We start from the raw sequence: 144,179 nt of genomic DNA, 5'->3' as shown, positions 1-144,179 counted from the left end.
TAGCACTAGTTTTCAGGTTCTTTTTTGCATTCTCAAGCAAAGCTTCAAGGAATATTTTGAAGGAGATTGTACCTATTTTCAGTACTACTGAACTGTAAATGACATTTCTAAACGGCAGGGACTGTCTCTATCTGTTGCCGACCTGTTCATCCCAAGCGCTTAGTACAGTGCTCTGCACATAGTAAGCGCTCAAAAATACTATTGAATGAATGAATGAATGAAAGAATTCCTTTCTTTCTGTGTGGAGGGCCATCTATAGTCTTCGTAGAACTATGGCAGAGTGTTCTTCTTTATTAGATAGAAATCCTTGGTTTATGGTGAATTGCTCAGCAGAGAGTAAGCACTCTAAGTACCACTGATTTAGTTCTTTCATTTTTTCTCTTCTCTACTGCAATACCCAGTTCACACTCCTAGTAGTGCTAATAATAGTAACTGCGGTAATAATAACAATAATCGTGGTATTTGTTAAGCAGTTACTATGTGCCAGACACCGTTCTAAGCGCTGGGGTGGATAGAAGCAAATCAGGTTGGACACAGTCGCTGTCCCACGTGGGACTTTCAGTCTCGATCCCCATTTTACAGATGAGGTAACGGAGAAACAGAGAAGTGAAGTGACTTGCCCAAGGTCACACAGTAGAGTGTGGCAAGGGGCAGAGCCAAGATTAGAACCCATGACCTTCTGACTCCCAACTCTATGCTATTCGGCAAGACTCACTATGTGTCAAACGCTGTAATAAGCCCTGGAGTAGATATGCTACAATCGGATCCCATGTGGGGCTCACAGTCTAAGTAAGAGGGAACTAAGTCCCAGAGAAGTGAAGCAAATTGCCTAAGGTCACATAGCAGTTAATAGCAGAACGGGGATTAGAACCCAGGTTCTTTGGCTCTTCCCCCTTCCTCTCCCCTCAGCACTGTGCTCTTTTGTATAGATTATTTATTACCCTATTTATTTTTTTAATGAGGTGTACATCTCCTTGATTCTATTTATCTTGATGATGTCTTGATTTTGTTTTGTTCTGTTTTGCTTTGCCGTCTGTCTCCCCTGTTTAGACTGTGAGCCCGTTATTGGGCAGGGATTCTCTCTGTCTGTTGCCGAATTGCACATTCCAAGCGCTTAGTACAGTGCTCTGCATGTAGTAAGTGCTCAATAAATACTATTGAATTAAGTGAATGAATGAATGAATGAGTGAATGAGTGAGACTCACAGGCCCACGGTCTAGACCAGACTGCTTTCCACTCTTTCCTCTTCTGCTAACCCAACTCTCTGTCTCTGACCCATTGCACACATCCTTTTCCCAACATGCCACTTCCTTCCAAGATCTACCAAATTATGTCCCTGCCCACTTCAGAGGCCCCTGAAAAAGGCATCTCCTCCACGACCGGTTCTCTGAGCATTTCTCATCTCCTCGGTACTGTCACCCGACCATTAAAAAATGGAACCTATTCTTTCCATTTTAAAAATATTAGTATTACATATACTTGCATAACCATACTTTTAGTCTCTTTTTAAAAAAATGGTACTTGTGAAGTGCTTTTTGTGCTCCCGAAACTGTACTAAGCGCTGAGATAGATACGTATCTACCCCAGCGTGGCTCAGTGGAAAGAATGCGGGCTTGGGAGTCATGGGTTCGAATCCCAGCTCTGTCACTTGTCAGCTATGTGACTGTGGGCAAGTCACTTCACTTCTCTGTGCCTCAGCTACCTCATCTGTAAAATGGGGATGAAGATTGTGAGCCTCACGTGGGACAACCCGATTACCCTGTATGTCCCCCAGCGCTTAGAACAGTGTTCGACATATAGTAAGCGCTTAACAAATACCAACATTATTACAAGATAATTAGGTTGGACACAAGCCCTGTTCCAGGTGACTCATGTTTAAATTAGAGTAAGAAGGAATTAATCCTTATTTTGCTGATAAGGAAACTGAGGCACAGAGATATTAAGTGATCTGACCAAAGGCACACAGCATAGAAGTCGCAGAATCGGGATTAGAATTCTGGTCCTCTGACTCCCAGGCCCCTGTTATTTTAACTACGCTACACTGCTTAGGAACCATATTCTTATTCCTATTGTTTGTATCCAATTTGTGTCAACTGGTACTATCCATTCGATGATCAGAAACCACATTTTCTATCTCCTAAATATCTAGAGCTATGATTTCCACACAGTGGGTACTCAAACGTTACTGATGATGATCCCTTCAGCCTTGCCTTCCACTTGTTTTTAAAAGCGATAATAATAATAATATTGATGATGTTGGTATTTGTTAAGCATTTACTATGGGCAGAGCACCATTCTAAGCACTGGGGGAGATACAGGGTCATCAGGGTGTCCCACGTGAGGCTCCCAGTCTTCATCCCCATTTTATAGATGAGGTCACTGAGGCACAGAGAAGTGAAGTGATAATAATAATTATTATGGTATTTGTTAAGCGCTTACTATGTAATAATTATGGTATTCGTTAAGCACTTACTATGTGCAGAGCACTGTTCTAAGCACTGGGAGAGATACAGGATAATCAGATTGCCCCACATGGGGCTCACATTTTTTAATCCCCATTTTTTCAGATGAGGTAACTGAGGCACAGAGAAGTTAAGTGACTTGCCCAAGGTCACACAGCAGACAGGTGCAGAGCCTGGATTAGAACCCAAGACCTCTGACTCCCAAGCCCAGGCTCTTTCCACTAAGTCACTCTGACTTGCCCGCAGTCACAGAGCTGACAAGTGGCAGAGCCGGGATTCATACCCTTGACCTCTGACCCTCAAGCCCAGGCTCTCTCCACTGAGCCACGCTGCTTCTCTAAAAGTAGTATTTGTTAAGTGCTCACTATGTGCCAGACACTGTATTAATCGCCAGGGTAGATACAAGCTGATCAGGTTGGACACAGTCCATGTCTCTCAAGGAGCACTCGGTCTTAATCCCCATTTTACAGGTGAGGTAACTGAGGCCCAGAGAAGTGAAGTGACTTGCCCAAGGTCACAGAGCAGGCGAGTGGCAGAGTCAGGATTAGAACCCAGGTCCTCTGACTTCCAAGCCTGGGGTCCATTAGGCAACAATGCTTATTCCTTGCTGTGTAAATTCATTAAATTGATAGGCATGACATGAACCTGTGTTCAACCAGCACCCCATTAGTCAGTATTGTGAGGAGCAGCGAGATTATGATGATTTAGTGTTTAATAATGTTCGTATTTATTAAGTGCTTACTATGTGCAGAGCACTGTTCTAACTGCTGGGGGAGATACAGGGTAATCAGGTTGTCCCACGTGAGGCTCACAGTTAATCCCCATTTTATAGATGAGGGAAATGAGGCCCCGAGAAGTGACTTGCCCACAGTCACACAGCTGACAGGTGGCAGAGCAGGGATTCGAACCCATGACCTCTGATTCCCAAGGCCAGGCTCTTTCCACTGAGCCACGCTGTTTACGTCAATGCAAGGAGTTCTTTGAACTCTTTCATCACAGAAGTACTGCTGAGTAACCAATTCCATTCTGTCCAGATGACTTAACTCCTGGTAAAAGAAGATATCTTCGAAGAGCTAGTGCCCTTATAGCAGCTCTGTAATATGGTTTAATCCCATCTTTTACTAACCTCATAAACAGTGAACAAATATCTCAATGAGATACTATTTATCAGGAAGTCATTAAGGCTTTTGGCATTAGTTACTCAGCAGTACTTCTGTGATGAAAGAGTTCAAAGAGCTCCTTGCATTGACGTAGCGCTGCTTCTAATAATAAGCACTTACCAAATACCACTTACCAAATGCCCAAAATAACCAAATATAAAAAAACTCAGCAATGAGTTCAGAAAACTGCCCAACTCAGCCACAGGATCCCGAACTTGGGACTGGCCTATTCAGGTTAGATTTGTCGTGGTTGTCTAAAGCACAGTGCAGGCCACTGAAGCATCCCAAATCATTGGCAGGTTTCTGATTGTGGGCAGAGCCTGAGCTATCACAGGGTTCTGTAATTTATTTATTTCTATTAATGTCTGTCTCCCCCTAGACTGTAAATTTGTTGTTGGCAGGGAATAAGTCTGTTTATGGCTATATTGTACTCTCCGTATATAGTACTTAGTAAATATACTAAATATAGTATATTTAGTACTTAGCACGGTGCTCTGCACACAGCACTCAATAAATACTGACCTCACTGAAGCAATACTTCTGGTCTGGTGTCTCTGGTCACAAGAAGCCGAATCCCGTAGATGAGTGCATCACCAGCTGCCTGAGCATTTCAAAGATAAAAATGGGGAGTGGTAAAGCAAGGATGTGCAGCCCAGGGGCCGTTTTGAGTTACGTAGCTGTGAACCCTAAAACCCAAGCCTAGAGAATCACGTTAAATATAGAAGAAACAGAGTATTACGAGGAGAGGTACAGTAGCTCTTGCTGAGTGTGAAGTTTCTAAACTGTGTTAAAAAAGACGCCCCGGTTTGTTGAAGTTCTCAGTCATTTGCTTAGCAGCCCAGTGAGAGATGCAGAGGCTTCAGTGAGTCCATGACAATATAGGTGTCACTGGAGAGGGTACTAGGAAAATGTATATTAAATGGCAAATACGATCAATCTGATGCAGTAAGTCGATTCGGTGTCCCTCCGCACGTTGGCTCCGAGACTCTGGTTTTGGAGAGATGTGAGAGTTGGCTCTGGGGCTGCATTTTGTTATGGAATGGACCGGCCAATTCCACTGGGGGGGTGGGCAGGCAGGTGACCCGACTTTCTGCTTAAAAGCTTCCACGAGCACAAAGGGCAGTCTGAGGCCCGCAGCTAGAGAAGAACAGATTAAACCGAAGGTACAAAACACCTGCCTCTGAGCCTATGGGGAGCATTCACCGTCCTGACAGTCCATTTGTGGTAATTGCGCTGTCTCATCCAATAAAGAAGCTACTCAAACACTAAGAAGCTGATGTCTCCTGTCAGTTGATCATATTCCAACAGACACCACTCCACATATATTTTTATTTGGACTGCACCTCTATTACCATGGGCCGGGAGTTACGGGGCAAGGACAATGACAAAACCGATTTGACTCTAATAAGCACAAAAACCATGGAAAATTGATGAGTGAGAATTATAAAAATCAACAATGAGAAGACTCTTCAAGAAGTGGGGGAGGAAAAAAAAACGGAGCAGTAATTATCGGGAGTCAATATACACCAAATAAAGAATCATAATTTCAGTCTCAATGTGCCAGCTGAAGAGGTGTTTTATAATGATCATTATGAGACTATCTGCAGTGAAAGAGTGAGAACACTTGGATCTAACTGCATTTAATGTAAAGTAAATTCTCCCATATACCCAGAACAAGTACTCATCCCAAGGTTTTGGAATTTAGATCTAATAGGTCCACATCCTTTTCCCCTTCCCCTCACCTGGAAGTTCACTTTCTAAGAGGGAAGGTTCCTGTTCTGGCTTCAGAGCTCCCAGGCTCAGGGCAGCATACAAGAGACAGGGGCTTGGCTAGCTCCCCCTTCTCCTGGGCCTACTTCCAGCTGTTCTTCTTCCAGCTATTATGTGGCTCAGTGGAAAGAGCCCAGGCTTGGGAGACAGAGGTAGTGGGTTTTAATCCTGGCTCTGCCACTTGTCAGCTGTGTGACTGTGGGCAAGTCACTTCACTTCTCTGGGCCTCAGTTACCTCATCTGTAAAATGGGGATGAAGACTGTGAGCCTCACGTGGCACAACCCGATTACCCTGTATCTCCCTCAGCGCTTAGAACAGTGCTCTGCACCTAGTAAGCCCTTAACAAATACCAATATTATTATTATTCTCATTAAATACTATTGAATGAATGAACAAAGAATACTCATTCTGATGGACTTCGATATGGCAACAAAGCAGCCAAATCTGGGAACGTTACCGGCCACAGCTGAAGAGAGTCGGTCATTGGCTGATGTTGATGTGTGCCCATACTGTCGGGATTGTTGTATCACAACGTGCTGAGTTCAGCCTCAGAATCTGCCCACTAGCCAAGATAAAGTCTTCCAACCCTTGCCATTGTGGCTTTTAGGCAAATACTGACATTTTGGGAAGGTTTATGCTAATCTGTCCTCTCAATCAGTCAATGGAGCAGGGGGATTTATTGAGCATGATCTGTGTGCAGACACTAGGAAGGAATTAGGAGAGTATAATACAATAGTTAGTAGTCATGATCCCTGCCTTCAGGCTGCTTACAGTCTAATAAAAATATTTATTATTATGGTGGTTGGTCCATAGCTAGAACTTAACAAGTAGTATAATAAGTTAAACACTTACTATGCGCCAAACACTGTTCGAAGCTCTGGTGTAGATACCCGTTAATCAGGTTCAATCATTCATTCATATTTATTGAGCACTCACTGTGTGCAGAACCTTGTACCAAGTGCTTAAAAATTATGGTATTTGTTAAGCACTTACTATCTGTCAAGACCTGGGATAGATACAAGGTAGTCAGGTTGTCCCTCGAGGGGCTCACAGTCTTAATACCCCTTTTACAGGTGAGGTAACTGAGGCGCAGAGAAGTGAAGTGACTTGCCCAAGGTCACACAAAACACAAGTTGTGGATCCGGGATTAGAACCCATGACCTTCTGACTCCCAGGCTTGTGCTCTGGCCACTACACCATGTTGTTTCTCCTAATGGTCCCTGTTCTTCATTGGGCTTGCAGTCTATATAGAGGGAGTAGGATTTAATCCCCATTTTACAGATGGAGTAACTCAGACCCGGAGAAGTTCAATGACTTGTCCAAGGTCACACAAAAGGCAAGTGGTGGAGCTGGGATTGGAACCGGGATCCTCTGACTCCCAGAGATATATTATTTCCACTAAGCCTTGCTGCTTCTGGTGGGGGATACAGATAAAATGAATAAAATAAATTACAGGAAGGGGGTATACATTTTTCCACCCTATATCCCCCCAATCTGCTGCTTCACCGTTTCTGAGCCACCTAATCAACTGAGTACTCAACCCCTCAACTTGGGAAAATATCTCTATAGAGAAGCACGTGGCTCAGTGGAAAGAGCCCGGGCTGGGGAGTCAGAGGTCGTGGGTTCAAATCCCAGCTCTGCCATTTGTCAGCTGTGTGACTTTGGGCAAGTCACTTCACTTCTCTGTGCCTCAGTGACCTCATCTGTAAAATGGGAATTAAGACTGTGAGCCAAATGTGGCTCCTGATCACCTTGTATCCTCCCCGGCACTTAGGACAGTGCTTGGCACATAGTAAATGGTTAACAAATGCCATCATCACTATTATTATTTCTCCTTTCTGTAATTTATTTTATTAGCAGTCTCCCCCTTTAGACTGTAAACTCCTTGAGGGCAGAGATCATGTCTACTAGCTAGCTGTATTGTATTCTCCCAGCACTTTAGCTCACTGCCTGCAGTAAGCATTCAAGCAGGATCATTGATTGATTTAAATTACTTATAATTGGAGAAGAAAGGTTAGGCAAAGGATTTTAGAATGTTTCTGATTTGGCAGTGAGTCCCTAATAATCCCCACTGATAGTGTATTGCCTACGTGACCAGAAAGAGCAGTTCAATTTGCGAAAATGCCCAGTGTTTTTGACAGAAGTTTACACACAGCGTAAATGAGTTTTCTCAGGATGATTATCCAGGGCTATTTCAGGATCAAGATGTTTATCGACCTCTAAATTTCACAGAGCATATCTAGTTCTCAGGAATAGAGCTATTTAGATACCTGGAATTTAGTGGGCATTTAAGACATTCAGGCAATTCCAAAAGATTGTGACAGGGGATAGGCACATCCCTCAAAAAACTTTCCCAAATAAGACAGGAAGACTCTGACAGTGAGCTCCACATTGGACGGGGACTGTGTCCAACCTGATTATCATTTATCTACCTCAGCATTTAGTAGTTTGGCACCTGGTAAGAGCTTAACAAAAATAAAAAAAAAATAAGCATTTAATAAATAACCTTGATTGATCGATCTTCCCAAGAGAATCAGTGTTAGATTTCTTATAAACCACAATCACCCTCTTCAAACAGAGCCTGCTTGGTTTTATGAATTTCAAGACCAAAACTTGGTTCTAGCTACAGTTTGTATATTTATTACTTTCCATGTAGGAAAATATACAGTGTTACTTGGGTCATTTCTGTCAAAATGAAATAATTTCTAATCCAGTAAAAAATTTCAGCATTACGTTTTTATGGGCCAATTTATAAAAATGTCAGCTTTCTAGATGGTATTGCTTTCTGGTGAATTTTCCTCTGAACACCCTGTGACTTGAAAAGCCATTTCTTTTACAGTTCATTACACACCCCTTTGCCCCTATGGAACCAGTGCTGATTGTATACAATTCATTCCGCTTCTTCTCTTCTCATTATACAGGACGGGGGGGGGAGAAAGGAAATAGAACGTATTGAAAAAGCTCCCGTTTACATAAGCAGTTGTCAGATTCAACCTTTCGGTGATATAGATTGGGCCTTTAACCATGCTTGAGGCTTTGCAATCTAGGGTACTCAAGGTCCTACTCGGGACTCAAGAAGTTGTTCATTCTGAAGACCGTGGGGCAACCGAGGATACCAGAGCCAAATCAACGACACTTCAGTTCTGCTTCATCCACCCTTCTTACAGCTAAAATTAGTCCAGGTCGTACAGGAAAGGAACAGCCCACCCACAACTCCTCACATGGGACAACCTGATGACCCTGTATCTCCCCCAGCATTTAGAACAGTGCTCTGCACATATTAAGTGCTTAACAAATACCAACATTATTATTATTATTCCAGATCCGCCAACTACGTCAAAATGACTCTGCCAACATTTTTAGGACTTATTTTCTTCCTCCAGGTGTTGACCATCCCCGGAGAGGGGGATGAGAGGTGATGTTGTTTCTCAAGCTCTCCAGATCGGTGAAACTACTGGCAGTTTTCCAGAGGCATTTCACTGTCACGATGAACAGGAAAGGATTTGGCCTAAGTGTTATATGGTTATTAGAAATGACTGGCAGCAAGCAGAAGAGAGTTATCCTATTCTATCGCTGCCGGATGGTCACAGATTACTGGAAAGTAGTGACATCTGCAACTGTGTGGTGATTGTACACTATATCATATATTCCCGAAAGGGTATTTCTGGTACTGATGCACTAATAGACTTTCTGAATCTTCATTAGAGACATAGTCTTGTATCTGGGAGGCTCTGCCCATGCCCAGCTCCCCGTCAGTGCTATATCTCGTGCAGCAGTAAACTCACTGTGGGCAGAGACTGTGTCTGTTTTGTGTCTGAGAAGCAATGTGGCTCAGTGGAAAGAACGCGGGCTTGGGAGTTAGAGGTCGTGGGTTCTAATCCCGGCTCTGCCACTTGCCAGCTGTGTGACTTTTGGCAAGTCACTTCACTTCTCTGTGCTTCAGTTCCCTCATCTGTAAAATGGAGATTAAAACTGTGAGCCCCACGTGGGACAACCTGATCACCTTGTATCCCCCAGTGCTTAGAACAGTGCTTTGCACATAGTAAGCGCTTAACGAATACCACCATTTATTTTATTTTTATCTTCTATCTACCTCGTTGCTTAGAACAGTGCTGGAGGCATAGTAAGCACTTAACAAATACCATCATTATTATTATTATTTTATATTGGTATATCATACTCTCCCAAGAGTTTAGTACAGTGGTCTCCACGTAGTAAGCGCTCAATAAATGCAACTGACTGACTTTAGTGACTAGCCCTGGTCCTGCTTCATCCTCATCCAGGCACCCTCCCAGTGCCAGCTCTGCTTCTTTCCTCTTCCCCAGTATGTCCATTACTCCAGATTTTCAGAGTCCTGCCTTCTTGTGGAGGTATTTAATAGTATTTATTTCGTGCTAAGCACTGTATTAAGTGACGGAGTAGATGAAGTTAATTAGGTCAGACACAGCCCCTGTCACCTATGTGGCTCATAGAATAATAATAATAATAATGTTGGTATTTAAGTGCTTACTCTGTGCAGAGCACTGTTCTAAGCACTGAGGTTGATACAGGGCTATCAGGTTGTCCCACCTGAGGCTCACAATCTTTATCCCTATTTTACAGATAAAGGAACTAAGCCCGAGAAGTGAAGTGACTTGCCCACGGTCACATAGCTGACAAGTGGCAGAGCTGGGATTCGAACCCATAACCCCTGGCTCTCAAGCCCGGGTTCTTTCCACTGAACCACACTGCTTCTCTAGTAAGAGAGAACAGGTATTGAATCCCCATTTCATAGATGAAGAAACTGAGGCACAGAGAATTAAAGGGACTTGGACACAGTCTTGCACCCAGGCTAGTGGCAGATTCAGGATTAGAACCCAGGTTCTCTGACTCCCAGACCTTTGTTCTTTCCACAAGGTCCCACTGCTTCTCCAATCTTTCTTGTTTTTCTTCCTCAGCAATGACCCAGACAGACAACTTCTACTTCACTGAGAGGAGCGATTCTTACAACCTGAACACAGAAACACAGACTTGCTTTCTGGATGATAATCAACTTAAAAGAAAAGCGTTAAAAATTATTCCCAGAAATTCCCAATTTAAATAGAGTTTTAGTTAGTGGTGAGCGTTGCATAGAGCAACACTGTTATTAAGTATTTACAAACAAAATGAAAGGACAATTTTTTTTCGGCTGTTGGATCCTCATTTCTTTTCTTAGCTAATCTGTTTGAAAAATTATTCTGCTAAGGTGGAATAAATGTATTACAACGGGGGCTCTATTGAACGCAGTATGAAGCTAGCTTAATCTGGCTGTAGCAGTGTCTCATGTCACTGTACCGAGTCAATACTCTATTATTGCAAGTTAAGTGGTTTGCTACAGTAGTCTGCTCACAGGGTATTAGAAGGCATGTTACCTAATTTCCTGAGCCATAATAGTATAAGCAGTATGCATTTTTTATTATAAAAACTAACAATTGCCTCCACAGAGTTAATGGTTTCATATACACCACTGGAACCCAGGAGAGTCAGTCATAAATCAGAACGAAATTAAATGTAAAATGAACTAAATTTTTGCAAAATTAAATTCCTTTGCGAGGCCGAAGTCTTCAGTTTTACCCAGGCTCAAACTTTGGCTTCCTTTCCCATGCGCTTCCTTTTATTTTATTTACATTGCCGCAGTGCTTCCTGATTAAAATTGATTCGGAATAATTATACGCACATTAACAACTCACAGGGTGTGCTTGTGCGGCGGTCTTGCCAGCACTCTGATTCAGTTTCAGGCTGGCTCTATCCCTCTAGTCTCTTCAGTGTTTAAATCTGCAGTGCATCTCAGATGCAAGTGTTGACTGTAAATCTTAAAGAAAAAAATGATGAAATTTACAATGAAGTCCTAGTGTCAGTGCTTTAATTCCAATTCTTTCTTTAATGAGTAAAAGTATACAGTTTTGCCTGAGCAGTACAATATTAAATGGAGTGAAATAGTACTATTATCAGTTTAGTCTGAATTGCCTATGACCTACTAAGTATTGTTGTAGATACAAGATAATCAAATGAGGAATAGTCCCACAAGGAACTCACACAATCTATACGGTAAGGAGGGAAGGCAGCTTGGCATAACGGATGGAGCACAGGCCTGCTAGTCAGAAGGTCATGGGTTCTAATCCCGGCTCTGCCACTTGTTGCTGTGTGACCTCGGGCAAGTCACTTCACTTCTCTGGGCCTCAGTTCCCTCATCCATGAAATGGGGATTGAGCTTGTGAACCCCATCTGGGACAGGGATCGTGTCCAACAAGTTTGATAATATTCATCCCAGCGCATAGCACAGTGCCTGGCACTTGACAACAACATAATTATTATTACAGATCAGGAAACAGATCCAGAGAGGTTCAGTGAGTTAGCTAGGATATAAAACAAACTAATGGTGGAGTTTGGTCCGTAACTCCTAGCTCCAAGCTCTTTTTACTAGACCATATTGCCACCCCACAATTACTACTCTGTTACAATCTTCTTTTGTGCAAAACTTTGTTCTTAGTACCGGAGAGAAGTACAAGGATATTCTGACACTGTTCCTAGGAAATAGGGAACTCCTGATAGATGTGCAGAGAAATAATAATGCGATAAACCCTTTAAAGACATAATGAAGCATAGTTTCAAACCGTGTCATACAGTGATGGACTACAAAACAATAATTCTAACAGCTTTATCTCTAACTGGTAAAGGGTTTATTCTCTTTAAGTAGAGGCTCTGGGGACATGGGAATATACCAGGATGCTTTACTATGGTTGAATCAGAAAGGAATGCTAGGGGGGTAGAATTTCTTGCAATTTAAATCTCAGGCTGGCCACTCCAGGGCTACCAGCTTGGCAGGGAGGCATGTTGTGGGTGGGGGGAATGTACCTGTCCGCTCTCTTAGTCTGGGAACCCCATATGGTGCCATCTCATTATATCTAACCAAACCCTCAGTAGAGTGGAGTGTTTTGAAGATAGCATGATAGCATGATCATCACCACCCTCTTTAAATCAATAACAAAGAGACTGGCTATTGCTCCTAGAGATCCGTTTCTATTATCTATTGATGGGTCATAAGAAAACTGGAAAAATCCCTATTGCTAGATATATTACTTTTTCATGAAATTACATTACCTCATAGGGAGTTAGGGAGAGATAGCTCAAAAGAGTAAATGAAGATCAGGGGGCACCCAAAATGAAAATTTAGGCCCAGTGCTTGCCGTTTCTGAATTTCCTGTTCTCCCAACCACAACTTAGCCTAAGATGAAGAGGACAGTTTAACTCTTTATCCTGCTTAAAGAATCAAGCTGTTTATTTCAGGCAGCCTAATTTGGTCAAATAAGCTTGGGCATCTAGCTGTCACTGCTTACGTGTTAATCTTATATTTGTATTTACTAAATGGATCTTCAAATTCTGACCTGATAGGGACGCAATACGGGGAATGAAACAATATCGAAAAAGAGATTTGGGAACATATTTCTCTTGCACCTCTTAAGGGATAGTTTTGTTTTGATCTCCAAATATTTAATCAGAAAGCATTTTCTCTGTGAACGTAGCCCAAAAGGAACATTGTGAAATAATAATGTCTGTCATGGGCAACTTGGTATCAAACTGGCAAAACAAAGTCTTGGAAAATTAGGAAAATATTTCTGTTTTCCAAATGCTCTATATTAAATTCTCTTGAAACAAATCTAAAAGATATCACTTTGGCTCCAAAACGTTGCTGGTTTAGCACTTCTGGGCTTTTAAATTTGGAACTTCTTCCTGGCTTAGTGGAGAATTTGTATCAATTGTTTTACCACATTTGTGCCCGAGTCCCATTGGACTGCTGAAGTTTGTTCTTAAATATTTTACTCCAACCTCTCCCTTCAAACTCTGGCAGACTTGTAAATGACGTTCTAAAGACAAATAAGACATCGGGTCTTAAACACCACTAGTGTGGCCATTACCAGTCTTTCTGAGGGTTAAGCACATTGGAATGGACATCAAGCCTTATGGCAAAACCTTTGATGAAATTGAAATGCTAGGTAAAAATACTGGTTCAGAGTTAGATCCAACCATCACAGTCTGGCAATTGGTAAGTGGGTGTGGGTAGTGGTGATTAGGAAATAGTGCTAAAATAAAAAAAAACCTAAAATTCTAACAGGAACGTTCATGCTGTCATACCGTAAACCTTGGGTAAAGCATAATTATAGAAACAGTAGTAATATATTTGCTGGGCCCCAGACTCCTGGCTTCTCCCCTTCAAGGGCTAATCAGTCCTTTCAAGTACAGTTCCTTAAATGTTATTTTTCCACCTTTTTTCTTCCAGGCAACAGATGAGCTTGGCAATACCTTATCCTTTATTACCCTATTAATTTTGTTAATGAGGTGTGTATCTCCATGATTCTATTTATCTTGATGAGGTTGTCTTGTTTTGTTTTGTTCTGTTTTGCTTTGCTGTCTGCCTCCCCGGTTTAGACTGTGAGCCCGTCATTGGGTAGGGATGGTCTCTATCTGTTGCCCAGTTGGCCATTCCAAGCGCTTAGTGTTCTGCACATAGTAAGCGCTCAATAAATACTATTGAATGAATGAATGAATGAGTGAATCCAGGATGACTGGGTCACTGTGCAGGAAGGACATTCCTTCCCACACTGATGGAATCATCTGCTCAGATGAGCTGTGCCAGGCTGAAGCAGGGTGACTATCAAGAGAATTTTATTTTCCCACTGAGCTCCGCCATTGAATGTACCGCACTCCTCAATATCAGTGCTGAGCCGTGAGGATGGCCGCTGCCGGAGCTCACAATACCAGACACTGAGACGAACATCATGTCCCATGTGTTAGACCAGGCACAAAGTGCTGACCCCTGGCCTCCCGTCTTGCTCCAGAACCTCTCAGAACACAAGCGACCGCTTCTGAGCTGCGAGACTCAACTGCAGGAGCTGGGTTGTGGGAGGATAGACATTTAGGTTCAAGATAAAAGTATCAGATATAAAGGCTTCTTCCTGTGTCTGGATATCTTGGATCAGGGATGGATTATTTTACAGGAAGTGGAATCTATTTCCATCTGCATCCAGTTCGAAGTGAACAAAGAAGGAAATAATGATTGCAGGGCAAATGACAGAGAGATAGGACACGCTCAAACCGAGGTAATAATAATAATAATTATGGTATTTGTTAAGTGCTTACTACGTGCAGAGCACTGCTGTAAATGCTGGGGTAGATACAGTGTCATCAGATTGTCCCACTTGGGGCTCACATTTTTTAATCCCCATTTTTACAGATGAGGTAACTGAGGCACAGAGAAGTTAAGTAATTGCCCAAGGTCACACAGCAGACAGCTGGCGGAGCCGGGATTAGAACCCATGACCTCTGACTCCCAAGCCCGTGCTCTTTCCACTAAGCCACGCTGCTTCAATAAAAGTAATAAAAGTAATAAAGAAACCTCTTTGAAGGTGTCTAATACTGTGGGATGAATTGTAATCTTATCTGCACAAATATCTCAGGATCTACTCTTCTTTTGAGAACTTAAGTAGTCAGAATATGTGCTAAACTGACCATCTGTTTCTCTCCGGGACAATATGTAATTAAGTAATTTATTTATTCAGCACTCGAGTCCCCTCTTTTTTCCTCCCATTAGTCAGGGATGATTATGCCGAAGCCAGATGTATTTAACATATTGTACACTCAACTGAGCAGTGTATTTATAGGCACACAGATAGCCTTCTAGCTATCCACCTTCAAGTGTGGCTTTGCAAACCATTTTGCCATAACGGCCATTTGTCACAGACTGGTCTGTTTGTTTGGGGGTGTTTCCTAATTAATTATGGCATTTATTAAGCACTCATTATCTGCTAAGTGCTGGAGAGGATAGAAGGTTAGCAGACAGGGCGTAATTCTGGTAAGTGGAGGTAGCACAGTCTGTTTTATCCCCATTTTACAGATGAAAAAACTGAGGCACAGAGAAATTAAATGACTTGTCAAGGTCACACAGCAGGCAGAGCTGGGATTACAGTCAGGTCTTTTGACTCCCAGGTCCCCGCTATTTCCACTAGACCCTCACTGTGTCTTTGGAGGTTGAGTTAGAGAAAACTCACGGTCCCATACACATCTTATTCAAAGCCCCATTCATGCGCAAAACCAATTCCTTTGACCTCACATGCTATCTTCTCCAGATAGATGCTAACTGTTGGAAAAATATTCCCTAATCCAGCAGTACCATTCTTTCCAAATGGGTAATGGTTTGTAGTGTTTGGCAGAGTTGATTGTACCTGCTTCTTCAGATTTTAAAAAGGCCATTTTTCCCACTTAAGCAAACTCTGACCAAGGCTGCTTGCTGCATGGACAGTGCTGATGTGCTCAACAACCCAGAATTTCATCTCGATGGCCATTTTTTCCTATTCCCTCTAGAAAATAATAATAATGATGATAAATAATGATGGTATTTAAGCATTTATACTATGTGCCAGTCACTGTACTAAGTGCTGGGGTGGATACAAACAAATGGAGTTGGACACAGTCCCTGTTCTATGAAGAGCTCACAGTCTCAATTCCCATTTTACAGATGAGGTAATTGAGGGCCAGGGAAGTAAAGCGACTTACCCAAGGACACACAGGAGACAAAAGAAGGTATCACCTACTTGAAAACATTGACCGCTGCATATACTAATTGCAGATGCTGATTGACTGGAAATGAGTGAGCTTGATTTTGTAATTTTTACACCATGCAGCTATCGCCCATATAATCTGAAACAACCCTGCTGAAACAAGCTGAAACCACAGGCTGGAACCTAGCCTTGGTATAAGGAAAAGTCCTGGAACAGTTATTCCAGTTGTGAGATTGTTCCATGGAGGCAGTGGTCCTTTAGGATGGTGTTGAGAGGCATCCCAGGCTAGGTGGGAGCCTGATCCCACCCAAGACCTTATGGTATCCTGGTTGCCCACAGCCTGAGCTGGAAGTCAGTCTCCAGAATAGGGCTGGGGGCTGGCGATCATCAATGCACTGGCTGCAGACAGAGTACTTTTCAAGATTCCCAGGGATTAAGACATAACTGGGGAAGTGGTCTGAGACAACTTTTCTAAGACTGAAGGGCTACTCCAAGCAACATCACCCTGACCCAGCCCAGTCAAGCCAGGAAGGCTCCTCAGCTGTTTCATCTCCTTTCCCTCAGGGAACCCTAGTCTCGCCCCATCCCTACACCGAACCTGGGTTCCTGGGCCAAAGATGCGATGGAGTCCTGCTCTCTAACTGCCTCCTCCCTCTTCTTTCCTACCACTGCTCAAAGCTTTGGGGGCGATCCAGGGAGGAAGAGAGGAAACTTGACTCTGAGTGGGAGGGTTCGACCAATTCCTCCAGTCCAGAACTGCGGACCGGCATTCCCTCCAAGCTCTGGGCAGAGGGGTGTGCGGATGGTGAAGAAATATATTTAAGGACTTTTGATAAAAATGTAATTAAGGTCAGGAATGTGAATGACACCGCAGAATAAAGATCCATCTCCTTGACCTTCCCCAAACCCCCTGTCACCCTCTCATCACGCTGATGCGGCTCTTGAGAGAAACTTGTGGGAAATTCATGGAGCGGCCCTTCAGAATCCTCCCAATCTCCTAGTTCATCATTTTTGAACTCCTTTCCCGGGCTGATGAAATGTAAGGGAGAAGAGGGGCTGGATATGTCATGGGTGCAGTCACAGTTAAAACTTGAAAGTTGTGTCAGAGTCCAAAGTGATGCCTTTCTTAACAGGAACCCAGAGGAAAAGCCAATGGTCTTGGAGCAAGGTAAGTAGTCATAATCCCTTTCCTTAAGGAGCTTACACTCTAATGGAATAGAGACAGATAGTAGAATAAATTGCAGCTAGGAGAACGTAATATTGTGCAACAATATATAATAAAACATCTTTTATTTTCTCCCTTTCTTCTCACTGGGCCAGGGCTGTACACACCAAATCAACAGCGTCTATAGGGTCAGATCCATCTCTGGCTTTATTTTCCTTTTTTTAAATATATTTTGAAACACAACAGAAGAAATGACTAGAACAGCATAATGCAGCTCTGAAAGAGTCTTTCAATCATCAAGAATGAATTGTGCCAGGTATTTATCCCCTGCGGCTCCTTTCGGATGACACCTGCTTCCCATATGGAAGGAGAAGCATTGCTCTTTAATTTACCCGTTTGCTCCTTAAGTCAATAGTTCTAACCCTCAGTCCATAGTTACAGTGATTTATTAGGTCATCTGCACATCGTTCATTAGAGGCAGTTGGGGAGTCAGCATTATTATTCCCATTTTACAAATGAGGAAACAGAGGCTCGGAGAAATTAAGTGACTTGCCCTGGGCCGCCCGGCAAATTAGGAAGAGAAATGGGATTAAAAGACTTCTGTATCTGACTCCCAGGCTTTTTAGTTTTCCTTGAAACTATGCTCATTACTCAGATAGGAGGACACTATAAAAATTAGGTTCCAGAGGGGTATTCTGTCACTGTTCCTCTGAAATGAGCAGTCTTGAGATGGCATTGTTTAAGACTTGTGTAAGCAGGAGGCTCTGCTATTTACACCGGGTAAAAGCATGCGTTCCCTCTGATGTCTGCCTACTGGTAAGCCCTGTAAGTAGCTCTCCAGTTTGTGCCATGCCTGGATTAGTGATTATTCACTTAGTAATTTAGTGGCTCAAACAAATCAGAAGCTATTCTTGTCATTGGTAACGCTGAGTAATTAGAACAGGGTAAGGACAGACTCCATCCTCATATAGTCTTGGTGTAGAAACTTTTGGACTGCCGTTTTCTAGTTTTTCCTGCTTTTTGGTTTAACTTATCAATACTTGTGGTGTTTTTTAATCAGTCCATCAATGTAATTGAGGGCTTATGGGGTGCTGACCTCTGTTTTATGTACTTGGAAGAGTACAGTACAACTGAAACAGTATAATGTTTAGTCTCCCAGAAGGAGCTTACAGTCTAGAGGGAGAGAGTAACAGCGCTTACTAAATACCAAGTACTGTACCGAACAGTGGGGCAGATATGAAATAGCCAGGTCAGTCCTTGTCCCACATGGGGCTGGTAGTGCGTCTTCCTGGAGAGACGACCAATTACCATAATGTGCTACCAGCTCTGCTCTATTGTACTCTCCCAATCACTTAGTACAGTGTCTGTGCACAGTAAGCACTCAGTAAATATGATTGATTGATTGATTGATTGATTGATTGATGAAGGAAAAAGAAAAACCCTGTGGAAAATGCCAGTGGTGACTTCTGGTTGCCTGAATAGCCTTATCCCAGGACATGGGGAGTCGATGATAAAGATCTAAATCGAACAAGTCATTTCCCTGGTGCTATAGAAGCCCAGGAAATGGTTGAACATATTACCAAAATAAATGATATTACAAGTAAGGACCCATGGTGGGGAGTGTATCAGTGCCTTTCTGTCTTGGTAAGGAGATTTTAACTGTGTAGAACGGCTAAGGGACCAAGGGTCTTAATAAACGGAGCTCACTTCCAGGACCCTTTGAAGCATTTTTTTTTTCCAAGTTTAGCTTTGCCTGAAAAATCTGCATCCAATTTGAATTAAATCGAATAAGCTTCAGGACTCAAGCAGCATGTCTACTATCTGAAGGAAAATGGAGATGAATTTAAATTAGATGTTCCCATTATAATCTGTTTCCACCTGTAGTTCTCATCAAAATTGCTAGGAAGTGTGATGTAATGTATGATCAAGATTTGCCCCCCGACAGCAGTGTGCTATTATCTTAGTAAAAAAGCCCAAAATAATTAGTCTGATGCATATAGATAGCAGCTTCTCCCAGAGAATGACTTTAATTGTGGTGAGTTATATATATGGAGTTTGAAAGCTTATATATATTTTCCCTACAAGAAGGCTCCAATTTCTAATTCAGTTGACAAAGTAACAGTGTTTCAAGAAATTTAGTGTGAGCTGAACTTCGTAGTCAATAGCCACTGTAAAATGTCCATTTTATGGCCTTATTTTTGCCTGAGCTTAATTTATGGTAATTTGGTGGTGTGCAGAGCCTGGGAGTCGTTGCTGTTAGCTTAAGAGTTAAGGCTGGAATATTATTATAAATCCTGGCAAAATGTGTTGGCTCCGTCTAGCCCTCGTCTTTCTTCTACATTCTAAGTTGCTCTCTTCTCATCGATCCTCTCACCTCAACTTTAATCCCACCCTAGGACACCCGAGACCACTTAGAGAGGGTTCTGAGGATCCCAGAGAGAAAAGCCTGCCAACTTCAAGGGAAACATGTCACCACCACCTTCAATGTGAAAAGAAGGAATATTCACCTTATTTCTTCCCAGGCTTAATTCTATAATTAGTACAGTTTTAAAGGAAAGTAGAAAAATTTCTTCCATCAGTTACCAATATTAAATAATCAGGTTCTCAATCTCCAATTCTTTTTCCCAATGCTTAGGTGAGTGCTTTGTCAGCTCTCAGTTCTTAAAAAAAGATTAGTAATGATTGGTTTATTGGATGAATCCATAAGAATCTACTCTCGGGCTTTGCTGATCTGCATTGGTTGTCTTCATCAACCCAAATTTACTGATAGTTCTCAACTTCCATTACATGTAGTGTTCCGTGGGCCTGATCTTTTAGTTCTCCATTTACATTTTATGCCTTGGCAAAATTTAAATTTGATGACAAACTTTCTGCTTTTGAACACTGCTTGACACTTCACATAAAGAAAAGAACAATCAAAGAATAGTTGCCATAGAAATACTCTTCAAATATGAAATATCCCTTTGCAATCCAGGTGGTATATTTTTAGTAGAATTATTTGTTCTAATGCATATCTGAAAATGATATTTAAATTGCTTGTATGATAGAAATAAAGCAATATCTTAAAAAGAACCTGGGGAAAATCAATATTATACAACATTATAATAAAAAATCTGCCAGTAACCTGGCATTTCTGTTCTACACCCCCTGCTACTTTTGTTCTTCTTTCTTTTCCTTATCTTCTTCCCGCTCTCATATTGCAATACATATATTCATATTTAACTCAAGATTTACATGGCATTTGGTCTTAAAGAATCTCCTAGGAAATGGACCACTGTTTGTTTTTAATTGGGAATGAATGCAATCATACACCCTAGTGGAAGAGCAAACACCACTTCAGTGATTACATAGTTTACTGTCATCCCTACAACTAGATGCCTTCTTAAAGTTATCAAATAGCTCTCAAAGACCTTTCGTGTCTGCTCAGATTCCTTGTTTTACTTCTCATTCTTTAAATGCTCACAAGAGGACAATATGATTATTATTACTCTAATTACAACCATCACTGTCATTTACATCAGAACAATATTATGATTTTAGAAAAGTCATCACAATCATGGTTATGCAGGTCTTTACTTCTGTGTTGGGATATTTATTGATCCTGCCTTTCCTAGGAAGATGTGATTAGAATTTATTTTAGTTTTCTTGTTTTCTTTTTCCTCCAGCATTTAACAGTGCTATTTGGAGGCCACAGAGCATGTTAGAGAGACACGAAAGCCTGTCACATAAATCGATCTCAGCTTTTCAATTGAGACCTCTTTTTTTTTCTTTAGAGTTAGTGGCCCAAAGCCTATAACAGGGAGAGGAGAGGGATGCTATATACAAGGTTCGGTACATTCAGACAACTTGAGCTACAACAATCAGATTTTGGCAGTCACTGGCAGGCTTGAATTCAGAGCCCACAGAGAAGAGAATGTAAAAGCCCTGCGGAGCTACCAAGTACAGGATGGGAAAAAGGAAAAAAAATTCTCTATTCTCACTGGGCAAATTGGATCAGGTCATAAAGAGAGAACGTTGGATTGGCTACGTTTCTTCTTGGTTTGTCTCTAATGTTTCCGATCAAAGAAGAAGAAACAGTATGCTAGAAGGAGTTGTTCTTTTCAGAGTTACAATTGAACTACTGTTTCCGTCACTGTTTTAATAAATAGCATTTATGTGCCTTGATCTACCTGGAACATGTAGTTTAGCAATAGCTCCTAGTCATGTTTGTTCAAGTGTGTATAATTCAATTAGAGAGGAACTTTCCCTTTAATTGGTGTACTTTTTTCCAAGAAATATAGAAATGAGTGGAAAATAAAAACCACTCCCCGCTCCTCTGCTCCAGTCAAAAGAGAACCTTAGCTTCACTTCGAGCCCTGGATCAGATCAAGCCACTGCCTTGGTGTTCTCTCAACTTGAGATGAAGCACAGCTGTCTTTTGGATTGGCTATTTGCTAAAATGAGGAAGGCATTGTACAATTGAGGCGCTGAGAAGGACTGTGGGTAGGGTGATCTTTGGACCTAATTATGCTGGGAAATTTCCTGATTTTTTGAGACTTTCTGTCTCATCTGGTTGCTTGAGGAGACTAGACAAATTGCATATGGATGCTGCATGGCTCTGAGCTGAGCCTGGTCAATTTTAACCCACTCTTCCCTGTGAATGTTATCCTGCTATAAAGTGAGAGAGCCTTTTTGTTATGGTATTTGTTAAGCGCTTACTATGTGCCAGGCACTCTATCAAGCACTGAGGTAGATACAAGCTAATCAGGTTGCACACGATCCAAGTCCCATACGGGGCTCACAGCCTTAACCCTCATTTTACAGATGAGGTAACTGAAGTCCAGAAAAATTACGTGACTTGGCTAAGGTCACACAGCAGACAAGTGGCATACCTGGGAGTAGGACCCAGGTACTTCTGACTCCCATACCAATGGTCTATCGATTAGGCACTGTTGCTCCTAAATGCTACACCTCTGAGCCTCCTTTCTGACTCAAGGATGAGGTATTAATCTGCACCTCCACATCTCAGCAGGGCCAGATTTAAAAAGCAGGAGGTTAGGGATGTGTATCTCTCCATCTGCTCTAAATCCTGGGATTCATCACTCTGAAGCCACCCTTTTATTCAAGAGGACAGATGGATTATTTGGAACCCACTCACTGTGTACTTATTGTTCTCCCCCAAGAGAGGGATGTGATATTGTGATATCAGGACACCTGAGATCATGAGATCAAGCACATTTGCAAGAGTGCTTGTGAGTGCAAGCCAGTGAGTGCTGGATTTTAAAAAGTTTTATGGTCACTTTCGGGAGAGAAGGAAGTCTACTGTAGTTTGGGAGATGGAGAGGAAAAGTAGTAATTATAATGAGGAAGTCCTTATAATATGTAAGACCCTTAAAGAACATTCATTCAGATATGGTAAAGTTGGATTACCACCAGAGCTCTGCTCCCCACAGTGTTCATCAAATGCTGTTCTTATGCAGGTAATAATAGTATTAACAAATAGTATTAATAGTAGTTAATAGTATTAACAATAGCTTAACAATAGTATTTGTTAAGCGCTTACTATATGCAAAACATTGTTTTAAGCGCTGGGGGGCTCCAAGGTGATCAGGTTGTCCTATGTGGAGCTCACAGTCTTAATCCCCATTTTACAGATGAGGTAACTGAGGCCCAGAGAAGTTAAGTGACTTGCCCAAAGTCACCCAGCTGACAAGTGGCAGAGCCGGGAGACTCTGATCACAGGGAGGGTAACTCCATGTAATGTAATGATAAACTCATTCGCTCCCACAGCTTCAACTATCATCTCTACAAGGATGGCATCCACATCTACTCTCCTCCCCTGTTCTCTCTCCCTCCCTCCAGGCTCGCATCTCCTCCTGCCTTCTGGACATCTCCACCCGGATGTCCGCCCACCATCTAAAACTCAACATGTCCAAGACTGAGTTCCTTATCTTCCCTCCCAAACCCTGTCCTCTCCCTGACTTTCCCATCACTGTGGACAACACTACCATCCTTCCCATCTCAAATGCCCGCAACTGGGGTGTCATCCTTGACTCCGTTCTCTCATTCACCCCACACATCCACTCCATCACCAAAACTTGCCCGTCTCACCTTCGCAACATCACCAAGATCTGCCCTTTCCTCTCCATCCAAACCGCTACCTTGTTGGTACAGTCTCTCATCATATCATGACTGGATGACTGCATCAGCCTCCTTGCTGATCTCCCATCCTTCTGTCTCTCCCTGCTTCAGTCTATACTTCACTCTGCTTCCTGGATTGTCTTTTTACAGAAACGTTCTGGGCATGTCATTCCTCTCCTCAAAAATCTGCAGTGGTTGCTTAACAACCTTGGCATCAAGCATAAACTCCTCACTTTTGGCTTCAAAGCTCTCCTTCAACTTGCCCTCTCCTACCTCACCTCCCTTCTCTCCTTGTTCAGTCCAGCCCGAACACTCCGCTCATCTGCCACTAACCTCCTCACTGTGCCTCGTTCTCGCCTGTCCCATGGTCGACCCTATCCTATCTCTGGCCTGGAATACCCTCCCTCACATCCGCCAAACTAACTCTCTTCCCCTCTTCAAAGCCCTACTGAGAGCTCATCTCCTCCAGGAGGCTTTCTCAGATTGAACTCCCCTTTTCCTCTGCTCCTCCTCCCATTCCCATCACCCTCACTTCCTCCTTGCCCTATAGCACTTGGATGTATTTGTACCTTTTTATTACTCTATCGTATTAATGGTATGTCTATATCTATAATTCTATTTATCTATTTGATGCTGTTGATCCCCCTCTAGACTGTGTGCCCGCTGTTGGGTAGGGATTGTCTCTATCTGTTGCCGAATGCACTTTCCAACCACTTAGTACAGTGCTCTGCACACAATAAGTGCTCAATTAATACGATTGAATGAATAAATGAATGAATGAATGAATGAATGAATGAAACAACTGCAATGGGATGGAAGAGAAGCTTGTTATCCTTGCCAGTATTGAGATGGAAGGATGCTTTGAAAAATCAAATACCAGACAAAAATCCTGAAGGTGGAGGAGGCATTTGCATTCTTAGAAAGCTTCTGATCAAATGCTGATTGTTCTTCTACACAGCTAACTAGAAACAACAGACAAATAAGGCAGATGTCTGCTGAACTCCACCATCTGGATGGTGAGCATCTGTTTCATTGCAGTTGGGTTGCCCTTCCTCAGCCACGCAGAAAAGAAATACCAATGTCGTATCTTTATTAAAATTAACTCCGCATAAAAAAGCCCCACTCAGAGCCTGAAAGCGTTTTGAACACAAAGACCACTATGAAAGCAATGGAGAATGCAGCTGTAGACTTTAACCAGGAAAGGAAAACTATCCAGAAGAGCCTCTTTTTTTGCTACAATGATTCTAATTAAGAAAGGGAAGGGAGAAGGAAAGGCATTGTTCAGACAGATTAGGCAAAGGTCTTTCTCACAGAGCACCCAGTTAAGAAACTCTAAGAGAAAATTAAGTGATTTCGGTCTACCTCTGAAAGCAAATCATCCCTTCACACAATCAGATGGGAAAAAGAGTCGGAGATATGTGTAGGCAGGATGAGGGTTGTTGATGGCTCTGCTCTGAGTCCATGTCAGAGAAAGCTCCCTATATTCAGGGGGGAATAGCTGAAATTTATCCTCCCACTCCTCTGGGTTGTCCCTCGAATGTCTGAGCCAGCAGGGTATTGATATGAGGGTTTCCCAGAGTCCCAGTCCTGACCAGGGGGTGACCAGGCTAGCCCACTGGGGGATAACACACTGGTCCCAGTTCAGAGCAAAACTTCAAAATCTGGCAACAAAAGTTCAGGAATGATAAGGTTGAACACCTTGCTTTCCTGAAAATAAATCTCAGAAATTGTTCCCCACTGCTATTTCCTTATTTAGCATTCTGTGCAGCAAGAGGTAGGGAGATAGTGGCAGAGCTGATGAGGATTTAATGATGTGAGACTGTATTTGTGTAATAACTGTGGGAGATCCCAAAGCATACAAGCAATAATGACCATAAACTATGACTCCCTAGCACCAGGTTTGTGGTGTTATCCATTTAGAATAAATACACACTCGCTCACTTTACTTTGACGGCTTTGAGTGGGATGCCATTATGTCAAATTACCCTTTCTGATGCCAAAATGATTTCTGGTACTTTAATGTATTTTTCATCTTTTTCTGCTTGTCTTAAAAACCAGAAACATTCTTAATAAAAGGACCCAAGTTGATGATTCTTTAAAAGTGGATTGGGCAAATGAGGTCAGTTTTGTATCTCACTGGTTACCGGATACAGGAAATTGCCTTTTTGAGGATCAGATGCCTCACCAGATCGTTTATACAAGTGTGTAAAGGTTTTATTAGACAAGCCCTAGGAAATAAAAAAAAGTAGGGCCCTCATTATAATGCACCTAGAATTAAATTGACTTTTGACAGAACACTTGTTTTTGCCATGTGATTTCATCCTCCTACCATGATTTGTATGGGATTTTCTATCTTGTCTTTTCCTCCCCATGTTCTGCTCTTTTTTGCTCTCCTTTGCCTCTGACTTCATTATCCTACATGTTTGATAATGAAGTCACCTCAGTCTATTTGAGCCAGAAGCTTGTTGACCCTCCCCTCTTCTCCCAGTTAAAAAGCATTTATTGGACCACAGTAGTCCTCGCGTTCAAAATCCTCCTTTAAGCCCACCTCCCCTAATATGCCTTCTCCAATTCATTTCCAGCACTCCAAGTCATATAAGCCTACCAGTCACCTCCAGCACTTATATACATTCTCATCCTCAGCACTCTGTGTGTTTATTCAATTATATGGTCCATTCTTTATTTTGATTATTCTGTAAAGACTTTCTTATCTTTCTCCTCCATTTAGTATGGAAGGTCACTGAGAGCAGGGGATATGCTGCTTGCTTGGTTATGCTTTCCAAATGCTTAGTGTAGTGAATCGCACCCAGTTGGCACTCAAATGCTTCTGCTGCTTCTATTACCACTTACAACCACAATAACTATCTGATACAGTTAGTGAATGTGACTTGTGAACAAACACATTTAATTCGAATAGATAACAGTCTCAATTTACATCTAAATACTACCAAAATATCTTACATATATTTAAGTGAAGAAAGTGGGTGCTGGATTTTCCACATATTCTAGAAATATGTGTGTGTGAAGCACTGCTCGTTAAATGGGGATCCCAGTAATGACTCCAGTGCAGAATTTGCCACTTCCTGCTCATCGTTTTAAAACACAGGATTACTGTTTACAGCAATGTTAACTAATAAATCTAACCACGACTCTATTGCACAGGAGCTAAAGGTTCTGCAAAGTGCATCTAGAGATCAAACAAAAGATTCCCAAGGGCGAAGAGATCAATAAGACAAAACTGAAAGTAGAATCTGAATGACTTCTAAGAACTGTTTTTTTGGGTCATAATGTTGATGTGCAACTCAAGGTCTGAAAGGACTTTTTAGTGCTTTCAGTCAAGATCTTAATTATGTCACTTGAGTTTTTAACAGTATGCCAGATTTTATGCCTATACATGCATTTTTATTAAACATCCTTTTCAGTGTGTTATATTTAAAGCTTTTTTGTTTGGGTTAAGTCAGATTTGTCAGCTCTTCAATCAGTTTGTAGTAAGTTGTAGAGGAATCTACTCAAAACAGAGCAGGGCTGTCAAGCTGTGACAACTTTGAGGGAGATTTTCAAAAAATTATGAGTGAGGATTTTGTATGCCTTCTTGAAGATCATAGCATTATTCAAAATACTTGAGCAGAAGGATGTTATTTTAAAAGTGCTTCAAAATTAATATGATGAGCTCAATTCTGCAGTCATTGTTCTAGCACTGAACTTCACCGGAATTTTCCAGTATTAAATGCTGAAGCCTTCTTCACCATTTGACTGGAGAAGTGTGGAGGATTTTAAAGAATGAGGGGGAGTATCTTCGGAGTGTTTGTTAGTTGACAGAAATAAAGGCTTTAAATACAATTCATTCAAATATCTGTTTGGATATTTGGAAGGTGACAACTCCATTTGTCTTTTTCTGTGATGTGGCATCATTTTATTTAGAATTTCTAAGGGGTCTGTTTCATTCAATACCCCTGGACTTAAAATCTATCTATCAGTACCTTAGCATATAATGGGTCTGTGGCAAAAATTCAAAGATTAAGATCCTTATTCTAAGTAAAAGCCTTTAATGGGTATAGAGAATTCTCCAATTTAGGACAAATCCAACACCTGTTGTGACCAAATTCAAGTAAATCTTTTCACTAATAATGGGGAAGGACTCAGTGGGCATCACATTTTCAAAAGGGATTAAGGACAGGTTCTTTTGAGATAGCTTGATATTTTTATAAATACATTTATGAAGCTTTGTAATGCTATTCCTCAAGGCTTAGAAGAAGGACATTACAGTTATTTGCATTTTACCAGTGGAGAAACTGAGGAGGAAAAATGTTAGATGACTGTAAGGTAGAAAAGACAGAAATAGAATTCAGAGCTGCTGAATTTTTATCCAACCATGAAAATTAAGGGAACTCAAGAAAAATGGGTCAAAAAGTAAGGTGAGATAATGAGAAGTAAAGCAGCAGATTTGTAAACATATAATAATAATAATTTTCAATATACCTCATGGGCTGCAATTGAATCTTGTGCTGGGTTAACCATCACTTTGACCTTGGGGAATGTAAATGTGGCAAGAATGTTGAGGATTTCATAGGATTGATATTTCTTTAACTATAATACCAATAATTTCATAATGTGTGGCTTAGTTCACCAATGTAAACAGTACTTTTAAGAAACTAAGTATTTTTTTCTCTGTAAGCTGATTTCAGAGGCTCCTGTAATTAGTTGGCCAATTACTTACCAGTTACATCAAGAGCATATGACTAAATTATAAACAATTTTTGGAGAGGATGACCAGAGCCCAAAAGTACGCTGAAGGAAAGAAAGGATTTTGAGACCAGAAGATGCTTTGGGTCAGAGAGTACTAGGAACTGCCCAAGCAGTGTGGCTCAGTGGAAAGAGCACGGGCTTTGGAGTCAGAGATCATGGGTTCAAATCCCGGCTCTGCCACTTGTCAGCTATGTGACTTTGGGCAAGTCACTTAACTTCTCGATGCCTCAGTTACCTCATCTATAAAATGGGTATTAAGACTGTGAGCCCCACATGGGACAACCTGATTCCCCTGTGTCTACCCCAGCGCTTAGACCAGTGCTCTGCACATAGTAAGTGCTTAACAAATACCAACATTATTATTATTAACTGAAATAACTGGAGTTTGACTGTGCTTATAAAACAAAAGGAAAACATAAATTTCTGCAGTGGGTTTGTAATTCAAATGCAGCTGGGACATAATTAGAACTGAAACCCTACCATATTAAGTTGACTTTTCTAAAAAATTAAGACATTAACATCATATTTCATGGCCAGAAAATATTTCAAAATGAAGTGCTTTGCTATTTGGCCAAAATATTATGATAGAAGATGGACTAAACAAAAGAATGACAAGAACAATTATGCCAAGTGAAACTTGCAGACCTGTGGTACCTTATTTAAGACTTCTCTCCTTTAGATGTTTAACTATTTCTCTTCTAATTTAGGTTTCATCAAACAAAGAATGTCTGGTTTTAAGATGATTCACCTGTCACCTGATAAGAGACAGGTGAAGATAGAGAAGCAGCATGGCTCAGTGGAAAGAGTGTGGGCTTGGGAGTCAGAGGTTTTCATGGGTTCTAACTCCTACTCCACCACTTACCAGCTGTGTGACTTTGGGCAAGTCATTTAACTTCTCTGTGCCTCAGTTACTTCCTCTGTAAAATGGAGATTAAGACTGTTAGCCCCACATGGGACAACCTCATCACCTTGTATCCCCTCCCCAGCACTTAGAACAGTGCTTCTCACATGTGCTTAACAAATACCATCATCATTATTATTTTTATAAGAAGACAAGAGCTGCTGCAATCTGCTATTCATCTCAATCAATCAATCAGTGGTGTTGACTGAGTGCTTACTAAGTGCAGGACACTGTACTAAGCACTTGGGAGAGTTCAGTATGACACAATTCACAGACTAAGGGCCATGAATCTCTGAAAAGCATTAATTTTTCAAGCAATTCAAAATTATAGCCAACATATGCCAACTCATTTGCTACAAATTGGTGGGTAAAATTATCTTTTCTTCCAGGACAGTTGCTCTCTATATTTACTTGAACTTCAAGAAGGTAAAATGTACTAGAAAATATCAGTCATGCATTATTATTACTTTTTAAGCAGAAACTAATATTGTAATGAAGTAATCTTAAAGTAATGCAAATGTATTATTCAATCTTCGTTTGACTCATATGTTTTTCCAATCATTTCTTTCCCATTGTTGCAGTTTTTCAGAATATTAATGTGTTAGATACACAGACCGTATTTTCAATCCACCACTATTCCTTGCCCAATTCATTCAGCAGTACCTTAATCCAATACAGTATCTTGTTTCAAAGATGAGAGATTTGCATAGATTTGGATTCTAATCAGATTTTGCAAGTTGACCTTCCCAGCTAATTCTTCATATTCTGAAAGTCATGGTCCTTACACAAAGAGTTGTAGTCATTAGTAAGAGTTTTGCAGTTTCCCACGTTGAAATTTTGAAATCAGATTTGTAACAGGTGGAATATCTACAGAACGATAAACGAGTGGGCATTTTGTTACTTAACAGAAAAAAAATCCGCACACTGGGACTTGCAATGTTTTCGAAACGAAGGTGGAAACAAGCAATTTAAGATTATTGTTTGAGCATAAATTTTCACCTTTTATTTTAAAACATGGCTGGCACTTTTCATGAATAATGAGTTTCTTGTAGGACAAGAGACTCTTGACTGAAAGGCTGGCATTAGAGTATCCTCTGTCTCACAGTCTTACAAGCAGATTGCACAAAAGAGACTCCTGATTAATCACTGGAGTTCAAAATCAAGGTCTTTTTCTACTACGGGTAGTTGGAATCTCTTAAAAATGCCAGCAGATGGGAACCTTAAATTTAAATTCCTTTGATAATTATTAAGCTTGCAGCTTCAAAATGATGAAAATGAAACTTTTACTCTTTGAAGATGAAGGAAATGATCCATCAGTTTTTTTTGGGGGGGATACATCTTAAATAGCCTTTGCTCCTATATATTTACTAACTTCTTTGATAACAGAGTATACCATTTAATGAACTGTACACTCAGATTGCATATTCAGATAGATTTTAGTGAATAATAGCAGTTGAAACAGAGATATACTTTTTATAAACACTTTAATCTCCTACCAAGACCCGGTATACATTTTTCACATGAGATAATGCTCCTGACAGTGGTATTTTTATAGGTGTGTGGGAGTTGGGCGATTAGGAAAAATGCGTGACTGATAATAATTTCCACTTTATAAATGGGGAAGAATTTTTCCTTTCTGTTGCAGTTACCTCCTAAAGAGAACTAGAACTGTTTCGTTCCACTCTTAATGCCGTGATCCTTCAAAAGCTTCTGCTCCAAGAGTATTAACCTGTTTCTGATTGCTGCATGACAGGATGACTGACAGGATGACCTGCCTTCTGCTGTATCCTCAGCTGTTTACTGCTAAGTCACATCATTTAAGGTTTTGCTTAATTGCACCTCTAAAACAATTTTTCTGTCCGCTCAATTTACGGTTACCCCAGTCTGACTCGACACAGGGCAGTTTTTTGGATACCTTGCGGTCACTCATTTTCTTCACAATTCAACCCAGTAAATTTGTGAAGTGACAAGTGTTGTTTCAATCCTGCAAGACTGAAACACTTTTTTTGTGATTCTGTTTTGCCACATGATGTAAAAGATTGCCAAAAGGTAGCTTTGGTTAAAGTACTGTAGAAGCTGAATCAATCAACAGTCAGACAATCAATCACATTTATCGAGTGCTACTATGTGCAGGGCTCTGGAGTGGAAAGACCACGGGCCTGGAAGTCAGAGGACTGAGTTTTAATCCCAGTTCTGCCACTTTTCTGCTGCGTGACCTTGATCAAGTCACTTCACTTCTCTGTGCCGCAGTTTCGTGGCTCAGTGGAAAGAGCACAGGCTTTGGAGTCAGAGGTCATGGGTTCGAATCCCGGCTCGGCCACTTGTCAGCTATGTGACTTTGGGCAAGTCACTTGACTTCTCGGTGCCTCAGTTACCTCATCTGTAAAATGTGGATTAAGATTGTGAGCCCCAACTGGGACAACCTGATTCCCCTGTGTCTACCCCAGCGCTTAGAACAGTGCTCGGCACATAGTAAGCGCTTAACAAATACCAACATTATTATTATTATTATTATTATTTCCTCATCTATAAAATGGGAATTAAGACTGTGAGCCCCATGTGGAACAGGGATCGTGTCCAACCAGATTACCTTCTGTGTACCCCAGCACTTAGTACAGTAACTGGCACAAAGTAAGTGTTTAACAAATACCACAATTGTTATTATAATTAAGCATTTAAGAGAGTACACTATAACAGAGTTAGTAGATATGTTTCTTCACAAGGAGCTAACAATCCAGAGGATGTGGCCTCCTTGGCAATTTCAGGTCTCACAGACATAAAGCAGGTTAGATGATACAGTTGTCAGATACCTTAAGAGTTTGGTCTGGATTGCAGTGTTCTGCTGGCACCATACTCTGCTTGATATTTTATGAAGAATCTATTATCTTTTCATCTGTGCTTATTCATTCATTCATTCATTCAATAGTATTTATTGAGCTCTTACTATGTGCAGAGCACTGTACTAAGCACTTGGAATGTACAATTTGGCAACAGATAGAGATAATCCTTGCCCAATGACAGGCTTAGAGTCTAATTGGGGGAGACAGATTGACCAAAACAAGACAACATAATCACGAGAAAGAGAATCAAGGGGATGTAAACCTTATTAACAAAATAAATAGGGTAATAAAAAATATATATAAATAAGCACAGTGCTGAGGGGAGGGCAAGGGAGAGAGGAGCAGAGGAAAAGGGGGTCTTAGCTGAGGGGAGGTGAAGAGGGGAAGGGAGAGGGAGCAGAGGCCGGAAGGGGAGCAGAGAGGGAGCAGAAGGAAAAGGGGAAGCTCAGGCTGGAAAAGCCTCTTGGAGGAGGTGAGCTTTCAGTAGGATATTGGACCATAACCGCTTAGGTAGCAGAATTCATTAATAGCATTTAGCTCTGTATTATCAGCGGAGATTCTTGGCTGTGTATAGGGTTTGATAAGTGCAGGCTGCTACTTAGCCTAATTTTATTCAGACTCATTATTAATTGATAATATTTTGCTGATTCTGAGCAGGGTTCCTAATCACCTATATTTTTCTTGAGTGTGTACTTCCAGAGCACAATCACCAGATTATAGGAGCTGCGGTTGACGCTTAGAAACTTAGATCCGCGTCTGATAGCTGAAGGGATAAAAAGATGGAAATCTACCAAAATATTGGACAAGTGGATAGAGCACGGGCCCGGGGGTCAGAAGGATCTGCGTTCTAAATCTGGATCCTTCCCTTGTCTGCTGGGTGATCTTGGGCATGTCACTTAACTTCTCTATGCCTCAGTTACTTCATCTGTAAATGGGGATTAATATCGTGAGCTGCCATCTCTGCAAAGAGTAGTAATTGGAAACACTAACCCAAATTCAACTCTTCCTAATGCAGTCTACTAGGCAGCCAACAAGAGTCTACTAGGCAGCCAACAGGACCTGATTATGGCACAGAGACACACTCAAGCCTAGTTAAATGAAAATAACTCAGGCATTAAAAACTACTTTCAGTATAATTGAGTGCTGCGATTTTAGGCCCATTTTTAATAAGATGCCATAGACTAATGGTGCATTCAGCATCTTGCATATGCTTTATAAAATTGAGCACTTAATTTGGACTATTTTAAACGTTTTTAAATACAGTAATGTATTATGTCAAATTGAAACAGTTGAGCTAGAACAATATAAAAACTATTAATATCACAGCAGGTGACATTTCACATGCAAAATAAAGTGAAAGCTGCCATGTGCTAGTTTCCAGATTGCTGGCTGATCCTCCATTTCTGATAAATGCTAAAACTAAAAAAAAAAAAAAAAACCTGTGAGCTGTGAGAAATGTATATCTTTGGTTTCCAACTGAAATTTCCTCTGTCAAACAAAGATTGATTAAAATCATTCGCATGCTTTTTTTTCCTCTGAATTTTTTTTTATTTTCAGGGCAAGGGGATAAGAAAACTTGGTGATTTTTCTTTTTTAAATAATACCCAGTAGACCATCTCATTTCTAAATCTGTAACATGCTTTGAAAGTGATATTTGCAAAACTAATTTGACAGGTGTTACAAATTTAGGTCATGAAGCATCACAATAGTCCAATGAGTGACAAAGTAGAGTGTTGCAATAAGATATATACTGTAGAGAGCCATTCACGTGAACATCATTTATCTGAATGGATCAGTTTTGTCAAAGAAGGATGGTTTGTGTAATAAAAACATAAATTCAGATACAGCATTTGAACAGAGCTGGGCATACACTTAATTCCAATCAGCTTCCAACTGTGGAATGATCAACCCTGGTCAATTCACATTTCAATTGAAGTCATTCAATCAATCAATCCACACTATTTACTGAGTGTACTGTGTGTGTAAAGCCCTGGGCTGAAGGCATTATTGTCACTTTATGCTTAGATGAATGGTGGGGGAGGCTCATTAGCCGGGCTATCTGGAATTTAAGTTATAGAATGGTGAATTCTAGTTGTTTCATCAGAGGTTGCGAACCCTGGTTTGAGTTCTGATAAAGAGTCAAAACTCCCTTCTTGGACCATAGGTTTTAACCTGAGTAGTGCCTTGGTCCAGTTAGCTGCATCTTTGAAAGAAAACTGGCTTTCTTCCAGCCACTTAGTTAGACAAGGGGTTGCCATAGGGTGATTTTCAGGTCCATGTGAATGCTAGAAGGAAAGTGGACAGTCATCTTTTCCTCCCTAGAAGGAGGAACAGAAGTAAAGAACAGAGCCCAAGTACATTTTACTGCATGGATATTTTATTACTTGCGATTCTGCTCTCAAATAGGGGCAGCATGGTCTTGTGGAAAGAGCACGGGCCTGGGAGTCAGATGATCTTCAGATGGTGAGCTCTTTATAGGCAGCGATTGTGTTTTATATTGTTGGGTTGTCCTTTCCCAAGTGCTTAGTACAGTGCTCTGCACAAAATAAGCATTCCATAAATATGATTCACTGAACTAGGTTCTAATGTCTGCTGTGTGACCTTGGGCAGTCATTTACCTTCTCTGTGCTTCAGTCACCTCATCTGTAAAATGGAGATTCAATACCTGCTCTCGCTCCTAGTTAGACTGTGAGCCGTGTGTTGGACGGGACTGTGACTGCCCTGTTTATCTTGTATCTTCCCTAGCACTGTAGGGCAACCCTTGTGAAAGCTGAGAGAATATATCTATTTTTTGAAGATGTTGCTGTTGACATAATTGGCAGTGATCAGTGTTTCTACTTGAAGCTATGACCGATGAGGAACTAAGAGTTCCTTCCTCACTGTACACGTTTACAGATTGTGTGGCTTCAGTTATTATTTGAAGTGCCCAGAGATATTTTTTAAAGCATACTATAAATAAATATTTGTATACTCCTCGAGTGCAGAGATAATGACTACACATTCTACTGTGCTCTTCTGAGTGCTTAGTATGATGCTTGACACAGAGTTAAGTGCTCAATATATAGTATAGATTGATAATGGGATGCAGTGTGGCCCAGTGGTAAGAGCACAGATCTGGGAGTTTTTAATCTAGACACCACCACTTTCCTGCTGTGTGACCTTGGATAAGTCATTTAACTTCTCTGGGTGTTAATTTCTTCATCTGTGAATGTGATTCCATACTTTTTACTTAGACTGTGAGCTCCATGGCACTTGGACTGTGAGGTCCATGGTACTTGGACTGTGAGCTCCATCTGGAAAAAGACTGTGTCCAATCTGATTAATGTATATCTATCTACTCCAGCACATTGTAAGTGTTAATACATGTCATAATATTATTATTACTATTATTGACTGATGAAAGAATGTATACATTTTTGCCTCAAGTTCAAGATTTGCCCCAAACGCCTGTGGTTTAGCAGGCCAGTCTCTCTTCCCTGTTTTTAGCAATCATTCATTCATTCATTCATTCATTCATTCATTCAATAGTATTAATTGAGTGCTTACTATGTGCAGAGCACAGTATTAAGCACTTGGAATGTACAATTCAGCAACAGATAGAGACAATCTCTGCCTATTGACCGGCTCACATTCTAAACGGGGACGACAGACAGCAAAGCAAAACAGAACCAGACAAAAACAAGACAACATCATCAAGGTAAATAGAATCAAGGAGTTGTACACCTCATTAACAAGATAAATAGGGTAGTAAATAATATATACAAATGAGCACAGTGCTTAGGGGAAGGGAAGGGGGAAGAGCTGAGGGTGGGGAGGAAGGAGGGGAAGGGGAGCAAAGGGAAAGGGGGGCTCAGTCTGGGGAGGCCTCCTGAAGGAGGTGAGCTCTCAGAAATCCACATGGTAGTCCAGTTACTTGGTTATCCTACTGCCGTGATTTTTTTTTCCCATAACTTAGTCCTTCTGTCAGGACTGTGAGGATGTTGGAAGTGCTACTGATAAATTACTTGTTTCATTCAAGTGATTCTTTATTGTAATAATAATGATGAATAATTGATAATAATTCTGGTACTTGTTAAGCACTTACTATGTGTCAAGTACTATTTTAAGGGTTGGGGTGGATCCACGACATGGTCCCTGTCCTAAACGGGACTCACAGTCTAAATAGGAGGAAGTAAGATTAATCTCAAATTTACAGATGAGTAAACTGAGCCTCAGAGAAATTAAGTGACTTTCCCAAGGTCATACAGCAGATCAGTGGTGGAGGCAGGATTCAAACCTAGGTCCTCTCACTCCCAGGCTCATGCTCTTTCCACTAGACCACACTGCTTCCCTCAGTAATTCCCACTAACGTATCTTAGCATGGTTTCTTCTGGTAGCACCTACAGCCTTAAAATACTTCAGAGGAATATCCACTTGGTGGTCACAAAGAAAGCGGCAGAAATACTACTGTTAGCATTTGTTTCACAGGAAAGCTTACTTTGCTTTTTTGATATCTAAAGTGATTAAAGACGGTGCCTCATTTTGGGAAAGGAAGAGTAAACTCTTGCTTTACTAGGGTTCTTCAGTGCTTTTGCAGGTTTTTTTTTTTGCCTATGCCTTAATGGTTTGGCATATCTGATGAGTCTGATGAATAAGAACTCTATGCACAAGTGTAAGATCCAGGTCCATAGAGAGTGGACATTTTTAATAGCTTTACACCTGGCTTATTTCCTTCTACTATCATCATATTTTCCTTGCTGTACTACATCATTTGAGGTTTGCTTCACTGTGTCTTCTAAGTCTTTCTTCCCAACTTGCCTATGGTTCTCCTAGTTCAGTTCACATTAAAGCAGCTCTAGTAACCACATAGCACACATTTATATCTTTGTAAAATATTCACTGCATTCATAGCTACAAAAAAGGTGGATGACTGTTATGAAAAGTTCATCAAGATTCCAAGATCTATATGATGTGGATGTTCACCTCAGAATAGAAGGAATTTTTGCAGGTGTAAACTAGGATTGAATATTAAGCTGTCTTATTAAATAGATTCTAAGTAGGCAAGCTATAAAGAAACACTTACGAATCTAGAACCTGCTGATAAAATAGAATTTATCTCTTTAATAAAGGACTCTCTGGAAACTCTTCCAACTCAAGAGTAAGAGAATCACTGAAAATCCTTGAATCAGTCATACAGTAGCTTTTATATGCTAATGACTGCTTCAGAAGCGTACATACAATGTCATGCACTTGATTATGAATTCCCTTTCAGAGTTATCAAAATACTAAGTACTGACATTATGACAGAGGTTATGTTTCAGCCTGTACCTAACAACCCGCCCCACCGACCAAATCTCTATTAATTATATATACAGTTGAATGCCATTTGTCCAATGTACAGATTGTAACATTATGGCTCAATGACAGACAAAATTTGAAAAAGAAGGGAAGGACCCACATCCTTTGGAAAACTGTCAAAGGGCAATCTTTATATGTATATAATATGGAAGAGATTATTGTTTATGTCAGTTACACTTGTATATACTCATAAAAACTCAAGTCATTTTCTTTAGTCCCAATCTGCACATAGTAAGCGCTTAACAAATACCAACATTATTATAGTACTTTATTATGGGCTCTGTTGTTGGTTTAGCTAAATGAGCAACTATTAGTATCATCACTATTATTATTACTTAGAATACCAATTATTAATAATTGAACTTAACATATATCAAGTGCTGGGATAGACACTGTACAACCAGATCGGATACCGTCCCTGTCCCTAAGGACAGTTTAAGAGGGAGAAAATGTATTTAATTCCATTTTACAGATGAGGAAACTGAGACCCAGAGAAACTCACCAGCAGGCCAGTGTTAGAATTGTTAGCCAGCCATTATTAGAACCCAGATATCCTGACTCACAGTACTGTACTCTCTGCACTTGACCATGAGCTCTCTGCAATTAGACTGTGAGTACCGTGCAGGACAGGGTCTGTGTCTGAACAGATTTCCGTGTATCTACCCCATAACTTGGTTTAGGGCTTGGTACCTTGGATTTTTGTCCCCTAAAAAATTGATTAGGCATTTCATCTCTACATCGCCTACGTGTTTGAAATTCCACTGTTTTTGAGAATACTTTGAAAACCACTGGTTAAAGGACCAGTCTAAGTGAAATGTATTAATAATAACAACATTTATACAAAGCCTCCATTTTGGTATAAAATTATTTTTTTATAATGCTTACTTCCCCTAATCTTTTCAGTCTGCTCTAAGATTATCTGTGAAATGCTACAAGACTTGCCTGTAGTTTCAGGTGGCAGGACAAAATTCTCACAAGAGTATTTTAGAAAAGTACAACAGGATTAATTTGCTGTTGTTATTCTAATTTACAATGTTTCAACTCACGGTGGCCTCAACTTGACATGTCAAAGATCCATCGACATTTTTTACTTTTGGTGATAGCAGTTCTTTCCATTTCCTTCATGTCTTACCTGTCTGTAGTGATTACCTTTTACTACTTAGAAATGTAGGACAAAAGTAGCCAATGAATGTTTATTAGAAATTTTGCTTCATATGAACAGATATTCTGTTTCCTTTTTACTGATGAGACTGCAGTATTCACCAAATTTAGTATGATTTCTTCCATTATCACTGGAAATGACCGACCAGTTCAAACAGTCTAGAGAATATTGCTATTTACACTATTTGAAATAGGATTGTGAGCATTTGCTTCACAGGAAAGCTTGCTTTGCTTTTTTGGTATCTAAAGTGATTGAAGATGGTGCCTCATTTTGGGAAAATGATGGCTCGATAATTATATTAAATCACAGGAGGGAAAAGCCCTTTCTGATACTGATCTTTGCAGCTATCCAAGATATTTGGCTTCTGAGCCATTAGGTTAAAAAAAACAAAACAAAAAACCAAGAACATAAAAAATGTGAAACTAGAGAAACTAAAAGGAAAATCAGTGAAGAAGAATGAAATCAGGTGCTATGGAAGAAAGGGTTGTGTGTGTGCACATGTCTGTGATTAGGATGGGGAGTAGCATTACATCAGGCCTAAGAAGCAAGCTGAAAATTGCCTGGTGAGAAACTGGCTACTCATTTGAGTTCTTTCTGCTTTTACTTCCAATCCAAAAGTCATGAGGATGATCTGAACAGCGCTCTTGGGAAGCAGCACTTCACAGAGCATCTGTAAAACATAGAACGTGGACACCAACTGCCTAACAATAATAACAAAGTTAGTTTGGGGACCATGATGCGATAATTACCATTTTGACTTCCAATATTTTCCCCCTGGGATTCTTGTCTCATTTAGATAGGAGAAACATTTAAAAAAAATCACAATGCCGCTGTAGGCTTTGTTCATTTGGAGGGATTCCATAAGATTCTTTTTTTTCCTCAGTCTTTGATCATGTGAAATTAATACATTGATTTGGGATTTTCCCAAAAGGTGATCTGTTATATACGAGGAAAGGAACCACAGTGAAAAGCACAGAAATATTTAAGCAACTAATTCAGTTCATGACCACTTGGTGCCACTCTAGCTTTATGAACCGTACAGGCTCACCCAGCTCTGTATGAATACCCTTTCTCCTAGGTTGGCTGGTTGGTTTCAAAGACACCGTCATTGTTCTGAAGAAGGTCGCATTGAGAGTCCAGTGGCTGATTTGATTAGAATATGTACAGTGAGTAGCTTGCCAGGTGTCTTGTGTCCTAGTACTTACGCATTATTACCTGCATTTTAAAGGCAAGATAAACACTGCATACAAATCTCCAGGCCTTCACTCTGACCTTTTTGCTTTAAGAGTTTAATTCAGTAGAAGGGATGGAAAACACCAGATCTATTGACCTCTTCTACCCATAGATTGGATGCTATAAAAAGAAAATAGCTAGTGGCCTCTCCTTACTATGTCTCTGCTTCCAACCTCCTTCTCTCTCTACCTTCCCGACTTTTTTCTATTTGTCTCTGTCTCGGTTTCTCTCTTTCTCTCTCTCTCTCAAATGGAACAGTTAAAACCAGAAATGGCACACCTGACTGCTGATTTCTGTGCTGGGAAGGGTATAAAGTTCCATTTTTTTTCTCATTTACTTTTGATACCTTGTAGCCATCAACACAAAATGACGTGTTTCCCCATTGAATGAGCTATCTACCAATTCTAGTTTACCACACCTTCAGCTATAAAATACCTTAACTGGGATGACAACCCCACTGCTGTGTATTTTATACACCCACTTTCAATTATGGGTAGGTGGAATAAGTTCCGTGGCTTTTATTGCATTAAGATAATTCAGCGTGGCTCAATGGAAAGAGCACGGGCTTTGGAGTCAGAGGTCATGGGTTCGAATCCCGGCTCGGCCACTTGTCAGCTATGTGACTTTGGGCAAGTCACTTAACTTCTCGGTGCCTCAGTTACCTCATCTGTAAATGGGGATTAAGACTGTGAGCCCCACATGGGACAACCTGATTCCCCTGTGTCTACCCCAGCGCTTAGAACAGTGCTTGGCACATAGTAAGTGCTTAACAAATACCAACATTATTATTATTATTATAATTTTCATAAATGGAGGATGCTGTCTTGTGAATGTAATGGTTCTTTTTCCATTGGAAAAATGGACAAGGCAAAATAAATTCAGAAATGGACTCCTTTAAAGGATGCTCTTTAGATCAGTGTGGTGTCAAGAGAGCAGAAGTATTTGCTATCAGAAAGTACTTTGCAGTTAATTTAATGTGGGAGATAAAGTTTTCTGAAACACAGGAAACTGATTTTTCACATCTTTGAGCTATTCAGCCTCTCACAGAAGGCAAGAAAGAAGTTGGTTTTATATGACTCGGTAGGTGGTCTTCGAAACCTTACTGATTTCCATGTTTCCATCCTTCCAAGTTCACATTTTCATGAACTTCAAAATTTCCCATGTTTCTTTGAAGTGGACTTTGTGATGCATAAGCATGTTTGCAAAAGGGAGTAGAGTCTTTTCTTCGTAAGATGTTATTGCCCTTCACTGTAGTGATGGTGAGTAAAAAAAACACTAATACATATGTTTGCAATTACAGTAATAATAGTGATATTTGTTATGAATTAAATATATGCCAAGCAATGTGTTAAGGCATGATGACATAATTACACTGGGCACAGTCCCAGTCCCTCATGGGACTCAGAGTCTTAGTTGGGGGATAACAAGAATTTTACCTCCATTTTACAGATGAGGAAACTGAGTCATCTGGCCAAAGTGACACAGCAGGCACATGGTAGAACCAGGATTAGAAACCAAAGTTTCTGACTTCCAGTTGTGTGCTCTTCCACTAGGCCATGGAGTTTTTACGCATTGTAGAATAGTCTGCCCACATCCAACACTATCCTTCAGTCAATCATATTTATTGGGCACTTACTGTGTGCAGCACATTGCGCTAAGCACTTGGGAGGGTACAACACAACAATATAGCAGACACATTCCCTGCCCAGAACCAGAACAGAATTGGGTTCAATATGTGACAAAACGGTGGTTTTTGCAAGGTAAATCTTGGGGCCATTTGTTTGCCTTTAGTCACTGGGCCAATGTTTCTGTTCATTTCAAGGATAAGGTTGATTGGATAAGGGCCTCAGCCCATGGGGCCAGGTTCATGGTCACAGTCATTTTGGGAGATTGAAAACCTGTCTCCCCAGACTGCATTCTGGCCACAATTATTCATTGATGTTGGGAAGGTTATGCAAGTTGTCCCCTTCTGACCTCTAAGTATTTGACCCCAGCTATTCCTGTCTTGTAAAAGAAAGTGTAAGAGACAGCTGGACCAAAGACTATTGGCAGCCTTAGTTAATTCTTCCCAGAGGCCCTGGCCTGCCTCAGATGATCCCCATTAGTCATTAATCCCTGCCCTCAGATATTATTTCTTGATGGTGCCACTCATTTTCTTTTCTTTCTGCAAAAACAGCTCTGCTTCCATCAGCTGCCTTAGATACCCTAATCTGACCTCTGATTTAGCAACTAGCTACTGGTTGAAGATCAGAGGAAATTTCAAATTATTGCCTCTGCTTTTTCCAAAGGAAAGGGGGAGGGGAAGGGGTGGGGATTTCTGCTTCCTGACTTACTGTTTCTGTTACTTTGAAAGGAAGCAGAGCAGGGTACATGAAAAGTGCCTTGCTTTCAAGCTCCTTCTCACCCTGCAGTCTGGCTGAAAATCCTTTTCATAGCTCTGAAAGGTTGAACAAGGGTGCGGCTCTAAAAACGTTGTTTGCTCATTTTGCTTTTATCTTTTCCAATGCATCACTGCCCAGTGAACATTTACCAAGTTCCAACTAGTACAGCTGAAACTCAGAGGAGAGCATACCTGAGGGTGTGGAGAGAGGGCCTACAAGAAGGGAAGATGCCAGTGAGTAAACTCAGGTTGTCGTTCCTATCATCTGCAGTGCTGGTATGTGAGGAACAGCCGTGGAAGATGTGTTCTCTATGACTCAAAAATAATTGTAGTATTTGTTAAGTACTTAGTATGTGCCGAGTACTCTATTAAGTGTTGGGGTAGATGCAAGTCAACCACGTTAGACACAGTCTCTGTTCCTTATGGGACTCCCTGCAGTCTAATCCCCCGATTAGACTGTAAGCCCATCAATGGGCAGGGACTGTCTCTATCCGTTGCCGATTTGTATATTCCAAGCACTTAGTACAGTGCTCTGCACATAGTAAGCGCTCAATAAATATTAATGAATGAATGAATAATCGGGAGAAGAACAGGTAGAGAAGTAGTGTGGCTTAGTGGATAGAGCATGGCCCTGGGAATCAGAAGGACCTTGGTTCTAATCCCAGCTCCCTCACTTGTCTGCTTAACATTTCTGTGCCTCAGTTACTTCATCTGTAAAATGGGGATTAGCACTATGAGTCCCATGTGGGCCATGGACTGTCCAACCTGATTACCTTGTATCTACTCCATGGCTTAGAACAAATGCTTATCAAATGCTATTTAAAAAAATTTCCATTTTACAGATGATGGAAATGAGGCACAGTTAAGTGAATTTCCCAAGGTCATGGAAGAGGCAGAATCTGGATTAGAACCCAGATCCTCTGATTCTCAGGCCTGTTTTCTTTCAATTAAGCCATGCTGCTTCTCAGTGTCTTTTGCTTCAAGTGAGGCTAATTAATGGGCTATATCTGAGTCTTGATTTCACTTCTTCATACATGCTAAATGGCCCTTTTAAAAAACAACTGTGCTGTATTTATTGAAAGACAGTGATGATGGTTGAAAGGGCACCTATGTACAGTTTTAGTTTACAGGCATGGACTGATGTAGGAAAGAGTGTAAGCTTGTCACTTGAAAGGAAAGTTTATAGAATTCTAAAGGAGGCTGTTAGGTGGCTGAGTCAAAGTAGGGGTAAGAAGTTGTGTGCTTTCAAAACCTCCAAATAGATCTGGTTGAAAGCTCTTTAAGGAAACAGTGGAGAAAACTGCATTTGCAAGGAATCAAAGAGACTGCCTACATTTCCCAACAGCCACTGGGGATTTCTGTAGGGGCTTGCTTTTACAGATAGTGGTGGGGCTAAGATCTCTTTCAGGATCTGTGAAAAGACTTCAAAGGCCCTTTCTGATTTGCTCTGTGCTGGTTGACCCACTGATGATGACATTTTGGTTCCAGCCTGACCTGAGGATGTGTGGTAAGTTTTCTCTGATTAATCAGTATTTGTGGGGGAAATAGACTGGCCAACTTTGAGTCTTTTTAAGTTATTTCAATTTATAATGTACCCCAGCCCCTGTGGCAGAAGCCATGTGGTCTGTCAAGTCTGAGCACAAGACAGGCTATTTATCTCTTAATCAGAGTTTTGACCAAATGGTTACTGTGACACCCTCTTTCCTCAGAGCAGTAGAATAGAAAATACTTTTTTCTTCTACTGATAAAGTCAGTGGCAGCTGGAGCATCTCAGGGGACAGTCTGAATATCCAGGAACACTTCTGACTTGTGGTTCTCTGGCCCTGTAAATCTTGGATGGATTAGATCACCTTCTTAGAACTGAATACAATGAACTGTGACTCCTGAAACTAGAATGAAGGAGGTTCAAAGACAAGGGCTTTGGATTGGAGAACGTGAAGCTACTGCCAGGAGTTTTGGAAAAGCACTTGATTCATCTTTGCTAGTTGGACATTTAAGAATTTGCAGGGAAAAATACCACTCTGGCTACTAACAGCACAAAGAATGGCACAACTACTACAGATCCTAGGACTGAAAGAGAGGTCACCAAGTCTATTTTCCTGACCTAAATTAAGACCAATGAAAGCACAGACAAAACTGAATTTATTCTATTTCAAAGACCTCCAGAGGAGACAATTCTATAATCTCCCATAGTCAACCATTCCATTGTCTAACAAGCCTCACTGTCAGAAAATTCTTCCTCTGGCCTAACCTAAATCCTTTAAGTTGCAGCTTAAACCCATTTCTTCTTCTATCCTCAGTAGAAATGGAAATCCTCTGTATATAGTCATGCCTCACCTTCAGTGAAAGACTAATCCTTTCCCGAAGTCCCAAAAAGCTGATCCCAAAGGATGCATATTTTAGGTACTCTTGTGAGTTTCAACCATAATATTCCCCCTTCTGTAGCTGCATAGTTTTTATTGTAAGGGGAGTGAAATTCTTCCATAACTATTCTGGACATTATTTCATCATTTTCCTATCAGGCTGTTGAATCTTGTAGGAAGGAGCTTACCTCCCCAATATGCAGCTGTTATTCCTCAAGATCCCAGATTCCCTGGTTTTATTTTCTGCAGCTCTGGAACTAGGAAATTGCTCTTCTCCTGGGTGTTCTGAATCATTCATCCGTTTGCCACCTGCTTGCCATTTAGAGGGGAAACTTAGAAGACACTAAGCTTGGAATGTGTTTTCTCATCTCTCTGGATTCTAGAGAAGTGCTTTAAAAGCACACTAAGTTTCTAAGGATAATAGTTACCTGGTCATCACTCTGTTTTGAATCATATTTGAGAAGGATTGATTCCTTTTTTTCCTTAATCTTTTCCTGTGTTGACTTTTCTTTCTCTTTTAAGTGTTCTAATGCCCCATTCAAAATCACCCCTCTGCCCCAAGCTATCATTACACAGATATAAAACCAACCTTCCTTAACAACCCCAGGGAACATTATATTCAGAGGAAGCCATCAAACAGCTGTTTTGCACTTTTAAGAAGGACCTTGGTGAAAGGGTGAATCAAGCAATCAGCATGTTGAAGTCCTTATTTCTCTATCCAGTTACATTTACCACTTGACAATTTTTAGATTTCAAGTCCAGTATGCTCAAATCTACAAAATATTTTAGACTTTCTTTGCTCATTGTCTTAGAATTTCAGAAGATACTAGAATCCAGGGATTTGAGTTCTAGTTCATGAAATAAATTGATTTCACCTGCATCTCTCAGTAAGACATTTAATGACATGTTAAAGAAAAAAACCCTCCCTTGACCCCACAGCTCATTTTAAGCATTGCCCCATCTCTTTCTTATCATTCCTCTCCAAGCTCCGTTAGTGAGTTGTCTGTATCTGCTGCCTCAAATTCTTCACCTCCAATTCTCTCCTTGACCTGCTGCAATCACCCTTCTCTTCCCTTCACTCCACATAAACTACCCCTTCAAAAGTCACAAAAAATCTCCCTCTTGACAGATCCAACGGCCTTAGGCATTGCCCCATCTCTTTCCTAACATTCCTCTCCAAGCTCCTTCAGTGAGTTGTCTGTACCTGCTGCCTCAAATTCTTCACCTCCAATTCTCTCCTTGACCTGCTGCAATCACCCTTCTCTTCCCTTAAGTCCACATAAACTACCCCCTCAAAAGTCACAAAAAATCTCTCTCTTGACAGATCCAACGGCCTCTGCTCCACCCTAATCCTCCTCAACCTCTCAGCTGCCTTTGACACTGTTGACCACCCCCTTCTCCTGAAAGTGTTATCCAACATCGGCTTCACTAACACTTTCCTCTCCTGGTTCTCCTCTGGCTGCTAATGCTCAGTCTGTTTTGCAGGCTCCTCCTCTCCCTCCCCCCCTTAACTGTGGGTGTTCCTAAAGGTTCAGGTCTGAGTCTTCTCCTCTAGATCTACACCTACTCCTTTGGAAAACTTATTTATTCTAATGGCTTCAACTACCAGCTTTACCTGGATGATTCCCAAATCTACATCTCTGGCCCTGGTCTCTCTCCTTCTCTGAAGTCTTGCATTTCTTCCTGCATTCAAAACATATCTATTAGAATGTCTTGCCATCACCTCAAACTTAACATGTCCAAATTAGATCTCCTTATCTTCCCACCAAACCCTATCCTCCCCCTGACTTTCCCATCATTGTAATCAGCACCACCATCCTTCCTACCTCACAGGCCCATAACCTTGACTCATCTCTCTCATTCAATTCATATACTCAATTTATCACTAAATCCTGCCGGTTCCACCTTCACAACATCGCTAAAGTCCTCCCTTTCCTCTCCATCCAATTGCTAACAAATGAATCCAAGTCCTTGTTCTTTCCCACCTTGGTTTCTATATCAGCCTCCTTGCTGACCTCCCTGCCTCCTTTCTCTCACACTCCAGACTGTATTTCACACTGATGTCTGGATTATTTTTATATAAAAGCATTCAGTCTGTTTCCCCACTCTTCAAGAATCTCTAATAGTTGCCCTTCCACTTCCGCATCAAACAGAAACTCCTTACCATCAACTTTAAGCACTCAATCATCTCTCCCTCTCATATCACCTCATTGCTCTCCTATTACGACCCAACCCACACATTTCTCTCCTCTAATGCCAACCTAGTTACTGTATTAATATTGTCTATCTTGCCACCAACCACTTGCCCACATCCTGCATCTGGCCTGGAATGCCCTTCCTCTTCATCTCCATCAGACAATTACTCTCCCCACATTCAAAGCCTTTATTGAAAGCACATCTCTTCCAAGAGGTCTTTTCTGTCTAACCCCTCATTTCCTTTTTCCCCACTCCCTTCTGCATCTCCCTTCTTTGTTCCCTTTATTCACTCCCAACCCTCAACCCCACACCATTTATGTACATATCTGTAATTTATTCATCAGTCATATTGGGCACTTCTGTAAACTTGTTGTGGGCAGAGAATATATCTGTTACTGTCATATTGTACTCTCCCCAGTGCTTAGTACAGTGCTCTCTAGAGTTAGTGCTCAATAAATAACAGACTTGCTTTCGCTGACCAATCACACTAGCTATGAGGTAAGTATAAAAGCAAGTCTTTTATTGGAAAAACTATATTCCTTGGACAGTGTACTAACTCTTTCAGAACACTAGTGTATTTAATAAATGACCACACTAGTGCATTAATGTAGCCCTGGAGGCTTGAAATAAAATACCACAACTCCTCCCCCACCTTCCTAAACTGCCCAGTTTACCCCCAGGGAGAATCTTATTCACTTGGAAGAACTTGGCCTAATATTTTCCTTCCTCACTCCATTAGGAAAAGATCAAATAGTCATTATTTACAGAGAGCATTAAGGAATGGGTAAAAGACTTGAAAATCAGCAATCATTCCTTTTATCAGGAATCCACAAGGTTGAAATTCTTTAAAAAGCACTATTTGCAGTTTGCTCTTTTCAAATTGAGACATGGCATGCATGTTGCTGCCTCTTGCAGTCTTCCACTTTTTAATTGCCTCTCCTTCTAATGAAGCCCTGCATCCGCTCAGCACTAATTGAACTTCGTCCTTGATGCAGTGTATTATTAAACAAATAGTCGCAGTGTTTGGTCTCACTTTAACAAGAGCATCGATGTTGCCTTAACATAAAAAACTTCTTAGTAATCCACTGAAAAGATAATTAATGAGGGACATAGGGTTACGGCTGTTGAACCACTTGACTCCATAGATCAGAGAGCTATGTGGGGACTTGAACTTTCCAGGAGTGAGTGATGATGATGATGATAATATTATGTACTCATTAAATGCTTACTAAGTACCAAGCAGTGAACTGAGCAGAGTAGGGACAAGATAATCTTTCCAATAAGCGATGATGCTTTATAGATCCTGAATAAAAAGCACTTCCAAAACCCTGTTCCCATCTTAAGTCTTGAACTTCTCGAGAGTCGTGACCAGCAGCGTAGCTTATGAACACCTTTTGACTGAAAATAGCAGGTGACAAATAAGGACATCTGTAGTCAGATGTTGTGTAGCTAAGACACATTCCTAGTTTCAATGGAACAATTCCCTATTGCCTGAATATTGATCATCTTTTGAATTAATAAACATTCGAATCCAACCTCATTGAATTTCTACTCTCCATTGCAACTGATATTTGTGACTCTTTCAACTCAGTATTGCCAACTTTATGATGTCCTTGTCAATGTTTTATATGAGAAGCATCAGGAAATTCAGAAAGTAAGGTCTTTTAAAATAATGCCTTGAGGCACTAATTCCCCTGCCTTCCCAGGGAAAGAGAGACGAATAATAAATTGCAAAAAAGTATTCATTAAGTACTTGAGTGCTTAGGATAGAACACTAGGTTCATACTTTTTTTTCTGGGGTCCACAATAAATAATGTTGGGTGGAGATTTAACCAATTTACCTTATCTGTTGTGTAGTTTTGGGGTGGAACAGAGTAACTCCTACGTCAGTTAGCATGGGTTATGCACAGTTAGAGAGAGCCCTTGGAAAACGAATGTTTCATTCATTCATTCAGTAGTATTTATTGAGCTCTGACTATGTGCAGAGCACTGTACTAAGCGCTTGGAATGTACAATTCGACAATAGATAGAGACACTCCCTCCCCAATAACGCTTAACATGATCCTTTTCACGAAATTCTGTTATTAGGAAAAACATACTCAAGTAAACTGTAGCTTACTATATACTGTAGTTTAGCCAGGATTATTACGCATAGAATATACTAGGTTTAAAAGATTAGCATATAACAACCTCCCATTATCCTTTTCCTTAAACAGAAGCTAAATGTTATTTCTAATGTCACTAGGAAAGTGAGGCTGGAAGGTTATTGATTTTTGTAGGCTTTTTCTGGATAACCTGCTAATTGACTATCTCAAGTTCTTAACATTTAGCCCTGGGTTAGCTTTTTTTCCCCTCACTCGAGCAATTTATCGTAATTAATTTTAATAGGTGTATTTATCTTTTAGGGTTTATTCTTTGGTGTGATGATACCTTCTATCTAAATACTATAGAATGATTTTGTCTCCCTGAAGGAAGTACGTGCAGTTGTTTATTATAAATACCTTTTAAGCCAATCAAAGCTGGGAGTTGATGCTGAGACTGCTCTATTCTGCCGAAGAGGCCTAGCCTGAGAAATGGTAATCAATCTTGTAGACTAGAGATTTATTTTTGTTAATCATTGTTTTAAGTATGAATTGTCTTTATCCAAAGGGACCCTCTGAGGCAAGGAATTAATGAAGAGCTTTTGGTATGCAGGGTTCTTGTCTAACAAACTTTATTGTACTCTCCCAAGGGCTTAGTACAATATCTGTACACGGTAAGCATTCAGTAAATACCACTGATTGATTAGAAGGCAAAATGGCATGAATCTTACCCTGTAACTTTTTTTTCTGTTGTATAAGTGCATTAATATGTGCTAGTCACTGTAGTAAGCACTGAGGTAGGTATAAATTAATCAGGGGGGACCGCTCGAGTTGGACCCCAGTCCGTGCCCCTTGTAGAGCTCACAGTCTTAATCCCCATTTTACAGATGAGGTAACTGAGGCACAGCAAAGTTAAATCACTTGCCCAAAGTCACACAGCAGACTACAGGCAAATCTGGGATTAGAACCCAAGTCCTTCTGTTACTCAGTCCCATGCTCCAGCCAGTAGGAGAAGCAGTGTTGCATAGATGGTAGAGCACAGACCTGGGAGTCGGAAGGCCATGAGTTCTAATCCCATCTGTGCCACTTGCTGCTGTCTGACCCTGGGCAAGTCACTTTCCTTCTGTGAGGCTGGTAACTCATCTGTAAAATGGGGATTGGGACAGGTATTGTGTCCTACCTGATTTGCTTGTATTCACCCCAGTACTTACAGTATCTGCCACATAGTAAGTGCTTAACAAATACCATAATGATAATAATAATTCCAGCCAATGAATCCTTTCCCATCAGATCCTGCTGAAGCTTGCCCTGCTTTAGAGCAAATATCTGCTGTGAATTAGATTAGATTCATTATATTTTATTGGGTATCCAACAGCACCAAATAGTCTGAATGAATTAATGAATTTTCAGGAAAAGAATATTTTAGGTACTTGTAAAAGCCTGGTTTGATATTACCTATGCTAGCAATCCAGTATCGTTGTATCCAGTACTTCATAGGGTCACCAAAATGCTAAGAAAGGTTAATCTTTCACTGTGCATACCCAGGTTCCTGATGTGTTGATGATCGAGCCAGAGTTATCAAAGGGTTCTTAATTAAAAATGCACAGTTTAGTCCAAGAACTAATTAAATTGTGTTTGATCTCAAAATCTTAGAGGAGTTTAGGGATAAGAATAGAAATTACTGTTCAGTCAGGATGGAGCACACTTTAGAAAGCAGTGGTCATGGCTTCTAATCTGCGCACCCCTTGTTTCACTGTAAGATTTGGGGGGGAGTTTATTAGATTTAATTTTTAAATCTGACAAATGAGATTTGCAGAACTAAATCACTCTATTCACCTTTGAGGGTGGTGTGCTTTGAGCTAGGTGGAAAAGTATACAGTAATTTTTCTCAGTAATTCAGTTGCCATGACCACTTCTAGGTAGTGTTTTCTGGAGGTCTTGTTTCATGTCCTTATATTCGATTGCGTCCCCTATCTCTTTTATTTTAATGTACTTCTCTTCTGTTATACTATAAGCTCCTTGAGGACAGGGATTGTCTATTAATTGTATTGTACTTCAGTACAGTCTTTTCCACAGAGTCTAAATACTGCTGATTGTCTGGAACTGTGCTAAAAGCCACTAGGGGGGAATGTCTGTAGCTACTGCAGCCATGGCAGAAGTGATCACAGACATTGAGGAAGCTCAGTGGAAAGAGCACGGGCTTGGGAGTCAGAAGTCATGGGTTCGAATCCCGGCTCTGCCCCTTGTCAGCTGTATGACCTTGGGCAAGCTGCTTCACTTCTCTGTGCCTCAGTTACCTCGTCTGTAAAATGGGGATGAAGACTGTGAGCCTCACGTGGGACAGCCTGATTACCCTGTATCTACCCCAGCGCTTAGAACAGTGCTCTGCACATAATAAGCACTTAACAAATACCAACATTATTATTATTATCATGTCATTTGAGCCATATGTCTATATATTTATATATATGTGATTGTTTGTGCAGGTCATTCTCACCCTGGAGCTCCCTCCCTCTCCCAGTGACCCCCCTCCCCATTTGCTGTTCATACCACTATTTCTGTTTCTATTTTCCTCTGACTCTGTCCACCTGTGTGTGTGTTTCTTTTATCTCTTTCTTCCCTGACTATTTTTTTTTCAGCCCTCCTTTCCCAGACATCCCACCTCCTGCCAAGGGATGATGTCATTTTGCCATTCAATTATTAGGTATAGAATTGAGCACAACTATGAAAATTTATTCTAGCTTGAGCTTGAAATTTATACACCTCCCTTTCCTTTGGAACAAAGATACTGATAATGTAGGGAATCAACAACAATAATGCCATGGCAACACTTCTTTTTCTATCATTTCTTATTCTAGTGTATGTTTTTATACTCAACTCCATCACCCCATTATTAAAAGCAAAAATTGCCTCTCGTATGAATGACTGCACTGTTCTGGGCATGAGTTCACCTCTGCACTACTGTGATCTTGCAGTGAATCCCAATTTTTGGTTATTGTGTTGCATAAGGCTTTTTTACAGTACAATTGGAAAAGTACCTTGGGGTTTTAATAGAACCATTTGTAGTTTATTTTAATTTCTTGAAAATTTGCTGCAGCCCTCTGTCCTTGGAATTTGTTTCTAAATTGAAATCTGTGAAGTCCATAGGGAAAATATTACCTATCCTACTTTGCTCTTTAAAATAAATGGTCACCTTATGAAGCCTGCTAACAGGGTAGCCAGCCAGGACAATCTGTACATACTCACGTAAAAGGGATTATCGTGAATTATTCTGTTAATTTGTGGTTAAAATCAAACCATCAGCCACATCATCTTCTAATCCAAAGGACAACTTTATGTACATTATGTTGCTGCTGTGTGCTTTTAGGTTCAAAGCAATTCAAAGGCAGGGAAAATGCTTATTCAGCGCAATGTTGGGTGCACTCAAAACAGCACTTGACTGGATCATAATTTCAAAAACTTCAATAACTTCAAAAAGTTATATTTATAAACAGTTCTGGTGGGATTATGTACCAAAATTATGATCTTCCAAGTCCTTAGAAAGAAAAATAATTGGATATTTGAAACTAGCTATCTGTGTGTGTGTTTGTGTATATATACATATATAACAGACATTTAGCTGTATTATCATAACTGTGTTATACATATATATGGCTGTTATATATATGAGTGTTATACATATATATGACTGTGATATATATATAACTGTCATGCATATAACTATTATCCATATATATAACGGTTATCCATATATATAACGGTTATCTATATATATAATTGTTATCCATAAATATAACTGTGTTAACCATATATATATAAAACTGTTATCCATATATATATATATATAACTGTGCTACACATATACATGTATAACTGTGTTATATATAACTGTGTAATACATGGAGAAGCAGCGTGGCTCAGTGGAAGGAGCTCGGGCTTGGGAGTCAGAGATCATGAGTTCTAATCCCAGCTCCACCACTTTATCAGCTGTGTGCCTTTGGGCAAGTCACTTAACTTCTCTGTGCCTCAGTTACCCCATCTGTAAAATGAGGATTAAGACTGTGAGCCCCACGTGGGACAACCTGATTACCTTGTATCAACACCAGCACTTAGAATAGTTCTTTGCACGTAGTAAGTGCTTAACAAATGCCATAATTATTATTATTATTATATATGATGATAATGGCATTTGTTAAGCGCTTACTATGTACCAAACGCTGTTCTAAGCGCTGGGGGAGATACAAGGTAATCAGGTTGTCCCGCGTGGGGCTCACAGTCTTAATCCCCATTTTACAGATGAAGTAACTGAGGCACAGAGAAGTTAAGTGACTTTCCCAAAGTCACAGCTGACAAGTGCTGTAGCTGGGATTAGAACCCAAGACCTCTGACTCTCAAGCCCATGATCTTTCCACTAAGCCATGCTGTGTTTTATATAAGTGTTATAAATAATAATAATGATATTTGTGTAGTGCTTACTATGTGCCAAGCACTGTTCTAAGCAATGGGATAGATATAAGGTAATCGGGTTGTCCCACATGGGGCTCACAGTCTTAATCCCCATTTTACAGATGAGGTAACTGAGGCACAGCGAAGTTAAGTGACTTGCCCAAAGTCACACAGCTGACAAATGGCAGAACTGGGATTGGAACCCTCAACCTCTGACTCCCAAGCCCACCTTCTTTCTACTGAGCCACGCTACTTCTCCATGTATAAAACAGATATGTATATATCTCTATAACTGTTGTGTGTATATATATATATATATATAGCAGTTATACATGTATATGGGTAACACAGTTATATATATGGATAACAGTTATATACAGACAACAGAGTTTTATATATATATGGATAACATGTAACATATATATAAAACCATTTTTAGAGACCTGGTGACTGAATTACTAGACTAGTACTATTATTACTAAATAGAGTGAGAATCAATATTTGCTAATATATAATTGTCATTTAGCTGCATTTGATATATACATATACATCTCTATATGTATATACATTTATATAATAATTGTGAACTCTTTGATAGGAAGGATTTTGTCAACCAAATCGGATCGTTTGCCGCACAAAGTAAGTGGCCAATCAATCAATGGTAGGTATTGATCGCTTACTGTGTGCAGAGCACTATACTAAGTGCTTGGGAGAGTGCCGTTTAATACAGTTAGGGAGCATGATCCCTGCTGTGATGACTGGTTCCACTGGCCCTCACACTTACACTCCCCTGGCTTACTCCTCCTTCTGCTATCTGGGTTCCTTTCTTTTAGGAAAGTGTAAAGACTTGGACAAGCCAATCAGAGAGAAATATTAAGGAAGAAATAATGAGGCTAGGTAGTTGGAGGAAGAAGATCCATGCGGTCTTCATTAATTCATTCCCTCAGTCATACTTATTGAGTGCTTATTACAAAGCATTGTACTAAGCACTTGGGAGAGTACAGTATAACAGCAGACACATTCCTGCTCAGTCTAAAGGGGGAGACAGACTTTCATATCAATATCAATAAATAGATAAATTAGATATATACGTCTGATCCAGATATCTATATATAGATATATACATACATCTGGAAGAGCGAAACACAGGGAAGGCTCATGCTGTGACCTTGAATGATGCAGGGTACAGGGAGGGATCAAGAAGAAGACCCCATACTAAGGTAGGGATAACCTGGGGATTTGAGGTCTAGTAGCTAGGACTCCAGAAGATTGAAGTTTCTGCCCATAATGGGAAGAAAATACGAGACCTGGTGACTGAATTATTAGATAGTACTATTACTACTAGAGTGAGAATCAAAACTGAGATACCTTAATAGGTGAGGAGGAAGGATTAGAGGGTCTCAGGGGTAAAGTATTGGATGCAGGAAAAGGTAGTTTGAATCATATCTTTTTCATTGTTACCTCATGAAGAAACTACTAATTATTGTCAGGATCTCAGATCTTGGTGTCAGGTTGGGGGAGAAACTCCAGGAGCAGGGGCAATACCTCGACTTGGGGAGCCAGAGGGCTCTTTCAGCTGGGACTTAGGACTGAGGATAACCTGGGAGCATCACACATGCCTGCAGGGAGTTTACAATCCAGAGAAGGACATAGACACTAAAATAAATTGGCAGAATATAAGGATATGTTTATAAATAATAATGTTGGTATTTAAGTGTTTAGTATGTGCAGAGCACTGTTCTAAGCACTGGGGTAGATACAGGGTAATCAGGTTGTCCCACGTGAGGCTCACAGTTAATCACCATTTTATAAATGAGGTAACTGAGGCACAGAGAAGTCAAGTGATTTGCCCACATACAGCTGACTGTGTGGGGTGGGGTGCTGTGTTGAGTGTTTAGTGTTGAGTGCTGTGGGGTGCTGTGGGATGAATATTGGAGTGCTTAGTGGGTATAGAACCAAATATATAAGGACCACTGATTAGTAATTTGTTTTATGTATATAGCCAAATGGGATAACTCAGGGTATTGGTTATCAGCACAGTCTCGGCTGAAAGCCAGAGTTTAGAACTTTTCCAACCCTACTATTCTATTGCTTCTTGGGAGATTCCCAGAGTTCAGGGAAGCTGGTATGGAGTAGGGGAGAAGAGCTGCCAGTATTGCAAGACGAAGTTGTGCACTGGGTCTGTCTTATGCTGTTGAGTCGTCTCCGACCCATAGCGGCGTCATGGACACATCTCTCCCGGAACACCCCTCCTCCATCTGCAATCGTTCTGGTACCGTTTTCACAGAGTTTTCTCCGTAAAAATATGGAAGGGATTTACCATTGCCTCCTACCACTCAGTGAACTTGAGTCTCCACCCTCGACTCTCTCCCACGCTGCTGCTGTCCAGTACAGGTGAGTTTTGACTTGTAGCAGATGGCCTTCCGCTCACTAGCCACTGCCCAAGCTCAGAATGGAATGGACATGCCTCTGCCTGACTCTCCCTTCTGTAGTTGAGATTGGTAGAGTACTGGAAACTCTCCAGTTGCAATCCTGAGAGGGGGTGTGTTGTGTTTCCCCCAATTAGACTGTAAGCCTGTCATTGGGCAAGATTGTCTCTATTTGTTGCCGAATTGTATATTCCAAGCGTTTAGTACAGTGCCATGCACATAGTAAGTGCTCAGTAAATACTACTGAATGAATGAATGCAGTCCAAAAGTCTTGCATGAGCAGGTAAGCTCACGGTCAAAACTGCATATCTGCATGTACAAAAACAAATGATGTTTCTAGAACATCATTATACAGCTTTCCTCTTTCGGTTTGAAAATGAAACTGCAAATGGGGATGCCATTAAAAATGCAGATTCAATTTCCCGAGTCAGAAATGGAAAATTGAAAGAAGTGTGAAGCCATGCTCCGTAAACATAGTCAAGGGGAAGAATAGTGTGAATTCAACAAAGACCAAATGCTTCATCCATTTATATTGAAAAGAAAAGGATGCAGTTTTCAAACATAATACCCTAACTCTAGAGGAATGGGGAAAGTAAAATCAAAGAAATGCCTTAGGAAGTCTGCTGAAATTGCTCTATTGTTAAGGAAGTCTTTCCTTAGAAGATCTATTTGCTTCAGTCCCAGAAATGAAAGAACTGTGAGAAAACATAGATGGCTTAAACGTGCCATACACAGTGCCAAAATTGTTGAAGACCAAAATGAATTAAGAAATAATTGTCATTGATAAGTCAAAGAAGACAGTTTCCCATTTAGTAGAAATGTGTTGAGATGACTTACCTCCAATCAAAGAATTCTATATTTTAATGGTGGATATTTTTTAACTGGTAAGCTTAGGCTAAGAGGTATGAATTTCCCTTCGATACCAGCCCTATTATAATAATAGGTCAATGTATTACTGGATTCCCCGGCATCAATTAGTTTATCTGCTGACTGATTAAATTCAAATACTGCTTTTGAATGGGATTTCATAGAATTCCACATCATTTCCTCTCCATTCATTCTTGTGTTCTGGAGCCTTCCTTATTTGAAGAGAGGATGTACTCTTAAGATCTACTTTGAATAAAGAATGCTAAAGCTGAAATAAGGATGATACTTAAAAAGATGGAAATGGTTTTTTTTAATATTGGAGGCTCTGGTGTACCATAATTTTCGCAGCTAAAAAAAAAGCCCATAAATTATTTTTTATTAGCAGTAATTGCCATAACTCCATATCTTAATGACTGCTGAATGGTAGTTTTTGTTTAATATCAAGTAACTGCCAGCTTTAATTTAGGATTTACAGTTTAAAAGCAGTCTTTGACCTGAAAAATGAAAGTTTCTCATACAGAAAAGGATGATGCCGGAAAATAAAAAAATGAATTCTCATTTAATTTCCATCCTCAGCCTTATTTTCTGAATAGGAAGCTTGGATAAATGGTGGCTACTTTGCATAAATCTAATATTCTTGAGAAACAGTACAGCGTAGTTGAAAAAGCACAGACCCGGGAGTCAGAGGCCCTGGGTTCTAATTTGGGCTTTGCCATGTATCATCTGTGTGACCTTGTGCAAGTTACTTAACGTCTCTGTATCTCGGTTCCCTCATCTGTAAAATGTGGATTAAACCTTCTCCCTCCTAGACTGTGAGCCCCATTTGAGAGAAGGACTGTGTCAAACCTGAAAATCTTGTGTCTGTCCTGGTGCTTAGAAAAGTGCTTGGCACAAAGTATTTAATAAATACCATTACCATTATTATTATCATTTCCATTCCTTTTGAATATTTTGCAAGGTTGGAGTTCCTTTTTTTAGGGTTTCCAGGAAGTACAGTTCCATAGCCTCTCTGTATAATGTTAAAATTGCAAGTCAGAAACACCTTGAAGCAGCTATTCATTAATCCACTACCTCGGAGAGTGAGCAGGCAGCTGTATTACATATCCCCATTGAGGGTGAGTCAATTAATGAGCCATTTTCCCTCTGGCCATTTGGGAGCATATGAAGGGATGAAAAGAGACCAAATGAAGTGGCCAGGTGTTGGTCAGGAGGCAACTACTATCAACAGGATTTGGGTTAGAATAGGTAGTGAAAACTTGGCCAGCCTGGTGGATTGGGTATAACCGAGGGACTAATTTGCTCTGAGAATTGTCAATATGGACACTGCCCATTGGCCTTCTAATTTTAATTTACCTTAAAGTAGGAAGAACAGTTGGCTCCAGGAAGCTAGTAAGCATATCTTGAGAATAGCAGACTTGATTTTTCCCAGTGTTCAAATCCTTTCCTGTTGGTATAATATATTCTGAAGGTAGATTCACTTCTTATGTCAAGTAGAGCATTTTTTAAAAGATCCCTTAATATGACAGAGAAAAGCTTCCAAAGCAGGTTTTCTCCATTAACTTAGTTTGGGGATTGGATACCATAAGAACGTGCTAACAGCATAACATTCTATCACCAACTAATACAGTTAAAGCTGATCTATTGTGTGTCAAGGAAGGGGAATAGAGATGTTCTGGGAGGTGGAGAAATTCACAGCAGTTATGAATTGTTGTGTTCACTCAGTTTTGTCATAACGTATTTTCACTATATATTTTGGCTAGAGTTATTAGTTCTTCTAGAATGTGCTTCCAAAAAAACAAGCCCGTTTAGTTGCAACATAATGCAGTGTTTGGAAGAAATTACTCATGTGCCTTCCTTAGAATTATGAATGGTACAAGAGTGTTTTGTATTGACCTTAATGCTTAGTACAGTGTTTAAAACATAGTAAGTGACTAACAAATGCTTCCATTACTGTTTAGGAAGCTAGTCATGTATTTAGTCCCCAAACACCTAGACAAGTGTTGAAACTTAGGCCTCAAGAAGCCGTCATTACTCTAAATTAACTACAGAATTTTAATCATGCTTGGGAACACAAAGAACACCATTTTTTCCCCCCAAAATTTTCTGGAAATGCACACAGTAGGGAATAGTGGAAAAAAACATATCCCTTATTTCCCCACGAAGTTAATTCTGATTGTAAACTTGTAGTTTGTTGTACCTACAGAATACTCCTCCTTCCTATTTCACTCCAGTACTACTTAGTTACACCTTTCCCGCCTCCTTCTCCCACACTGAATAATCTGGACATTACTCATTGGTTAAAAATTATCTAAGAAGAACATAGACCCTATTCTGCATTCCTCTAATAGGACACTTAGTCTTTGCAATTTTCGTTATTTTCCAATTAAACTTTTTCTCAGTTTATTATGTATTTAGGCTTCATGATTCAATAGTCTGTAACATTTATACACTGCTGTTATCTCTTTCCAAACACCATGCAAATGTTTGTTAATTAGCTCACATAACACCCTAGTGAGGCAGGTAAAGTGGTATTTGCATTTATTACTCAAACCTAGGAAGGTAGACATAAAATGGATTAGTGACTGTCCTCGTAGACCTGGTCAAACAAAAATAGGACTTAAAAATTACAGAATGAAGATGGATGTAGCAGGAGCCATTTGGGTGCCTAAACTTGGAGTGGCCAAAAGATGACCATGCGTGCTGCTGAGACTGTAAGCATATCCTCTAGACTGTAAGCTCATTGTGGGCAGGGAATGTGTCTGCTTTGTGGTAATATTGTACTCTCCCAAGTGCTCAGTACAGTGCTCTGTACACAGTGAGTGCTCAATAAATACTTTTGACTGACTACACAGAGGAGTGATGGGGTTAATTCAGCCCTCCTCATTCTTCAACCTCCACAGTGTTCAGAGTCAGGTCTCGCCAGTCTCCACGTATCTTTTTTTAAAGTATTTTTTATGGTATTTGTAAAGCAGTTACTATGCATCAAACACTGTTCTAAGTACAGTGGTAGATACAAGTTTATCAGGTTGGACACAGTCTCTCTCTTACACTGGACTCACAGTCTAAATTAAAGGAAGGAGGAATTAATTCCCATTTTACAGATGAGGTAACTGAGACACAGAGAAGAAAAGTTACTTGCCCAAGATCGCACAAAAACAGTTGGCAGAGCCATGTCTTGCATCCCTGAATTTCCACAACCCAAACATGGAGGGTATTGGTATTGACATGGAAAGGTTCAGTGAACTGCGAGAGGTCTCACAGGAGACAAGTGAACAGATGAGTTACAACAATGTGAATTTAAATGCTGTGGGGCTGGGGTGAGGAGAGAATAAAAGTCTTTAAAGGTATAGAGATCTAAGTAAATAGGTGGCGTAGAAGTGAGAGTGAGAAGGGGAAATTAAGACAAGTTAGGGAAGCCTCTTGGGGGCTTTTTGTTTAAATTTTTGTTGTTTTTTTAGCAGCAATATGAAAATGGGGAGTGGTGGTCTGTTGGATATGAAGGAGAAGGGAATTTCATGCTAGAGGGAGAACACGAGCAAAGGGTTGTTGTGATTCAGACAAGATCAAGGTATAATGGTAGGTTGGCATTGGAGGAGCAATGTGTGAAGATTGGGTTGTGGTGGGAGATTAGGTATGAAGCACAGAGCTGATTGAGTATATCTGGGTCAAAAAGAACCACATATCAAACAGTATCATTATTATGATTATATTTTTATTAGTATTAAGATGATGGTACTAGGTGAGACTTTATTATTATTTTTAAATTTTATACCTAAGTGCTTCCTTTGTGCCAAGTACTGTATTAAGCTCTGGAGTGCATACAAGCTAATCTGGGTGGAGACGGCTTCCCTTCCATTTAAGGCTCATAGTCTAAGGAGGAGGGAGTAGGATTTAATCCCCATTTTACAGATGAGGTAACTGAGGCAATGAGAAGTTAAGTGATTTGCTCATGGTCTCCCAGCATACAAGTGGCAGAGCAGGGATTGGAACCCATATCCTCTGATTCCCAGATCATTGCGCTTTTCACTAGGCCATCCTATGTGACCTTTGGATATAATTTCGAATCCCAGCTCTGCCACTTGTCAGCTCTGAAACTGTGGGCAAGTCACTTAACTTCTCTGTGCCTCAGTGACCTCATCTATAAAATGGAGATTAACTGTGAGCCTCACGTGGGACAACCTGATTACCCTGTATCTCCCCCATCGCTTAGAACAGTGCTCTGCACATAGTAAATGCTTAACAAATACCAACATTATTATTATTATTATTTCCTTTCCTTGCCAGGTGTTTTTTTTAAATGAAACAAAACTATATGACTACCTCATTTCTTTAATAAAATTTTGCACTATGTCTTTTGGATAAAATGCTGTTTTGGAGTAAATGAAGATTCTTCTGACAGTGCGTGTCCATCTAAATAGAATTTGATGTAATTTTAGGAATAGTGATTGTGTGCATGGATGCATACAGTGACATGAGTTTTTCCTAATGCAGGATTCAGCAAAAATGCAATTTATGTATCTGAGAACTGAATATATCCTCTCCTGGGAAACGGCATGGCCTAGTGGAGAGAGCATGGGCCTGGGATTCAGAGGGATGTTGGTTCTAATTTCAGCTCTATCACTTGTCTGCTGTATGACCTTGGGGAAGTCATTTAAGTCTTCTGTGTCTGTTACGTTTTACGTAAAATGTGGATTAAGACTGGGAGCCCCATGTGGGATGTGGACTGTGTTCAACCTGATTAATTTGTATATACCCCAGTGCTGATTTCAGTGCTGGCATGTAACAAATAACTTAATAAATATTTAACAAATACTATAAAACACACACACACACACAAAAAAACAAACCAACAACAAAAAAACCCAAGCACTCATCTTGTCTAATTAAGCTTCTACTAAATACAGCATTTTTCTGGTATCACTGGAATAACTTGATACTGTTAAAAGTAGAAAATAATATACAGAATTGTGACCGTAGTGTAACATGAATGTAGAATGTAGAAGCAAGTAAAGAATAGCAGAATTGAAACTATCATGTGTAATAGTGAAAACTGTTGAAGTGCTTTTAAATGAATTATTTAAAAATGGTCTTTATTAGTTTGAGCAGCTCTAACCGGTGCTTAACTTTTTCTTCTTGTCCTTGATATTAGGAGCAAATAAATGAAGATCAAATGCTCATTTCTTGCTATTTAAGTCCGTAGTTCAACCATCTCTTCTTTTGATAAATAGGTATAATTAGGTCTCTTGCATAATTTACTAACTCTTCTATTAAAAGCTGTGTACAGATTAGCAAGAAACTAGGCATGCTGACAGAGAATTACAAATTAGAAAATGATTGATTAATTTACTGCATCTTATAAATTGTTATTGTCATATGTTCACATTTTAATCCTTGAAGCAAATAGCTTAAAAAACATTTATTTGTTCTGGGCAAAAAAATCGAGGTGGGCATTCAGCTATTCAGAAGCAGATCTCTTCAGTCTAAATCTTTGCCTGTAAAGCAGTAGCATATCTCCCAAGGACACCCACCAAAAAATGTTTTCTAAATTCAAATATGTCTGAATGATATATTGGAAATGAATGAAATCTTCACTTCCTTAGTCTGCTTAATTTTTTTTTGTTCTGAAAATGGCATTTATAGTGAAACTAATATTCAGATGTAGAACCTTACAAGGGGTCTTAGAAGAGTGAGAATTATGAATAAGGAGACTGAGTAGACTTAGTGGAAAGAGCAAAGACCTGGGAATTAGAACCTGGGTTCTAATCCTGGCTCTGCCACTTGCTTGCTATGTGACCTTACCCTCTCTCTGTGTCTCAGATTTCTTATTTGTAAAATGGAGATTCAGTGCCTCATCTTCCTTCTACTTAGAGCTTGAGCCTCATGTGGTACTGGAATAGTGTTCAACTTGAGCAGTTACTCCTACTCCAGCTCCTAATTCATTGTGTGGCAAATAGAAAGTACTTATCAAACAGGATTATTATGACTAGGGGCAGGAAGATCAGTTCTCTCTCTAGGGAATGACACATCTTATGCCTATCCTATAGTAAAATTGTTTAATCATGAACATCCACATTTACTTAACTCTGATAAATATCAATATTTATGGAAAAAAATCACTTTCAAGTGAAAATCTCTCTCTCTCTCTCACACACACACACACACAAAGATACTAATATTTGTCGACTGTGTGGCCTTGGGCAAGTCACTTGACTTCTGTGTGCCTTAGTTACCTCATCTGTAAAATGGGGATTAAGACTGTGAGCTCCAGGTGGGACAGGGACTGTGTCCAACCCAATTTGCTTGTATCCACCCCAGCCTGGCACACAGTAAATGCTTAACAAATACCATTATTATTATTATTATTATTATTATTATTAATTAAGACCATCTGTGTCTAAGAGGATCATCTTTAAGACTACCCTATTAGGGGACCCAGTGAAAAATATGGACTCTGGGTTTTGGAGGTCAGCTGTGTAGAGAATCTATTTCTCAGAATAACTTTCAAGTTCCAACTCTTCAAAGAGGAGGTTTTTCACTTATAATTTCCCAGGTTTTTGAGTATAAGACCATTCTTGAGTTTTTGTCAAAATCATGCCATTTTAACAGTAATCAACAAGTTAGACAAGTGAAAGGTTTTTTTCATTATTAATCATATCAATCTACTCTAGGGTTTTCAGTTCATGAATATAAAAGTTCATGTTTTCCTTGAAAAGTCTCTAGTCAAGGTATGCTTGATTTTCCTTTTATTTGGCGATTATTCCCCACGTGATTCTTAAATCTATGAAATGCTCTTGCTTCAGAGTTTAGGGACTTCAAATAAAGTGGGAACAAAGATTTGATGAGCAAGCTTTCATTAAAAAATGGCAACTATTTCTATAGCACATTTCAGATTGTTTATTTTAGAATTATTTTTAACTATTCAACTTTTTTTTGTGTAAAGTCAGTTTTTGCTGAATTACTATTTCATTCAATTGTATTTATTAAGCGCTTACTATGTGCAGAGCACTGTACTAAGTGCTTAGTCAACTTATGTCATCCGCAGCTAAGTTAATTAGTGGATATTTGAATAATTTCTCAACACCTACCTAGTATAGCCTTGTGAAGTCTGTGTTGTTTAATAAGTGATTTTTGAATGACTTGCAAATTGAGGACGATGCCTATATTCCCTGTTTTTTGGTCCTTCCCGCATATAAACTCTCCTAGCTGTTTCATTAGAATTAATCATTTTCCTTTGTATAATTATCTATTTGGTCAATCTTATTGTTGTTTCTGACTTCATCAAGATGCATTTCCTTTTCAAGAGCCACCTTTGATTTGCCCCCATATTTTTCAGGTTTTACATAGTTCCATTATGTGTTTCTTCTTATGAATACCTAGCTGGCCCGAAGATGATCCTATTCATTCCTGAAAATGGGGATGGAGAGACCAATGTATGACCAACACCCTCTTCCACCTCATTTAACCATGTAGATATTTCCTTGCTACGAGAATGGGTTTGTCTCACTGGTTATCTGTCTGCAATTTAGAGGGTGCAGTTCTCTGGCAATGTAATAATAATCTTGTGATGTTCGTTTCAAACCCACACCTTTACCCTCAGTGGGGCATCAAACAGCCAGGCATAAGGGAATGTTTCCTAAATGATCAGTTTCAGACTGAAGGAAATCTCAAATGATGGACCAGCTCAGCAGAAATCTCGAAAATGGTTGGTTAATATGGGTGCAAAAGCCAAATGCTAGGCTACTGAACAGTGTGGGCACTGTGCTCTGGCCATTTTGGCCGTAAATGATGATGTTGGTATTTGTTAAGCACTTACTATGTGCAGAGCACTGTTCTAAGCACTGAGGTAGATACAGGGTAATCAGGTTGTCCCACGTGAGGCTCACAGTCTTCATCCCCATTTTACAGATGAGGGAACTGAGGCACAGAGAAGTGAAGTGACTTGCCCATAGCCACACAGCTGACAAGTGGCAGAGTCGGGATACGAACCCGTGACCTCTGACTCCCAAACCCGGGCTATTTCCACTGAACCATGCTGCTTCTCTTGCCCGTAAAATTGTTGTGTGCGTTTGACAGTGTGCGGCACTTCTCTGCAGCTATTCACTAGTTGCATCTGTGGCACCAACTGAAAACATGTCATGCGATGATAGAATATGGGTGGTGCTACATAAACCACTACTACCATAATCCATTTCTTTCACTGTGTCCTCAGCCCTGAAATCTTCAGGACTGCACCAAGGCTCACCCATTATTTGTGATGGGGAAACTATATCATCATTAGCAGGACATAGCATGAACTAGTGGAGAGAATATGGGCCTGAGAGTCAAAAGGACTTGGGTTCTAATCCCCGCTCTGCCCCTTGCTGTGTGACCTTGGGCAAGTCTCATCTCTGTGGTTCAGTTTTCCTCAACTGTAAAATGGGGATTCCTCTTCTTCCACCTCCTTAAATCGGGAGTCCCCCACAGGACAGGGACCGTGTCTGACTTAACTTGTATATACCCCAGTATTGAGAAGTGTTTGACATGTAGTAAATGCTTAATAAATACCATGGGAAAAAAATAATTAGTTCATGTTCAGTCCACCGAATTGACTTCCATTTGAAGTACCAGCAGTTATCAAGACTTAGTTGAGCCTCTTTTTTTCAACTGTAGGATTTTCTGTATCCATGCCATTTTTTGTGTTGCTGCTTAGGGTAAATATTCAGTGCAGAAAAAGAACTTCACATTACATGGGCTAAACCTCTGCAGCAAATAATCCGGGTGATGGGTCTCCTGCCCCTACCCATCCAGGAATGATACATGGATGATTTACATGTCTATCGTGAGGGTCAGTTGTTACAAACTACCCCCTTAAGGGATCGAAGGATTGTTGAAACAACTTTTTTTTCCAGTAATACTTATTAAGCACTTCCTTGGTGCCAGACAGTGCATGATCAGACTGTGAGCCCGTCACTGGGCAGCGATTGTCTCTATCTGTTGCCGAATTGTACATTCCAAGCGCTTAGTACAGTGCTCTGCACATAGGAAGCACTCAGTAAATACTATTGAATGAATAAGGTATAGGCTAGATAAAAGTTAATCAGGTTGAACACAGTCCTTGTCCCATATGGGGCTCACAGTCTAAACAGAGGGAGGAAAATTTTATCTCCATTTTTCAGATGAAATAACTGAGGCACAGGGAAGTTAAGTAACTTGCCCAACATCACACAGTAGCCAAGTGGCAGAGCCAGGATTAGAACCCTGGCCCATACTCTTTCCATTAGGTCATGCTGCTTGCCAGCCTTTTCGTGTTGCTCCAAGGAGAGAGGAGTTTTTTGTGATTCCACTTTTGCTACTCATATAAGTAAAGTTATGGTGAGGATCCAATAGGGTGGACATTTCTTTAAAGTTGGATTTATTTGCACTAATAGTTAAATGGAACATTGGAAAATTAAGAGTCTTGTGAATGTGACACCTTCCTTTTACTTTAATTCATATACTTATAATGTTGCTTCATGAATATAATCTAAAGGATGCATATTTTATATCAAGTAAATAGGTCTATGAATATAAATAGAAAGAGAGCAGACCATCAATAGAGGGGCAAACCTTGTATGAAATAAGGCCTGTTTGATCATGAGGCAGTTTTTTTTTTTCCTGCAGTTGCCCTAACTCTTGAGAATAGTCATTTTGATGATATTAGCACAGTTTATTAATGACCATGGTAACTAACTCATGCACCTAATTAAATTATCAGCTACATTTTGCAACTGGGGAAAATAATTTAACTAGAACAGCTCTGACAAACTAGATGGAAGCCACATTTCTAAATGTTTAATATTCTCAATGGCTAGCTTAAAAGTAATGTTCAAAGAATGGCTTGAGAAAGAAGGAACAGCATATAATGCTAAAGGAAATCTAACAAAATTAACAATAAACATTCCATATATGGACCATTATATTATTAACTGAATAACTGTATATATGTCAAAATTTCAATTAAATGTGTTTTCAGGGGTTTTAAGACCAATGACTCTCCCTTGCTTATCTGTAGGTAGTGGAGGTCAGACTCATTTGATATACCTGCTTTCGTGGCTGATATTTAGAGCAATAAATAGGGCAACCTCAGAAATGACATTTAATGAGATTGATAAGACATTTTGGCTGGGAAGAAACTGCTTGCTAGGTAGAGTTGCTGGGGAGTGGTGAAAAAATGTGGGTGAGGATGGCAGATGAGCAGAGAAGGAGAATGTGATTTTCTGAATTTACTTTAAGGTTTGAACTTTATCATTTTCCTTGCAAAAGTTCTGCCACACAGAAAAAAACCCACAAGAAACTCCTGAACAGCAATCCAGGGGAATGTGCCCTGAGAGATGATGCTGATTATGGTATTTGTCAAAAACTGTGCTAATCATTGAGTAGATACAGTACAATCAGATCAGCCACAATCCGTATCCCCACTCTATGCACAACACTTCCTAAAATCTCTTGGGAAACTATAGCAGGACAAAATCTTTGACACCAAGGAGTTTACAGTCTAATGGACAAGACAGACATAAAATACTTTGCAGATTAGTCAGAGAATACCATGATGATAAAAATAAATCATTGTGTACAAAAGTGCTTTTGATAACTGTGAATGCTTAAGGGCTATAAGGATGCATAAACCCTGAGGTGGTAATTGTGACATGACCTAGTAGAAGAAAAATTAATCAAGGAATATGTCTTGGAAAATATTGGATTTCAGACAGACCTCAGAGAAGGGAAGAGTTGGAGTCTGGTGGATTTGAGGGGCAGGGAATAGGAGCTACACTGAGGGATAGGAATTGTGTCTAATGCCCAGTGGTGTATTCTTCCCAATCATTTAGTACAGTGCTCTGCATACAGTATGTGCTTAATAAGTACTATTATTACTACTGCCTGCTTCTCAGTTGTTTTGTGACTTCAATAAAATGACATAAACTCTGTTTCTCAATTTACCTTGTAAAATATAGAAAATCCTCTGTATACCTCCCTACCCCACAGGACTATGAGCAGAAATGAAACATGGAGAAAAATCACAAGATATTTATATATAGAACTTTGCCCTTCATTCCAACTAAAGGGACATAGCAAACTATATAATAAGAAACAAACTTAATCAGTTAATTATCCAGTTAGCATTAAAGGGTCTCAGTGGTTAGCTATCTAAAATGAAAGGTAAAACATACTAACTTTATCCTTTCTTAGGAAAGCATACATTGCAGTGGATTATCTAGTACCTTGGGTTGAGTTTTACTTTTTGTGACTAGTTGAAAATTATTGGATAATATTTCCCTGAAAAATTTTCAGTACTTTTCTCTAATCTGCCATCACACTTTCTTTTCTAACACACACCCAGGGTCAGGAATTTGTAACCTATTAGCAGCTGTTGGTGACATCAAAGACCTGATGGGCATTGTGTGACTAACATAGTTCCATGCCATGTCTGCCAAATGAATGTATGATTCTTCCAATCTTTGGTCTATTGCATATTGATGATGGATTGTCCTAGACAAGGGCTTGTAAAGAACAGATTTAGGTTTGCATTTAATCAGATTATTGTGAAACTGCTTCTCTTCCATCATAAAAATCTTCCTGTGTCATAACCAAAACTGTTTGTTGGGATGCTGTTTCACTGATGTGATTTTATTATGTCCTAGCTGCGTTATTGATGGGTTATAGATATTGATTATTTGTGAGCTTCCCGGGGTTAAATTTCTCTCCGAAGTTCCATTTATCTTGCTTTCCGTGAGCAGAGTATTCCTTGTACACTGGAGGTTCTTATGCTAATATTTTAGGTCCTGCTGTGATCTTCCATCTTTTTGAGAGAGGGCATGGTTGCAGACAATGAACTCGAAGTGGTATATTTTTGAGTGCTTCTAGATAACTGTGAGACCTGGGGCATCAATCAATTGTATTTATTATGCACAGTATGCAGAGCACTGTACTAAGCACTTGGGAGAATACAATGTAATAGTTGGTAGACATGTTGATTGCTCATATTTATTGAGCACTTACTGTGTGCAGAGCACGGTACTAAGCGCTTGGAATTTACAATTCAGCAACAGAGACAATCCCTGCCCAACAACGGGCTCACAGTCTAAAAGGGGGGACAGACCACAAAACAAAACAAGAAATCAGGCATTAATACCATCAAGATAAATAGAATCATAGATATATACACATCATTAATAAAATAGAGTAATATATAATATATACAAATATTCACAAGTGTTGTGGGGAGAGGAAGGGGGTAGAGTAGAGGGAGGGAGTAGGGGGAATGGGAAGGCGAGGAAGGGCAGAGGGAAAGGGAGGGCTCATTCTGGGAAGGCCTCCTGGAGGAGGTAACCTCTCAGTAAGGCTTTGAAGAGGGGAAGGGAGTTTGGTGGATGTGAGGAGGGAGGGGATTCCAGGACAGCGGGAGGACATGGGCCAGGGGTCAGCAGAACAGGTGAGAACAAGACACCGTGAGGAGGTGAGAGGCAGAGGAGCGGAGTGTATGGGGTGGGCTGTAGAAAGAGAGAAGGGTGGTGAGGTAAGAGCGGGCCAGGTGATGGAGCGCTTTGAAGCCAAGGGTAAGGAGTCTTGGGTTCATAAAAATAATGATGGCATTTGTTAAGCGGTTACTATGAGCAAAGCACTGTTCTAAGCGCTGGGGAGGATACAAGATCAGCAGATTGTCCCACATGGGGCTCACAGTCTTCATCCCCATTTTATAATTGAGGGAATTTAGGCCCAGAGAAGTTAAATAAATAAAAAATAAATTGTGGTATTTGTTAAGCGCTTACTATGTGCAAAGCACTGTTCTAAGCGCTGGGGGATACAAGGTGATCAGGTTGTCCCACGTGAGGCTCACAGTTTTAATCCCCATTTGACAGATGAGGTAACTGAGGCACAGAGAAGTTAAGTGACTTGCCCAAGGTCACACAGCTAAGGTTGGTTTAACGTGATACACACACACTCACTCACTCACTCTCTCTGTCTCTCTCTCTATTCCCTCTTTCATTTCTTCTCACCCTTCTCTCTACCCATTTCCTTTATATTTTATCTTCTCCCTTGTCTCCTCTTTTTTTTCCCTCTATCTTTCTCCATTTTTTATGGTATTTGTTAGGTGCTTATGATGTGCCATGGACTGTACTAAGCATTAGGGTGGATATAAGCTAATCAGGTTGGAAACAGTCCGTGTCCAACATGGGGCTCATGGATGAGGTAACTGAGGCAAAGAGAAGTTGAATAACTTGCTCAAGCTAACAACAGAGAAGTGGTGGAGTGAGGATTAGTGAAAGACTATAGGACTTTCTGATTTTCAGGCCTGTGCTCTATCCAAAAGGCAACACTACTTCCTTCTGTTTCTCTTATTTTCTGTTTTCTATACCCTCTTCTATTTTCCCTTCCTTGTTTTTAACTCATAATTTAATCAGAGGCAATGAAAATGTGGGAAGAAGAAGCTGGAAATAAAGGAAAAGAATAAAGGAAGATGGGTAGGAGACAAGCCAAGTAGAAGACTTGAGAAAGCTGTTTGCAGGCCTGATTTTTAATAATAATAACAATAATAATAATGATAATATTGTTGGTATTTGTTAAGAGCTTACTATATGCAAAGCACTGTTCTGAGTGCTGGGGGGATACAAGGTGATCAGGTTGTCCCACGTGGGGCTCACAGTCTTCATCCCCATTTTACAAATGAGGTAACTGAGGTCCAGAGAAGTTAAGTGACTTGCCCAAAGTCACAAAGCTGACAAGCGGTGGAAGGGGGGAAAAATAATACACCCATCTCTAAGGAAAAAAAAAATAATCATGGCCTGGGTGACTGGTCCGGATTCTACATCCAACTAAGAAATAAACATTTAGTAGTTTTATTTCCTCATAGACCATTTAATGTCATTAATCATTGGCAAATGAGACAGTGATCCGGCATAACCCAACAGCTTTGCCCTAAATGAAATATTTAGGTAGTCTTACCAAGACCGTGATGAGTTGTTCTTCCTTCTATATCAACTCTTCAGTCCACGCCTCCTCTAAACCATTTGCAGTTTTCTCAGGCATGATCAGTTAAGCCAGAATCCTTTCTCCCCATTCTCTACTAAAGAGTTCTTGGTTCTGATCTTCCAGCTGGATCTATGCATCAGTGAAACATGTAAAATTTGTCAGATGAAAACACAGACAGAGTTGAGTACTTCTGGCAGTAGCTTGGCCTCATCTCCAAGGGAAATCTTTGATGATTGACAGTATCCCAAATCCCAGAGAATCCAGTCCATTCTTATCTGAGGTGAGCAAAGAGGAATGACAGGTCTGAATCAGGATACCGTCCTATAATTTCCCTTTTTTCTTGGAAATGTTAATTTTTTTTGTCTTCTATAGTTTCACCTGATCGTACTGCAGCTTCATTTTCTCTGTTCCTGACCAGACTGACGTTTCTACATCATTAACCCCAATCTCCGGGGAGCTGCTCCCATGACAGTCTCTTTGATATTAGATTAGATCCCTTCCGGGCTGCATTTAATTGACTAGGTTTCTCCGGGAAAAGCTGGTTACTATAGTCTTTCACTGATTCATTTGGCCATGATTACCTCAGTAGCTAGTTTGCCAGCCCAATTTGTATAGGTGAGGAAGGAGGGGTAGAGCTGTTCGTAATGCCCTTTTTATATTGGTGTCTTGGCATTTTGGGTTACTCTTTCTCCTAATATCCTTCTATTTTGCTTAACTAAACTTCCTCTATCACCTTCATGATCAACAAACTCAACCCTTGCCTTGCTGTATTTAATAAAGAATATAAAAGCATCTGACCTTTCCTTTGGTGCTCCTACATTTTTTTTTTTTGGGTGCTTCTGGAATGGTCATATTTTCACCTTAGGACCTCATTTATTCCCCCTTCCTATAGAATTTATAATGGATACAGTGATTGTTTTAAATTTAAATGGAACTCTTATTTTAAGCATAAATTAAAAAAAAGTAAAAGGTTTTTCTCAGCTGATTTTAGTAGATCTGCTAAAACTCAGAAAAACTCAATTTATACTATTGCCCAGTCACCCTTTTCAGTTTGGAGAAGTTTTACTCATCAGCCCAAGGGCGTTGAACTTCCACTGTGTAAGAACTATAGACATATTATCAATCTGTGTAAGAAGTCCCACTGGTCCCTGATATCAAGTATTTGCTATCTTAAAAAGGGTTTCAGTTCAAGTGCTTTTCAGACCAAATCAGGATGATTAAGTCGGTGCTATGCCCCTGAAAGTACAGCTCTCTTTGAAGTTGGAATTAATATCCATTTCCAGTCCAGGTATTTAGGGGAGTTATGCATCCACAACACAGTTGACTTCCTGAGACTCCTATTAAAGCTGAAGAGATTTTGTTTTTTCTTCTAGGACAATTTCACTAGTCTCACCCCAGGAAAAATGCAGTTTTCATTAGAGGGGGAAAAAGGCTTTTCATTTCCTCAGACAGCAATATGTGCATCGAAGAAAAAGCCAAGTTGAAAGTCAAAAGTTGTGATACAGCTGGCTGCATCACTTGATCTCTATCTGAATGTTACGCGTGTGATTATCAGAGTTCACTGTCTCAGCGGGGTGGGGAGAGGATGTGCTAGCATCTGAAGGAAATTGCATTTGCTAAGAAAATATGGGCGTAAATGTCTTAAGCAATTATGGCAGGCCGCCTCTGCCTATTGCTGAGTACAGCAAATGGATCAGAGAAAAGCTTCTGGGGAGTAAGAGGGAAGTCAGAGGTACGAACATCATTGTGGCAGTGTTCCTATGTGCCAAATCAAAAGGATTTGTGTCCTTCTCCTACCCCTTTGGCAGACTAAGAGTAAACAGCAATATTAATATAATCGGCTGGAATAAGTTTCTCATAGCATTCAAGATTTCTTTTATGGTCTTTCAGTTTGACAAAAAAAATTCATCATTTCTTCCTTGGCTCTTCAGTGTCTTGTTCTTTATTTTCAGACTGAGATCATTCCGAGCCTCCTCTGTGTGACGGTCTTTAAATTCCGCAACCAGCTCTCTACAAGTTTTTTAATTTAACTGTGAAAAAATGCCATTTTGTTTTTACTTACATTCACCTTAGAATCAGTCGTAAAAGCACATTTCTGGTAATTATGGTAATGGCCCCAATCACACTTGCAATCTCGCCCTTTAGATTTTCTGAGTACAAAGCTACCTCGCTTGTTTTAGAACCATTGTTTGTTGTGGAGTTGGCCTGCCATTTTTTGGAGAATGACATCCACACTCCTTTCCCTGGCCAGGAGACAGGGCCTGGGAATGGAGTTGGGTATATTAAGATAGTCTGGGATTGCTGGCTCAGTTTCTCAAAGGTGGCTACTCCTGCTCCTCTGATCTTTGTTTCTGTTTTTTTTTGAAGTGGTTACTAAGCACTGGGGTAGATATAAGTTTGGACACAGTCCATGTCCCACATGTGGCTCACAGTTGTAATTCCCATTTTACAAATGTGGTACTTGAGGCAGAGAGAAGTCAAGTATTTTGCTCAAGATCACATAGCAGGCAAGTGGCAGAGCCACTTATATTTATATAATATTTTCTATATATAGAGTGTCAGAATTAGAACCCTGGTCCTTCTGACTCACAAGCCTGTGCTCTAGCCACTGCACCATAATTCTCGTCTCTGCAAGTGAAGAGGAAATTAAGCAGGTGGAAAGAGAGACTAGAGCTTTGTAAGGAAGTGCTAGATCCTCAGATGCCCCTCCTGAAGAAGCAGGTTGGCGAAGAGCAAAATAAGAGTTTGACATCCTTACATATCGAACCCAGTTTTATTTAGAGGATGCAGTTCTCCTCCCTCGGAAAAAGCAGAGGTGAGTGGAGCCATTCCAAGCTGACACTGATTAGAAAATAGACTGCTTCAGTCACTATCTCTCTGGGTGTTGGAGAGTGCACTCTTCTCTGTATCATCATAGTCCTAATTCAATTATATTGCTTCAGAGCACAAGAGTGCTTACTTGGTTTGAGAGTCCAAAGTCTAGGATGTTTTAGAGAAGCTGAGGTCAGCATTCACTACTTATTTCTAGGCACCCCGGAGGATGCTTCCTTTCTTGTTTCCTTAACTAAGACCTCTCACCACTTCAATTTTTCCTACCTTCATATAATTGAATCATCCTTTTAAGACTCTTCAGAATTTATCACTCTCTTCTTCATAAACCACCATTGGCTACATCTGATTTCTTCTAGCATAAGGTAAAAACTCAGAACCACTGATGTAAAGATGCTCCATCAGTTCTCTTCCCTGGAGATATCTATTCTCTACCATGCAGCTGACGTGTTTTAATCCTCCTAAGGGAACCTTTTAAATGTACCTCACATGTGGCTCTGTTGCATTGCTCATATGTTTTCCTTGCCTGAAACTTTCTCTGTCCTACAAATCCACCAAAACATAAGCTTCTCCACCTCCAGTCTTTCTCAAGTGTCCCCTACTATGAGAGGTCATTCCTGACTAATTTTTCAGCCTCCTGGTATGCTAACCCATTATCCAACAATGTACTCATGGATCTATTCATTCCTTCATTTAATTAGTTAGGCAAATGCTTTATTATCATTGCATCTGTGAATTTATTTGCTTCATTATACACTTGGAAATTTGTGTCTGGTCTTCTCCCCCATTAGATTTGTATTTAGGTGAGATATATTAAAAAATAGCAGTGCTCAGCACATTGCAAGTGTTCAATAAATACTATCAAATGAATAAAAGGGACAGAGTAGAGGAAAAAAACAAAGGAGGTTGAGAAAGTTAGAGAAGGGAAAAAAGACAGATATGGGATATGGGATGGAAAGTTAAAGGAAAAGGAAAACAGTAAAAACTAGGGAAAGATAGTCTACAGACATCTGTTGCTGTCGAGGCCCAGCAATTCAGCCTTGCCTTGAAAATCAGGCAGGCAACCACTGCTAATGTCATATAGCTACTGGTGCTTCTGTCATCTAAGCCAGGTGGCCACTGGGTCTATCTGGCCAAGCCCTGGTCTGGGAAGCATTTCTGGTGGTGGGATGAAGTATTTGAAGTAAAATATCAATATCAAACATGCTAAAATAAAGTGCACCTTTTAGACATCATTTGGTCTTCATTCTGCCAAATGGAAATAACTGATGTGTTGAATCCTTGACTTGTAATTAGATGGAATCTTGAAAAATCTAAGGTCCTACTTTTTTCTTTATATATATATAGTTCCCATTCCTCTCTGATAAGGGAACCAGATTCATTTATGTGCATCAAATGTTTCAGGATTAATTTTGTTTTTAAATTTTTCATATTAAGGAAAGCATTTTTGTATTTTTTTTACAAGGACAAGCAATACATTTTACTATTATGGAGAATGTGTGGAGAATGAAACGTTTCTACTGCTTTAGGTATATAAAGTACTCTGAGTGCTAGCCTTTAATACTGCAAAGTACACCACAGGCTTAGCTAAGGAAAATCAATTTCAAATTTATTTTACAATCTGTAGGGTATAAAGTACTGTCGCCAAACAAAATAAATTTGAGGCTACTAATTCATAATGCCTAACTTATGTTGAGCCTTTACAGTAGTAGAAAAGTAGCATCAATATAGTAGGACAATAAGCGTGACTGACAAAATGTATTAACATTCTTGCTGTTCACATTGCCTAACACATAAGTAAGTGCTTAACAAATACTACAATTATTAGTAGACAGCTGTGTGTCATCCTCCTGGGGAATTGGGAAAGTATTGTTCAAAACCCACAATCTCTTGCTATAAAACTATTTGTGTAACTTGGAACAACTGCTTTTGAGTATAGAGGCCTATCAGTTCATTTAATCAATAGTATTTATTAAGTGCTTACTGTGAGCTGAGCTGTATAGGAAGTGCTTGATGTTATGGCTTGGTAGAATATGATTTGCATGTAACATATGCTTTTATCTCAACTGAGATAATGTGACCTTGGGTGAACCTGGATAAGATGGCAAAAATAAAATTAAGCTAGTATGGTTGATTTTGTGAAAAGAATCCAACTACTACTGGGTAGCACTTCAGTGCTGCCCCATTAAATATATGTATATGTTTCTCCATTCTTTGTGGAGGGGCTGCTTTGTATATATTATTTGACTAAGATGATTGCCATGCTGGCTCAGTTGGATTTTGTGAATCTGAGATACATATGTGTATTTTTCCACTTAGTGCATCACAGAAATGCATTTAGTGCCTCTCAATTCCTGGGAGGCCTCTGCATTGTCTAAAGAAGTAGGAAGAAACTTTGTAGAGCACTATCTTGTAGACTGTTTTTGTTACATTTTCACTACACACTCATCCTCTTTGAAAATATATTCTGTTCACAGTGAGGGTCAGAAATCAGCAATTGTTGGAAGGTGTTATGAAGAAATAAACATTTATCAAATTGCCTTTCGAGAAGGTGAATAATTTAACTAAAAAAAATCACACAAGAAAACCATGCTGCTGACTGACAATTTATTTTATACTCTGAGATAGAGGCAGGAATTGCTGCATGCTGAGTGAATATTGATCACTTGAAATTCCATTTATAATCTTTGGATTGCTAACTTGACATCATTGAAAACCAAAGTGCAGACTAATACACCAGAAGTTTTCATTAGGACCCTACGGCTGAAGGTCACCAGCTGACTGAGGCTGCTGACTTGACAAGTGATAAAATTATTTCAAAACAACCCAGCATTCTGATGTCATTAATTGCCTCGTGGAGGTTTCAGACCCTGGTCCAAATGTACAGGTCTTCTGAGTTGCACTGTGTAATGAGGAAGAACTTCCTGATTGTAAGAACAATTAGATGCTGAATGGGGTAGTTGGTCTTTGAGCTATCCATCATTTGACTCCCAGGAAATTGCACTTTTGGTCATTTAATTCCTGATGAATGATGCAGCAGTAGCAATAAATAAATGAAATATATGAAGCATAAAATAAATGCCACAGAGAACCTGAAGAGGGGTTACATGGGTAGTGAATTCTTCCTTCAGGAATCTATTGTCATCAGAATATGAGTGGTGTAGGTGGACCCACCAGATGGACCCTGTCCCTACTTCTGACCTCAGGGACCAGTAGGATCAACTGAGAAGGGGACCTTCAACAGTATCTCACGGGATGGATAGGTGGGTGTGACAATCCCTCCCTTAGCCTCTTCCCCACACATAGAGAACCACAAAATTACCAGAAAAGGTAAAATTCATCACTCCTGGGAAGCCCTTTTGCAGGGAAAACTATTCCTCACAAGTCTCAGGTACTTAACTGGTGGCTCCATGGAACAATGTTAATCCCAGCAGACAACTGGAGAAAGTAGAAGGGTATTGTTAAATGGGAGGAAGAAGCCCTTTGGTCACTTTGTTTTGAGTTGGGACTATGTAATTCTGGGGCTAGGATACTGGGATATGTACCCTTGTTGATGTCTGTGGGCTAAGATTCTAGGAAGCAAGGTTGCTCTCCCAGAACGGGCAATATGTGGACCAATAGCAGTTCCACCTTAGCATCCAGAAATCCTGAAGGAAGCTTTTGGAGTTTTCCAAGAATGGTTGAAGGAAATGGGAAATGGCCTCTGGAAAAAGCCACTTGGATGCTTTCAGAAAGGTAGAAAGGGTTTGAGGGGACCCTAAATTAAAAGGGACAGAGGGTTTGTCTAGGATTGTACTTATTTTGTTACCTGATTACATTCATTTAAAATTATCTCTATTTTTGTATTAAAAATCAGTTAGGGCTCTAATATCTATGGCTGGATTTTGTAGGAAGAGTGATAGGTCTTGGTTATAAGATGGGCATGTGTATCTGGAAAGCTGAGAAGCAGTGAGGCTTAATGGAAAAAGCATGGGATTGGGACTGCGGGAGGACGTGGCCCGGGGGTCGACGGCGGGATAGGCGAGACCGAGGAACGGTGAGGAGGTGGGCGGCAGAGGAGCGGAGCGTGCGGGGTGGGCGGTAGAAAGAGAGAAGGGAGGAGAGGTAGGACGGGGCAAGGTGATGGAGAGCCTTGAAGCCTAGAGTGAGGAGTTTTTGTTTGGAGCGGAGGTTGATAGGCAACCACTGGAGTTGTTTAAGAAGGGGAGTGACATGTCCAGATCGTTTCTGCAGGAAGATGAGCCGGGCAGCGGAGTGAAGAATAGACTGGAGAGGGGCGAGAGAGGAGGAAGGGAGGTCAGAGAGAAGGCTGACACAGTAGTCTAGCCAGGATATAACGAGAGCCCGTAACAGTAAGGTAGCCGTTTGGGTGGAGAGGAAAGGGCGGATCTTGGCGATATTGTAGAGGTGAAACCGGCAGTTCTCGGTAACGGATAGGATGTGTGGGGTGAACGAGAGGGACGAGTCAAGGATGACACCGAGATTGCGGGCCTGAGAGACGTGAAGGATGGTCGTGCCATCCACGGGTGATAGAGAAGTCTGGGAGAGGACCGGGTTTGGGAGAGAAGATGAGGAGCTCAGTCTTGCTCATGTTGAGTTTTAGGTGGCGGGCCGACATCCAGGTGGAGACGTCCCGGAGGCAGGAGGAGATGCGAGCCTGAAGGGAGGGGGAGAGGACAGGGGCGGAGATGTAGATCTGTGTGTCATCTGCGTAGAGATGGTAGTCAAAGCCGTGAGAGCGAATGAGTTCACTGAGGGAGTGAGTGTAAATGGAGAACAGAAGAGGGTCAAGAACTGACCCCTGAGGAACTCCAACAGTTAAAGGATGGGAGGGGGAGGAGGTGCCAGCGAAGGAGATCGAGCCACATCCTCCCGCGGTCCTGGAACGCCCTCCCTCCTCACCTCCGCCAAACTGATTCTCTTCCCCTCTTCAAAACCCTACTTAAAACTCACCTCCTCCAAGAGGCCTTCCCAGACTGAGCTCCTCTTCTCCCTCTACTCCCTCTACCACCCCCCCTTCACCTCTCCACAGCTAAACCCTCTTTTCCCCCTTTCCCTCTGCTCCTCCCCCTCTCCCTTCCCATCCCCACAGCACTGTACTCGTCCGCTCAACTGTATATATTTCCATTACCCTATTTATTTTGTTAATGAATTGTACATTGCCTTGATTCTATTTAGTTGCCATTGTTTTTACGAGATGTTCTTCCCCTTGACTCTATTTATTGCCATTGTTCTTGTCTGTCCGTCTCCCCCGATTAGACTGTAAGCCCGTCAAACGGCAGGGACTGTCTCTATCTGTTGCCGACTTGTTCATTCCAAGCGCTTAGTCCAGTGCTCTGCACATAGTAAGTGCTCAATAAATACTATTGAATGAATGAATGAATGAGGTAGCGGACTTGGATGCCAATCCTGGCTCTGCCACTAGTTGGATGTGTAACCTTAACTTCTCTGTGCCTCAGTTTCCTATCTGTATGGATATGAAGAATCACAGGCAGTTGATTATCCCTTTTCTAGTTCCTTTCATTTCCTTGAAAAAAGATTGGCTTTCTAGGTTAATGGTTTCTTAGGGATAGTTCATATTGTCCTGATTAAAAAAGAAGTATGTGACTTCCAGAATGTACTGGTGATAGGGAAGAGTTTACCCTCAAATTTTCCAGTGGTCACTTTGAGAGCTGAGACATCACAATTGGTTGGTATTAATATTTTGATGCTTCTATTCACTTCACTGCCTATGCCCAGAAGCTTCTTGGTAGATAGATAGTTAAGAGGAGAATAGAGGAAATGTGGTAAAGGAGAAATCAGTAGTTTCTGCCTTTTTTTCTTGAAGTTGTGAAATGTGTTAGAAACCATCATATAAATAGGGCAGTGATCTGAGTTACTTGTTTGGGAAATAATTCCTACAGTGTTTTGGTTGCATTATAAATTCTGACATTTGCAGTAGCTGAAGGCCATGAAAATATTGATTCCGAGCCAAATAGTTTTTCACATGGTGGCAATAGCTGCCTGGTTTCTGAAAGTAGAGTTCATGGCTGCAGACACCAGAATGCATCAGTAACAAGGAAGAGTTAAGTTGTTGGAAACAAAACACCCACCCATTAGTGAGGCACGTTGCTAAAGGACACAAATACATTGCTTAACACTTGCAAATGGTTGTCACAGTTTTTCTGACTTTAGCTTCCACTGCCAGATAACTTGGCAGGAAACAGAATGTTACTACTTCAGGGCTGGTAAGCTAGACTAATACCAAGGGGAAAAAATGGATTTTCTCACTAGGAGGCCCTATTAAATGAACATCTGTTAACCGTAAAAATCCTATGCACCAAACAGAAAATGTAATGAAATTCAGAGCATTTGAACAAATTAAAATCATAAAATACCACTGGGCAGAGTAGCTGTGGGTCTCACTACCTTATAATTTAAATGGAAACTCTAAGCTGTGCAAACCATAGCAGAAACATGGTTATTTACAGTTGCATATTCAATGTAGTCATTAGGAGAAAAACTGGGGAACACTTGGGGAAAGCTATGCTTGGGAAGCACTGTCTTATAATAAGCTCTGTAACAGGGCAGTTGTGACAATAATACTATTAATGGCATTCGTTAAGCACTATATGCCAAGCAGTGTGCTAACTACATGATAATCAGTTTAAACATAGTCCCTGTCCCACATGGGGCTTATAGTCTAAGCAGGAGGGAGAGTAGTTTTTAATTCCCATTTTATAGATGAGGGAGCTATAGTGCAGAGAAGTTAAATGACTTTCCAAGATGACACAGCAGTCAATCAACAGAACTAGGAGGGCAGGATTATGTCACTAAGACAAGATTGAGTGGAAGAAAGTCCTGGGACATAAATCTATAGTAACACCATTAAAGCTGAGTCAGTTTCATATGTCATCGAAACTCCAAAAGCATGAAGAAGGCAAAGGCTGAATTGTCTTAGAATTTACTCGATATAAAGGTGATCTGACGGCACAACCAGTGTTCTTCACACAGAGCATCGTTCATGCAATGTTCGGATTGGATTTTTACACAGAAAAAGTCCTAAAAAGTATTTAGATATTTTATTTTGCAGTTGAAGTGCAGTTAGGATGACACAGCGGGTATGGCTTCTCAACTGAAATTGGGTCCGTTTTAGAATTGGCTGGGGAAGGTAAAAGCAAGGTTAATGTGTGAAACTGAACTATGGGGAAGATACAGTGGAGTCAGTCTCAAGACAACATTAATTCCTAGAGCCACCTGGGCATCCACCACATTAATGGTTAGTATGTTTTAGCCATAGCCTTGAAGTCATTTAAACTGGTGATTAACTATCCCAATTCCAGAGAAGAGCAGTGAAATCAGGGGAGAGGAGCAAGAGGACACATGAAGTACTAAAGGGGTCGAAGCCTCTTACCACTGTAGAAAACAGTGATTATCATCAGCTGCATCTGAATGAAATGGAATTCTTAAAAGTTGTATTCTCGTCCCATCACTGGCACAACTCTAATTGTGGACTCAGCACCTTTAATTGTACAGCAAGGCTAAGTTACCATAGTTGAAGGGAAGCTGTATATTGGAGGGCAGAGGCTAAAGCTTTTAAATAAAGCCCCCTCTTCCAAATAACTCAGCAAGAAATTGGAAGAGAAATATACCGTGGAGCTAAAAAGTCTAAAAGTGCCTCTTAAATCTTCACTAGAATTACCATAATATGGAATAATAGATCCAATACTATTTTTAAAAGCTTTTGAAAGTTGCAAGTGGCAGTCATAAATTGAGGGTTACAGAAAATCTGTAACTGTAGTTTTGCAGAAGCTTTTATTTAAATGAAAGAAAAAGGGATTTTTAATGGAACTAGAAAGATATAATAAGGACCGTTATGAAGTAATGGGACTGCTTACATGCCTCTGGAGGGTCAGAAAAAGTAAATGCCTAGAGAGTGTATGCTTGTTTTGAATATCAGATTCTGTCTGTTTTGTGAAATTCTGGTTAGCATAGTAAGTGAAAGGAAGACTGGCAAGAGAGAGTTGGCATGCTAGCTGAATTGCAATCTAAGTGACTAAAGTGCGGTTGGAACCATGGTCTGAGTTGGGCTTTTCCTGTCGCATGTAGTCACAGGTGAACTTACCATCATTGTATTCCATGACAGTGATAGCAAAGTTGATTGCGTCTTCCCGCCTCTGGAAACATTTTTGAAGTTAGAGTCCCAAAATATTCCATTCCTTCAAGATATTCATTTGTTCTGACCAATGTCATAGGAGTCATGCACTATTAGGCTTCATTACATATTTTGAGCTACATTTTCGATTTCTGTTTAAGGTTTTATGTCTATGCGCATGCAATCTGTATTGGACTGTTAAGAACAGTAATAATAATTCATACAAATACTCCTTTCATCCACACTCAGAAATGAAAAGGATCTCTATTACGAGTGTAGGATCCTCGTCTCATCTTATGCTGTAGAGTTGTCTCCACCCTTAGCGACTCCATGGACACAACTCTCCCGGAACACCCCACTCTCCACCTGCAATCGTTCTGGTAGTGTATCTATCGAGTTTTCTTGGTAAAAATATGGAAGTGGCTTACCATTTCCTTCTTCCATGCAGTAAACTTGAATCTCCGTCCTTGATTCTCTCCCATGCAACTGCTGCCCGGCACAGGTGAATTTTGACTTGTAGCAGATTGCCTCCCAGTCACTAGCCACTGCCCAAGCTAGGAGTGGGATGGGTATGCCTCTTTTTGACTCTCCCTACCATAGTAGAGACTGGTAGAGGACTGGAAACTCTCCAGGTGCAATCATGAGAAGGGGGTAGTATCCTAGTGGGCAGAAAATGAGTGAATTGCTTGTTTTGTACTTCCCAAGTGCTTAGTAATAAATTGATGATTTTTTTTTTAACATTTACTGTCTACAGAGTTCATTACAAAATGCATGGGAATACAATAGAGTATGTAAATACAGTCCTTGACTGAGCGTAAACTCAGTGAGTACTGCGTCATGTTTTTACTATGACTACCCTCATTTTGAATATGAAAGATACCATATTTGTGCTTTCTCCTATTCTCTTTGTCTCTCTCTCTTTGCCTCCCTTGTATTCTCTCTTACTCATACAATCTGTGTTTTCTCTCTCTCTTTCCAGAGTTCTCTGCTTTTCTGGTGTTCCTTGTCTCGCTCATGTGTGCCCTCTGTTCTTGTCTCTGGTGTTCTCCGTTTCACTCTCTTTCCTCTCTTCTCCCTACCCCACAAAAAAACAACAACAAATAAACATTTGATGCCTACATTTCTCCTAAATAATTGAGCCTTTTAAGTCCTCAAATTTTCAGGGGGATATTAAAGGAAGTCAATGTACAGTGCAATTAGCTAAAAATCAGAAACTCCTCTTGAGATCCAGTACCATCTAGTTTTATGTCTCTCAGGTCAATGCAGAGTTTAGGGAGATGCTCCAGGATACCTGAATATTAGAAAAGGAGGTTTCTGTTATAAATTTTCTGTTAAAAGCCCTTTCACAGTTTTTCACGGCATGCTAATTTCTAAGCACAAATATTAATTACCCAGTAGCATTTTATTTACAATTGCACAACCTGAAATAGAAACAGAAACTTGTTTTTTTTTAAGTGAGAGAAAAGAAAATTTCAATGTATCTTTTACCATGTGAACCAATGTTGACATTTTAAATCCTTTCTTATTAAAGGGAAGAAGTTAACTACTGAGTTTTCTTCCCTATGCTTTTGGAAATCTGTCTTTATGCTGTAATTACTGTTGTCTAAATTGAGATTATGGAGACCTTGGATAAGCTAATCAAAAAGCAAGCTATTTCTCTTATCATTATGATCTTGTGTTACTCCAAGTTTTTAATTTAAGATTTTAGTTTTGTTTAAGCTAAATAAGAAGCAAATTCAGGGCAAATTCAATGATGCTGGTACATAAGTCAAGGTCAATTTAAATCTTTTGGACTGGTGACTGAGAAGAGTTGAAATAAGCAGTAAATGTTTCTCTCAACTGACAACAAACATTTTCCAGATGCACTTATCACAATCATAAGTTCAATAACCGGACACAGAACCACAATTCTAGTCACCTATTTTCTACCTACTTATATATACACCTATTTGGATTATCAGTACTATTTGAATTCTTGCTTAATTTGAAGGAGAAAAGACAGTAAGAGCCCAGTTTTACAATATTTATTTCCTTTTACCTCATTAGGGGGACAGAATAAGGGCTCTCTTATGTGCACATATCTGTCAGTACTGTTTTTTTTTCTTATTCATTAAAATCTTCAGATAGAGATCTCCTAGAGGGTCTTTTTCCTCTCTGGTACATATAGTCAAACATGAAACAGGTGTTCTTGAGTAGAAAAACAGCAATTTAAACTAAGTCACAAGGGGAGAAGTTGGAAAATTTCAGATTTCTAAGTTGTCAACAGGAGACAAATCTGGGTTGCATACTTGCCTCTCATAAACACAGTTTCTTTTCTATAAATTTCTACAGTGCCACAAGACACCTGATTTCTCTTGGGGTTGAAATGCTTCCCAGAGCAATCATATTGAACAGATCTACTGTATATTTTCCATCTTGTCTTCCAAATGCACAAATATTAACTAGATGTGCCGCGCTGAGCTGCTAATGTGTAATTCAGATTTCTAGAAGGGAAGAAAAGAAAGCCTCTGTAGTAAATGACCACTTGATATGTAGAGGTGTCTGAATTTTGAGTTAAAAATTGTAGTTCATATTTCTTGCAATAATTACAGTGTTTTGGGAACATTTTCTAAATAAAAGTGAGCCTTTTGATAATTGGAACCCAGGGAGAAATTAAAAAACAAAACAAAGCACAAAAAGACTTACTGTTTTGAATTATTCTCTTGATGCACCGGCTGTCTGAAGTACAGAGAAAGCTAGAAACAGATTGGTCAATCAGTCGATTGTATTTATTGAGCACTTACTGTAAGCAGAGCACTGTACTAAGTGCTTGGAAGAGTATGATATAACAGAGTTGGTAGTTATTTTCCCTGCCACAGTGAGCTTGCAATCTAGAGGATGAGTTTATCCTTGACTTCACCATGTGTCTCTGGAATCCAAGGAGGCATTCAAGTGCCAAGTGGTCCACTTCTGCTCTAGTTTGAAAGATGTTATTAGATGACTTTCTGGAAAGTCTGTTTTGGTATCCGCTCGAAAAGGTAGAGCAGGTTGAAATGTCTATCGCAAAGTGAAGATTTACCATCCCGTCAAAAGTCTTGATCATTCAAGTCCTTCTCACTGGAGTCATGACACCTAAAAGCTGAGGATAGAATTAAATCAAGGAAATTGAAATGACACATCCATTCAAAATCCAAACTATTTTCAACCCTCCCCAATCTCTCATAATAGTGACATCCAAATATAGCACTGATTATCTACATTAATGAGTTGACGTATGTGTAGGTGAAGACACCCTATAATTTCAGTAATTTGGGAAGTGTTCTTTCTTCAGCCAGGATTATGCGATTTTAGTTCTGTGAAAAATTCAATACCAAGGCCAACAAGTACTTATTGTGTAAATGTGATTTTTATCCTGCTAAGGTTTGGCTCAGTCTACTATAGTGTGACTTTAATTGGAGTTAACAATTCAGATGTATGCAGTTTCAATCCAATAGCAGATTAATGTCAGTTTTCAGAATCCACATGTTTTATATTCATTCATTCAATAGTATTTATTGAGCGCTTACTATGTGTAGAGCACTGTACTAAGCGCTTGGGATGAACAAGTCGGCAACAGATAGAGACAGTCCCTGCCGTTTGACGGGCTTACAGTCTAATCAGGGGAGATGGACAGACAAGAACAATGGCAATAAATAGAATCGAGGGGAAGAACATCTCGTAAAAACAATGGCAACTAAATAAAATCGAGGCGATGTACAATTCATTAACAAAATAAATAGGGTAATGGAAATATATACAGTTGAGCGGACGAGTACAGTGCTGTGGGGTTGGGAAGGGAGAGGTGGAGGAGCAGAGGGAAAAGGGGAAAAAGAGGGTTTAGCTGCGGAGAGGTAAAGGGGGGATGGCAGAGGGAGTAGAGGGGGAAGAGGAGCTCAGTCTGGGAACGCCTCTTGGAGGAGGTGATTTTTAAGTAGGGTTTTGAAGAGGGAAAGAGAATCAGTTTGGCGGAGGTGAGGAGGGAGGGCGTTCCAGGACTGCGGGAGGACGTGACCCAGGGGTCGACGGTGGGATAGGCGAGACCGAGGGACGGTGAGGAGGTGGGCGGCAGAGGAGCGGAGCGTGCGGGGTGGGCGGTAGAAAGAGAGAAGGGAGGAGAGGTAGGAAGGGGCAAGGTGTTGGAGAGCCTTGAAGCCTAGAGTGAGGAGTTTTTGTTTGGAGCGGAGGTCGATAGGCAACCACTGGAGTTGTTTAAGAAGGGGAGTGACATGCCCAGATCGTTTCTGCAGGAAGATGAGCCGGGCAGCGGAGTGAAGAATAGACCGGAGCGGGGCGAGAGAGGAGGAAGGGAGGTCAGAGAGAAGGCTGACACAGTAGTCTAGCCGGGATATAACGAGAGCCCGTAACAGTAAGGTAGCCGTTTGGGTGGAGAGGAAAGGGCGGATCTTGGCGATATTGTAGAGGTGAAACCAGCAGGTCTCGGTAACGGATAGGATGTGTGGGGTGAACGAGAGGGACGAGTCAAGGATGACACCGAGATTGCGGGCCTGAGAGACGGGAAGGATGGTCGTGCCATCCACGGTGATAGAGAAGTCTGGGAGAGGACCGGGTTTGGGAGGGAAGATGAGGAGCTCAGTCTTGCTCATGTTGAGTTTTAGGTGGCGGGCCGACATCCAGGTGGAGACGTCCCGGAGGCAGGAGGAGATGCGAGCCTGAAGGGAGGGGGAGAGGACGGGGCGGAGATGTAGATCTGCGTGTCATCTGCGTAGAGATGGTAGTCAAAGCCGTGAGAGCGGATGAGTTCACCGAGGGAGTGAGTGTAAATGGAGAACAGAAGAGGGCCAAGAACTGACCCTTGAGGAACTCCAACAGTTAAAGGATGGGAGGGGGAGGAGGCTCCGGCGTAGGAGACCGAGAATGACCGGCCAGAGAGGTAAGAGGAGAACCAGGAGAGGACAGAGTCCGTGAAGCCAAGGTGAGATAAGGTATGGAGGAGGAGGGGATGGTCGACAGTGTCAAAGGCAGCAGAGAGGTCAAGGAGGATTAGAATGGAGTAGGAGCCATTGGATTTGGCAAGAAGGAGGTCATGGGTGACCTTAGAGAGAGCAGTCTCGGTAGAGTGGAGGGGACGGAAGCCAGATTGGAGGGGGTCTAGGAGAGAATGGGAGTTAAGGAATTCTAAGCATCGATTGTAGATGACTCGTTCTAGGATTTTGGAAAGGAAGGGTAGTAGGGAGATAGGGCGATAACTGGAGGGGGAAGTGGAGTCGAGCGGGTTTTTTTAGGATGGGGGAGACGTGGGCATGTTTGAAGGCAGAGGGGAAGGAGCCCTTGGAGATTGAGTGGTTAAAAATAGAAGTTAAGGAAGGTAGGAGGGCAGGGGCGATGGTTTTAAGAAGGTGAGAGGGAATGGGGTCCGAGGCGCAGGTGGAGGGGGTGGCACTTGCGAGGAGGGAGGAGATCTCCTCTGAGGATACTGCAGGGAAGGATGGGAAAGTAGGGGAGGGGGTTGGTGCGGGAGGAGGGGAGAGGCGGAGGGGTGACTTTGGGGAGCTCAGACCTGATCGTGTTGATTTTCGTGAGGAAATAGGTGGCCAGATCATTGGGAGTGAGAGATGGGGTAGGGGGAGGAACAGGGGGCCTAAGGAGAGAGTTAAAGGTCCGGAACAATCGGCGGGGGTGACGGGCATGGGTGTCGATGAGGGAGGAGAAGAAGCTTTGCCTGGCGGAGGAGAGGGCAGAGTTAAGGCAGGAAAGGATAAATTTGAAGTGTGAATTTGAAGGATAAATTTATACAGTCCCTAGCTCTAAATTACAGGTTTACCATCCATTTTAAGGAGCCTTTGATACAAGAATTAATGATGGCAAGATTCAACTGGGTTAGGTTGATGAAGATAATTGAGGTATTTGTTAAGCATACTATGTGCCAAGCACTAAACTAAGCTCAATGTAGATAAAAGATAAGTAGGTTCTACATGGAGCTCACGGTTTTGGAAAAGAGAGAACAGTTATTGAATCTTCATTTTGTAGCTAAGGAAACTGAGGCACAGAGGAGTTAAATAACTTGCCAAAGTTTATACAGATGGCAAATTCCCCTAGAGTGTACTCTCACTGTGGGCAGGGAATGTATGCGTTTATTATTACATTGTACTCTCCCAAGTGCTTAGTACAGTGCTCTGCACATAGTAAGTCCTCAATAAATACAACTGAATGAAAGAAGGTTAGAGACCTGGAATTAGAACCCAGGTTCTCTGACTCACAAGACCCTGGGTCTTTCCACTAGCCCACACTGCCAGGTTAATCTCCCATGCTAAGTCAATTGATCATATTTATTGAGAACTTACTATGCGCTGTGCTAAGCCCTTGGGAAAATACAACAGAATTAGCAGACATATTCCCTGCCTATAACAAGCTAAATGGCAAGATTGAAATGGTGCAGATAGTGTGTTTTTCCAAGAGTTTGGATCTTCGTGAATTCTTGCTCATTGGCTGGGATTCTATCTAGTATGACAGTGGCTACCTGAAAGTGTTGACTCTTCTTTGCTCTTCTTATCCTATTGGCCTGTCTGCACCTTGGAGACTGAGGCCAACTAGGTTGACAGCGGGGATGAGGGGTAGGACTAGGAGTTGAAAAATTCTGAAATCAGGTATGCTGATGTCAGGGTTCCCAAGGTAGACCATACATATATAGGGGTTAGTGATAAGTGGCTTCAAAAAGAGTTGTTCCTAACCCTTACTAATACTAATTTATTGTTCACTTCACCCACTTTTATTACACAGGGGCTGTATTATTTCAAAGGAAAGCTCACATCAAAGTGGGTACAAGGCTGTGTTTGATGTTGAACTTCCTCAAACATCATGTTGTGCTGTGTCCAAATCAGGCTTGTATGGTTGGTAAAATGATCCTCGACAGAGTTGCAGCCAGAATGCTGAGTGAAGCAGCATGATCTCATGGAAAAATCACAAGACTGAGAATCAAGAAACCTGGGTTCTAATCCCAACTCTGCCATTGGTCTGCCTTATGTCTTTGAGCAAGTCACAACTCTGGGCCTCAGTTTTGTTGTCTGTAACAAAATGGAGATTAAAATTTTGGAATGTATTGAGGAAATGGATGAGAAGCAGTATGGTCTAATGGAAAGTGCACCAGTAATACAGAATGGGGATTAAACAACAGTTCTCCCTCTCCCTTAGACTGTAGGCCATGTGGGACAGGGACTGTACTGTATAAAAATGCTTAACAAATATTATTATTAGTAGTATTGCTATTACAGAACTCACTTTCCACACAGGTCAAACACTTCCAGTGGAGAATTTCTTGAAAAAAAAATCTTTCTCCCTGATGTGTTAAGGTATGAATGGGAAGTAAGCAATTCTCACACCTAGCACTTTAAAAGGGTATTCACTAGTATATGATCAGCCATAGAGAGCTCAATGCCACTATTTTGCTATCAGCATAAATAAGCACAGTATTCTAAATACAAAAGGATTCCAATAGCCCTTCAGGATAGGTGGCTTTATTGACTTTTTGTTACTTGGTAATTCAAATCTCAGCATGAGAGGTTGCTCTGTATAGTGATTAATATTCTTCTCTTTTGAATCCTAAGTAGTGAATGAGACCTACAAGTCTGGATCATTCATGAGTGCCAACCCCCACACATAGCAAAAGTGGAATTCATCTAGTATGAATGATCCATTGCTTTTGATTGATTTTTGATGTCATTCCCGTTCCTTTTCACCGACTCTACTAAGGTTCAACTTCCAGAGAGCCATCAATCAAATGCACTTATTGAACACTCACTGTGTACAGGGCAGTGTACTAAATGCTTGGGTGAATAGAATATATCGGAGTTGATAGACACATTCCCTCCCGACAAGGAGTTAGAGCCTAGAGGGTAAGGCAGACTTTAAAATAAACTACAGGTATGTGGCTGAGGGTGGGGTGAATAAAGGGTACAAATTCAAGGACATTGCAGAAGGGAAAGGGAGTAGGGGAAATGAAGGCTAAATTGGGGATTACCTCTTGGAGGAAATGTGATTTTAATTCGCTTTGAAGACGGAGAGAGTAGATTCAAGATGATCAGGTTGGACTGAGATCCTGTCCCATTTGGAGCTCACAGTATAAACAGGAAAACAGATATTGAATCTCCATTTTACAGGTGAGGAAACTGGGGCACAAAGAAGTTAAGTGACTTGCCCAGGGTTATATAACAGGTGGATGTAAGCTCTCTGTGGGCAGGGAATGTGTCTGTTGTTATACTGAACCCTTTCCAGTGCTTAATATAATGCTCTGCACACTGCACATAGTAAGTGATCAATAAATACGATTGAAAGTGGTGGGTCCAGTATTAGAACTCAGGTCCTCTGATTCCCAGGCCGGTGTTCTTTCCACTAGACCATACTGCTTCTTATCCATTTCCTCAATACATTCCAAAATGTTTCAAGACCAAAATTCCCAGCAGGTTCAGTGGGATTGAAAGCACTGGCCACTGAATCCCTGGAAACCCTTCCTTTGAGGTTTCAGGACCTTGTGGGGGCAGAGAGGTGAGGGGAGAAGTCACCTCTCCTCTCCCTTCAAAATCTCTCACCAGACTTCCTGATCAGGCAGGAAATATTAAATGTTCTATCGAGAGAAAATCTGACTCAGATAGCGACTACCACGGGTCAATCCCCAACTTATTAAGGAGAAAGATCTCCTCACCAAGAATTCCAGTAATCATCCTTTTATGAATAAATTTATTGTTTTATTGTTTTATGAATACTTCTGATTATGTGGGCATTCTTTACCAACTACTGAAGTACGTTAGAGTCATTAGGGAGTGTGGGGGAAAAGGACAAGGTTAAGATATTTGACCAGGTTCATAGAATAAATTAGAAGTACAGTTTTAAGTGCAATTTAGGAATCCTAATTGAGTTTCCAATTCAAAATCAGCTATGGGTGTGTGGGACTGAAGCAGTCAACAAGAGACCTACAATCTCACAACACTGTGCCTATGCTACACTACTGAACCTTTCTATGTGCAGATAGGTGTTTTACCTGAAAGACTGGCCTTCGTGGTTGCACTTCATTCAAAGTGTGTTCGATCTGTATACAAAATTAGAACTTTACAAACATTCCATAAAGGATAATTTTATTTCATCTAAAGAAAGTATGATGCAAATAGTATATACATTTGGTTATTTTTATATAGTCTTAGATAAGGTTTTTTGAAAACTGGATGAGAAAATTCCCACCGAATTTCTCTTTCATCCATTTTTCAAAATCCTGGAACTTTCCAAGGAGATTATGGAAATTTTTCTAAATCCCTCCTTTCTCCAAACAGTCCCATCTTGTTCTCTCCTGTTATTCTATTCTCCTATCCAAGCAGCAGCGTGGCTTAGTGGAAAGAGCATAGGCTTAGGTGTCAGAGGTCATGAGTTCTAATCCCGGCTCTGCCACTTAACTATGTGACTTTGGGCAAGTCACTTAACTTCTCTGTGCCTCAGTTACTTCAGCTGTAAAAGGGGGATTAAGACGGTGAGCCCCACATGGGACAACCTGATGTTTTTGTACCTACTCCAGTGCTTAGAGCAATGCTTTGCACATAGTAAGTGCTTAACAAATACCATTATTATTATTATTGTTATTATTATTATTTCCTTCTCCTAGATTCCCCTTCCCAGCAGGCTGTGACCTTGGCACTCTCCCTGAAAGGGAATCCATCGAAGGATTTGTTGAACGAAGAAGGCATTTTTCAAAGTCTTCTAAGGAAAATTGTAAAATGGTGACTGCTTTTTTCCTCCCAACCCATATACGTTAAGCATAATATATCCTACAGAGAGTTTCTCTTCAGCTATAAGAGCGATGGTCCACTTATTGTGAATACAGGAAGGGGTTAAACTAATTGTATGGAAGTTACCATAGTGATTGTAATAGCCTCAGTTTTACACCATTCTATCCCCATAAAACATGTTAAATATATACAAACAAGACTGCCATTTATTTTTTCAATAAATCCCACATGAGGGTATTAAGGTCTGTGAACTGACAATTGATTTACTGCTAGGAAAATTATTCTATATTGATTTATATTACAGGGAGGCAACTACAAATCTATAGTGGCCCTAATCAGAGAGAAAATGCTAAAGTTAGTGTCATTCTTTAGTCAGGAAAAATTATTAGAGGATTGGTTTACTACTCTGTGGCATCTACATATTATTCAATTATGAATTTCAATAGCCTATGAATTATAATGTATTAAAGCTAGTGAGATCATTAATTTTTTTGTAATATGACCATTATCCTTTGTGCAAACAAGTGTTTTAAATGTCACCCTAACGTTCTATTTTCTATGTGGGCTAACTCAACTAGGCTAGATTTTATTGAAGATTTTTAGATTCCTTGCTTTGAGTAGTTTATCAATATATTATTAAACAAGAAAAAAACAACCACTCAGAAATAAAACATATTTAATAATGTGCTTAGAATTGGCCTGGCAAGTATTTTTTTAAAATTATACAATGTCCCAAAGAAAACATTTTTAGGCAAAGTGTTAAATCTTCATTTTCTTGTGCTCAAGGCATATTCATGGGATATAGGCAGCCCTGGGCTTAGCATGGTGATTCTGGGGCAGTCAGTGGTAGAGGTGGAGGTGGGTTTTTTTGGGGTTTTTTTAATGGTATTTATTAAGTGCTTACTATGTGTCAAGCACTGTTCTAATAACTGCCTTAGATGCTAATTATTCGGAATGGTTACAGTCCCTGTCCCTAATAGGACTCACAGTCAAAAAGGAGTGAGAACAATGATTGAATCCCCATTTTGCGGTTGAGTAATCAGAGGCACAGAGAAGTTAAGTGGCTTGCCCAAGATCACACAGCAGGCAAGTGGCAGAGTCTGGACTAGAACCCAGTTCTTCTGATTCTCAGGCCCATGTTTTATCCACTAGGACATGCTGCTAGAGCAAACTTTAAATAATCTTGAGCCATCCAAATTCCTTCTGACAATACCCTCCTCCATAGAACACTGGACACCTGTGAGGCAAGAGTAAAAGGAAGACAAAGCCAACATAAATAGCTGGATTTGAGTCACATTTTAAATACATTTACATGTATTTAAATACAATACATGTATTGTAAAATGCTTAAATACAATAAGCACTTTCTGGCTTCACCTTCTGGCCTAAGATGATTTTGAAATTTCTTGTGACGCTTGTGTAATTAATTATAATCACTGGCCTGCCTTCTCAAGGCTGCTCCCATTTGAGAGAAACATGCATGTATTCACCAAAAAATATTTATGAAGCAGTCACTAGACTTTCATAGTCAGCACTGGTCTAGATTCATGTCATATTTGCTCTGAATAGCAAGCCACAATTTCCGTAGGTATAGGGTGGCCAGTTACTAAGCTCAGTAATTCCAGCCCAGCAGATGCATATGTTGTCTCACACATTATTCCAAGGAGGCAGCATAACATTGAAAAGCAGCATGGCCTAGTGGCAAGAGCACGTGTTTGGGAGTCAGAGGATGTGGATTCTAATCCCAGCTCCGCCAATTGTCTGTGTGACCTTGGGCAAGTCACTTCACTTCTCTGTGCCTCAGTTGCCTCATCTGTAAAATGGGGATTAAGGCTGTGATCCCCATGTGGGACAACCTAATTACCTTGTATCTTCCCCAGTGCTTAGAATTGTGCTTGGCACATAGTAAGCGCTTAACAAATACCAAGTTTATTTTTATTATATCATATTCTGGAAGTAAATCGAGCTTGTGTAGCTGCAGGGGTGTCCTCTGACAACTCCACTTGGCTCTAAAGGTGATTTATTCATCTCCCAGATCTATATGAATGTGGTTCTGCATTGAAGTTGTACAACTTGGTAGCAGGACATGTGATGGAAACAGGCTTAGGGTTGAAACTTTAGAAAAGCCTCCAGTGCGATGTCGGTACCAGAGAGAGAACAGAAGAACTGTAAAATAGACTTCCTGATATAAAACCAGGTAACTCTCCACGCCATTTAGGTTTAAAGTGTGTATAAAATTAGTATTAAGTGCTTACCGTGTGCAGAACACTGTACCTAATTATGTCTTGGGAAAAAATTTGCAAGTAGTAATTATAGTCCCTGGGCCATGAGGGTTGACTTTGGACATCAAATTAAAAATATTCTACTAATCAAATAGAACTGAGAGAAGGGCTCTGAGAGAAGGGTTCCAAAAGAATTCTATGCTAAAGAAATAACTGATGGAGTTTCTCAAAATAAATCATGGAATTTTTTTCCAACAAAAGTGACAAATATATGAAAAGAGAATGATTACTTAGCATCCTGAATTCTAGGATATCCAGAAATCTCTTATTAAAGATTTAAGGGTTCTCCATTTTAAAATCTCAGGACAGAGGATAGTTCATTATTCAAGGAGATTCCATCCTCATCCACTTGTTTCTCATATTCATGGACATCGTCATCATATTAATTCATCCAACATCAACCTGTATTTTCCTCAACTTCCTCAGCAAAATTCCCAGTCAATTTGGTCACATTTGGCTCTAGAAGTGACAATTATTGTCTTCTCTTCTGATTGCTGTGTGTCAATATTAGGACCAGCATATCAGAAGTCCATTTGCCAGAATTCTAAAACTCAGCTTCTTCCAGCTGACTGAAATAAAAGCAGCACTTCCCTAAATAATCTCTAATTCCTAGCATCTCGACAAATGAAAAGCTTTTCCAGATCTTTATTTTATCATGCAACACCCTGCCGTACTTGGTATCTATTTCTCATTCCATTACTTTTTTCAAGGAACAGAGATATTGCTTCTTTAAAAACAGAAAACTCGGAGTCTTTTTTTGTTGTTGTAGACAAGCAATTTAATGAAAATGCTACTGAAATGCTTTTTCCTCTATGAAAACTAGTAAATCAATTACAAAAGCAATTTCCTTACACAGTATGATTTTATTGTGTTTGACCAGGGCATTTGATAAGTATTAGTTCTTGCTGAGAGCAAAGAGTAAATTTTATTTCAAGCTTTACTTTCATGTGCACCTTCAGAAGGGCAGTTGGACATCAGGGTTTGCTTAGCTGTATGTGCAGAGGGGTGGGGATCTCAGCGTAATACTCTGGCTAACTTGAATTCATACTGGGGAAAAATTATCAGAGGAAAATACTTTTCTAATAAGAGTCGGGGTATACGTGATGATATCCAATTTGTGGGCTCATATTCTATTATTATTATTATTATCAAGTGCCATTGAGTCATTTCCAATTCATAGTGACTCTATGGATATATTTTCTTTAGAACGTCTTGTCTTCTGCCATAATCTGTAACCTTGCTAAAGGTTCTTCCATTTTTGTTGTTATCCATCTAACTGATGGACTGCCTCTTCCACCTTTTCTCTGGACTATTCCTAGAATGAGTGTCTTCTCCAGAAAAGTAGTCCTCCTGATTGTGTTCAAAATACGCTAAAATTTGTCATTTGGCCTTCCAAAGACCACATTGGTATAATTCGCTCCAAAACCCATTTGTTTTTCTGGCAGCTTATGGTATTCACAAAGGCCTTGTCTTTCTATCAGTGTTCTTTCTGTCCTGTTTTTTCCACTTTTCAGATTTCAAATCTATCCATTGTCACTGGAAACACTGTAGAATTGACAATTTGTATTTTGTGGCAATTGTTACATTAGCACATTTCATGACTTTTTCCAGACTCTTCATAGCCGTTCTTCCTAACATTAATCTTTGGTGTATTTCTTGACTACTAGTTCCTTTATTATTGATCCCAAGAGAGAGAAATTATCAATGGTTTCAATCTTCTAAGGATAAACAAAATTGATCAAGATTGCAGCCCCTTTTCTCTCTTACCCCACTGACTCATATTTCTAAAAAAAGTTCAGTTCACATCTCTTCACTCCTCAAGAATCTCCAGTACTTGCCCTTTCTCCTTTATATCAAACAGAAACTCCTTGCCACAGACTTTAAAGCATACAGTCATCTCTTCCTTCCTATCGTACCTCACTACAACCCAACTCTCATGCTTTGCTTCTCAAACGCCCGCCTACTCACTGTACTTCAGTCCCTTGCCCACATCCTCCCTCTGACATGTATTTCCTCCCCCTTCACTTAGGCAAGTGAAGTGACTTGACTAAGGTCACACAAACGAATGGCAGAGCTGGGATTAGAACCCAGGTCCTTCTGATTCCCAGGCCTATTCTCTATCCACAAGGATTTCCTCGACACATCATGGTGCCCATCACTGATGTGCATAAAACATGGGATGATGGACAATAATGATCAGATATTTATATGGAAGAAGTGCCATATAGTTTGAGCCAATGTTAAAGGCAAGATATGACACATGACATATCACCATTTTCCCCCAAAGATTTAAGTTGCATTTCCTTCAGGAAGTCTTCCCTGACTTAGCCCCTTCTCTCCTACTCCCTCTCCCTTCTACATAATAATAATAATGATAATGGCATTTTTTAAGCACTTTCTATGCCTTAGGCACTATACTAAGCGATGAGGTGGATACAAGCAAATGGAGATGGACACAGTCACTATAGTACTGGGGCTCACAGTCTTAATACTCATTTTTTCAGATGAGGTAACTGAGGCACAGAGAAGTGAAGTGACTTGCCTAAGGTCACACAAATGAGTGGCAGAGCTGGGATTAGAACCCATGTCCTTCTGATTCCCAGGTCCATTCTCTATCCACTGGGATCTGTGCCTTTTAATCACTCGAGAGTCATTGTTGGGTAGGGATTGTCTCTATCTGCTGCCAAATTGTACTTTCCAAGCACTTAGTATAGTGCTCTGCAAACAGTAAGCACTCAATAAATATGATTGAATGAATGAATATACATAATTTAGATGTCTGTCTTCCCCTCTAGACTGTAAGCTCCTTGTGGTCAGGGAACATGTCTACCGACTATGTGGTATTGTATTCTCCCAAGCATTCAAAAGCTGTGTACACACTGATCACTCAATAAATACCATTGATTGAGTGATTGATTCTATGGTTTTTAATATTCTGTAGGAGACTTTTAAAAAAATCCCTCTTAAAAAGTCTTACAGAATAATAAAAAGCAGAGAATTAATCACTCAGTCCCTTTAACAAAACTGCCACAACTTGATGGATAGAAAGGGCAATTGTTAGTGAAGAAATTTAGAGTCTATCTCTGACTATATGCCTGATAGCAGAGTATCCATTTCCCCTTACCCAGCAATAGAGGTGGGATTTCCTACCACATTCCTCTCCTTCCAGGAGTGTCCATCGGGTAGAGAGGAAATAAATTAAGCTCCAAAATGAGCAGAGAGAGGAATGGGTTTGAAAGAAAATAAATTACAAGAACCTCTTATTCTGAATTTTTTAACATATTCTGTGTCCTGAGATAATATGAAAGGTCTTGGGAATATGGATGGGGAAAAAGACTGTTGAATGTGAGAACAAAAATGCTACCAATGAGTTTTATTCATTCAGTAGTATTTATTGAGCGCTTACTATGTGCAGAACACTGTACTAAGCGATTGGAATGTACAAATCGGCAACAGAGACAGTCCCTGTCCATTAACGGGCTTACAGTCTAATCCGGGGAGACAGACAAAAACAATAGCAATAAATAGAATCAAGCTGATGTACAGCTCATTAACAAAATGAATAGGGTAATAAAATTATATACAAATGAGCAGACGAGCATAGTGCTGAGGGGAGGGGAAGGGAGAGGGGGAAGAGCAGGGCAAAAGGGGGGAAAAGGGGGCTTAGCTGAGGGGAGGTGAAGGGAGGGTAGAGGGGCAGCAGAAGGAACAGAGTGAAAAGGGGAAGCTCAGTCTGGGAAGGCCTCTTGAAGGAGGTGAGCTCTAAGTAGGGTTTTGAAGAGGGGAAGAGAATTAGTTTGGCGGAGGTGAGGAGGGAGGGCATTCCAGGACTGCCAGAGGACGTGGCCCAGGGTTCGATGGCGGGATAGGCAGAACGGGGGACGGTGAGGAGGTGGGCGGCAGAGGAGTGGAGTGTGCAGGGTGGGCAGTAGAAAGAGAGAAGGGAGGAGAGGTAGGAGGGGGCAAGGTGATGGACAGCCTTGTAGCCTAGAGTGAGAAGTTTTTGATTGGTGCGAAGGTTGATAGGCAACCACTGGCGGTTTTTAAGAAGGGGAGTGACATGCCCAGAGCATTTCTGCAGGAAGATGAGCTGGGCAGCGGAATGAAGAATAGACTGGAGCGGGGAGAGAGAGGAGGAAGGGAGATCAGAGAGAAGGCTGACACAATAATCCAGCCGGGATATTATGAGAGCCTGTACCAGTAAGATAGCCGTTTGGGTGGAGAGGAAAGGGCGGCTCTTGGCGATATTATAAAGGTGAGACTGGCAGGTCTTGGTGATGGATTGGATGCATGGGGTGAATGAGAGAGCCGAGTCAAAGATTCATTCATTCATTCAATAGTATTTATTGAGCGCTTACTATGTGCAGAGCACTGTACTAAGCGCTTGGGATGAACAAGTCGGCAACAGATAGAGACAGTCCCTGCCGTTTGATGGGCTTACAGTCTAATCGGGGGAGACGGACAGACAAGAACAATGGCAATAAATAGAGTCAAGGGGAAGAACATCTCGTAAAAACAATGGCAACTAAATAGAATCAAGGCAATGTACAATTCATTAACAAAATAAATAGGGTAACAGAAATATATACAGTTGAGCGGACGAGTACAGTGCTGAGGGGATGGGAAGGGAGAGGGGGAGGAGCAGAGGGAAAAGGGGAAAAAGAGGGTTAAGCTGCGGAGAGGTAAAGGGGGGATGGCAGAGGGAGTAGAGGGAGAAGAGGAGCTCAGTCTGGGAACGCCTCTTGGAGGAGGTGAGTTTTAAGTAGGGTTTTGAAGAGGGGAAGAGAATCAGTTTGGCGGAGGTGAGGAGGGAGGGCGTTCTGGGACTGCGGGAGGACGTGGCCCAGGGGTCGACGGCGGGATAGGCGAGACTGAGGGACGGTGAGGAGGTGGGCGGCAGAGGAGCGGAGCGTGCGGGGTGGGCGGTAGAAAGAGAGAAGGGAGGAGAGGTAGGAAGGGGCAAGGTGATAGAGAGCCTTGAAGCCTAGAGTGAGGAGTCAAAGATGTCAAAGATGTCAAAGATTGTCGGTGTCAAAGATGACACCGAGGTTGCGGGCTTGAGAGATGGAACGGATGGATGGTCAGGAAGAGGACAGGGCTTGGGAGGGAAGATAAGAAGCTCCGTTTTGGGCATGCTTCTGTTGCTAATAATAATAATGTTGGTATTTGTTAAGCGCTTACTATGTGCCGAGCACTGTTCTAAGCGCTGGGGTAGACACAGGGGAATCAGGTTGTCCCACGTTGGGCTCACAGTCTTAATCCCCATTTTACAGATGAGGTAACTGAGGTACTGAGAAGTTAAGTGACTTGCCCAAAGTCACACAGCTGACAAGTGGCCAAGCCGGAATTTGAACCCATGACCTCTGACTCCAAAGCCCGTGCTCTTTCCACTGAGCCACATTGCTGCTGCCTCTGCACCCTGATTGCTTCTTTGAGTGCCTCTCTTTCTGGATGCTTGCTTCTGCATGCTTTACATGCTTCTTCTGCGTGCTCTGGTGCTGTTTCTGCAATGTGGTATAATAATAATAATAATAACGTTGGTATTTAAGTGCTTACTATGTGCCGAGCACTGTTCTAAGCGCTGGAGTAGACATAGGGGAATCAGGTTGTCCCACGTGGGGCTCACAGTCTTAATCCCCATTTTACAGATGAGGGAACTGAGGCACAGAGAAGTTAAGTGACTTGCCCACAGTCACACAGCCAAGTGGCAGATCTGGGATTCGAACTCATGAGCCCTGACTCCAAACCCCGTGCTCTTTCCACTGAGCCACGCTTAGAGCATGGGCCTGGGAGTCAGAAGTTCGTGAGTTCTAATCCCAACTCTGCCAACTTGTCTGCTGAGTGACTGTGGGCAAGTCACTTCACTTCTCTGGGCCTCAGTTATCTCATCCGTCCCACGGCCCCTGTCTCTGTACATTGGTCCTGGTGGCAGAATGGGCGTCTGGTGCTCTGGGCAGGGGAAGACACGTGGGTGGCTGTTGCTACTGCTGTGATCCTCCAAGAGGAGAATAAACACCCATAGGTCAAGGTATCCCAAGGTAGGAGCTTCATCCTGTTGCTAAATAGCTATTTGGGTTTTAATATAAACAGAAACTCAACAGATGGGCCTCTGGCTCCAGGATTAGGCTGAAACTGGAAGAGAAGTGCATACCGCAGAGGGATAAAATGATTCCATGGTTTGTCAGAGACATCGATTTCCGCAGCACATCATTGTGCACATCAATAATGTACATAAAACATGGGATGATGGACAATAACGATCAGAATTTATATGGAAGAAATGCCATATAATTTGAGCCGATGTTAAAGACAAGAAGCAACTCCCCTCTTCAGAAATCTCCATTGGTTGTCTATCAACCTTCACATGAAGCAAACACTCCTCACTATTGGCTTTAAAGCTCTCCATCACCTTGTCCCCTCCCACCTCACTTCCCTTCTTCCATCTGCAGCTCAGGCCGCACACTCCCCTCCTCCGTCGCTAATCTCCTCACTGGGCCTCGTTCTCGCCTGTCCGCCGTCGATCTCTGGCCCATGTCCAACCTCTGGCCTAGAATGCCCTCCCTCCTCACCTCCGCCAAACTTGCTCCCTTCCCCTCTTCAAAGCCCTACTGAGGGCTCACCTCCTCCAAGAGGCCTTCCTAGACTGAGCCCCCCTTTTCCTCTGCTCTGACTCCCATCCCCATCGCCCCGACTCCCTCCATCTGCCCTACCCCTTCACCACCCCACAGCACATGTGTACATTTAAACATATTTATTACTCTATGTTATTAATGATGTGTATATGTCTATAATTCTATTTATCTAGTTTGATGGTATTCATGCCTGTCTGTTTGTTTTGTTTTGTTGTCTGTCTCCCCCTTCTAGACTGTGCCCGTTGTTGGGTACGGATTGTCTCTATCTGTTGCCAAATTGTATTTTCCAAGTGCATAGTACAGTGCTGTGTACACAGTAAGTGCTCAATAAATGCAATTGAATGATTGAATGAACTGTTACATTAGGGAAATTTAGGAAACGATATTTTGGTCTGTCCATTTTGCTTCAAATATCTACGTTGATCTTGTTAAAATTCTTTCTGCGTATTCACGGAAAGATATTAGCATTTAATTATTTCCTCCACTTGTATCTTTTCCAAGAACATTATTCTGGAGTTATTAGAGGAAAAATGATATGGTGGCTTCAGACAAAGTTAGAAATGTTAGAGTTCATGTCTAACCCTGAAGGAGAAAAATGATCCTTCAGTTTCTCAGTGATACTCTATTGCCATTATTGGAGACATTACTGGGCTGGAAGTACCTTTGGTCTGAGCCAGTGTGGGATTTTTTTTTTTATGTTCCGTTTCAAGTGCTTTCTTGTAAAACAAAAAGAAATGCTTATAGTGAAGTGGGTGAACTAAGAATGATTCCCAGTGATCTTTGAAAAAAGGTGGTGGGTTGATCAAGTGGAGAGATAGACAGAGGATGATCCAGTGGCATGACCAGTAGAGGAGTTTTGAGTAGAAAACCAAAGCCAAAGCCAAAACCAAAGTAAATTAGAAAACACGCTTGGCAGGTAGCAATATTCATAGCAGGCTTTCAGTTAATTCTAAAAATGAGGAACTAGTAGTAAAACATTATTCACATACTTTAACATTTCAGTGGGAATGATGTTTACTAATTAAAATGTAAACTTGGGTAAGGCTTTTGAGTACTCTCTTCCTTAACTCCTAGTCTTAATTTCCCTGATCTCCCTTCCTCCTCTCTTGCCCCGCTCCAGTCTATTCTTCACTCCACTGCCCGGCTCATCTTCCTGCAAAAACGATCTGGGCATGTCACTCCCCTTCTTAAACACCTCCAGTGGTTGCCTATCAATCTCCGCTCCAAACAAAACTCCTCACTCTAGGCTTCAAGGCTCTCCATCACCTGGCCCCTTCCTACCTTTCCTCCCTTCTCTCTTTCTACTGCCCACACCGCACGCTCAGTTCCTCTGCCGCACACCTCCTCACCGTCCCTCGGTCTCGCCTATCCCGCCGTCGACCCCTGGGCCACGTCCTCCCGCGGTCCTCGAATGCCCTTCCTCCTCACCTCTGCCAATCTAATTCTCTTCAAATCCCTACTTAAAGCTCACCTCCTCCAAGAGGCCTTCCCAGACTGAGCTCCCCCCTTTTTCCCTCTGCTTCCTCTGCTTCTTCACCTCTCCGCAGCTAAACCCTCTTCTCCCCCTTTTCCCTCTCCTGTCCCACCCCCTCAGCACTGCACTCATCCGCTCAACTGTATATATCTTTATCACCCTATTTACTTTGTTTATTTTGTTTAATGAGATGTACATCACCCTGATTCTATTTAGTTGCCATTGTTTTTATGAGATGTTCTTCCCCTTGACTCTATTTATTGCCATTGTTCTTGTCTGCCTGTCTCCCCCAATTAGACTGTAAGCCCGTCAAAGGGCAGGGACTGTATCTGTTGCTGACTTGTACATTCCAAGCACTTAGTACAGTGCTCTGCACATAGTAAGCGCTCAATAAATACTTTTGAATGAATGAATGAATAATTCTTCCCACCTCCATACTAAAAAAAAATATTTTGCCTCCTGGGCATTCCAAAGGACTCCCACCAGTCCTGCCTTAATCAAAGAGGTTGGTATAAAATGGTAATTTGCTGTTCTTCAATGACCTTGACTAAGATGCTCATATATCTCAGTGCTCCATAAATTACAAGTAATCACCCAGTCAGGTCATTGATGGTCTTTTTCTGACTCATCACTTCAGCACAATTCATTTCATTTAGAGCCTTGCTGCAATAAGGTATATTAATATAAGTTTAACTTCTGGTAATTAATGTAGCAATAAAGCATTATTTCTGAAATATTTTATTCCAGTGATTGCCCACTATGAAACTCTGGAAAGCCCTTTTGGTTGTAATATGAAGCATTTCATTTGATCCCATCAAGATCTGGGTATAATTAGTTTCTGGCAGTCAACAATGCTGTGTTCAGTCATTGGCCTATCCCTTTGATGCATTTTTATTAGTCAAAGCATCCAGTAACCTTGTTTATTATTCCAGATGAAGACATTTTGATCTCATTAACAGGGATGATTTTCTCCGAATATAAGAGGTTTCTAAATATCATGCAATGGCCAACGTTCCCTTTATAACAATTAAATTTCTGTTTTCTGGTGACCTACTGTACAATTAAGACACCATTCAAATTAGTAAATTTATTAGGATATTAACACACTAATTGGCTTACAAATGCATCCTCTTATTTTTGAATTTTTTATGATTTAATTGAGTTATTTAAACTAATTTTCAGCTCCCTATGCACTCACAACTCATCATTAATTGAATTTATTTACACAGACAAATACTGATATTGTACTCTGTTACAGCTAGTGTAGCAAAAGAATCTTTAGCCTTCCCCTCTCAGGATGGAACCTGGAGAGTTTCCACTACTTTACACAGTCTCGACTACGGGAGGGAGAATCAAGCAGAGGCCTGTCCATTCCATTCCTAGCTTGGGCAGTGGCTAGCAAAGTAGCAAAGTAGCAATTGGCTACAAGTCAAAACTCACCTGTGCTGGGCAGTAGTGACATGGGAGAGAGTTGAGGGCTGAGACTCAAGTTTACTGCACGGAAGAAGGTGGTGGTTAAACCACTTCCATATTTTTACCAAGAAAACTCTACGGTTACACTACCAGAACAACTGCAGATGGAGGTGGGATGTTCCGGGAGAGATACATCCATGGGGTCGCTAAGGGTCGGAAATGACTCAACAGCATAAGAGAATACAAGATATAAGGACTGTGGTGCTCAGTACTAATGGTTACTAAAGAGCTAGGAAAGCTGAAGGTCCAGGGAGGGTGACAACTTGCTTATAATGATGCCTGCTAATTATTTCTCACTGAACCCTATGAGCATGCATCAACCTTCCCTGTTTAGGTGGTTTGTAGTACAGCCATTTAATAAAAGTGGATTTCAGCAAGGGAGTGTTATTCCAGAGGATTTTCTGGCCCCTTAGCCCACTATTCCTTCTCTAACCAGCAAGGCAGAAGTCCTGTGATTCAGTCATTCCCAAACCTCACTGGGAATCTGGACATATATTCAGGGACCAATTCTCAAAGTGTTCTAGGGCCACAGCCAGTGCAGCTCTCTTGACCTACTTAGTGGAGTGTATGAAACACAGGATCTACAGCAGGGGATCTCTACGACTAGGATCCATTCGGCAAAGCCTGCCATTTTACGATTTCTATCTGGGCATTGCAGTTCCTGGTGGTGGGTTTGGGGAGGAAGAAAGGTCTTGGGGAAATCACAAGAGTAGGACAGGTTCTCTACCGAGAGTCTGCTAGGAATGTGCTGGAAAACAAGGACTTGGATGTGTGCTAGATAGCCTGCAGTAACATGTTTAGCAGTATCTCATCCTCCACTTGGAGATCTGTTCTTTCTTCACCCTTCCTACAAAAGAACTTGCATATCCTTTGCCTTTCAATCAGTCAATGGTTATTTGAGAACACTGTACTAATTACTTGGGAGAGTACAATACAACGTAACTGGTAAACATATTCCCTGCCCACAAGAAGCTTACAGTCTAGAGGACATTCCTGGAAACATAAATTAGATAAGGATTGGAAATAGCAAGTCCTAGTGGAAAAGCCCAGACCTGGGTTCTACACCCTGCTCTGCCACTTGCCTGCTGGATAACCCTAGACAAGGCATTTAACTTCTCTGTTTCTCACTTTCCCATCTGTAAAGTGGTGATTCCATACCTGTTCTCCTTCCTCACTGTTGTTGTTATAGTGAGAGTTCAAGGATGCAGACGTGATGGTATTGTCTTGAGTAATAGTAATATAAATAATAGTGGTACTAAATGCTTAATACAAGTACTGTGCTAAAACCTTCCTTCCTTTCACCATTGTCTTGAATACTTTAGGAGCAATTTGTTGAGCTCTGGTCTCAGCGGGTTTCTGAGACAATGTTGTGGAATTCCAGATCTGGGGCCCTCTTCAGTGGGTGTTTCATTAACCTTAACACACCAGGTTTCTCGAAATACAGTGGTTAGAAACAGCAGTACTCTGGTTTGGAATCATGAACTAAGATATCTCAGGAGGCCTCGGCATTCCAATCCATACCTAAGTAAGTATTGTTAGATCTTTTCCTGATGCTAGTACTGTGTTTTGCCCAGAGTAGATGCTAAAAATCATCAGAAACAAAATAACAAGTATTTTTTTTTTACTCAAGACTATAAACACCATTCTCCCACTTGCTATTGCTTGGTAATCTTCATAGTAGGTAATCTTCATAGTATTTCTGGTCAAGTCAGTAAATGGATGGCATGCCAATTTTTCAGGAAGAGATTTTGACATTATGGTTTTCCTGGTGTGATATGTGTCCATCTGGTCCTTTAAGGATTTGAATCCTGAACTTCTAAAATCAAGACAACTGACACCGGGGTTTTATTGGTACTATTGTTTGATTCATCCAGCTTATCCTTGCCAGAAAGGCGAAGCATATTGGTTAAAATTAGCCCAGAAAAATCCAGAAGGAAAGAGAAGGCACATTAGGGCCCAAAGAGGTCATTTCAAAATCCAAGTTCATTCAATTGTATTTATTGGGAGCTTACTGTGTGCAGAACACTATACTAAGGACTTGGAAAGAACAATACAGCAATAAACAGAGACAATCCCTGCCCACAACGGGCTCCCAGTCTATGGGAAGTACAGTGCCCATCCTGTGCTGGGGAGAAGACAGACATCAGTACAAGGAAACAGGCGTCATTATAAATAAATAGAATTATAGAAATATAGATGTATAAATAAGTGCTTTGCAAGTTGTAGTAGTAGGTCTGGCCAGCCACTTTTGCCCTCAGGCAGTTGCTGCCGCTCCACATAAATCTGCTATACTGTAGTCATATTTGTCAATTTCATGAGTTCATTCGGTTTGCTTCCTATGAAATCCATTTGGGGATGCTGCAGAAGGCTTCTCTGATGCATGTGGTTGATTAAATGGGACAGAGTGGCTATGGACCAGAATCGGTAAGAAGTTTAAGAGGGAAAAGACTATAGAAATTGATGTGAGTAATGGTGTCCATCCAAAATGTGAACCATCCTCTTTAAATTGCACTATTGAGTAGACTTGGGAGCTTACTCTAAAGGATCATTTCGAAGTTACCATCAATCCAGCTAGAATTGCAGTACACTGTGTTTCAGTAGCCTGCCTTCCCTCCACACTTCATATCAGCACCACCTTAAGTTATGGGACAGGTTACAGGTCTGGTAAGAAATGGGCTCCATTCATTCAGAAATGAAAGGAGAAGTAAAGAGCATTTGTCTGAAAATTTCCTGACCATAAATTTCCAACTGCTAGGCAAATTATGGGAGTAAAATTGAATTTGAAGGAATCTTTCTTAAAGGAGAATGATTTTTTAACAACTTCATTTATATGTAGTTTTACCTCTCATTTGTAGACTGCTTGCATTTCCAGGTCTAGTATAGGCACCAGGGGACATATTTAACTCCCATATTTTAAAAGGCCTGTATGGGAGAAAGATAACACTATATGTCTAGTTCTATTTCATGTCTACCTCATGTAGAACTAGTAGTAGGAATAGTATTTATTAAGCACTTACTGTGTGCAGAGAACTGTATTAAGCCTTTGGAGAGAATGCAAAGATGGGAATTAGACACAGTCAATGTCCCTCACAATCTATTTATGGGAATTTACAGGTCCTTCAAAATTCAAAAGCATCAAATCCAATTTTGTAAGTTTGCCTAGAGGGATTGCCACACATAGACAAGACGACAAAATAAAAAGAAAAGCGTCAAATACGACGGTGAGGTTGGGAGCTAAGGCTTTTGGAAAATGGTATGGTTAACATTTTCTGGGCATTGTGTGTCAATCAAACAACAGTATTTATCAAGCTCTTACTATGTACAGAGCACTGTTCTAAGCACTTGGGAGAATACAACAGAGTTAACAGAAGCATCCCTGCACACAAAGAGCTTACATAGGTAAAACTAGGTTCAGTGCATTGAATAATGTTGGTGACATTTTCTAATGTTCACTACCCTGTATATTTAAGAATTTTTCATCTTACGTTATGAAAGAGGTGTACAGTATTATATTAAATTTAATTTATACTGTATCTTTTAACACTCAAACACATTATTTTGTTGCCTCAAACCATGTATCTCTTATTAAAGAAAATACCATGGGCATTATATTTAATAAAAGAACAAGAATGAAAATAACTCAGCAGTTTGCTTCTGTGGCATTTTCTATTACTGATCTTGGAAAGCAGTTAAGCGTGGGTTCTGTTGATTCACAGAAGGAAATAAAAGTTTAAGGAGTTGACTGTGTAATATATCTTCCCATTCACAAATTAAACATCTATCTAGAAGCTTACATAGGACTTATGAATGGACTAGACTATGCCTTAGCTTTCAAGCAGTTTTTCATTTTACATTTAGTTATGGATTAGCCTGGTTATAAAAAACTAAAGTATTTATGCACCTCAATAAATAGCAACATATATCATTTGGATTCATTTTAGGTTTCCCTGAGCTCTGTGCAGAAAGAGCTACATAAATCTAATATTTATTATCAGAATGATTATTGTGATTAGTTAAAACCATTGTTTCTATTATTAGCCCAATATGGATTATTTATAAGATGACATTTGAAACTAAAATGAAAATTAAAGCGTTTCCTAACAAGTGTCAGCACTCTTATTTTCAACTAAGTAAAAGAGGTTTTTGAAACAAAGACTGCCATTTTAATTTATAAGGGAAAGTTGAAAAGCATTGGACTGAATCTGAATGGACAATTTTTTTTAACCTTAAAATAGTTTCCTCATGTGGCTTTTCTGCGTGGTTGGAGTTGTCAGGGAATTAGGATACTGACCTGCTTTCTTGCTGCTCCCTGTTAAGCATTTGTAAGGATTTTCAGTTTTGTATTCTTCGGCTTTCTGTGCAATAGCTCGAATACTGTGTAGGGCTATAGGGATGGACAAATCCTGTTTTAATAAATAAAAGAGCTCTCCAGAAAACCTGGAGTTCTTTTTCATTCAAAGGGTCAGTAGCAGACCTTTGTACCTACTCACTCTTTCCCAGTTTCATTTTTCTTGCTTCTCACCCCTAGCCCACATCTTCCTTCTCCTTGTCTGACAGACCACTACCCTCCTCATCTTCAAATCTTTATTAAAATGACATCACCATCAAGAGGGCTTCCCTTACTAAACCTTCACTTCTACATTATTTCCCATATTTGCCCTCTATTCATGTCAAGTATGCACTGGAGTCTGTAACCCCTAAGCCCTTTGATTTTTCACCCCCACCACACAGCATTTTAAATTACATATGTATCTGTAATTTATTTTAATGTCTGTTTCCTTTTTTAGTCTATATGCTCCTTGTGAGTAGGGATACTACCTATTATATTTTACTCTGCACACAATAAGTGCTCAATAATACCACTGATTAATACTCAGAAGATGTGTGGCTTGCTATCCAGGGCTGGTATTGGGAAACAAGGAGAGACGAGCCGATAATAAATTGCAAATAAGTGGAATGGAAAGCAGAAAGTATTCTTTTTATCCTGCTCTCGTGTTCCACCCTGCCTCCTCACCACCACTCCATCCTCTTTGTAGTAATGCTGAAACCGAGTCTTAGTACACTTTAGAAAAGGAGTAGTCTCTTTGATAAGGCACCTTAAAAATAGTAAATATTTGAGGAATTTGCCAAACAGGAGGATTTCTGCCCTTAAAATGTTGTTTCTGCTTATATCTCCTTTTTTGCCTCCTCTCCCTTTCCCACTGGGATATCTGCCTCCCTGTCTGATCCCAGAGGCTGTCCTAAGGTTTTCTCACCCTCAGCAAGTGAGTCAGGAAAAAAAGATGAGCAGTGGAGACAAGGTATGGGGAGTTATGGCAGGGGAAATTGCTGACATAAATATTCCAGGATGAGTCTGAAGTGGAATGTGCGATAGATGATCCTGATACATCTGGACAATCCACTGAATTGTAGTTTGACCTTCTACATATTTGGATTAAAATTGATGTTTTCACCATTAAAATCTTTGAAAACTTTGCCCATATAGACTATACTAATATATATCTAATGATCAGCTGAGCTAATCAATCAAATCGATGGTATTAAGTGCTTATTGTTTGCTGAACACTGTACTAAGCACTTGGGAGACTTCTTAGTCCAGTCTCATACTCCTTCCTGTTCTTTCCTGTATTAAAAAGAAAAAAAATAGCACGGGAAAAGAGATGTTAACAATGATAAGTGATCCTCATTTCTAGAGTGTGACGCAGTTTTGGTTCACAAACTCAAGATAGAGTTTACTAAACTAAGATCCTAATCTTGTCAGTAGTTCAAGAAATTCTCAAATTTCCATTGTTTCTAACCTGGCAAGAGAGATTCTGAGTTTTAATGGCGCCTATGTTGTTTCAAGCTTTAAACGTGGCCCGGAATCATGTTAGGTGAGGATGAACATTGTTAGCAACTCCGTTAAACTGTTACTGTGTTTGAAAGAGTGTTCAAAAATGATTAAAAGACCTAGTGTGGATTTATAATCTCACTGATGTTATCAGTGAATCTGGAGCTTGGAAACCCTTGCCTAGAGCTGCTTTGTGCTTTGATGACAAAGAAGCCTGCTGTATTTAGAACACTGCTAGCTCAACATCCCAGGAGTCGATATGTTATTTTCTAAGAGAACCCAATGAACATCAGGAAAGCAGTGCTTATTTTCACTTTAAAATTGTATATTTTCAAAGCACAGATACAAGGATTAACCCCCCCCCCCACACCCCCCCAGTAAATCTTGCGAATGAAGCTTCTCTCCTTATTTGAAGCTGTGCATTAGGCCCCTCACTAATTTTTACATGAAAGCTTAATATGTCTCCCTCTGAAAAGCCGCTTCTTCAAGTTTGCAACCTGAACAAAGGTTTTATGATGCATCTGTAATACGTGAAGGTGAATACCACTTCCTTTGCCCATCGCTAAGAAATTGGTGAAGGTGAAAAACTTTCATTTCTTTCTGAATCAGTTTTTGTGCTGCAGTTCTCTAAATTGATAAACACTATAATACTATTGACTCATAAACAACAGTGATGCCACTTTTCAGAGCAAAAAACCATCAGAACAAAGAGAAATGCTTTCAGTTTCAGATCTTATCACCTTAAAAAGCTTTAAAAATTTATCTTTTCTTTCATCTGGACCTTATTTATGAGCATGGGTTGCTTAAGTGAGCAGATTTTCTAAATGCTGTATCTGCAAAGCTTTTCTGATAACAGCAAGCTGTAACTAAAATTCTGGCATTTTATGATGATAAAATGAGGCTCCATAATCTGACTTTGGTGTCGGTGTATCACATTTTACCTAGAAAACAGTAAAATATCCTCAGAATGGAGCCTTCTCACACAATTTGCATAATATGTTCAAAAACATAAACAGAAATGTACTAAGTGGAAAACAGGATCTAGGCAGAAATGCTCATCTCTTTTCCTGCTAATAAGACAGTTTGTATTGATAATGCAATTAAAAAAAAAACCTTCTGGAATTGAACTGAGTAATATTACTGTAAATGCTCAACTATTTGTAAGGTTGTTCAGAGATTAACATTTCCCCAAGATTACAGGCCATGAGGTCAAATGTATTTTAGTCCCTAAGAGAAGGCATTATTTTTTTCTTATTGGTGATCTTTGAGAGAGCAACTTGCAGAACCCAGGTTGCTGAGAAAACAGGTGAGCCAATTGCTCTTAATCCTCTCTGGTGTCATTCTCCATCTCCTAGGTGCATTTCTCACCCCTTAGAGCCTAAAGTGACTTAGCATCTCACCTGTTTTCAGAATGAGAAGGGCTAGTTAGAGATGGGCAAGAATTTCCTGAGTAATAAAATCTCTTGTCATCACAGTGGATTCAGATACTTGTTTATGGCCACCTCAGTGATACTCCTAGGTCCTTGGAAAAACCTTCTTCCAGAAAGTAAGGTGGTACCTGTGTCCTATCAACTCCACCCAAAGTGGACACTTTAACCATGAGGAGGAACATTCTGTTCTGGCAGTTCTCTAAAAATGTTCAAAATTATTCACCAATCATAGCATTTGTGGATAATTGATAAAGTAAGTCCTATCAACTCCACCCACAGTGGACACATTAACCATGAGGAGGAACATTCTGTTCTGGCATTTCTCCCAAAATGTTCAGAATTCTTCACCAATCATAGCATTTGTGGATAATTGATAAAGTAAGATATATGATGTAGATTGAGATTTAGCTTTCTGTCATTACCATTTGCAATGGAGAAATTTTCAAACCTGGATCCTTTGATTTTGGTGGGGATAGGGGCTGTTGTGGGTGACATTTGAGAGTGCACTTCCATTTGACTGAAGGGGTTGGAAAGAAGAATGTGGTGGATCAAGAAGAAAGGTGGAAGAAAAAGTGAGGGAGTTTGGACAAGAATGGAAGAAGGGAAATGATGTAATAGCTGGAAGATGCAGATGTATTAAGAGGGTTAGGATAGGTAAAGCAATGGAGAACAAAACAGTGATAGTTACTGAAGACAATATAGTAGAGAGTTCTTGGACAAGTGTACTTGAAACATCAATCAGTTGTATTTATTGCTCACATACTGTTTGAGAGCATTATACTAGCATCTGGGAGAGTACAATATAATAAAGTTGGTATTTACATTCCCTGCCCACAACATACATATTCCTGCCTTCAAGGCTTTTACAATCTAATGGAACAAAGAAACCTAAAAAAAGTCAAAATTGGAATATAAATGTGGGCAGCTTGTTTTGGTTAGAGATTCAGGTTGATTCTTTTTCATCAATCTTGTTCACAAAGTAGCAGTTTAAAGCAACTGTATATTATTCCCTGATAAAAATTAACCCTCATCACATTTATTTTTTGCTGTTCTTTGGCACTAGAAACCATTCCTTCTCCAACCATACTACAATTTGTTCTCCAACATACCTTTCAAGTATGTACCTGGAGAATTCGTTTATTTGTTTTTGGTTTTTTTCCCAGAATAAAATAGATACATAAAATCAAACTTGCCAGTAGCTCATAAATTAATTATGTAGGTCAGAGTGGTTTGGCAAATGACATGGGTTGCAACTAAAGTGATATTTCTGCTAAAAACCAATACGAATTTTATTAATCAAGTAAATAAAACCGAAGGAACTGTATCCTCCAAAAACAATTTGCCTGATAATAGTAGAGGAAAAATGTTCAGGGGCTGTAAAACTATTTTATATTTATCTTGAATAGTTTATTATGAAGTGCTAAGAGAAGAGCAAATGCTTTAATTAAAATGAACAAATTTCTTAGGAAAGACAATTGCTATGTTTGCTAACTGAATTTAATGCACGACACAGTCTAACTGTGCCTTTAATGAATGCTAACTTTTAAGCTCCGCATGAAGCAGCTAGGGCTGTTCCTGCATATTTACTCAGTGTAATTGATAGCAATGTTTAATTAAATACTGTGAACTGCGATTCTCTAGCTTTCTCTGTCAAACAAATTGAAGCCAGTTGATTGTGAGGTTATTTTACTAAATATTCTACTCTAATTAAACGAAAGCCCCATAAGACAGGCAAGGCAGTGCTATTGCTGCTCAAGATATTATTATTTAAAAAGCTGAATATTGTCTACAAAAATGCATTTCAATTAAAATATAACCATAATGTTTTAAATACATTTTCACTTTAAAGTGTTGCCTTCAAGTGTGAAAGACAACTATGTAAGTGTATTTTCAATTATTTCATCCATATGGTTGTTTTCTACTTGTTCACCTCCTGAAAGTTTTATCAGTTTAAGCCCTTCTTTCTTGACATTTGTTGCAAAAAAGCCAGAGCATTAAGATGATGCAAAATATGTATTAGCTCTTTATGCTGATCAAATTTACCAGATATTTCCTATTCACCTTACATTATGTGGGTGGATCTAGACTGAGAGTCTTTCCAAATTTTTATTGCTAACCTGAGCAGCAGCATTGTCTAGTGGATAGAGCATGGGCCCGGTAGTCAGAAGGACCTGGATTCTATTTCTGACTCCACCACCTATGTGACCTTGGACAAGTCATTTTACTTCTAATCCTCCTTGACCTCTCTGCTGCCTTTGACACTGTCGACCATCCCCTCCTCCTCCATACCTTATCTCACCTTGGCTTCACGGACTCCGTCCTCTCCCGGTTCTCCTCTTACCTCTCTGGCGGATCATTCTCGGTCTCCTACGCTGGAGCCTCCTCCCCCTCCCATCCTTTAACTGTTGGAGTTCCTCAAGGGTCAGTTCTTGGCCCTCTTCTGTTCTCCATTTACACTCACTCCCTCGGTGAACTCATTCTCTCTCACGGCTTTGACTACCATCTCTACGCAGATGACACGCAGATCTACATCTCCGCCCCTGTCCTCTCCCCCTCCCTTCAGGCTCGCATCTCCTCCTGCCTCCGGGACGTCTCCACCTGGATGTCGGCCCGCCACCTAAAACTCAACATGAGCAAGACTGAGCTCCTCATCTTCCCTCCCAAACCCGGTCCTCTCCCAGACTTCTCTATCACCGTGGATGGCACGACCATCCTTCCCGTCTCTCAGGCCCGCAATCTCGGTGTCATCCTTGACTCGTCCCTCTCGTTCACCCCACACATCCTATCCGTTACCAAGACCTGCCGGTTTCACCTCTACAATATCGCCAAGATCCGCCCTTTCCTCTCCACCCAAACGGCTACCTTACTGTTACGGGCTCTCGTTATATCCCGGCTAGACTACTGTGTCAGCCTTCTCTCTGACCTCCCTTCCTCCTCTCTCGCCCCGCTCCGGTCTATTCTTCACTCCGCTGCCCGGCTCATCTTCCTGCAGAAACGATCTGGGCATGTCACTCCCCTTCTTAAACAACTCCAGTGGTTGCCTATCGACCTCCGCTCCAAACAAAAACTCCTCACTCTAGGCTTCAAGGCTCTCCATCACCTTGCCCCTTCCTACCTCTCCTCCCTTCTCTCTTTCTACCGCCCACCCCGCACGCTCCGCTCCTCTGCCGCCCACCTCCTCGCCGTCCCTCGGTCTCGCCTATCCCGCCGTCGACCCCTGGGTCACGTCCTCCCGCGGTCCTGGAACGCCCTCCCTCCTCACCTCCGCCAAACCGATTCTCTTTCCCTCTTTAAAACCCTACTTAAAAATCACCTCCTCCAAGAGGCGTTCCCAGACTGAGCTCCTCTTCCCCCTCTACTCCCTCTGCCATCCCCCCTTTACCTCTCCACAGCTAAAGCCTCATTTTCCCCTTTTCCCTCTGCTCCTCCACCTCTCCCTTCCCATCCCCACAGCACTGTACTCGTCCGCTCAACTGTATATATTTCCATTACCCTATTTATTTTGTTAATGAATTGTACATCGCCTTGATTTTATTTAGTTGCCATTGTTTTTACGAGATGTTCTTCCCCTTGACGCTGTTTAGTGCCATTGTTCTTGTCTGTCCGTCTCCCCCGATTAGACTGTAAGCCCGTCAAACGGCAGGGACCGTCTCTATCTGTTGCCGACTTGTTCATCCCAAGCGCTTAGTACAGTGCTCTGCACATAGTAAGCGCTCAATAAATACTATTGAATGAATGAATGAATTCTATGGACCTCAGTTCCCTTGTCTGTAAAATGGGGATTAAGATTGTGAGCCCCAAGTAGCATATGAACTTTGTCCAACCTGATTACCTTATACCCACCCTAGCACTTAGTATGGTTCCTGGCACATAGTAAGTGTTTAATAAATATCATGAAAAACCCAGTCTTTATATTTCACAGAAATTAAATGTGGGTTGGCTGGGCATTAATATTGTGTGAATGGCATTAGACAAAACTAAAAATTTCACACTCATTCCTAAGATTTCAAAATATTTCCCTTAATTCTAGGTGTTGGATAGCAGAGGAACATGTTTCATGATGTGGCTGATATTTCGAGAGCTTTGAATAAGGCAGTTCCCCAGTACTGAAGCTTTCCTCTTCTTCTGGTGTCAATCTGGTCATTTTTTTTATTGTCTTCTATTCACACAAAGTAGTATTGTATCTACTTTTCATTTTATGACTGGAAAAATTAGTTTATAACTAACCTTTCTCCAGTAAAGAGTACTTCATCTCTAATAAAACAAGTCTTTATAGTTATCAGTTTAATTCAGCAAAATGATTTATGCCGTGGAAAAAAATAAATATTTTTAAAGTATTTGTGAAGCACTTCCTAGGTGCCAACCACTCTATTAAGTGCTTGGGTAGATATAAAATAATCAGATTAGACACAATCTGTGTCCTATCTGGGGCTCACAGTTTAAGTAAGGAGGAGCAGGATTAAATCCCCATTTTTCAGATGAGGGAGCTGAGGTATAGAGAAATGAACTGATTTGCCCAAAATCTCCCAGTGAACAAGTGGAAGAGTTGGGATTAGAACCCAAGTCTTCTGACGTTTAGTCCCGTGCTCTTTCCATTAGGTCACACTGCTTCCTAATTATGCGACACACTGAATATTTCACTGTAATAATAATAATAATAATGTTGGTATTTGTTAAGCGCTTACTATGTGCCGAGCACTGTTCTAAGCGCTGGGGTAGACATAGGGGAATCAGGTTGTCCCACGTGGGGCTCACAGTCTTAATCCCCATTTTACAGATGAGGGAACTGAGGCCCAGAGAAGTTAAGTGACTTGCCCACAGTCACACAGCCGACAAGTGGCAGAGCTGGGATTCGAACTCATGAGCCCTGACTCCAAAGCCCGTGCTCTTTCCACTGAGCCACGCTGCTTCTCAGCGTGTACAGCATGTTACATGTACAGCGTGTACATGTACATGTACAGCGTGTACAGCATGTGTACAGCACGCTGCTTCTCAGCATGTACAGTGCTACATGCACTGTAGTGCATGTGCATCATGGAATACAATACTGAGATAATCAGTATGAGCTCTATTTTGCTAAAGAAAAGCACCTTACATGAATGTTAAAATTGTTTTTCTTTTTTTAATCTAAACCTGTGTATCATTGACTGAGATCAGGGCTTGGCATCAGAATACCAGGAAGTCACTTCGGGGTCACCCTGGACCGTGACGACAGTCAGACCTAATAAGTTAGGGAAAAGAGCTGTTAACTCTTTAGATTCTTCAAGGTTTGTAAAAAAATAGCACATGAGAATCAGCTAGAAATAGCAGAGTTTCTACTTCTAAAATTGCCTGCCCCATCTCTCAACTCCTTGGGCTAAGGGATTTCCTGAGGATTTTTTCCAGATCCATTTCATTCCTACTGTGCAGTCACCCAATAGGTTTGAATGCTTATTACACTTAACCCACTTGGACTAAGCACTTGAGAGTGTTCAGTGGAAAGAGCTCGGGCTTGGGAGCCAGAGGTCATGGGTTCGAATTCTGGCTCTGCCACTTGTCGGCTGTGTGACTGTGAGCAAGTCACTTCACTTCTCTGGGCCTCAGTTTCCTCATCTGTCAAATGGGGATTAACTGTGAGCCTCACATGGGACAACCTGATGACCCTGTATCTACCCCAGCGCCTAGAACAGTGCTCTGCACATAGTAAGCACTTAAGAAATATCAACATTATTATTATTACAATAGAAATAAAAGGAAGGGGAAATAGCTTGGCCTAATGAACCTGGGAGTTAGAGGACCTAGGTTCTAATACCAGCTTTTCTACTTGTCTGCTTTGTCACCTTGGGAAGTCACTTCACTTCCCTGTGCTTGTTTTCTTATCTGCAAAAAGGGGATTCAGTACCTGGTGTCTTTCTTATTTAGAGCGTGAACCTCATGGGGACAGGGACTATATCCAACCTGATTTTCTTAGTACAGGGCTTGGCATAAAATAAGCACTTAATACATATTATGATTATTATTATCAGCAGCACTGTTAAAAAGACATGATCTCTGCTCTCTAGAAGCTCATAAATTATGTATAAATGGAATGGGTGGAAGGAAAAATACAGGAGCTTCTGTGACCAGAGCCTAGTTTTTAATTTAATTAAAGTTTTTATATTTAATAACTTCTAGATTTAATCTACATCTAAAAGCAGAGTATTCAAGTGATATTCCCAATTTTTCAGTCATTGTATAAGTATGCATTTAAAAAAAAATGAGACACATTTCTGTAATAAATATTTCACATAAAGCTGGCTGATATAAATGCAGAATATACAGCAGTATGTTTTTAGTCAGGGAACAGACTCCAAGTCTATTTCATTCCACTGTAGTGTCAAAATTGATGTTATTAAAACCTTGAATTTATTTTCATTTATAATCCAAATTATTGAGATGTTCAGGAATGCTTTCGTTAATAATTTCAAAATCTTGGATATCTATTTCCATGTACTTTTCACCAGAGTACATTATTTTCTAATGACAATTGCATTCTTTCTTTTTCAGCCATTAATGCTTTAGAACAGACATTTCCTCTATCTCAAGTCTTCTCACTGAAAAGCCTTTATAAATGATCAGCCTTCTCTAGGAGTGGCACAACAAAGCTTCTTTGCCATCAGCTATGCAGGTTAATAGGGGCTTTGTAAAATATCGCGCTGGCAAAGAAGCTAATGTTTCCTCTGCGCCTTTGCCTGTTCAAAGGAAGGAATAAATCACAGGAATGATTTAAGTATTCACAAGTTGTCTTGTGGAAAATTTATGCCAGATGTCAAAAGCAAAAGTTTAAATATCTCAAAGTTCAAAGTTGCTTATTTGACAATAGACATATTGGGGCTATTTCCAGATGCTCAATCCTACCACTCAATCCATGCTGAGAAGCAGCGTGGCTCAATGGAAAGAGCCTGGGCTTGGGAGTCAGAGGTCATAGGTTCGAATCCTGGCTCTGCTACTAGTCAGCTGTGTGACTGTGGGCAAGTCACTTCACTTATCTGTGCCTCAGTTACCCCATCTGTAAAATGGGGATGAAGATTGTGAGCCTCACATGGGACAACCTGATTACGCTGTATCTACCCCCAAGGCTTAGAACAGTGCTCTGCACATAGTAAGCACTTAACAAATACCAACATTATTATAATTACCAGCCTGTTGGCTCACTGAACTTGGGCCTCAGCAGGATGCTGACTAGCAGGAATTAAAGGGGCAGATAGTGCTTACTACACTGGTACTTAAGCCAAAATCAAATCCTTGCAGACGTTCTTGGTCCTGAGTGCCTGGGACTATTGCTTGTCTGCTGTCTGTCCTCTGTGGGAGACCCTGTGATATCCAGATGTTACAAACAATAGCTAAGAATTGGCAGAGAACAAAATGCAAGTATTGATGTCTTATCGGTTAAAGCAGGCATTTTGTTTATTAGTCACTTAATTTATTATTCCTTGAATGGAAAAGGTAATGAGTTTGAGGTACTATGACATCGCTCTCTCCTTTATACCTATGTTGCTATTTAGAAATATCCTTGAAGCACACTTCTTGGACCTACGTTGGAAAAAGAATGAAGTGAGGAATGCAAAGTCACTGAATGAATTAAATGGTGAATAGATGGTCCGACCAATTTAGACCAACAAATCATCTTATTTTTCCCTCCCCTCCTACAGTAAGTGTTTTTGGTAGGGTTTGTATGTGTGAATTTACGTAGATAATTATTTCAGCTCTCCTCTACACTTGGCCCGGTAAGACACAGTTCAGTGAAATTTTCTCCATACCTTGGGTTAATACATTGCTGGAACCTCTATTTAGGGAGGAACCCCCCACTCAAAATGTAATCAGCTACAAAGATTCTTTTAGATTAAACCTACGGTTACACAAAATCAGTTCTTTGGGAATAAAATGTTTTGGACTCTAGAGTATTTATGATTTGCAATCATTAATAAATAATCCACTTCAAGCCATGTCTTTGAAAAAGATAAAATTGGTGATACACAGTTTTTCCCAGAAGTTATAAATTACTCATCTTGAGATATCTATCAAGGTATAGACATACATTTTCCTTGATGCTGAATGGTTTTATTAACACCTCCATCTTATGACTATTTTGTGTAGTTCATATGCATTGAGAAAGAAGAAATAACAATGCATGCAATCTATGAATGATTTGACAACTTTCTGGCCTTATAAAGATTGTAGTATTAAATTCCTTTCTTCACATTCCAGTGACTTCTTAACAGTCCATGGTATGAGAGACTTTGCTTGTCTTGTGGTGGAGTAGTTCTGATGAGGAAATGAGATTTTTACGTTTTCAATAATGTAACTAAGCACACCCTAAAACATACAGGGTTAGTTAACCAGTAAATTATTGTGTTGGAGAATAATCCTATCTGGTGCTTTTTGATTTATAATCATTAGACTTTGTATGGGAGAAAAATGTAGATTTTCTAATAAAATGCACGAAATGTAAAGATTTTCTTGAATAAAAATGAAGTTAACTTGGAGAAATCTAAAATGCTATACTATGTTATCGATGATTAAGAATCTACTTATAACTGTTTCATTTTATTTTTCCCCCCAAAAGGTATTCTACAACAAAACTAATGGTCCCTTTGTTAAAAACAATATCAAATTATCATCACAGCATCTTTATTCAAAATGCTCACTTTATTCTTTTAAAAATATTTCAGTGCCTAAAGAACATGTAGCGCAAGTATGTTACCCTTCTGTATTGTCTCCTTCAATTACTTAGAGAAGACTCCTAACACCATTCTTCAAGTATTTGCAAGTCTCTGTACTAAAAAGCTTTCTCTGGACCCCACTGCAACCTTCCAACTATTGCCATATTATACTGCTTCTGTTATTGTCCCTAATTCCTAAATAGTGTAAAAACCTGTTCTTTCACTCTCCCATTTATTACTCAAAGACCTCACTTTCCAAGATCACCAATGGTCTCTTCTTGATTCTTGTTAGTCTCTGACCGGGCTGACTTTACCCTTCTACTGGAAACGCTATCCATAGTCGATTTTTACCAACATTGCTCTTTACTAGTTCGCCTACCTCTTTGTACTGGGCCTCTTTCATTGATTTCTCCCTCCCTAATTATGAGTGTCCCTCAAGGTTATGTTCTGGATTTCCTATTCTTCTTACCGTACACTTCCTCCTTTAGTAAGTTATAAGAGGAGTGTGGTCTTAGTGGAGAGAGAACGGGTCTGGCAGTCAGACGGGCCAGGTTTCTAATCCCAGCTCCGCCACTTGTCTGCTGTGTGACCTTGGGAAAGTCACTTAATTTCTCTGTGCCTCAGTTACCTTGTCTGTAAATGAGGATTTAGATTGTGAGCATCAAGTGGGGCAGAGACTCCCTGGCACGTACTAAGCACTTAAATTTCCCTGCTCAAAACAACAACAAAAAAGAGTTCATCTGTTCCCATAATTTCACATACTACATTTTGTTTGATTCTCAGGTCTATCTCATTAGTCCCAACTTTTCACCTCCTCTGCAATTTCATGTTTCTTCTTGCCTTCAGGAAATTTCCATTATATGTCCCTACAACATCTGAAGCACCATTATGTCTAAAGCTGAATTTTTCATTTTCCTTCCCAATTTCTCTCCTTCATCTAACTTTCCCATAACATCACTATCCTCTTCGTCTCTGAAACCTTGACACTTTTCTTCACTCCACTCTCACAACTCTCACATTCAGTATGCTACTTAACCCTGCCACATTTTTCTTCCCAGTGTTTCCCTTTTCTCTCTATCCAAACAGCCACCATCCTGGTTTAGATACTGTCAAACTAACTCTCTTCACCTCTTCAAAGCCCTACTGAGAACTCACCTCCTCTAGGAGGCCTTCCCAGACTGAGCCCTCCCTTTCCTTCTACTCCTCCTCCCCTCCCCTTCCCCACACCACCCTCTGCTCTTCCTCCTTCCCCTCCCCTCAGACTTTGCATATTTGTATATATTATTTATTACCTTATTTATTTTGTTAATGAAGTGTATATCTCCATGATTCTATTTATCTTGCTGATGTTGTTTTGTTCTGTTTTGCTTTGTTGTCTGTCTCCCCCATTTAGACTGTGAGCCCGTCACTGGGCAGGGATTGTCTCTATCTCTTGCCGAATTGTACATTCCAAGCTCTTAGTACAGTGGTCTGCACATAGTAAGCGCTCAATAAATACTATTGAATGAATAGGCCTGTCCTAGCTAGACTACTGTATTGGCTTCACTGTTTTTTGTTTTTTTAATGGAATTTCTTAAGTGCTCACTATGTGTCAGGCACTTTTCTAAGCACTGGGGTAGATAAAAGCTAATCAGGTTGGACACAGTCCATGTCCCACATGGCACTACAGTCTTAGTCCCCATTTTACAGATGAGGTAACAGAGGCACAGAAAAGTGAAGTGACTAGCCCAAGGTCACACAGCAGACAAGTAGCAGAGTAGAGATTAGAACCCAGGTCCTTCTGACTCCCAGGCCTGTGCTTTATCCACTAGGCCACACTGCTTATTAGGTCTCCTTGGCTTCAGCACCTTCCCTCTCTAGTCCAATCTTCATACTTTTGCCCAAATCATTTTTCTAAAACATCATTCTAACCATATGTTTCCATTCACCTGATAAATTCCCAAATATAAATATTTGGTTGGTGTTATGGAATCAGGTAGTGATTTCCTTCCAACCAGGAAGTGTTGGTTTGATCTCTCAGAAGGTAACTAGTCAGAGGCCTTGGCAGGGTAAGTGGCCCTCAGAATGCACAGCTATATTCTCTCTGGAGAACTTAAGAGGACCACACTGTTGCTTCAGGGACAAAATTGTAGGAGATTGTAGACAGCAAAGCCTTCTGATTGATTGTCCCTGAGGCTGCCAAGGCTTATTGTAGCCATACTCCTATTTTGGGGATTATTTTAAGCAACTTCTAAATTAGAAGGTGCTATGCAGGTGTTTAGTGGCCCAGAGCCATGCATGTAAGCTCTCAGTGCTCTACTAAAATCACATTTTCTTCAGGAATCCTTCTCTGATTAACCTTTCATGCCCATAAGTTTCTTCCTCCCTTTTGCACCATCTATGATCATCTCCCCATCCTATTCTGCTTTCTGCATCACCACTTAAGTACGTACCGTTTAAGTATTTTGGTATTCACCCCAGCCCCACTGTAGGTATGTACGTATCCCTTTATACTGTTGCTTCTCCCTACCTATAATTTATTTTAATATATGTCTCCCCCACTAGACTGTAAGCCTCTCGAGGCCAGGGTTGATGTCTACCACCTCTATTGTACTCTCAGCAATGCTTAGTACAGTGCTGTGCACCCAGTAAGCGCCCAATAAATATCACTGCTTAATTGGTCGATGGTTCCATGTGGACTTTTGAATAGGTGAGTGCTTAAAAGCATGGAAAGAAAGGGGTTACACAAGTGGCAGAATCATTTCCACCTACACTCTTGGGCTTCTCCACAACTGTTGCTCTTTTCTGATGGGGAAATACAGTGCACACTGGTTGTGGTTTCAGATAGTCCATATTGTCTCCTGTGACAAATGGGAAAAGTGACTTTTTACAATAGTTATCTCCATTAAACTTTGCCTGCTTCAGTTCAAGTTCATATGCTCTAAAACCCACTTTGACCTTTTCCTTCTTATTTTTGCAAATTAGAGCAATGATCTATGAACTAATTAAGAATCCCAAATTACACAATGCAAAGATTTCATAACCCTCTTGAAATTGTAGGCTGACTGTCACTGCTTTGTTGCTTTGTACACTCTTTTGTCACACAGAAAAGAAATCCGTCGTTCTCTTTTTTTTGCTTCCTATATATTTATATTTGAAAGAATGTGCTGAAGGTTTAGCCAAATTGTAAGGGCAACTCCTTTTAAAGGCTAAAGGATGAGATGCAATTAGCCTCCTAATTCAGACCTGATTATTGAAGTCAGATTATCCTTTCTTTGGTTTAGAACAATGCTGAGAACATTTTAATGCCTAGATGTGTCCAGCGGTGAACAATTAGGGCTGTCAGTTTAAGTGGTCAATTGAAGAGGTAGGTTAAACTGCACTTGGCAGGTCTTCTGTGACCTTGCTCTTAGAAATGTTTCTTTGGAATTACAATCATGAGCATTGACTTGGGGGGAGCAGCAGAATCTAATTAGAGTGCCAACTACCAATAACTGCACTCTTTTCAAACACATCACATACAGGCGACTTGAAAAAGGATAGATATTGGATAAATTATTTAAAAGGGCAGTAGAAATTGGTATTTGGATATCTAGAAAAATCAAGCCATTTCAACAGGCAGAATATATGTTTCGGGAATAGTGTCTGGGTGAGGAGTAAAGTCTATTTAGAGAGAGAAATGAAGATGTCTATTGAAACCTCTGTAAAATATGCTGAAGGTGAGTCAGTAGCCACAAGGCGTTGGTTGGGCTTCTTCATTTAAACCTGGTGAGAATGGGTGTTTTTCCCTCCCAACATCGCTGAGGTTAAATCCTTTCTCATGGGAATGACATGTTTACTCCTCTCTTCTTGTTGTTTATTCTGTCCCTGTTTATTGTCTTGGCTTTATTTCTCCTGCTCTTTCTTTTCCTACCTGTCTTTCTGTCCCACCATACCGACTCAGACTGTGGGCCTTCTCCAATCATTATCACTGTCCATTCTCTTAGCACCTAGCTACAGCAAACACCCAACAAAGCAATAAATGATTCTTCTATTCAAGGCAGAATAGGGGCGGGAACATAAATCTCATCCATATTTGGCCACTTAAAACAATCTCCTATGTTGTCTGTTTTTGAATGAAACTCCCCAAGTACATCTTAGCCTCATTTGATCACTTTGATCTATTTGTTGGTCATTTTTAATGAGCTTCCCTCATTATGTGCACTTCCTTAGTGACTATCACCATGGTACCTTGTCATTTGGGAATTGCATTAGGCTAAAAGCAAACATTTGTATGGGAAGAAGACTGCTTCTTGTGTCTAAATTTACATTTAGTGAGAGAACGGAGGAGCTCTCTTTAGTGAAAGGGGAGAAGCTGTATCAGTGGTACTGAAAAAGAAACCCAGGATGGACAGAAACTTGTCTTAGCCAGCTGAGGCTACGACTGTTGCCTGGGTCCCCCGATTAGACTGTAAGCCCGACAGTGGGCAGGGACTGTCTCTATCTGTTGCCGAATTGTACATTCCAAGCGCTTAGTACAGTGCCCTGCACATAGTAAGCGCTCCATAAATAAGTATGATTGAGCCCTGCATCTAGCCAATCCCTTCTAAATGTTAAGCTCTACCCAGAGGCATAGAAGGCAAACTCCACCCAGAATGTCTCCCTGGCTTCTGAGAACTGTAGGCAAACCAATGCCTCTGAATTCTGGATCACATAGTTTTTGGCCTTCCCTTCTCAGCACTTCCTTTGCCAAGTTTCAACCTACCCTTTTGGGAGGGTTTTAAAATATGTGCTTTGGCCTTGACTTAGTTTTACACTAGGAAACACAAGTAGCAGACAGTCAAACCCTCTGCGAGTCAACCATCCTAGATAGGCTTCCAATTTTTAAGTGAAGAAATCCTACAGCAAAGATACAGAATTACAAATAGACACCGCTGTGGGAGGAGGAGGCGGAGGAGGAAAAAGAGAAAAGAAATTCAGTGAGAATGCTGGAGGTAGAGAATGAGAAATGTATTGAATGAGAGGATGAGCAGCGTGGCAGTACTTAACATTCCTTGTGAATTCCATTTTTCAGTCTTGTTTTAGGTGTCTAGCACTGCACAGGCATATTCTCCGGGGTCTCGGGAGAAACCAGAAGGCTGTTTACTAGGCAGACCTGAAATAACTGTTATTTATTTATAGCCTCTGGCCCTGTCTGAAACATTCTGCAGCACAACTAGGTTAACAACTTCAAGTTAATGTAAACACCCTGAAAATGAAAGCACCAGGGCTTGAACCATTGAAAGAGGGACACATACAGGGTGACCTGTATAGGTTAAGGACAGTGGCTGCCCAGAGGACTGAGGCAGCCCAGATTAGCACATTCCCTGACTAACATGAATATTATTAATGCAAGCTTCATAGTTATAGTTTGGTGTCAAGTATCAGCTCCCCAGATGTACTGATAGCAACTATTTGTGCTGTCTGTGTAGTGTAGAGAGAAGGGCTGAAGTGATGGCAGGATTGTCTCCTTTTGGCAGCAGTCAAAGGTGGTTGAAGATCTCTAGTTAGGACATAAAGAACCTCATTTAGTATGAACCTCACATATGAACTTTGCAACGAGCCCTCTTGGAAATGGTTCTATTCTTATCTTTCATTCAATCAAGATTCATTTCACTACCCTTGAGGCCAGTTTCCACTTTTCTTATTCCTACTTTTCCTCTACCTTCTGTTCTATTTATGGACCCACTGAATTCCATTGCACCACTTTCCTTAAAGACAGTAAAATATTTACTCAAGATGGGCTTAATGACCTGAAAGTAATTGGGAGAATGTGTAAACAAAGATAGCTGCCAGGTAGCAAATAGGGATGGTAGAGAAGCAGGGTAGCTCAGTGGAAAGAGCCCGGGCTTGGGAGTCAGAGGTCATGGGTTCAAATCCCGACTCTGCCCCTTGTCAGCTGTGTGACTGTGGGCAAGTCACTTCACTTCTCTGTGCCTCAGTTCCCTCATCTGTAAAATGGGGATGAAGACTGTGAGCCTCACATGGGACAACCTCATTCCCCTGTATCTACCCCAGCCCTTAGAACAGTGCTCTGCACGTAGAAAGCGCTTAACAAATATCAATACTATAATTATTATTTTATATACATGGGATCTAAAATTTCCAAAAAATATAGTTTACTTGTGGCACTGAAGTGATAGTTAAAAATTTGGAGATCTTAATTGTAAAGAGAGAGAAGGAGAGGCGGAGAAAGAATAAGGGAGAAAAAGAGTGTGGAAGGAGAGAGGCAGAGAAAGAGAATAAGGGTAGAAAAGAGAAAGAAGAGGAATGAGGGGGGGAAGGATGGTGAGAACTATGGAAAGAGGGAAAGAGAGAGAGAATGTGCACTTGAAAAGCATATTTAACCAACATGTGATTTATTCTGGTTGAGTATCAAAGGATCTTTATAATGCAGGCTTAGTATTCAAGAATCCCTTAGTCCTCTAGAGATATTAAACTCTTCTCTGAATATTTCCCTAATGAGTCTCTATCTAATTTTTCTTCCTCATAAAATTTATGCAAAGAGTCAGATGTTTGTTGGCTTCTTTTTTTCTATTAAGAAAATGTTGACAGATATATCTGTGAATCCTTCAAGGTGAGAGTTACTTAATAAATGATTTCGATCCTCATAGTTTATTTTTCTTCCAAGCTGTAATCCTTGGAGTACGGGCAGTTCATGGACTTAAGTTCCAATTTGTTCCTGAAAATTGCACTTAAAGTTGAAATGTGAAGCAGCGTGGCATAGTGGAAACTGCACAAACTGGGAGGCAGAAGACCTGGGTCCTATTCCTGGCTTGTCTGCTGTGTGACTTTGGACAAGTCATTTCTCTTGGCCTCAGTTACCTCACCTGTAAAATGAGGATTAAGACTGTGAGATCTGTGTGGAACATGGACCGTGTCCCACCTGATTATCATGTATCTGTCTTGCCTTATGCTGAAGAGTAGTCTCTGACCCATGGCGACGCCATTAACACATCTTTCTCAGAATGTCCCACCTTCATCTCCAATCGTTTTGCAAATGTATCCATAGAGTATTCTTGATAAAAATATGGAAGTGGTTTACCACTGCCGTCTTCTGCACAGTAAATCCGAGTCTCTGCTCTCAACTCTCTCCCATGCCTCTGCTGCCCAGCACAAATGAGTTTTGATTCGTAGCATATTGCCTTCCACTCGGTAGCCATTGCCCAAGCTAGGAATGGAATGGGAATACCTCTACTTGACTTTCCCTCCCATAGTTGAGACTGACAGAGTACTGGAAACTCTCCAGATGCTTCCCTGAGAGGGCTAACATGTATCTACCCCAGTGCTTAACAGAGTGCCTGGCACATATTAAGCACTCAACAAATGCCACCATTAAAAAAAAAAGTAATTTGGAACCGATTTTCTCATATGAAAAATGTTACAAATGGGAATAAATTCCTGACCCAAAACAGGATATCCTATTTTTACCCAAATTAGTATTGTGAACTCAATCAATTATAGATTGTAATATAACTATTACACAAGAGAGGTTTCACGATAGAGTGGCCAACTTTTACTTGATTAGAAGTAAAAGAAATGTGTTGACCATCCCTGGTGACTCTACCTGGAAATTAGATAACTAAGGTCCTTCCCTAATCTTGCTCTCTGCCACTCTGTCCCCTCCCTACTATTCTGTGTAAATTTTCTTTCTTACACCACAACCTCACCCCAACCCCTAGTCTTTACTGTGGCTTTAAAAAATAGTTTCCTGTTTCTATGCAATGCCTTTGTGTTGTACCATTCTTCCAATGAAGTGCCTTAAGTTGTAGGTGCTTAAAGCTAAATAGCCCGGTGTTTCAGTCACAACCAATGAGTTGTAAAATGGAAAAAGGGTCTAAATTTAGAAATGTAAATGCCATTCTACCCTCTCAGGGTCACCTCTGGAGCATTTTCCAGTACTCTATTAGTCTCGACTACAGGAGGGAGAGTCAAACAGAGGGCTACCCATTCCATTGCTAGCTTGGGCAATGGCTAGCAAGTGGAAGGCCATCTGCTACAATCGAAACTCACCTGTGCTGGGCAGTAGCAGAATGGGACAGAGTCAAGGGCAGAGACTCGTTTACTGTGCAGGAAGAAGGCAATGGTAAACTACTGTATTCTTACCATGAAAACTCTATGGATCCACTAGCAGAACAATTGCAGATAGAGGTGGGGTGTTCTGGGAAAGACGTGTCCATGGCATCTCTATGGGTCGGACATGACTCAACAGCGTAGGACAACAGTAACATAATGCCATCCGTTGTAACTCAAAATGTTGTAAATCTAGTACCTCTTCTCAAATGCAAAAAGATCAATCAAGATAATGTACTAAATTGGAGAATAAAAGCTTGAAAAGTTAAAAGATAGTTTTACCCACAAGTCTGAGGGGTTCTGTTTCAAATCCAATAATGGAATTTTGGCCTCGTAATTCTGGGTTCATAATTCCCACAAATATAGGGGAATTCTATACCCTTATACCTTTCTAATGTCCAGTTACAATTAAAAGGGTATATAATAGTGGAGAAGAAGGAATAGAAAGATGAGAGCAAAGTGAGCTGCTCTTCATTTCCAGATAATACTAATAGATTTCCTCCTATTTACAGGTGCTAATGAAAAGACTGGTCTTTTGATATTCATTCACTTTTTGCAGGTTCTAAACCTATTGTTTTATTCTATTTCTTGCTTTTTCTATCTTCTAATTCTTACTGTTACAAGCCAGCTAAATACCACAGCTTAGCTACCTCTTCACCACATCTTTAACATAGCCAGGATCAGGTATACCTATTCTATCGTACTCTTACATGCTGCCTTTTTTGCTTATGATTTTCCCCCTAACTTGCCTTCCTCACCCCATTTTAGGTTTGACTATTCTGATATCTATTCTCCTAGGTGTGTTCTGTCCTGCAAAGCTTTTTATAATTAATAATAATAGTGGTCTTTAAGTGCTTACTTCCTATGTGCCAAACATTGTACTGTAAGATCGGGTAGATTCAACTTAATTAGGTCAGAAGTGGTCCCTGTGCCACATGGGGTTTAATATCTAAATTGAAAGGAGAACTTTTTTTTTTAAATTCTCATTTTACAGATGAGGGAACTGAGGCACAGAGAAGTGCCTCATAAAGCACTCAGAAACTCATAAAGCAAAAGCCAAAGAGTTAAAGCATAGGTGTAAATGATTGAAAACCAAAGTAAACTAAGAGATAAGGAATAAAAACACACAAGACTGCTAAGGTAGTTAGAGTGACACGACCAAAAGGTGGGAAATTATTCAGGTGATTTCTCAAGGAAGAGGCAACATTAGGAGGACTTCAAAAATAGGTTGGGGTTAGAGGAAAGAGCATGAAACCTTAGAAGTCCAGAGATCTAGTTCTGCTCCACCATTTACCTGCATTGTGACTTTGGCAAGTCATAGCTTCTTTGTGCCCCAGTCACTTTATCTGTGAAATGGGGATAAAATTCCTATTCTGAGTTCTTAGACTCTCAGTCCCATGTGGGAAAGGGGTTGTGCCTGATCTGATTTTCCTGTACTTTGTGGGTGACACAGAGCCAGCTCTTAAAATTACTTAAGTGAGGAGGAAGTGCTGGAAACAGATGAGGCTTCTTAAACTGACAAGATTCTTTAAAGAAGCCAGATATGACATCAATCAATAAGTCTTATTTATTGACCACTTACTGTTTGCAGAGCACTGTACTAAGCACTTGGGAGAGTATAAAACAGAATTAGCAGATACGCTCCCCACCCATAGTGAGTTTACAGTCTAGAAGCTCCTTATGAATAATAAGTGAATCTATCATGCAGACATGGTAGACACTTGCTCTATGAACCCTCTTTTGGGTCTGATTTCCAAAGGACATGCTGGCCTTCTGGATTTTCTTTTCTACTTTGTTCAATATCTAAGTATCATAACTATCCAGGTAGCAGAATATATGGGGATTTTGATGACAACACTTGGGTTGTCTATAGGGATTCCGAGTTGCCAGCTAATGTGTAACCTTTGTGTTCTGAAGAACAAAACGCTTTGGTAATTATTATTATTTATATATTAGCAATTTATGGTACTTTTTAAAAACTTTCTATATTTGGGCCATGCCCTATACTGGAAAACTAGCCTGGGTGTCATCCTTGTTCCACGTAGGGCTCACAGTCTGGGTAAATTAAACAATGTGGCTCAGTATCATTTATTTGCATGCCATCCCATGTATGTGCTTTTATGGTATCTTAATATGGCACCTCTTGAAGAGGTCTTTCAAAGACTGTAAGCTCCTCGAGAGCAGGGATCACGTCTACCACCTCTCTTGTTTTTCATTCTCCCAACCACTTAGCCCAGTGCTCTACACACAGTGAGTGTTCAATAAATATCACAGACTAATTGATTGAAAGCTTTATGATGTTATCCATGGCCTAATGATATAGAATTTCCCAGATGATGAAAGTGTGTTCTAAAAAGCTCTCGGGTTCCTTATTCCATCTTTAAGTATGATGATAGGGGGAGAATTTGTATGAATGCACCATGAAGTAGAACCTTCTCTGATAGTTACTGTGTTCAAAGGAAAAGAAACAGGTAATCAATCATTTCTTTCACTGAAGTAAAAGTAACCAATATAATATAGGGTTTATTACTGAGAGATGGATGCAACATCAAACGCAAATGCTACCAATGTGCAGTATATCACTGCGGTATTTCACATAGGTGAAAAAGTGTAGATTTGAGTTATATTTCAGGAGGTAAAGAGTGCCAGAAATTATTGACTGAAATTTCATTCTGGGTTTGGGTGTTATATTTGTTAAGAATGATTTTTCCTTTCTCTTCTCAAAGGTAGTAAATCCTTTCCCTTCTGTCTCCCCTCACAATTAAATATATCCCCAAAGCTCTCTTGATATTTGGCAGTGAGTGGTGACTGCATCTCCATTTTCATTTGCTTTGTTGAAAGTTTAAGAATTCAGTTTTAATTAAAGTCACCATGGGACCTCAAAGTCTGTAAATTTTTTGACAAGACAAGCTAAATATAGATGGGGGCAGATAATTAGTTTCCCCACCCAGCTGTCACTATTGTAGGTCAGAAATAACCCCACTGAAGATATATTTTATTCATGTTTTTGAACATAGCTGAAAAGCTAATACAAGACGGCAGATAATGGACTGGACTACCCTATCTGGGTGCTGGATTCACTGTGTAACCTGAAAGCTCATGTTTTTGCTGCCTCCTCATAGCCTAGATTACCACTGCAGCTCCCATGGCAGCCAAAAAGCCTTTACAACCTTTAGAATGCAGGGGAAGATTTAGCTGTTTGTTGTTAGTGTGCTTAAATCAGACTGTTAGCAAGATTGTAAACTCTTTGAGGGCAGGAATTGTGACTCCCATTTCTGTTGTATTGTACTCTCCAATGCTCTTAGTAGTGGTCTGCAGGTAGTAAGCTTTTATTAAATACCACGGATTAATGAGCTGAACCCAAGACTTTTTTTTTCCAAAAAACACTGTATTTGCTTCTTTTAGCATTGTTTTAGTTTCACTTTGTTACATCTTGTTGTTTCAAATTCACTGCTCTAATTCTTTCTCTCAATCTTCCCTTAGATCGCTAGCCCCTTCTGGGGCAGGGAAGTATCTGTTATATTTCTTCTGCTTCAGGCCTTAGAACACAGTAAACATTCAATAAATACCATTTCTATTATTGGGGACAAATTTCAGTGGGTGCGTGCTTAATTGCTTCGGACTAGAAAAGATCCATTTTATATTGGTTACAAGTGCTTCTGTTCCTCGAACTACCTTCTTCCCTCCAATTCCTTCTTTCCCATCCTGTCACCCACACTCATACAGGGATTTCCTCATAATCAGTCAATCAACAGATTAGCAGGCACATTCCCTGCCCATAATGAGCTTACAGTCTAGACGGGGAGACAGATATTAATATGAGTAAATGAGTAATTTACAATATACAATTTAAAGATATGTACATAAGTGCTCTGGGGCTGGAGTGGGATGAATATTAGTGGTATTGAGAGTTTACTATGTGCAGAGCACTGTAGTAAGCACTCAGGAGAGTACAACAGAACTAGCAGACATGTTCCCTGCCCATAACGAGTTTACAGTCCAGAAGGGAGATAGATATTAATATGGAAAAGCAAGTGGTTTTATAATATATAATTTAAAGATATGTGCATAAGTGCTGTGCGGCTGGGGGTGGGATGAATATCAGATGGTCAGAAGTCACAGATTGTAGTACACAGATGACAGAGAAGGGAGAGCAAACAGGGAAAAGAGGTCTTAATCAGGAAAGGCCTCTTGGTGGAGATGTGACCTTAGTATTGCTTTGACAGTAGAGAGAGTGGTGATCTGGGGTATATGGAGGGGAGGGAATTCAAGGCTAGGGAGAGGATGTAGAAAAGGGTTCGGTGGAGAGATAGACAAGACTGGGGAACAGGAGTAAGTTGGCCCAAAGGAGCAGAGTGTGTGAATTAGGCTGTAGTATTAATTTATATCTGTGGAGGTAGTCAGACAGATTGTTTCCTTTATGACTTAGGTCCAAATTGCATAAATGTGCCATCCTTGTTGATGTCTAAAAGATCTGCCATAAAATAGAACTAAGACCCATCCAGGGGATAACTATTTATCTAACTAGTATTGTATTTGGAAATGCGGGTGTTAAATATGGTACCGTTCATTAGGGAATTTGTGGAAGTTTACCTTTAACTTTTCAATATTGAAACATGAATGCATAATTGGAAGATGAATCCATTCATTCTGAAGTGCATTTTCTCAACTGTAAAATAGGTCCCTAAGTTTTTCTCCTTCCTAATACAGTTTTCCAGAGACAGTTATGATGGTGTGTTCTCTGGAGGTATTAAATCAGAAGAGTTGATTCATCACATCTTCTATATGTGATGACCTTTTCTTGAAATTGTTATTCGTATCCCTCTTTGATGTTGATGCTTTTACAATCCAATGATGAGGCATTCTGTCACCCCTAAATGTCTGTTTAGTGGCTACCAAAATGACTTTTGCAGAGTGCTGTTCTATCTCTTCTCTCCACCAGGAATCCTTCTCACCTTAGGGGCTGACAAAGTCACACTGCTTATTTTGCAAGCGGAACTTTAAAATGAATTCATAAAGAATTTATAGTGTGATCTCCTTGTCTTCTCCAAGGAAATCAAAGTCATTAATGAGAGCTGAGCTAAAATCTAAACAGGAGAAGTTTCCCTTAAAAGAGTTACTTTGCTTTTTCCCCTATACGAGAACTTCATCTTCAGAGTTTAGATTCAAGCTCATGTGCCTTGAATTGAAGGGTTACCGAAGCACCCTAATTTTTATTGCCACTGTATTTCCTCCTCTACCAGATCTAATCACTGTTGTTAGAGCTCTGACCAACCTATTATATGGCTGGGGTTGACATGAGAAATGAGGAGAATAGAGCAGACTGTCAGAACCAGCTGTCAGAGTGGATAGGTAGGGCGTGAAATTGTAGTAATAACTGGAATATCCTCAGCACCTTTTCTGTACTTTGGGAGAATTTGGATGGGTAGCATCCTCCCAGCCCAAGCTGACTGACAGGACTTTCTATCATCCAGATGCCTCTGTCTTTTAGCTGAATGCTTGCCATAGTGTCAGGAACTAATGCATAGAAGAAATTGTTCTCAAATGACAGGATGGGGGAAGGCAGAGAAATAGTAATGGATTGAATCTTATATTTCAGGTACAGGTAAGCAAGATGATCAACCAAAATCAGTGTGTACAGACCTGGCTCGCAGGATGCTTTTCTGGGACATGATTGTTAAGGCTAGGGGATGGGACTATGAGAGACTAGGATGGCAACAGAATTGTTTGTGGTCAGTTCAAGGGTAGTAAACGAGAGAGAATAGTCATTGCTGTGGCTTTGAATCATCATTGAGAAGCCCAGACAACACTCCTTCCTCCTCCCCTGGTTTGACCTTGGAAATTTCCTTTGGGACCTAGCTAGTTTATAAAGCTTGTTATCGAGTACTCCCCAGGGTAAACCTCAGGGCCCAGGTGTCACTATAATCTCAGTTCATTTTAAATGACTATTGCAATTACTAATGACTACATTTTGATGTGGCATTTTTCATCAGGAAGCGATAGGCAGAGGTGGATAAACTTTCTGATTTTTAACGAATGAACTTCTCCAGAAAAAAAAAACTGAAGCAAACTTTCATCTTGACAGAATTACTGCCTCAAGCCTCTCAGCTATTCCTGGGCATCAGAAGAGAATCTGCCTAGAATTAATCAGATTTTATTGGCATCTTGCTGACAGACATCAAAAGGACTGGGAAGGATGTCATAATCTTTGGTTATGTAAATCTCTGCATTCCTCTATAAGTCTAAAGCAAACTGTAGAACAGATGATAATGCAGTTCTCCTCTAGTACATCAACAATTCTTTTGACAGATGAATTTGAATGCTAATAGCTCATGAATAACATTTGGGAGAAAAACTTGTAGAATATGGAAGCTTATTACTAAGATATATCTTAATATTGGAACAATGCAGGAATTTTTTCCCTGTTGGAAAATAATTTGGGGAAAGAAATGTCATCTTACTAACATCAACGTTTTGGGTATCTAGCTGGAGTATTGAGTCAGGAACGTCTGTCTAGATTTTTGTTTTTCTATTATTTTTGTGGCCTGTCAAACTTGGGGGAGGATTGGAGTTGGTGGGCAGGCAGATTGGATGGTAGAACACTTTAAAAGGCCTTTTGGCACTCAACTATGTCTGCTTTCATGCCACTGGTACTGTGCCTGATAGAATGAAGCCTAAATAATTCACCATGTAGAACAATAATATTTTTTTGTTTCTCTTTCTTAAGTATGGAGGGATTGGGTAGCAAAGGGCAAGTTATATAGCCACTTGCCATTGGTCATGGCATCACAGGAAAAGCATTCTGGTTTAGTGGATAGAGCACGGGCCTGGGAGTCAGAAAATCTGGGTTCTAATTCTGGCTCTGCCACATGCCTGCTGTGTGACCCTGGACAAGTCACTTAACTTCTCTGGGCTTCAGGAACCTCATCTGTAATATGGGGATTAATAGTGTGAGCCCATGTGGGACAGGGACTGTGACCAACTTGATTAAGTTGTATATATCCCAGCATGTAGAACAATGCCTGGCACAGTAAATGCTTAACAAATGCTGTTATTATTATTATGATGATGATGAAATGAGGCTTTACTCTAGGGAATGGGGAACAGAAGTGGTGACAGTGGAAATGGGATTGCAGGAGAGAAAAGGGGGGCAGGAACAGAGGAGAGCAAATTAGTACAGAAACAGTATTTCCTCTGCTTTCGCCCATAAACTGATGATAAATTCAATTTTAATGTAAATGAAAGAGCTGATGAAAATTTGGAACAAAAGTAAGTTATTAAAACCTCCCAAACGGCAAAATTATCTTATTTTGGACAAGGCAGCAGTTGTTTTGTATTTCAACTGCAAAGATTGGTGTTTCCATCCCAACAATTATATGAAAATCAACATTACAGTCTGTAATTTGAACTGATCATTCTATGCTTGGGAAATATTTATGAATTTTTAGAAATTGTGATCCCGGCAGAAAAAAAAAAGGTTCCAGTACCTATCTTCTGTCTGCCACTAAACGTTATCTTTCATTTCTATCGGAAGCATTTCTAGTTCTCATTCTTTAGGTTTTCTTCTGGAGCAGTTTGGGGCTCAAATTTGCCTAAGGGACAAGTTAAGATAAGCTTTCATTTTTTAAACGGGTTAGTCATTCTTCTTAGCGATAAGGATGAATGATACCATCAGCATGCAGCGAACAAACCCAGACAAATGATTAGTGTTTCTGAGGGTTACCTATTCACAGAACGACTAACCTTGAATTCTGTCTCCTGTTCTCATAGAGATCACTGTTTTTTATTCACCCCACAAATATTGGATGCATCACAGGAAAACCTTTGAAAAATAATATCATGAAAGATGTTTGCTTTGCATCTCCAAGTATCATGGAAGCTTCTGTTTTTTTCATTACCTTCTGACTTTGAAATCATCTTCCAGTCAAGGAATAGATCCCGTCATCCTAAGAAACAAATTAAGGCAAATAAAAACTCAAGGGCAAATTAAATTGAAACCTCCTCCCAACTTGGCTTTGTTCTTTAAAAGCAATTGACATCAGAGCAAGAAATATGCCACCAACCTCTTGAATTTCTGTGTCTTCAAAAATGGCCCCAAAAACCAGTTAAGCAATATGCAATTCAAGATAGGCTTCTCATTCAATATAAAATGAATTTTGTGGTCTAGCCCCTCTACCACACCCTGTTGAAGGATGTGAATGGCACCCTTAATCTTTGACACCAGGAAAGAATCCTGTAGTGATGACATGCCCCTTCAGTACTCTTTTTTCCACCTTTGAGGAAGTCACTTCCACATAACTCCATGATAGAATATGTACAGGCAAGGAGGAGTCATAAGGCTTAGACATTCACACAAGTTTTGGTAAATCAAATGCAGTATATAAATTGTCAGATATAGAAGAAATAAAAGAATAGAGGATACCCAAAATGAGTGCAAAAATGATAAAAACTGATAAATAAAAATGACTGCAAAAATGACATAACTGATAAATAATAATGCTGCATGATTGCAATTGCAAATATCGCTGGCTGAAGGGTGACATGATGAGGGAGGTGGAGGAAAGGCAGGGAAAGTCTCTTGGATGAGATGATTTTGAGGAGAGGGTTTTGAAGGTAGAGAGAGATGTAGTTTGATAGATTTAAGGAGGCAGGAAGTTCCACGACTGAGTGAAAGGTTGAGCAGTGGGGTCAGAAATGGGAGAGTTATGAATCCGATATAATGAGAAGGTTTGCTTGGGGGGAGTATGAGAAGGAAGTGAATTGATGTTTAATAGCAACCTCTTTTATGTATACCAGTACAGTAGTGTTCAAAATATGTAAAGAGGAGAGAATGGTAGATCCACTATTAAGAGTTTTTTTGGGGAAAGCAGCCTGGCCTAATAGAAAGGGTATGCATTGGTAGTCAGAGGACCTGAATTCTATTTCTGACTCTTCCATTTGTTTGAGGTATAAACTTGGTCAAGTCACTTAACTGCTCTGGGCCTCAGTTACCTCATCTTTAAAAGAGGGATTAAGACTGTAAGTCCCACTAACTCTATCCAATCTGATTAGCTTCTATCTACCCCAGTACTTAGTTCAGTGCCCGGCATTGAGTAAGCACTTAACAAATGCCATAAAAGTAGTTCAAACTTTTCTTTTGCCTTTAATGGCAAAAATATAGCTTTGGATTTTTGAGTTTCTTGGTGAAGAGCTATCATGATCAAGATCCTTAAAAGGATAGGGAGGTATATAAGTGAATGGTGAGAAATAAGGATGAGTAGGGTTTATACTTATATTTGTTTTAAGAAATTTAAATATATATGCAATTTTAGCAATTTGAGAAGTCAGAAGAAGTTTTGACTATTTTGGCATATCTCTTTTTGTAGCATACTAAGATTCTGGGGTGGTAAAGCATTTCTAGAGATTAGAGAGGGCAATGGTCATCCTCAGGTTGAGAAAATATACTGTCTGCCTTGCTGAAGTTGCAACATGAGTTTGATCTCTACTCTTTCAGAATGGAAACCTATGAATGAGTTTAGTTGAAGAAGTCTTGTTATATCACTCATTTTCTGACAGTCTGCCCAAGGACACGAAAACCAACATGTACTTTCATAAGATTGTTGAACTTTCCTAATGCTCTTCTCTCATTTCTGTGGTAATAAGGTCTCTGATGTTCATTTGATTGAACCCTCCAGCCCTTTAAATATATGGATAAAGTCAGTCCTGCTGACACCTGACACCTGCTCAGGATTTCCCATGTTAAATTAACTTTCCTCAACCTCAATATAATTTGTTCTCCCCTTACCCTTCCCAACTCCAAACATTTGGTTTATCCCATGACCCCATCAGGGTACTGAATAAAGTACACTTGTTATATGACAATATTATTTTCTTCTCCCTAAGTGATTTTGGGAATATACCCTTAGTCTTTGCCTATGCAGTTATCTCTTTCAACACTTCTGATGATGCCGTAATTTTTTTGTGCCTGTATGTTTAGTCAAATTTTATTCCGACTACATCATCACAGTAATTCACATGAAACGTTATTTAGTAATCATATTTTGTTGTTTTTTCATATTTTAAAATGTGAATATTTCAAAGAAAATTACTGGCACTTCAACATAGATATAAATGATCATTAACTATTATGGTGTTAGAGCACCTGAGAGTGTGCTTTGGGAAAATACTGAAAAATAACATATTTTTAAAAATTCCATGTGCGAATCATACTCATTTTTCAGCCTTATCCATTATATAAAAGCGACATTTACATGAAAACAGGATCATCATTTGCCAGGAATTTGTCTGTTTCCTGCTGTTCATTTTTCACCTAAAGTTATAATTCTCAGTTTATGGTTTGATAATCCTCTCCACAGTAGCTAATTGTGAAATCATGTACAGAACATTATGACTTGAGATGAGGAATAATAAAGGTTCTATGCAGTGTTTATGGAAATGCACTCTACTAGGTTTTTGGGAAGTACAGAATAAAGAAGTTTGGAATTGGTAAACTGGTTGAAGAAGGAGGTGTTAAATTATACAAACATGACCCTTCATCACTATAAACAGTTCTAATGCTCTTAAAATAATTTTCATCAAAATAAAAATCTCATTGCTGTATATGAAATTGAGCACAAAGGTGGACTACAGAGAATTAAAACTCTATAGACTTTGAGAACATAGCACCAAGGACAGTTTCCCCCCACAGCTTTTATTTTCAGTTAATTTGGAACATGACTTAAAAATATTGATTATTGATGTGCTATTCACATTATTTGGAAAGTAGGCCATTCATTTTAGCACGACAGAGACTTGGCATAAGATATCTTAGTTTAGGGCATGAGGCGAGGAAAGAAACAGCTTTTGAAAACAAGCAAAAAACTACAACTTTGGGATCTCATATCATCTCAGTGGAAAGAGCCCGGGCTTGGGAGTCAGAGGTCATGGGTTTGAATCCCTGCTCTGCCACTTGTCAGCTGTGTGACTGTGGGCAAGTCACTTAATTTCTTTGTACCTCAGTTACTTCAACTGTAAAATGGGGATGAAGACTGTGAGCCTCATGTGGACAACCTGATTACCCTGTATCTACCCCAGCGCTTGGAACAGTGCTCTGCACATAGTAAACACTTAACAAATACCAACATTATTACCATTCATTGTGGTCTATATAGCATGTCCTGGGGAATGGGCATTGTGTGTGTGCCTGTGTGTACTCAGAGTTGTTTGGAGAAAAGTTTGTGCTCTAAGCAGCAGAGGAGAAAATGAACTCCCTGGTAGCTGAGTACCAACCCAGCCTTCTACTCAGATGTGCCGGAAGATTCCCCAAGCGATCTGAATTTTGGTGTTAAATTACACTTATGCTTCTCTGGGAAACTCTTCCAATTCAACAATCTCTAGGCATAATCCAAAGTCCTTGTAAGTCATTCCAAAATTATTATATGCACAAATTAACACATCAAGAAACCATCATTGGCTTGACAAAAGGGAGTCAGACTGCCTTTTTCAGTGAAGTGCATAAATATGTAGAGGGTAGAAAAGAAGGAAAAGGCTTTCACTGGTGTTTCTTCTTGGTTTTCTCTGCTGCTTTGGAGTTAAGACAAGTTGGTATGAGATATTTCAAAATAGACCATCATTAGTCATATAATGATAATAATTGTGGTACTTATCAAGCGCTTACTATGTACATAGGACTATATCAAACCCTGGGGTAGATGGAAGATAATAAGGTCCCACATGGGGTCACTTTCCAAGTAGGAGGAAGAACAGGTATTGGACCCCCATTTTGCAGATGATGGAACGTAGGCACCAAGGAGTTAAGTGACTTGCTCAGGGTCACACAGCAAACACGTGGTGGAGCCGGGATTAGAACCCAGCTCCTCTGAATCTCAGGCCCAGTATATTTCCATTAGGCACATTCCTTCCCTAATGATATTCACTGAGCTCCTACTGTGAGTGTGCACAGAGTTCCATAGTAAGCACTTGTATGAATGAAAGGACATGGCCCTTCCCTTTAAGAGTTTATAGTATAATGGGCAGACAAGTAGGGACAATTCCACATATCATGGAAGCAGGAAAAGCAAAGATACAGCTGATAATATACTTAATGTGGAATGATGAACATGTGAATGAAGACAATGCGTAGATCGATTTGTGCACAAACATGGAGGATGTTTGTTGGATTGATGTGAGCAGGAGAGGTGAAAATTAATTGGAGAAAACTGGAGGAGATGGAATTTCAGAAAGACTTTGAAGATGGGAAAAGCTGTGGTCTGGGCTATTTGAAGTGGGTGGGTGGGGAGGGTTCCAGACAAAGGAAGGTTTGAGGTGAAATAGTTGAGATCAAAGTACAGTAAGAAATCTTGGTGTGAGATGGAGTGTGGCAAGTGAACAGAAATGATAATATAGGAGATAGCAGAGGAGAATGTGGAGATCCTTGAAGCCAATCATTGGAATTTCGGCTATATATGAAGGGGCTCCTGTTCTTTTTTTTTAAACTTGTTTCACTCTGTGTGCTTCCATTATTCAGTGTATTCAATCAAGTAATGCTAGACATGTTATGAAAAAAGAAGTCAGTGACATGCTTTGGGAAAGACAACCCCCAAGTTTTTCCAATATAGAGAGAGTGAATACTCCTTGATCCCAGAGTCATTTCTTTGCCTATGCCCAATTGAAACAGGGCATTTGATCTTCTTAGACATTTAGGGAATTTAATGTAAAATTGACTTCATTTTATAAATGAGTGAACATGAGCTTTGTAAAAGACCACTCAAATGAACAATTTATGCTGGAATTCAGAGTGCAGCTTAATTATTCCAGAGCTATCAAAATGATCTCTTCTATTTGAATCAAATACTTTGAGGAGAGATGGGCCTCTGTGAATTGTGGTGCTTAGAAACCTGTTAGGCTTTTTACTTCCCATAAATCCACAATCCTGAACTCTCCTAAGCTTCCTGAACAATAAGCAGTCTAGCAACCCAATTTAGGTAGCATCTGCATTCCATTCTGCTGATGAACAAACCCAGCATATGTTCTGTAATGGCTTTCCTAGGACCATATGCCTCTAGAGCACTGTCCCCGGGCCGGCCTGCATCAGGTGTAGATTCTGCATCAGTGCGCGGGGAATTAAGCAGGTTCATCCCTCGGCACCAGAAAGCATAAACATCTGTTACAAAGAAAGAATTTTCAAGTAGAAGGCCACTTTCCAGCAGAAGAGGGATAATCAACGGGGAGTTTGAAGTTGTTACGATTTATGTAGTCTAGCTGAGCTGAGTTATATTAAAAATTAAAAGGTGTACAGCATATTGAAGTCAGACCTATTGAGATTTAACTCCCAGAAAATGCCTTTACCGTCTTCTGCTGCAACTGGACTGGCTTTCTAGCTGTGACACTGTACTAGGGGGAGAGTCAGGATCCCATTTCTAGCTTCTTAGTGGATGTGGAATAGAAAGTTCCTTCTTCCTATGATGATTTCCATTGAGACTGTCCAGATTCTCCTTCAGTAGCTGAGTTTTCTTCTTCCTTGGGTCCAATAAATTCACCCTTATATTTTCTAAAGCACAAAACTAAAGCTCTCTTCCATGGATTCCAATTGGAATTGTCTGTCACACTTTTTTGTTGCAATGTTCGCGGGTCACACTTTTCTGCTCAAATAGCAGTTTTGTCTGAGGAGCTTAAGACCCCAAAAAACCATTTACTGAACTCAATTTTGTCTTTTCTTGAGGGGCATTTAAGTTCTAGTGAGGAGTAACGATACCATAAGCAAGAGCATGGTTGTGATTGGTTTCCGTCTATTATTCCTTTGTTTCCATACTTACATACTTAGTAATGAAACAGGTGCTGGGACTCACATGAGCTGTAGCACCAGGCTCCAGACGCATAATGTGTAATAGCAAGCCCAGAGGTGCCGGGCTATGAACTGCCAAGTCCAGATTCCCAGCAGAAATTAAACAATGCTATGCTTCATACAGACCCATAGCACTGAATTTAAACAACCCATTATGGGAGAATCAACCCCGGTGATTTACGCAGCTCACCTGAGGTCACATAGATATGCAGTAGGCGAGCCAAGATCCTAGTTCCCCGTTCTCCCTAGAGAAAATTTCCTCCGAGATCAAGAGAACTTTTTATTCTTATGGATTTTCCTGTTTTATTCTGAAAATGGATGGATCTGCTTTGAAGCAGCATGGCTCAGTGGAAAAAGCCCGGGCTTGGGAGTCAGAGGTCATGGGTTTGAATCCTGGCTCCGCCGCTTGTCAGCTGTGTGACTTTGGGCAAGTCACTTAACTTCTCTGTGCCTCAGTTACCTCATCTGTAAAATGGGGATTAAGGCTGTGAGCCCCACGTGGGACAACCTGATCACTTTGTATCCCCCAGTGCTTAGAACAGTGTTTTCCACATAGTTAAAGCTTAATAAATGCCATCATTATTATTATTACTATTATTATTAATCACCTGCAAGGTGACTGATGACACCATTAGTAAACAATCACCCCAAAGAAACAGTGGGTGTAAATACCAGTTTAGAATCAAAGTGGTCATTTGAACAAATTGCATAAGTACTCCTTAGCCAGTGTAGTTTTTCAAGTTAGTCTCTGATATCATAATATTCTCAGCCTCCCTCTGTAATTTTGTACACAATCTGATGAATGCACTTATGTTCATTTTGTAACATTGATAGAAAAACCACAATTTCTCTCCCAGCTACTCCTTTCATGCCTTTAAGAAAGGCAATTTGTATTCAGGATTATAAAGAGCCTATCAGAAAAGTCTTCTTCCCCTCTTTATCACTGAAGTCTGTCACAGCAGGGGTGTATTTCAGAGTGACGTGGATGGGACACAAATCCTGCTGAACGCTTTTTGTGTGAAGCAGTGCAATCCATAGATTTCTCAGAGTAACTGTCTTCCTCATTATTTTTTCTTTTCCTTTTTTTCTGTTTCATAATGCATTTTTCCATCCTTATTTCTTTCACTCCATCATACCCTTTTTTCCCTCTTACACCAAATTTAAGGTTTTACACCAAATTTAAGGTTCTATCCATCAGGAACTGTATAACAAAAATAGCATGTGATTTTTGCTTGATCAAGATCTTAAATGAATACCCTGTGTTGATTTCTATTACCACTCATTCTGTTCCCCAAAGTCACTTTCCTAGCCCCCATCTTGCTATCTGTTATACCGTATGCACTGGTGAGGCTTTGTGTTTGTTTGAACATTCTGATCTGATCTAATCTGTTCTGTCTTCTTATATTGAAATTAACAAGCCGTGTACCCTGAGGCATAGGCCATATCTACAACGGTGAAGCACAAATGAACTTGAACACGAGGTCAATCAACTGCGCAAAATACATCACACAGTTATTCCAAGACTCACGCTGGGTCTATAATTGCCCCTTGTTCTGTCATTAGAGCTCCCCTACAAGTCATTATTTTGAGTCAGCAGAGCTGCAGGGAGTATTCAGCCTGATGGTTAGTATAAAACTGAATTGATAACATAAATATCTCCCAGCACAAAAATACAAGAAGCAGGTATTTAGATTAGATCTAATAAAGTGTGCAGCTGTTCAGTCTCTTTATGAATCCCAACTAAAACAATAATCACAACTTTCAATATGGGTTCTTCAGGAGTCCCGTAAAAAAGAGACTGTGCATTTCTAAATGAATGGGCATATGCCCTATTAGACTTTGCCAATCTGTTCTCAAAACAGATTTTGGTCTGGCAGAGGTCAAAGTCATTCAAATTCCATGGCAGTTTTGCTTTAGTCAGCATCATGTAAGAACTGCTTATTAAAAAAAAACAAAAAACATTCATTTATTTTGGAGCCAGAGATGTTGTGTGTTTCATACTGGAAAAGCATTAACAAGTCAGCAGCTGCAAGCACATTTAAGAAGGATCACCTTTCCTGAGGAAAGGGGGAATTCAAACTCACTGCCCACATGGGACTATTACTAATAGGACTCAGCTGGCTGCAGTTACTACAAATGACTATTTGAAAGGAGGCACCCTCGGGAAATAACACTAAGGCCGGGACAGTTCTGACAGAGCAAAGCATGGAGTGGGGGCAGAGAGGAAGTGCAGTTTTCAAGGAGTTGAAATTCTCCAGGCATAAAAATCTACCCAGGTGAGGTCATTAATTGGATTTTTAATAATTGTTCACATTTGCAGGAGTATTTCTCCCAAGGGTCCCAGATCCAGGAGTATCCACTCCATTCTCCATGCTTTATTTTTTTTTCCTGATATGAAAGAGAAGGCTTCATCAGTTCAAGTATTCAACCACACTGAAGAAACTTTGATTTTCTGTTCCATTTTCCATACAAAATTTTACAGAGTAGTGAAAATTCCAATCAATCAATAGTATTTATGGAGTGCTTACTGTGTGCAAGGAAATAGACTAAGTGCTTGAGAGAGTGCAGTGCAGTAGAGTTGGTAACATGAATCCTGCCCACAAAGAGATACAGCCTATAAATATAATAATAATGGTATTTATTAAGTGCTTACTATGTGCAAAGCACTGTTCCAAGCGCTGGGGTAGATACAGGGTAATTAGGTTGTCCCACATGAGGCTCACAGTCTTCATCTCCATTTTACAGATGAGGTAACTGAGGCACAGAGAAGTTAAGTGACTTGCCCACGGTCACACAGCTGCCAAGTGGCAGAGCTGGGATTTGAACCCATGACTTTTGACTCCCAAGCCCGGGCTCTTTCCACTGAGCCACGCTCCTTCTCAAACATATTCATATATACATATGTAACTGCTGAGGAGAGGAATACAATTATTCAGAGAAGGCTATCTGAAGGAGTCTGGATTTTAGAAAGGTTTTAAAGATGGGGAGATCTGTGGTCTAATAGATTTTGGGGGTAAGAGGATGCAGGCTGGGAGAAAAGTGGGAGTGAAAGTTTGGAGATGGGAGAGTCAGTGAGTCATTGATATTTATTAAGCACCTATGTGCACTATAAAACAATAGAGTTGGTAGACACGATCCCTGCCTTGGAGGAACTGCTAATCTATTGAGGAGCCTACAATCTATTCTAAGTTGAAAGCAAGATTTATTTAGGAGGAGGAATGAAAAGTGCAAGCTGCCATTTGGCATAAAAATCAGAGAAGCAGTCTTGCCTAGTGTATAGAGCATAGACTTGGGAGTCATAAGGACCTGGGTTCTAGTCCTGCTCTGCCACTTATCTACTGTGTGATCTTGGGCAAGTTACCTAACTTATTGACGCCTCAGTTACTTCATCTGTAAAATTGGGATAAATACTGTGAATTCCATGTGGGACAGGGACAGTATCCAACCTGATTAGTATGTCTGTACCCCAGGACTTAATACAGTGCCTGGCACATAGTGAGCACTCAGCAAACAGAACAAAAAAAACTGCTAACTTCTAGTCAAAAACAATTTAGGAC

The sequence above is a fragment of the Ornithorhynchus anatinus genome, chromosome X1 (genome assembly GCF_004115215.2).
Source record: "Ornithorhynchus anatinus isolate Pmale09 chromosome X1, mOrnAna1.pri.v4, whole genome shotgun sequence".
NCBI classification, from domain to species: domain Eukaryota; kingdom Metazoa; phylum Chordata; class Mammalia; order Monotremata; family Ornithorhynchidae; genus Ornithorhynchus; species Ornithorhynchus anatinus.
The sequence above is the reverse complement of the archived record's forward strand: the minus strand, read 5'-3'. Positions refer to the sequence as shown.